At 35.4% G+C, this 123,739-nt stretch overlaps 2 protein-coding genes and 2 long non-coding RNA genes across 4 annotated transcripts; 1 reads left to right on the top strand and 3 right to left on the bottom strand.

The window, feature by feature from the left end:
- Window positions 1–8,718: 8,718 nt before the first annotated feature.
- Window positions 8,719–68,106, bottom strand: LOC136036422 (uncharacterized). Its single transcript, XR_010619723.1, has 2 exons — window positions 67,876–68,106; window positions 8,719–9,315 (listed from the first exon to the last, which is right to left on the bottom strand). It is a non-coding gene; the product is annotated as an uncharacterized LOC136036422 (long non-coding RNA).
- On the top strand, window positions 29,053–75,717 carry LOC136036417 (inositol polyphosphate 4-phosphatase type II-like). Its single transcript, XM_065718634.1, has 9 exons — window positions 29,053–30,370; window positions 42,044–42,233; window positions 46,831–47,544; window positions 51,061–51,409; window positions 54,686–54,831; window positions 60,742–60,982; window positions 67,614–67,733; window positions 69,175–69,310; window positions 75,295–75,717. Exons 1-9 carry the CDS (start codon window positions 30,159–30,161, stop codon window positions 75,425–75,427), a joined length of 2,241 nt encoding a protein of 746 aa, XP_065574706.1. The 5' UTR covers window positions 29,053–30,158; the 3' UTR covers window positions 75,428–75,717.
- A 13,398-nt stretch (window positions 75,718–89,115) lies between these two features.
- Window positions 89,116–101,493, bottom strand: LOC136036423 (uncharacterized). The gene is made up of 3 exons (XR_010619724.1): window positions 101,209–101,493; window positions 94,544–94,617; window positions 89,116–89,690 (listed from the first exon to the last, which is right to left on the bottom strand). It is a non-coding gene; the product is annotated as an uncharacterized LOC136036423 (long non-coding RNA).
- A 13,321-nt stretch (window positions 101,494–114,814) lies between these two features.
- Window positions 114,815–117,212, bottom strand: LOC136036632 (uncharacterized). The gene has a single exon (XM_065718932.1). The coding sequence runs from the start codon at window positions 117,182–117,184 to the stop codon at window positions 114,971–114,973; it is 2,214 nt and encodes a 737-aa protein (XP_065575004.1). The 5' UTR covers window positions 117,185–117,212; the 3' UTR covers window positions 114,815–114,970.
- Between the last annotated feature and the right edge of the window lie 6,527 nt (window positions 117,213–123,739).

The raw sequence follows: 123,739 nt of genomic DNA, 5'->3' as shown, positions 1-123,739 counted from the left end.
TTGACTTGGCTGTTTATTGTAATTTCCGTTCGTTTTGAGTTTCGTTTATTTATTGATAGTGATTTGTGGTAGTTCTACGCTTTGAAGAGTGTTTGACTTTGAATTTGCTTATTCTTGGCCCAGTGGCTCTTTTTTGTTTCTTTGAAAACATGTTTTTAATTAATTTCTGTTCCCTTTTTATTGACATAGTCTTTTTCATTGAAAAAATAATATTGTGTATCTTTTCAATTTTTTCTGTAAGAACCCATATTATGGGTTGCTATTTATATGTTGGACAACCTTTTCAATAATTTTTAATCTTGAAACAAACAATATTTTTAATTTAATTTTATAGCGTCTGAAGTTGACCTGTAAAATAAAACTTAATATAACTTCCAAAAGATTCTATTTATGCTCTTTGACAACCTGGATCCAATTCCACTCTTATAACCTACTAGCTGTTGGGGTGGCGCTTCGCGGCACCCCAACACCTGGTTGGTGGGGTGCTTCGCATGCCCCCCCAAGCCTCCCCCCGCGCGTGCAAGTCGTTATGCGCCATTGTAGTTGTGTCCCTGTGTCCCACCTGTGAATATAGATAGATATATATATATTTTTAACTGCGTAAAACTTGCGAATGTACAACATTCTTGCTGTCCCATCGTCTGTGCATATAAATAGATTGCCAGGTTTACCAACTCTTGAACATGCAACATATAATTGTAAAAAAAACTAAAAACTAAAACAGAAAAAAACTAAAAAAAGGAAAAAACTGAAAAATAAAAGAGAAAAAGAAAACTAAAAAATATGAATAAATATATATAAAAATAAGTTGTTTGTGGGTTATGTCTGTCTGTCTGTCTGTCGAGTGACGTCGTGTTTGTCCGCATATGACGTCTGAATTATTCACACTAATACAAAAGAAGAAAAAAACTAAAAAAGGTAAAAACTACAAAAAAACTAAAAAGAAAAAAAAAATAAAAAAGCTAAAAAACTAAAAAAAAACTAAAAAAAAGGTAAAAAACTAAAAACTAAAAAAAAACTGAAAAAACTAAAAAAAGGCAAAAACTAAAAAAAAACTAAAAACTAATAAAAAAACTAAAAAAGCTAAAAAACTAAAAAAACTAAAAAAAGGTAAAAAACAAAAAAAAACTAAAAACTAAAAAAAAGGAAAAAACTGAAAAATAAGAGAAAAAGAAAACTAAAAAAATATTAATAAATATAAAAAATATAATATAAATATAATATAAATTAGCAATCAACAAAGCACCGAGACACAAATGACGACCGGGACACAGGAGTATAATGACGACAGGACATAAGTAAAAAAAAAACTAAAAAAACTAAAAAAATGGTAAAACTACAAAAAAACTAAAAACTAATAAAAAAACTAAAAAATCTAAAAATCTAAATAAACTAAAAAAGAAAAAAAAGAAAAAAGGAAAAAAATAAAGGAGAAAAACAAACTAAAAAACGAATGTATATACAGACCGGGACACCGGGATACAAATGACGACCGGGACCCGGGACACAGGGAATATAAATGACGACCGGGACACAGGGACACAACTACAACGGGGACACCGGGGGAAACAGGGGGATGTAAATGACGACCGGGACACCGGGACAGGGAATGGTCGATTAGCAATCACCATCAACAAAGCTCAAGGGCAATCATTAGAATCATGAGGTATAGATCTGAATACGGATTGTTTTCCCATGGACCATTATATGTTGCATGTTCAAGAGTCGGTAAACCTGACAATCTATTTATATGCACAGACAATGGGACAGCAAAGAATGTTGTATATTCGCAAGTTTTACGTAGTTAAAAACATATATATATATATATATATATATATATATATATATATATATATATATATATATATATATATATATTTATATATATATATATACTAGCTGTTGGGTTGGCGCTTCGCGCCACCCCAACACCTAGTTGGTGGGGGCGCTTCGCGCCCCCCCCAAGCCCCCCCCGCGCGCGTAAGTCGTTACGCGCCATAATAGTTACGCGCCATTGTAGTTGTGTCCCTATGTCCCACCTGTGAATATAGATAGATATATATATATGGTTTTAACTACGTAAAACTTGCGAAAATACAACATTCTTTGCTGTCCATTGTCTTTGCATATAAATAGATTGTCAGGTTTACCGACTCTTGAACATGCAACATATAATGGTCCATGGGAAACAATCTGTATTCAGATCTATACCTCATGATTCTAATGATTGCCCTTGAGCTTTGTTGATGGTGATTGCTAATCGACCATTCCCTGTCCCGGTGTCCCGGTCGTCATTTACATCCCCCTGTTTCCCCCGGTGTCCCCGTTGTAGTTGTGTCCCTGTGTCCCGGTCGTCATTTATATTCCCTGTGTCCCGGGTCCCGGTCGTCATTTGTATCCCGGTGTCCCGGTCTGTATATACATTCGTTTTTTAGTTTTGTTTTTCTCCTTTATTTTTTTCCTTTTTTTTCTTTTTTAGCTTATTTAGATTTTTAGATTTTTTAGTTTTTTTTATTAGTTTTTAGTTTTTTTTTCTTTTTAGTTTTTTTGTCCCGGTCGTCATTTATATCCCCCTGTTTCCCCGGTGTCCCCGTTAGTTGTGTCCCTGTGTCCCGTCGTCATTTATATTCCCTGTGTCCCGGTCGTCATTTGTATCCCGGTGTACCGGTCTGTATATACATTCGTTTTTTTAGTTTTGTTTTTCTCCTTTATTTTTTTCCTTTTTTTTCTTTTTTAGTTTATTTAGATTTTTAGATTTTTTAGTTTTGTCCTGGTCGTCATTTATACTCCCTGTGTCCCGGTGCTTTGTTGATTGCTAATCGAACATTCCTTTTGTCCTGGTCGCTTTCTCTTTGAGTGTCGTCATTTATTTTTTTCTTTTTTAGTTCTTTTAGTTTTACCTTTTTAGTTTTTTTTTAGTTTTAGTTTTTTTAGTTTTTTACCTTTTTTTAGTTTTTTTAGTTTTTTTAGTTTTTTAGCTTTTTTATTTTTTTATTAGTTTTTAGTTTTTTTGTAGTTTTTGCCTTTTTTTTTAGTTTTTTTAGTTTTTTAGCTTTTTTATTAGTTTTTAGTTTTTTTTGTAGTTTTTGCCTTTTTTTAGTTTTTTTAGTTTTTTAGCTTTTTTATTTTTTTTATTAGTTTTTAGTTTTTTTTTGTAGTTTTTGCCTTTTTTTTTCTCTTTGAGTGTCGTCATTTATTAGTTTTTTCCTTTTTTTTTTAGTTTTTTATTGGTTTTTACCTTATTTTAGCTTATTTTTCAGTTTTTTCCTTTTTTTTAGTTTTTTTTTATTTTTATTTTTTTTAGTTTTTTACCTTTTTTTAGTTTTTTTAGTTTTTTTAGTTTTTTAGCTTTTTTACTTTTTTTATTAGTTTTTAGTTTTTTTTGTAGTTTTTGCCTTTTTAGTTTTTTATTGGTTTTTACCTTTATAGTTTTTTTAGTTTTTAGCTTTTTATTTTTTTATTAGTTTTTAGTTTTTTTTGTAGTTTTTGCCTTTTTTAGTTTTTTTCAGTTTTGACGTCACCTGATCCAGTTTTTTCAGGTGACGTCACCTGACACATCCACACATCCACAGACAGACAACTTATTTTTATATATATAGATATATATATATATATATATATATATATATATATATATCTATATATATATATATATATATATCTATAATTCACAGGTGGGACATAGGGACACAACTACAATGGCGCGTAACTACTATGGCGCGTAACGACTTACGCGCGCGGGGGGGGCTTGGTGGGGGCGCGAAGCGCCCCCACCAACTAGGTGTTGGGGTGGCGCGAAGCGCCACCCCAACAGCTAGTATTATATATATATATATATATATAATATATATATATATATATATATATATATATATATATCTATATATATAAAAATAAGTTGTCTGTGGATGGATGGATGGATGTGTCAGGTGACGTCACCTGAAAAAACTGGATCAGGTGACGTCAAAACTGAAAAAACTAAAAAAAGGCAAAAACTACAAAAAAAAACTAAAAACTAATAAAAAAAAATAAAAAAGCTAAAAAACTAAAAAAACTATAAAGGTAAAAACCAATAAAAAACTAAAAAAAAAACTGAAAAAACTAAAAAAAGGCAAAAACTACAAAAAAAACTAAAACTAATAAAAAAAGTAAAAAAGCTAAAAACTAAAAAAACTAAAAAAAGGTAAAAAACTAAAAAAAATAAAAAATAAAAAAAACTAAAAAAAAGGAAAAAACTGAAAAATAAGCTAAATAAAGGTAAAAACCAATAAAAAACTAAAAAAAAAAAGGAAAAAAACTAATAAATGACGACACTCAAAGAGAAAAAAAAGGCAAAAACTACAAAAAAAACTAAAAACTAATAAAAAAAATAAAAAAGCTAAAAAACTAAAAAAACTAAAAAAAGGCAAAAACTACAAAAAAAACTAAAAACTAATAAAAAAGCTAAAAAACTAAAAAAACTAAAAAAAAGGCAAAACTACAAAAAAACTAAAAACTAATAAAAAAAATAAAAAAGCTAAAAAACTAAAAAAAACTAAAAAAACTAAAAAAAGGTAAAAAACTAAAAAAACTAAAAACTAAAAAAAACTAAAAAAGGTAAAAACTAAAAGAACTAAAAAGAAAAAAATAAATGACGACACTCAAAGAGAAAGCGACCACGACAAAAGGAATGTTCGATTAGCAATCAACAAAGCACCGGGACACAGGGAGTATAAATGACGACCGGGGGAAACAGGGGATATAAATGACGACCGGGACAAAAAAACTAAAAAGAAAAAAAAACTAAAAACTAATAAAAAAACTAAAAAATCTAAAAATCTAAATAAGCTAAAAAGAAAAAAAAAGGAAAAAAATAAAGGAGAAAAACAAAACTAAAAAAACGAATGTATATACAGACCGGGACACCGGGATACAAATGACGACCGGGACCCGGGACACAGGGAATATAAATGACGACCGGGACACAGGGACACAACTCCGGTACACCGGGATACAAATGACGACCGGGACACAGGGAATATAAATGACGACCGGGACACAGGGACACAACTACAACGGGGACACCGGGGAAACAGGGGGATATAAATGACGACCGGACAAAAAAACTAAAAAGAAAAAAAAACTAAAAACTAATAAAAAAACTAAAAAATCTAAAAATCTAAATAAGCTAAAAAAGAAAAAAAAAGGAAAAAAATAAAGGAGAAAAACAAAACTAAAAAACGAATGTATATACAGACCGGGACACCGGGATACAAATGACGACCGGGACCCGGGACACAGGAATATAAATGACGACCGGGACACAGGGACACAACTACAACGGGGACACCGGGGGAAACAGGGGGATGTAAATGACGACCGGGACACCGGGACAGGGAATGGTCGATTAGCAATCACCATCAACAAAGCTCAAGGGCAATCATTAGAATCATGAGGTATAGATCTGAATACAGATTGTTTTCCCATGGACCATTATATGTTGCATGTTCAAGAGTCGGTAAACCTGACAATCTATTTATATGCAAAGACAATGGGACAGCAAAGAATGTTGTATATTCGCAAGTTTTACGTAGTTAAAACCATATATATATATCTATCTATATTCACAGGTGGGACATAGGGACACAACTACAATGGCGCGTAACTATTATGGCGCGTAACGACTTACGCGCGCGGGGGGGCTTGGGGGGGGGCGCGAAGCGCCCCCACCAACTAGGTGTTGGGGTGGCGCGAAGCGCCACCCCAACAGCTAGTATATATATATATATATAATGTCGTTACGCGCCATTGTAGTTTTGTCCCTGTGTCCCACCTGTGAATAGAGATAGATATAAATATATGTTTTTAACTACGTAAAACATGCGAATATACAACATTCTTTGCTGTCCCATTGTCAGTGCATATAAATAGATTGTCAGGTTTACTGACTCTTGAACATGCAACATATAATTATCCATGGGAAAAACAATCCGTATTCAGATCTATACCTCATTATTCTAATGATGTGTCCCTGTGTTCCGGTCGTCATTTATATTCCCTGTGTGCCGGTCGTCATTTGTGTCCCGGTGTCCCAGTTTGTGATTTCTCTTTGAGTGTCCCGGTTGTCATTTATATTCCCTGTGTCCCGGTGTCCCGGTCGTCATTTATGTCCGGGTGTCCCGGTCAGTAATTTCTATTCGAACTATCCCTGTGTCCCGGTCGTCATTTATATATCCCGTCTGTGTCCCCGGCGTCTCCGTTGTAGTTGTGTCCCTGTGTCCCGGTCGTCATTTATATTCCCTGTGTCCCGGTCGTGATTTGTCTCCGGGTGTCCCAGTCTGTAATTTCTCTTTGAGGTTCCCGGTTGTCATTTATATTCCCTCTGTCTCGGTCGTCATTTGTGTCCCGGTCTGTAATTTTTCTTTGAGTGTTTTTTCTTTTTATTTTTTTTTAGTTTTTTATCTTTTTTCTTTTTTCAGTTTTCTTTTTCTTCTTTATTTTTCAGCGTCACTATGAAGTACATATAGCCGAACCTTTGTTCTTTTAACTTAAATCTGGTAGGCATGGATGACCTTATCCAAGTCAAAATCCCAAACCCAATCATCATCGCTATCATTTTCAATTTTGATATGTTTTGACTCTCGCTGTCCAGGTGGATTTTCATCTAACTGCGCGGTTTTGCGTTCTTTAGCCCCAAGCCTGTTTTCTTGCTGTTCTTGTGATTCCTCGGCACGCTATGGTTTTTTGGCTTAGACTCTTTGAGCAGCTTCCTCGGCTGTTGCCATTGTAGGCTCTTCAGTCATTTTACAATTAAACATTTCTCCGTGAACGCATGTCTTAAATACCTTTAATGACGTCACCGTCATAGCAAAAATGACGACAACTAACTTCATGACGTCAGTCGACACAGAAACATGACGTCACCTGATCCACAGACAGACAACTTATTTTTATATATATACTAGCTGTTGGGGTGGCGCTTCGCGCCACCCCAACACCTAGTTGGTGGGGGCGCTTCGCGCCCCCCCCCCAAGCCCCCCCGCGCGCGTAAGTCGTTACGCGCCATAATAGTTACGCGCCATTTTAGTTGTGTCCCTATGTCCCACCTGTGAATATAGATAGATATATATATATATATATATATATATATATATATATATATATATATATATGGTTTTAACTACGTAAAACTTGCGAATATACAACATTCTTTGCTGTCCCATTGTCTTTGCATATAAATAGATTGTCAGGTTTACCGACTCTTGAACATGCAACATATAATGGTCCATGGGAAAACAATCTGTATTCAGATCTATACCTCATGATTCTAATGATTGCCCTTGAGCTTTGTTGATGGTGATTGCTAATCGACCATTCCCTGTCCCGGTGTCCCGGTCGTCATTTACATCCCCCTGTTTCCCCCGGTGTCCCCGTTGTAGTTGTGTCCCTGTGTCCCGGTCGTCATTTATATTCCCTGTGTCCCGGTCGTCATTTGTATCCCGGTGTCCCGGTCTGTATATACATTCGTTTTTTAGTTTTGTTTTTCTCCTTTATTTTTTTCCTTTTTTTTCTTTTTTAGCTTATTTAGATTTTTAGATTTTTTAGTTTTTTTATTAGTTTTTAGTTTTTTTTTTCTTTTTAGTTTTTTTGTCCCGGTCGTCATTTATATCCCCCTGTTTCCCCCGGTGTCCCCGTTGTAGTTGTGTCCCTGTGTCCCGGTCGTCATTTATATTCCCTGTGTCCCGGTCGTCATTTGTATCCCGGTGTACCGGTCTGTATATACATTCGTTTTTTAGTTTTGTTTTTCTCCTTTTTTTTTTCCTTTTTTTTCTTTTTTAGTTTATTTAGATTTTTAGATTTTTTAGTTTTTTTATTAGTTTTTAGTTTTTTTTTCTTTTTAGTTTTTTTGTAGTTTTTACCTTCTTTTTAGTTTTGTTAATTTTTTTTTTTACTTATGTCCTGGTCGTCATTTATACTGATGAAAATTTTTTTTAGTTTTTTCCTTTTTTTCTTTTTAGTTTTTTATTGGTTTTTACCTTTATGTTAGCTTATTTTTCAGTTTTTTCCTTTTTTTTTAGTTTTTTTTTATTTTTTATTTTTTTTAGTTTTTTACCTTTTTTTAGTTTTTTTAGTTTTTTTAGTTTTTTTAGTTTTTTAGCTTTTTTACTTTTTTTATTAGTTTTTAGTTTTTTTGTAGTTTTTGCCTTTTTTTAGTTTTTTCAGTTTTTTTTAGTTTTTTATTGGTTTTTACCTTTATTTTAGCTTATTTTTCAGTTTTTTCCTTTTTTTTAGTTTTTTTTAGTTTTTAGTTTTTTTAGTTTTTTACCTTTTTTTAGTTTTTTTAGTTTTTTTAGTTTTTTAGCTTTTTTATTTTTTTTATTAGTTTTTAGTTTTTTTGTAGTTTTTGCCTTTTTTTAGTTTTTTTAGTTTTTTAGCTTTTTTATTAGTTTTTAGTTTTTTTTGTAGTTTTTGCCTTTTTTTAGTTTTTTTAGTTTTTTAGCTTTTTTATTTTTTTTATTAGTTTTTAGTTTTTTTTGTAGTTTTTGCCTTTTTTTAGTTTTTTCAATTTTGACGTCACCTGATCCAGTTTTTTCAGGTGACGTCACCTGATCCACGATCCACAGATCCACAGACAACTTATTTTTATATATATAGATAGTTTTTTTTTTACTTATGTCCTGGTCGTCATTTATACTCCCTGTGTCCCGGTGCTTTGTTGATTGCTAATCGGAACATTCCTTTTGTCCTGGTCGCTTTCTCTTTGAGTTTCGTCATTTATTTTTTTCTTTTTTAGTTCTTTTAGTTTTTACCTTTTTTAGTTTTTTTTAGTTTTTTAGATGAAAATTTTTTTTAGTTTTTTCCTTTTTTTCTTTTTAGTTTTTTATTGGTTTTTACCTTTATTTTAGCTTATTTTTCAGTTTTTTCCTTTTTTTTAGTTTTTTTTATTTTTTATTTTTTTTTAGTTTTTTACCTTTTTTTAGTTTTTTTAGTTTTTTTAGTTTTTTAGCTTTTTTACTTTTTTTATTAGTTTTTAGTTTTTTTTTTGTAGTTTTTGCCTTTTTTTAGTTTTTTCAGTTTTTTTTTTAGTTTTTTATTGGTTTTTACCTTTATTTTAGCTTATTTTTCAGTTTTTTCCTTTTTTTTAGTTTTTAGTTTTTTTGTTTTTTACCTTTTTTTTAGTTTTTTTAGTTTTTTAGCTTTTTTATTTTTTTTACTAGTTTTTAGTTTTTTTTGTAGTTTTTGCCTTTTTTTAGTTTTTTTAGTTTTTTAGCTTTTTTATTAGTTTTTAGTTTTTTTTGTAGTTTTTGCCTTTTTTTAGTTTTTTTAGTTTTTTAGCTTTTTTATTTTTTTTATTAGTTTTTAGTTTTTTTTGTAGTTTTTGCCTTTTTTAGTTTTTTCAGTTTTGACGTCACCTGATCCAGTTTTTTCAGGTGACGTCACCTGATCCATCCACAGACAGACAGACAACTTATTTTTATATATATAGACTAGCTGTTGGGGTGGCGCTTCGCGCCACCCCAGCACCTAGTTGGTGGGGCGCTTCGCGCCCCCCCAAGCCCCCCCGCGCGCGGAAGTCGTTACGTGCCATATTAGTTACGCGCCATTGTAGTTGTGTCCCTGTGTCCCACCTGTGAATATAGATAGATTTATATATGTGTTTCAAACTACGTAAAAATTGCGAATATACAACATTTTTGGCATTCCCACTACTGGGAGCTTTCCGTTTCCAATTGCCAGCAATTGATCTGAAAATGTTTGACCAGAGTCATTGTTTTGCAATCGGACACGCATATTTGTAGTTAATTTTAATATTTTTACGTGTGCCCATAAATTAGAATTTTTCAGGCAAGCATTCATTTCGTCTGCAGGAGTTAAACTACGTAAAAATTGCGAATATACAACATTCTTGGCTTTCCCATTGTCTGTGCATATACAAAGCCGTATGCACTAATAATGACGTCATATGCAAACGCTCTTTTTACAAACAAACATGCATGCACACAACTCGTTTTTATATAGATAGGTAGATAGATAGATACAATACAAATTAACTGCGTAAAACTTGCGAATATACAACATTCTTCGCTGTCCAATTGTCGCTGCATATAAATAGATTGTCAGGTTTACCGACCCTCGAACATGCAACGTACAATTGTCCATGGGAAAAACAATCAGTATTAAGATCTATACCACATTTTTCTAATGATTGACCTTGAGCTTTGTTAATGGTGATTGCAAATGCTAATCGAATTGGGAATTGCAATCTTTTAAATTGAAAAGGCAGATCCGTTGGAATCATGGGAATGCGAGGAATAAGAACAGCCTCACCCTCAAAAGGCCCTGTCAAGATTGTGGCCTCTATTAGGTTTTCCATTGTTTTTTTTTTACGGCAAGTCGCGTGCCATTGCAAAGCTTTGGTGGGTTGATATTTCTAAAAAGTATTATTGGTACGCCTATTTTTAGTTGTAGCACGTGTGGTGGAAACCCTGAAAGATCTACGGAATTTAAAAATTCAGATGGATAATTAACCGCTTCATTTGGTTCCAAAACTGTGTCGACTGACTTGCAAAGGACTGCCTGGTCTCGAATCTTGGTCAAAACAATATTGTTGATTTCGTGGACGTCTGTATTTTTGGGTGCGAGAGTCGCTCTTTCACTTAGCCATTTATTATTTTTATAGTTTTTTAGAATATTCGGAAATACTTTTTCAATCAATTCATTTTTGGACGTCACTAAATTACAGAAATCAGCAGGTAGTTGTATACGTCCTGAAATTGAGTCTATCGTATCATAAATTTTGTTCCGACCTTAACTTGGAAATGTTATTTTGTACATACGACAATAGATCACTCGTACTGTAACTTTGTTCACGATCCAATTCTACACATGTCGAAACAGCAGCGATACGGTTAGGTGAAGGCATTCCCAAATCCTGAAGAGGTTTGTTTGCCATACGTACGCACAAATCTTCTATAATAACTGTGTAGTAATAAAAAAGTAAAGTGTAGTAATAAATTTCTGATGTAAAATCAAAAGTCATATCTGACGTCTCTAACTGTTTTCGATGGAGTATATCTTCGGACATTTTTGACTTATATTTTTCCCATAACTCTGTAGGAGCTGATAGAGAGCAAGTGCACGAATTTGAATTGGGGTTGACGTTTCGCACGCGTCATTGATGCAGTTATCCCAGTGTTGGTCATTCTCCAATAAATTCAGAGCTTGGCATGCACTACGGTAAGTGTCATGTATAGTACCGTTTACAGTTCTCAAATACTCAAAGGATGTCAGACCGGGTACATTCACCAAAAGCAGGCGTAGAAAGAAGCATTCATGTTGATTGGGGTGAACGGTGTAGAGTCTTCCTATCGTGGTATCTTTGAAGATGGTAGGTTGGCCGTAAACCCACTGGTTATCTACTTCGATGGTGGTACCGTTGCCATTGTAGGTTCTTCAGTCATTTTACAATTAGAAATTTCTCTTTCAACGGTCTTCTTACAATTAAAAATTTGTCTTTGAACGATATTCTTAAATACCTGTGTCCTGGTCGTCATTTATATTCCCTGTGTCCCGGTCGTCAGTTGTGTCCCGGTATCCCAGTCTGTAATTTCTCTTTGAGTGTCCCGGTCGTTTTTTATATTCCCTCTGTCCCGGTCGTCATTTGTTTCCCGGTCTGTAATTTCTCTTTGAGTGTTTTTTCTTTTTAGTATTTTTTAGTTTTTTACATTTTTTCTTTATTCAGTTGTCTTTTTCTTCTTTATTTTTCAGCTTCACTATGAAATACATATCGCCGAACCTTTGTTTTTTTAACTAAATTCTGGTAGTCATTGATGAGCTTATCCAAGTCAAAATCCCAAACCCAATCATCATCGCTATCATTTTCAGTTTTGATATGTTTTGACTCTCGCTGTCCAGGTGGATCTTCATCTAACTACGCGGTTTTGCGTTCTTTAGCCTTTAGCCTATATGTCTTTTAAGACATATATGTCTTAAATATCTTTAATGACGTCTCCGTCATAGCAAAAATGACGACAACTAACTTCATGACGTCAGTCGACACAGAAACATGACGTCACCTGATCCACAGACAGACAACTTATTTTTATAATTTTTATAGATATAGACTAGCTGTTGGGGTGGCGCTTCGCGCCACCCCAACACCTAGTTGGTGGGGGCGCTTCGCGCCCCCCCCTAAGCCCCCCCACGCGCGTAAGTCGTTACGCGCCATATTAGTTACGCGCCATTGTAGTTGTGTCCCTATGTCCCACCTGTGAATATAGATAGATATATATATATATATATATATATATATATATGTTTTTAACTACGTAAAACTTGCGAATATACAACATTCTTTGCTGTCCCATTGTCTGTGCATATAAATAGATTGTCAGGTTTACCGACTCTTGAACATGCAACATATAATGGTCCATGGGAAAACAATCCGTATTCAGATCTATACCTCATGATTCTAATGATTGCCCTTGAGCTTTGTTGATGGTGATTGCTAATCGACGATTCCCTGTGTCGCCGTCGTCATTTATATATCCCCGTGTGCCCCCCGGTGTCCCGGTCGTCATTTATATTCCATGTGTTCCGGTCGTCATTTATGTCCCGGTGTCCCAGTCTGTGAATTCTCTTTGAGGGTCCCGGGCGTCATTGATATTCCTTGTGTCCCGATGTCCCGGTCGTCATTCGTGTCCCGGTGTCCCAGTCTGTATATACATTCGTTTTTGAATTGGTCTTTTTTTTAGGTTTTAGTTTTCTGCCTTTTTTTTAGTTTTTTTTAGTTATACCTCATGATTCTAATGATTGCCCTTTGAGCTTTGTTGATGGTGATTGCTAATCGAACATTCTCTGTGTCCCCATCGTCATTTATATATCCCCCTGTGCCCCCCGGCGTCCCCGTTGTAGTTGTGTCCCGGTCGTCATTTATATTCCCTGTGTCCCGGTCGTCATTTGTATTCCGGTGTCCCAGTCTGTATATACATTCGCTTTTGAAATGGTAAATGTTGAAATAAATTTTTGTATTTTTCCCCTTTTTTTCTTTTTAGTTTTTTTTGGTTTTTACATTTTTTTAGTTTTTTTAGTTTTTACTCTTTTTTCTTTTTAGTTTTTTTTTATTTTTATTTTTTTAGTTTTGTTTTTCTCCTTTATTTTTCTTTTTGTTTCCTTTTTTTAGTTTTTTAACATGACGTCAGTCGACACAGAAACATGACGTCACCTGACACACAGACAGACAGACAACTTATTTTTATATATATAGATAGATAGATAGATAGATAGAAAAATAAGTTGTCTGTCTGTGTGTGTCTGTCGAGTGACGTCATGTTTGTGTGTCGACTGACGTCATGTTTTCGACTGACGAAATTACAGACCGGGACATCGGGACACAAATGACGACCGGGACACCGGCACATAGGGAATATAAATGACGACACTCAAAGAGAAAGCGACCGGGACACAAAGAATGTTCGATTAGCAATCATCCTCAACAAAGCACCGGGACACAAATGACGACCGGGACACAGGAAGTATAAATGACGACCAGGACATAAGTAAAAAAAAAACTAAAAAAGAGGTAAAAACTACAAAAAACTAAAAAAAAAACTAATAAAAAACAAAAAAAGCTAAAAAACTAAAAAAACTAAAAAAGAAAAAAAAATAAAAAAGGAAAAAAATGAAAAATAAAGGAGAAATAACAAAACTAAAAAAAAACGATTGTATATACAGATCGGGACACCGGGATACAAATGACGACCGGGACACAGGGAATATAAATGACGACCGGGACACAGGGAATGTTCGATTAGCAATCACCATCAACAAAGCTCAAGGGCAATCATTAGAATCATGAGGTATAACTAAAAAAAACTAAAAACTAAAAAAAAGACCAATTCAAAAACGAATGTATATACGGACCGGGACACAAATTACGACCGGGACACCGGGACACAAGGAATATAAATGACGCCCGGGACACTCAACGGGACACAAATGACGACCGAGACACAGGGAATATAAACGACGACCGGGACACAGGGACACAACTACAAAGGGGATGCCGGGGGGCACATGGGGATATATAAATGACGACGGCGACACAGGGAATGGTCGATTAGCAATCACCATCAACAAAGCTCAAGGGCAATTATTAGAATCATGAGGTATAGATCTGAATACGGATTGTTTTCCCATGGACCATTATATGTTACATGTTCAAGAGTCGGTAAACCTGACCATTTATTTATATGCACAGACAATGGGACAGCAAAGAATGTTGTATATTCGCAAGTTTTACGTAGTTAAAAACATATATATATATATATATATATATATATATATATATATATATATATATATATATATATATATATATATACTCACAGGTGGGACATAGGGACACAACTACAATGGCGCGTAACGATTTACGCGCGCGGGGGGGCTTGGGGGGGGCACGAAGCGCCCCCACCAACTAGGTGCTGGAGTGGCGCGAAGCGCCACCCCAACAGCTAGTTTATATATATATATAAGATGTCCTGGTGTCCCAGTCATCATTTGTGTCCCGATGTCCCGGTGTGTAATTTCGTCAATCAACAAACATGACGTCAGTCGACACACAAACACACACATACACAGACAACTTATTTTTATATATATATAGATTTGTATTATAAGAGCCGAAGTAGTAATAGTAGTATCAAGAAGTTTCAACTTATTACCCTCAGTCATTCTCGATATGTTGCTGAGTTGTCTTATTGGCAACCATTAACACAATGCTTATTGATTTACTTTAAAGTAACATTATTTTTCAAGCATAATGGGCGTATTGAATAATTGTTGGGGTTGACATGCCTAATAGCCCTAAAGACATAGATGCTGGACCGTTCTACTATGCTGAAAAAAATAGTTGTAAAAAAACTTCGTGTTGATGCGTTTAGAAAATCAAGGGACTTGAGAGAAGGGCTGCTTGCTCTCCAATCTCTTGTTACTCTTAAGAAGGACACCGGAACTTTTAATTTTGAATTGAGCTAGCTCCTTTAAAAGTTTCATCGATATTTCTATCTATTATAGAGTGGTGCTGCCTATGATGTTTTTTATACATCCTCTTGAAGACCTGTATGCATACAGTGTTCCTCTTGATTGAAAATCGTGAATGCTCCTTAAAACTACTAGTACTAACAACGTGCCGCAGCACCAAGCTGCCTTAGGCCAACACGGCTACGCACGCTCCATCTTCATCCCAATCCACTCAAATCCTCCCTCTTTTCACCCTCCCAGGAAGTTTCCATTTCCTTTAAAATTTTTCTTTATAACATCCTCCCACCCCAGACGAGGACAGCCTGCTTTCCGTTTAGCCCTAAACGGTTAGCCGAATAAGACAATCTTCGGCAATCTGTCATCTTTCAATCGCAAAGCTTGTCCTAGCCATCTCAACATTTCTTTCATTATAGTCCTAGAAAGTGGGATTGAACCACATTTTTCGTTCAGCATACTGTTTGAAATACGGCCGGTCATGCGGGTATCCAGAACAATCCGTTAGCAATTTCCATGGAAAATATCTAGTAAATCTTCATCCGCTTTTCTGAGGGCTCATTCTTTAGAGTCATATGTGTCTACTGTCTTCAGTGTACTTTCCATTATCCTAATCTTGTTCTCAGACTTATCTTCCTATTCTACAAAACTTTTTATAGCTGTAAAAAAACACCTTAAGGTGTTTACTTTTTTACTTTTAGCATCTTCACTGCTCCCACCGTCTTTGCTAGTAATACTACCAAGGTAAATAGATCTGTCCCCCTTATCAATTTTTTCGTTACCCATCGTCACCTTTTCATCTTCACTTATTCCTAGCCTTAGTGATTTAGTTTTCTTAACATTAATTTTCGAACCTATTTTACTCGCAAAACCTCTAAAAGTTCATTCATTTTGCTCAAACTTTCATCCAGGATGCTTAAATCATTAGCATAATACAAGTCCAGGAGAGTTTTTCCTCCCCATTTTATTCCGGGGTCTCCCATTGGCTTTCCTGTGCTCCTTAAGACAAAGTCCTTCACAATGATCCATATAAAGGGGGATCGAACACAACCCTGCTTAACTCTTGACTTAATACAAAACCAGCTGCTAACCTCCTTTCTTACCTTAACCGCTGCAGTATAATTCTTGTACATAGGACTAATCACTTTATTGTATTTGTCTGGTAAACCATATAAGAATTTTAGTCTAGCTGAAGCTTTTCTACGAACAGAATCGAACGCTTGTTCATAATCCATAAATTCTTTTATTCTTTTATTTGCTTCCCCTTTAGCAAAAATCATATCCATAATCTCCAGTAACTTATTTCTAACGAAACTCTTATTTAAGAAACTCATCTACCACACTATCAGCACCTGGAGCCTTATTATTTTTTAATCCTTTTAGCACTGTCGCTAATTCTTTCTCACATAACAATTATTCCTTCACATCCAAGGTATCAAAAACTTTTCATTTTCCTCTACATCTTTTTCGGCAGCCTTATCTCGGTTCTCATGTTATAGTCAGAGCGCCAGATTCTGTATCTCGCTTATTTCGATTAGTACCCATGCCGGAAGGTACAAAAATGTTAAGGGTGGATCCCATGGTAGTTGACCATGCTAAAAACGAATATCGTATGGCGCATGTTCGCCGTTGGGGCGTTTCTGAGATATAGGCCAAAAACACCAAATTTGGCCTATAATGGGGTCCAATGATTCTAATTCTTTTTTACAGATAAGATTGGTCAAATCCAGCGTACTCTTACATCAATAGAAAGATGAGACTTGGGGCTACACGTATATGATTTTTGTTTGTAAAAAAAAAAAAAATAGTACACGTTTTACTGCAGTTTTAAAAAAAGTCAGATTTTTGTCAACAAATTTCTAACAGAAAAGCTAAAAACTCGAAATTTTTTTCAAGATAAAGTTTTTTTTTATATGAAAACAGAAAGCCCGTTTAATTCCGAACACATTGAGCTAAAAAAAAAAGTATAAATTATTACATCTGGGGGGTCTGCAACTTTTTTAGCGAGTGTACCCGATAATATGAATTTTGTTTAGTAACCTGCTACCTAGCGGGAAGTTGATTGATAAGCTAAGCAGAAGAAATTGATAAGCAGAAGATCAAAAAGAAAAGTGAGTCAGGTAGGCCAAGATAAAACAAAACAGTTACTTCAAGTTGATTCAACATGTGATTCTGAGGCAAATACTGATTTGCTGATGCATGATAATGAAGAATATGACACAAATTTAGATGATCAAAAAACAATTTTTAAAGAAATAGAGTTTTTAAAAGCACTTTTGGTGTTGTAAAGTTGGCTGGAAAAGTGAGTGTAAATTTTTTTTTTTGTAGAAGTAAGAGACTTAATGAAAGTAATTTACAAAATTAAATATCACGAGAAACTAGGTGATACTGACTAATTTAGATTTGTAAGGACTGATAAAAAGGCATGTTACATCGGTCAATCAGATTTAGTATTGGAACTTCCAGTTCTAGTGAAAATGCTTGTCAATGGAACATCTTTGATTTGAAATTGATTTGTCAATATTTAATCTAACATCTTGCTTTTCCTTCATGAAGAACCAAACAACCATGCAACAGTCGAAAAATCTCTGCGAACGTTCACGGCGATAAGTAAAGCTGTCGGATGTGACGATACGGTGGTCAAGCAAGATCTCTTCATTTATCAGCTAGCACAGGGAGTGAAAAGTAAATACCCGGATGACTTCAAAAACGTAATCCTACGGGTGGGAGGCTTCCACCTCTTGCTCAACTAACTAAAGGCAGTTGGTAAGATAATGGACAGCTCCGGACTCAAAGAGATTATAGTGCAGGCAAAGCTGCTGCTACCTGGTACATGCGAAAAGGTATTTCAAGGGAACGGCTACTACCAAGATATCAATGCCTACTGCATACTGTACGAGGTCTTGCTAGCCCTCTACTGGGAGTCCTTGGAAGAGTATTACTCCGAAGCACAAGAAGACTTATCCCATCTAGACCAGCTGGATAGTGCCATCAGTGCTGCAACAAGTACTCCAAATTTTTACTTAAGTATCAAGTAATAAGTACTCATTGTTTTTTTACTTAAATATCAAGTAATAAGTACTTTCCAAATTCTTACTTAAGTATCAAATATCAAGTACTTGCCAAAATTGTACTTAAGTATTACTTCAAGTACTACTTCAAGTATTTATCCTAGGTGTATATATATATATATATATATATATATATATATATATATATATATATATATATATATATATATATATATATATATATATATATATATTTAAATTATATATATATTTTTCTGATATCAAGCCCATGCTACCGTATTTTAAAGCCATTCTGAAGGCTTCTTAGCCCCTTCCCTTGCCTATAAAATGTCCCCTGTCATTCCTCTCTTGGACATCTTAGTCAAGAACCAAAATTTCCGTTTTATCGCTTTTAACCGTTTCCCTTGTTCGGCTGGTACACACTCAATGAAGTCTAAGAAAATAATCTTAACCAATTTTCAACACAAGGGCTTGAAAGGAAAAGACTATCAAAACAATTAAGTGCAGTCAAAAAACTTTTCATTGGATCAGACATATCACATGACAGGAATAATACAGTGCACGTAGAGCTGTACTTCTGGCGATTAGTGTTCAATCAAATCTGGCACCTTTGAAAAAAATACAGGGTTATTCTGAAACATGTGGGAATGAAGGAAAAAATATTGAAAGTGTTGTTTTCCATTGTTTGGCTGGTACACACCCAATGAAGTCCAAAAAATAATCTGAACCAATTTTCAACACAACGGCTTGAAAGGAAACGACTATCAAAACAATTGAGTGCAGTCAAAAAAACCTTTCATTGGATCAGACATATAACATGACAGGATTAACACTGTGCACGTAGAGTTGAACTTCTGGTGATTAGTGTTCAGTCAAATCTGGCACGTTTAAAAAAAATACACGGTTATTCTGAAACATGTGGTAATGATAAAAACAATATTGAAAATATTTTTTTCCCTTGTTGTGGCTGGTAGACACCCAACGAAATCCAAAAATTAATCTCAACCAATTTTCAACACCACGGCTTGAAAGAAAAAGACTATCAAAATAATTAAGTGCAGTCAAAAAACTTCTGATTGGATCAGACAGATCACATGAAAGGATTAATACAGTGCACATAGAGTTGAAATTCTGGCGATTAGTGTTCAGTCAAATCTGAGACCTTTGAAAAAATACAGGGTTACTCTGAAACATGTCGGAATGGTGGAAAAAATATTGAAAATAGAAAAATAAACTTTGTATTGGCTTTAAAACAAATAAAAGGTAATAAAGTAGTTCATCCTCTGATTCAATAAGTAAAAACCTTAGCAACAAAAAAACCTCAAATTTAAAAGTAAGGAGCCAATTGAGTCAGTTGCAGACTTTTTTAATAAGAGGAATCAAAGCTCAATAAAAAAGGAGCAGCAAAAATCCACACTGTTGGCAGCTAGTTGAAGGTTGCTGGCTGTCAGCGTGCTGAAAGAAAAGAAGAGCATGAAAATGAAATCCTGATTTACACTTTGATGACATGTCTCGCCCTCGGCACTTTTACAAGGAAACTGCCTCCAGTTTTTAAGTGAAGTTTCAGACACGCCCTGAAAATGTACGGCATCTATATCCTTTGGCTGGTTTTCACTCAAGCAAGCCACATGCTGTGTAGTCAATTCAGATGGACGGTAAGACTCCCTACAAACATATATTATAAAGTCACGGGCCTGCAGCAAGCCCGCTGATTCAGACACTTTCCATACGGCTGGTCGAACTGCAGATTGAATGAATGAATGAACTTTATTATCCGTAAAAGTAAAAAAAAACACACAAAGTACGGGGTATTATAAATAAACAAAAACAATAGACGGCAAGAAAAAAAAATCAAACTGACAAAAGACAACATGGACTAATTAACCAGTATCAATATGGAAAAAAAGGCTGCAGAGGGTCGTAAACGTGAATAAAGTAGATAGTCTCTTTACATAAATCATCACTGGAAGACCGAATCCAAGAAGTCATATCTATTAAACCAAATCGAGCAATAATTTTTCTGTTTTGGTGCCATCTAGGAACCAAAACAGATTCCTAGCAAATTTCAATTTGCAATTTTTCTTACGAAATTGATGAGCCATGCCTGATAAAAACAAAAGCACAGGGGTGCAATAAGCGTTATAAATCATGCACAAACCATTGCGGTGGTAACGGCTTTTGTTAGGGGATATTTGTCCGTACACGACGCATAGGTTTTTTACGGCTTGGTTCACTAGAGATGAAAAGGTGGTGGAAAGCGTTGGACCGAAACACAGACCAAGCCAACTAACTAAAGAAGAACATGGCAGAATTGCAGTCCCAGCAACGAATGGAGCGACCGCATAAGGGCTATTAAAACAAATAAACTCGCATTTAGACGCATGAACTGACAGTCCCATCTTAGATAGTTCATTGGTTAATATAGTAAAATTGGAAAGCAATCCACAGCGAGTCCAGGCAATAAGAAGAACGTCGTCTGCATATGCAACAGAAGACAAACCAATATTACCGTAAGAAACAGAACTTTTAAGGGGACACAGGCACAATGCAAGCACACATTTAAATAAATTAGAAGACAATACGGCAGAAGTTGCAACCTATCTATTTCTAGCAGCAGTTTTCACGCCATGAAGTGGCAAAAACCATAAGACTAATTCGAAAATCTTCTTATAAAAAAGGAATAAAACAAGAGCTAAGAGCTCATATGGCACTTGTGACGAGGTCGGAAGAGCCAAGAGCTCATATGGCATGATCTCTAGCAAAATTATAAGAATCAATAGATTAATTTAAAAGAAAAAACAGAGGTTTAATGCCGGTCGGTATTTAAAATAAGAGCTCTGAGACACAAGGTCCTTTTAAATATAAAAATTCATTAAGATCCGATCACCCACTCGCAAGTATAATACCTGATTTTTCTGATTTTTCCTATCCATTCAGCCCCCTCCCCCAGATGGTTGAATCGGGGAAATCAACTTTATCAAGTTAATTTGTGCAAGTCCCTGACACGCCTACCAATTTTCATTGTCCTAGCACGTCCAGAAATAGAAAACTCGCCGAAGTACTGGACCCCCCTAACTACCTCAAAGAGAGTGTATCGAGTCCGGTTTCGTCAATCACGTATCTACGACATTTGCTTATTCTGCCCACCAGGTTTCATCCCGATCTCTCCGCTCTAAGTGTTTCCAAGGATTTCCGGTTTCCCCCTCCAACTCTCCCCCAATGTCACCAGAACTGGTCGGGGCTTAAAATAAGAGATTTGAGACACGAGTTCCTTCTTAATATCAAATTCAAAAATACCTCACGAACGGTCAACCGCTCTTAAATTAAAAATACCTCAATTTTTGTAATTTTTCCGAATTAAAACCCCTCCAACTCCCCCAAAGAGAGCGAATCCATTTTAGTTATGTCAATCACGTATCTAAGATTTGTGCTTATTCATCCCATCTAGTTTCATCCTGATCACTCCACTCTATGCGTTTTCCAAGATTTCCGGCCCCCCCCCCCCGAATCCCCCCAATGACACTGGATCCGGTCGGGATTTAAAACATGAGATCCGAGTTCCGAGATCCTTCTAAATATGAAATTTCATCCGATGAAATTCAAGATCTGATCACTCCTTCGTAAGTTAAAAATACCTCAATTTTTGTAATTTTTCCGAATTAACACCCCCTCCAACTCCCCCAAAGAGAGCAAATCCATTTTAGTTATGTCAATCACGTATCTAGGACGTGTGCTTATTCATCCCACCAAGTTTCATCCTGATCAATCCACTCTAAGCGTTTTCCAAGATTGCCGGTCCCCCCAAATCCCTCCAATGACACTGGATCTGGTCAGGATTTAAAACATGAGATCCGAGTTCCGAGATCTTTCTAAATATGAAATTTCATCCGATGAAATTCAAGATCTGATCACTCCTTCGTAAGTTAAAATACCTAGTTTTTTCTAATTTTTCAGAATTAACCCTCCCCCAACTCCCCAAAAGAGAGTGAATTTGTTCTGTTTATGTCAATCACGTATATAGGACTTGTGCTTATTTTTACCACTATGTTTCATCTCGATCCCTCCGCTCTAAGCATTTTCGAAGATTTTAGATTTCCCCCTCCAATGTCACCTGATCCAGTAGAAATTTAAAATAAGAGCTCTGAGACATGATATCCTTCTAAATATCAAATTTAATTAAGATCCGATCTAATTTTTGTCCTTCCACCCCCCCCCCCAGATGGTCGCATCGAAGAAACAACTATTTCAAATTTAATCTGGTCTGGTCCCTGATACACCAGCCAAATTTCATTGTCCTAGCTTATCTGGAAGGACCAAAACTAGCAAGACCGGGACTGACAGACCAACAGAATTTGTGATCACTGTATGTCACTTGGTAAATACCAAGTGCCATACAAATTAATTTTTCTCTGGGGATGAAATATTTGGTTGAAGATTGGCTTCAGTATGACTTATTTTGGAAAAGGGTTATTTCCAGGCTTTGGGCAAGCCATGGGTGGAAGTAGTTACAGGCCCTACTAAACTGAAGGAAAACTCGACTTTCTTGAAACTTGAAAATCCCTCCCCCTCGCCCTATTTTAGATAGGGCTTGTGATATCAGAGCTCGGTATGAGCTTTGATCCTAGTCATCATTGATCTAGCTTTCATTTGGATCCGTTGCTCAATTCGCAAGTTATACTAAAATAAACCAAAAGCTTGACTTTTTTCAGCACTTAAAAACCCACTCTCCCTCGTTCTATTTGAGCTAGGGTTTTCATCTCAAAATTTGATGCCTATCACAGTCTTAGGCACCTTTTGTTCAATCTTCACTGAGATCCATCAATCTCTCGCAAGTTATACTGAATTAAATGAAAAACTCAACTTTTTTTTAGTGCTTAAAGCCCCCTCCCCCTAATTAAGCTAGGGTCTTCATCTCCAAACATTATGTGCCTTATGGTTTTGGCATCTTTGGCTTGACTTTCATTGAGATCCATTACTTCATTCCCAAGTTAAATTGAGTCGAACAAAAAACTCAACTTTTTTAGCACTTAAAGTCCCTTCCCCCACACCCTAATTAAGCTTGGGTCTCCATCCCAGAAATCAATGCATATCATACTCTTAGGCATCTCTATTCAATTTTCATCGAAATTCATCTCTCCATTTGCGAGTTACAGTGAATTAAATGAAAAACTCGAATTTTTTTACACTTAAAGCCCCATCGCCCTAATTAAGCTCAATTTTAATCCAAATAGTTCAATCTTAATACAAATCTGACTGGCGGTTCTCCCGCTATACTCGATTGCACAGACGGGCGACAGATCTCAAAAACCTATCTTGATGGATATTTTCCACTATCAAAATAGGTGATGATGCCTGGAGGATGATATGCTATTGTTTTCTTTTTTTTGAATTCAATGAGTCAACACGGCTACCTAAGACGTTTCAAAATCTGTCCGTCCGTCTGTCTTTCTGTCCGTCCGTCTGTGTAATCACATATAAGGGGAGAACCGCTGGTTGCATTTGGATGAAAATTTTGATGGCTAGATTTGGTGCCAAGGATCATGAGACACATCAAGTTCAAAGATGAAGACCCTAGCTCAAATAAAACAGAGGGAGAGTTGCTAATAACAGTTTTTCGTTTAATTCAGAGTAATTTGCGACTAAAGTGATCTGAATGAAAATTGAACCAAAGAGGCCTAAGACCATGACAAACCAAGTTTTGAGATAAAGACCCTAGCTCAAATTTAACAAGGGGGAGTTACTTTTAATTCCTGAAAAATTTAAGTTTTTTGTTTAATTTAGTATAACTGGCAAATGGAATAACGGATCCAAATAAAAACTAGACCAAAGATGCCTAAGATCAGGGCTCATATCAAGCTCTGGTATCACAACCCCTTTATCAAATAGGGTGAGGGGGAGAGGGTTTCACGTCTTAAGAAAGTTTACTCTTCTTTTAATTTGGTAGGGCCTATAACTTATGAATGGAGTGACAAATCTGAAGTCAGATTCGTCTGAATACCTGAATTTGCTGGAACGAATTTGACAAAATACCACTGCATTGGATCCAGCTAGAATTCTCTAGGCTTGTTTATTGCAGACAACATTTAGATGGGCAAAGGTTCATAGCTTCAGTAGTTTTACCAATAACATGGTCCTGAAGATGATTAAATGGTAGAAATCTGGTTTAGTTGACGAGGTGACAAAACTTAAAACACTAATGTCAGAAATATAAGCCCAAATGGACTACAGTATGCAACATTTAGCACAAAACAAGGGATTTTAGCTCACTGTCGACCAGTGAACTGTGAAATAATTTCAATTTTCTTTTTTATATAACTTTTAAACAAAAATCAAACCAAGTGTTAATCATACTATAATTTTTTTTGTCAAAAACAAATACCATATTTCATATCCAGAAATAGGGCATGGAGCTATATCTGAGTTTACTCTAAATCTAAAGGGTAATGTTTTCTTGTACATTGCCAAAGCACACACACACAAAAGCAATATCTGAGTTTGCTCTAAATCTAAAAGTAATGCTTTCTTGTACATTGCCAAAGCACACACACACAAAATTTTCTTGTCAAAGGTAAAGTATTTGAAAAACAAGTACATTAAAAGTATCTTAAGTAATAAGTATTTCGTAATCTTACTTAAGTATCAAGTATTAAGTACACCGTAGAATTTTTACTTAAGTATAAGTGCAAGTAATGGAAAATTTTACTTAAGTAGTACTTCAAGTAAAAGTACTTCAAGTAAGTGACAGCACTGAGTGCCATAGAGTTATTCAGGATTTCATTGGCAAACGGTGCTAACGCGCGAATTGCACTTCAGAAGGCAAACGAAACCTTAATCACTTTTGCTTTCTTAATGAATGCCTTCAAAACCCTTCGAAATGCGTCACCCACGTTTGCTTTCTGGCGGTAGTTCTTGGAAATACTTGAAATAGCGATGCTACTCAATCATGCTGAACGAGACTGTGACTGGGAGTCTCATTTGACAGCAACTTCTCGGATGTTGCCATACATGGCGGTGGCTGATCATCCTAGTATACAAGATGTCTCATATAGTACCTATATGACATACGAAGTTTACCACAAACCTTTGCTGATGTACACAGAAGGCTCATGAAAGGATACTTCGCAGTGAAGAGAACGCACACCAGGTTTACGGCCACCTGTTCCGATCAGATACCGGAATGTACAGTGAACAAGGATGCAAAGACGACGGCCGGAATAATAGGAGAACAAATGGATGAGAGACAGACTAAAGCTTGCATTCTTACCTTACTGATTTCCGCTGCCATCAGCAATGGTTTCCTGCAAGTAGTCAACGAGACACTGAAATATCACGAAGACAATCAGTCGACGACAACGCAATTACAACTTTCACGAGGTAGAGTTCGAGACATTTTCACTACATGTGGCAATCCGTTCAGCAGAGTGGACCTCGACCTAGTGGATATTGTGACGTCAGAAGTTATGGACGATGAGAAGATTGTTTCTGATATTACTTGCGTAGCCACAAAAGGAAAAGAGGTGGTTGAGGACTTTCTGTGCAACAGGAAAGAAGATGTGAAAAAGGTTGTACTCCGAACTTTCCCTTCATAGAGAACTCAGAAAGTGAATGATGTCCCTAAAACCGATCTCCTGAGCTCTGAAGTAACAGCCTTGAAGAGAATCATACTGCTCAGTTGAGCTACGGCGAAGAAATGAAGAAAGCCGTTGCAAAGATCCACACAAAAGAGATTCTTCCTTTCCCTCCATCTATTTTTGAACATCTTCCGCAACAAACAACCAAGACATCCTCTGGCTGAAAAATGAGGGCGGGGAACAAAGCTTTGCTGTTGAACTGGCTAAGAAAAAAAGGAGGACTTTCAGCTTGGCCAGCCACTTTGAAATCCAAAGAAACAACATCAGCTAAAGTACACATCATTGACCTAATGTCCAAGATAAGGTCATATCGGCCTGCCAGGTCTGAAACAGTCAAATCCTTCGCGGAAAGATTGCTTCTATTTATTTATTTATTTATTAATACCAAATACGGTAAGCTTCCAAGCTAGTCGCAAAGCAAGCTTGTCGCATAATTCAGCAATGTCTATCATTGCTGAATTATCTTCCAGCGGGTATTTCTGAAGTCCAGATTGTCGCATATCGGTACAACGGGCTGTTTGGGAAGCTCACGGACACCGGAGAATTGATCTCCTTGAAATCAGCATGCAGACTCCAACGAGGGAAAGGGAAGAACCTCCAGATTTCCGCTCTTAGCACAATTGAAGAATGGGATGCTGTACTTGCGAGCTCAGCGTCTGAAAGCCGGTTCCTCGAAATTTTGTATGAAACCTGGGAGCAGATGAGTGATCAGCTTCCGAGCGCACTCAACCTTTTTCTCTCAGGTGGGTTCAAGGAGAGATTCAAAGTGTCTCTGGTCAAGCGTGGCTGCTGTCCAACTTTACCAGACCGCGGTGTCCCCAACTTTTGCCTCAAAATGGTGTCTGTGACGGAGCAGATCAAGGATGCAGAAGTTAAGCTTTCAGTCGACGCGTTTAGAGAATTTTACGACCTATCAAAATTCCTGGTCATTGTAAACAGTACGGTAAACAGGCCGGATTCAATTCACTGGCCAGTGTAAGGGCTTACATTCGGCGCCAGAAACAAGATGTGAAAAGACTTCCACCTGCTGACGACACCTTCGAGCCATGCATACGAAGAGCCATATTCGCTACATGGATAATCTTGTCGTCAGTACAGGCTCGGCCGAGCATTCCAGATCCACTTCTCCTTGGATGGAAGATGGCTGAAGGGGGAGTAGATGCGGTCGTCTCAAACTGTAAAGAAGCATCAAGCCTGGAATCTTACTGCAGATGCAAAAGTGGAAGATGCAGGAAAGACTGTCGCTGCTCAAAAATGAAAGGATGCTGCAGCTTATGCTCCTGCCGCGGAACGAGGAGGGCATGAAGGGAGTCTGACCTTGCCCCATCTGAATTCTTGGAAGAAGAAAATGAGGAATATTTGTGAAAATTTTATTTGATACCTTTTACTTTTGATTACAACAAGTCCCTAATCAGTTACTGTTACGCAATTTTACGGGCAGGCCGAGTAAGACAACTCCAATGCGTTGACCTAATCCATCTGTAAAGTAGAATTCTTTTATGTAGTAAATAGCTCAGTCGTATTACTGGCAAATCAGGTCCCAAAAAGGTAATTGCAGACGCCTTAGTACACCAGAAAACATATTCGTTCATTTTATAAAAAACAAAAAAAACACTTTTTTTAGTAAACATTTTAAAAAGTTAGGAAGTTTGAAGTACTCCTACCCTTTGAAGAAAAAAAAATATGTCCCTTTTCACGATACGGCTAGTGATCATTTCAGTGACACTACAAAAAAAATCGCAGACCTTTTAAAAATAAAAATAGTTTATATGTTTTTATCTCAAATTGTACGGAATTGAATGCGCTTTCTTTTCGAATATGAAAAAAATATTTGTTATCTTGAAGAAATTTCAAGTTTTTAGCCTTTCTGTAAGATATTTGTTGAATTTTACAGCACTTATTTTGAAACTGCAGTAAATAGAGAAAAAAATAGTGTTTTTTTTTTTTAATTTAAAAATCATAATCTTGTAGATCTAGATCTCTTCTTTCGATTGATATAACATTACGCCAGATTCCTCAACCCAATTAGTCGCAAAAAATCCTGAATCGTCACACTTAGTTATAGGCTAAATTTGGCGTTTTTGGCCTATATCTCAGAAACGCCCCAACGGCGAACATGCGCCCTACGATATTCGTTTTCAGCATGGTCGACTACCCTAGGATCCGTCCTCAGCATTTTTGTACCTTCCGGCATGGGTGGGTGCACGATACAGAATCTGGCGCTCTGACTATTATGCAGCCACATCTCGGCAGCTGTATCACATTCTCAAAATGTTCAGCCCATCCCGTTCCTGTCATAACTAGGACAAGCCCGGATTACCTACTCCCTCTCAATTTATTAACATGCCAGTGTAATATTTTGTACTGACGTCATTATAAGGATCCTACAATGGCTGAAGAAAGAACCGAGGAATCAAATCGTGCGAGAAATTTTAGTAAAAATCCTACAATGGCAGAAGACATAGCTGAGGAAGCTGCTCAAAGAGTTTACGCCAAAAGGCTTGCGGTTAAAAGAGAAAGTAAGAAAGGAAAGCTTGTTGAAGAATCACAAGGACAACGTGTAAACAGACTTGCGGCTCAAAGAAATAATGCCAAAAGAAAGCGTGCCCAGGAATCACAAGAACAACATGAAAACAGGCCTGAGGCTCAAAGAGATAATGCCATTAGCTGTAAATATGTGTGATTGTGGTGACTCTGATGATTGGTGAAATATTTTTCAGGACGTATACAACTGCCTGCTGAATTCTGTAAATTTAGTGACGTCCAAAAATGAATTGGTTGAAAAGGTATTTCCGAATATTCTAACCAATTATAAAAATCGTAAATGGCTAAATGAACGAGCGATTCTGGCAGCCAAGAATAAAGACGTCCATGAAATCAACAATATTATTTTGACCAAGATTCGAGACCAGGCAGTCATTTACAAGTCAGTCGACACAGTTCTGGAACCTAATGAATCGGTTAATTATCCATCTAAATTTTTAAATTCCCTGGATCTCCCAGGGTTTCCACTTCACGCGCTACAACTAAAAATAGGTGTACCAATAATACTGTTGCGAAATATTAGCCCACCAAAGCTTTGAAATGGCACGCGACTTGTCGTAAAAAAACGATGGAAACCATAATAGAGGCAACAATCTTGACAGGGCCTTCTGAGGGTGAGGCTGTTCTTATTCCTCGCATTCCCAGGATTCCAACGGATCTGCTTTTTCAATTTAAAAGATTGCAATTTCCAATTCGATAGCATTTGCAATCACCATCAACAAAGCTCAAGGGCAATCATTAAAAAATGCGGTATAGATATTAATACAGATTGTTTTTCCGATGGACAATTGTATGTTGCGTGTTCGAGGGTTGGGAAACCTGATAATCTACTTATGTGCACAGACAATGGGACAGCGTGGTATATTTGCAAGTTTTACGTAGTCAATTTATAGTGTATATGCATATCTATCTATCTTTATAAAAATAAGTTGTATGAATGCATGTTTGTTATATTCACAGGTGGGACACAGGGACACAACTAACATGGCGCGTAAGGACTAACGCGCGCGGGAGGGGCTTGGGAGGTTGCCAAGTGCCCCCACTAACTAGGTGTTGGTGTGCCCCCACACCAACAGCTAGTAATTAATAGTGTAATTTATAATATTTCGATCCTGAAAAGTTACAGGTAGCTTTATAATACCAACTGGATCATGTAAGATATTCTTCTAAGCTTTCATCTGTCACGATGTCTACGATTGAAAAGGATAAAGTTCAACTGGCTGCAAAATCAATTTAGTCCCTTCTTTCGATATTCTTTTGTTATTGTTGTTTTTTTTCAACGCTGAGAAATAGCCTTTGATCATGTGATTACTGTTCGCGTTCTTCTTTGAACATAACATTTTAAAAGCTTCGATAGGCTAACTTCAGCGTTTAACCGATAGCAAAGAAACAAAACCAAAGTTTTGCTCTCGCAACACTTTATTCGACAAAGCTGGACAAAGGTTGCCGCAACACTTCACGTTGTTCAGGCAACGTAGGTCTAGTTTCATTTACTTTTATTCCTTTGACTTTACACTATTATTAGGAATTTCTCTTCGTAAAAGTACGAACAAGACCAATCATGACATTAAGGAATGACAATTAAAATGGAATAGTTGTGGGTATCAAGTCATGACTAATTCTAGAAAAGGTCAAAACAGATAGTCCAATTGAGTGAGAAGGAAACCTGGCATTAATCCCCCTCCCGCTTATTAGGATTGTATAAAACTGTCTTTAGTTCATTTTTCTTCCTGTGAATCTTCATGGGCAGCACGTTGTCGCAAGTAATGATAGAACGTTCAATTTTTTACTTTTATTCTATTGGCTTTATACTATTAGGGATTTCATTTGCAAAAGTACGCCAAAGACGAATCATGGCACACTTTTTCTCTATGTGAATTTTCATGTGAACCCCTTAAACAAGTAATACCGATCCATTTTCATTTTGTTTACTTTTATGAAATTGACTTTTTTACTACTTTTAGGGATTTTCTTTCGCAAAAGTTTGCACAAGACTAATCATGAAACGCTTTTTCTCCCTGTGAATCTTCATGTGCAGCGCTTCTTTGCAAATAATGACAGTCTCCGAAGATCTTCTTCCCTTGACATTGTTACTGCTGGTGCCTTCACTGCAGCTAGTCTTGGATTCAAGGGTGGAGGTCTTTTAAAGTAAGTATCACTAAGGGTCTTGACGGAAAGGGGTTTCGATTAAAGACCATATAATACGAAAACAGTAAATAAAAAACAAAACCAAACGAACTGTAAAGAGAGAGAATGATTAAAACAAAAGCTGCTGTGCCGATGTCGATAGGATCATATAAATTTGTGAAGATAAGTAATGACGTCACTCACGTAAAGAGTCAAGAGATGCTAGATGGGCCTGTCAAACAAGTATATACACAAATAAATAGCCTGGCACACTGAGGGCTTGACATTCTTAGAAAAATGATATTTAAACGTAAAAGTCTCTAGTACTATTGAAGTAAGAAGGACCTGTGTTTGTCCATGGTATCACTAATACTATTGACACATAACAGACCTCGAGATCTTCAAAGTTTTACTAATGCTATGAATGTCTAAAAGTTCTAAGGACGTCCAAAGTATCATTAATCCTATGAATGTTTAAAAGACCTCAGGCTGTTCAAAGTATCACAAATGCTATGAATGTGTAAAAGACCTCAGGACGTTCTAAGTATCACTAATTCTATAAATGTGTAAAAAGACCTCAGGTAGTAAATATTATCAGTAGGCTAGTGGTATGAATGTGTAAAAGACCTCAGAACGTTCAAAGAATCACAGTTGCTATTAAAGTATAAAGGTTGCTTGAGTTATCCTTAAGGCTAATGACGTTCGAAGCTAGTGTCGCTGATTTTTTGACGTATAAACTACTACTACTACTACTAATAACTCACTGCAGCACCAAGCCGCCTGAGGCCAACACAGCTACGCACGCTCCTCCTCCAACCTAATCTATTTAAAGCCTCCCTCTTTACACCCTCCCAGGAAGTTCCCATTTCCTTTAAATCCTTATTTATGACATCCTCCCAACCCAGACAAGGACGACCTGCTTTCCGTGTAGCCCAGACGGTTGGCCAAAAAAGACAATCTTCGGTAATCTGTCATCCTTCATCCGTAGAACGTGGCCTAGCCATCTCAACCTTTCTTTCATTATAGCCCCAGAAAGCGGGATTGAACCACACTTTTCGTACAACCTACTGTTTGAAATACGGTCAGTCAGCCGGGTACCCAGAACAATCCGTAGGCAATTTCTCTGGAAAACATCTAGTAAATTTTCATCTGCTTTTCGGAGTGTCCATGCTTCAGAGCCATATTTGACCACTGTCATCACTGTAGCTTCCAATATTCTAATCTTGGTTTGTAGGCTTATCTTTCTATTCTTCCAAACTTTTTTTAACTGTGAAAAAACACCCTGAGCTTTAGCTATTCTACTTTTAACATCTTCACTGCTCCCACCATCTTTACTAATAATACTACCAAGGTAACTGAAGCTCCCAACCTGATCAATCTTTTCGTTACCTAAGGTCACCTGTTCATCTTCACTTATTCCTAACCTTAGTGACTTAGTCTTCTTAACATTAATTTTCAAGCCTATTTTAGCACCCTGAACGCGTAAAACCTCTAAAAATTCATTCATTTTGCTCACACTTTCATCTAATATGCTTAAATCATCAGCATAATCTAAGTCCAGGAGCGTTCTTCCTCCCCATTTGATTCCATGGTCTCCAATTGCCTTTCCTGTGCTCCTTAAGACGAAGTCCATCAAAATGATCCATATAAAGGGGGATAGAACACAACCCTGCTTAACTCCTGATTTAATACAAAACCAGTTGCTAACCTCATTTCCTACCTTAACCGCAGCAGTATTATTCTCGTACATAGCGCAAATCACTTTAATGTATTTTTCTGGTATACCATATAACGATAAGACCTTCGTTAACGCTGTTCTATCAACAGAATCGAAAGCTTGCTCATAATCGATAAAACTAAGGACCAAAGGTGTTTGACAACGAAGGGACTTCTCAATTATTAACCTAAGAGTGAAAACATGGTCGACACATCCTCTACATTTTCTAAAACCGCATTGTTCTTCCCTTAAAACTTTGTCTACAGCATGTCTCAGTCTAAAAAGTATCATATTACTCAGTAATTTGCTACCTACAGAGACCAGACTAATGCCTCGATAATTCCGACATTCACTCTTGTCACCTTTCTTATACAGTGGTTTAATTAAGGTTTTCCTAAAATCATTGGGTACTTCCCCTTTTTCAAAAATCATGTTCATAATCTTCAGTAGCTTATTCCTAACCTCAGAGCCACCATATTTAAGGAACTCATTAATCATACTATCAGCACCTGGGGCCTTATTATTTTTTAATCCTTCTAGTACTGTCGCTAATTCTTCCTCACTAAACAAATCTTCCTTCACATCCAAGGTATCACAAACTTTTTCATTTTCATCTATATCTTTTCCTGCAACTGTATCTCGGTTTAACACATTCTCAAAATGTTCCACCCATCTTTCTTTAACTTTTTCCTTATCACTAATTGTGACCCCATTTCTATCTTTAACTGGGACTAGTCCGGATCGGCTACTCCCTTTCAATTTATTAACATGCCAGTATAATATTTTACTATTATGCCGTCTAGCCGCATCTTCCAGATCCTCAGCAATTTTATGCATCGCCTCCATTTCACATCTCCTTAGTTCATATTTTAATGCTTTCTCCACTTTCTTTACATTCCTTTTGTTTTCATACGACCTATCGCTCAGATAATTCTTATACAAACCCCTTCTACTCTCTATTAAACCTAAAGCTTTTTCACTAATATTCCTAGTTGCTGTCTTAGCACTCTTCCCTAGGACACCATCAGCAACTTCACAAATTGTTTTTCTGAAATTATTCCATCCATCTTCCACATTGTCAAATTTTAAACCCTCAAGTTTAGTACTCAACTGTTCCTGGAATTTTTTTCTCAAATTTTCATCCTGAAGTCTACCAACATCATAACTTTCCGGGAGGGAGTTACTCTTCCGAAATTTCAGCTTTAAATTAACCTTAGACACTACTAGATGGTGATCTTTACTTTTAACATCAATAACGGCACTCCTATACACCCTAGTATCTTGTATTGATCCTGCTAGTCTTCTGTTTACAATAACATAATCAATAAGGTTTGCTGTCTTACCATCACGTGAATACCATGTCAACTTATGGGCCATTTTGTGACCAAACACCGTATTGGTTATAACTAGGTTGTTATACCTACAAAATTGCAAAAGCCTATAGCCATTACTGTTTTCTTTTCCTACACCAAAATTACCTAGGCTAGGATACCATCTATCCCTATTTCTACCAACCTGGGCATTAAAATCTCCTAGCAAAAACACCATATTTCTACCTGGTACCCTGTCTATTTGCTCCTGTAACTGTAAGTAAAATTCATCTGAGTCACTAGTATCTCCATCAGTTGGTTCAATGGGGGCATATACTACTATAACTGATACCCTAAACTTTTTAGTCATAAAATGAGCAATTAGTATTCTATTATTAATACCTTCCCAGCCTAAACAAGACTTAGCAGCTTCCTTATTCATCATGAGCCCTACTCCCTGTCTATGTACCCCATCCTTCCTTCCTGAGTAAACAAATTCTATGTCACCTAATTTCATGCTTCCTACCCCTGGGATATGAGTTTCTGAAACTCCTAATAAATCCAGTTCAAACCGTCTGAATTCGTCAGTCAAAATGTCGATGCGATAGTCATTTTTTAACGTCGTAACATTCCAAGTTCCAATTTTCATGTTCTTTAAATCTTTGAAATTATTTTGGCCTCAAGAAAAGCAGTGATCCCGGATACCAGTGCAGGATGGGGACCAACATATCTTCTCAAGTCTACACCGAAGCGCTTAAGCCGGCTTAGAACCGGACAGCAAGAAGTCCCTGGGACCTCCAGTAAGTTGGAGGCTTTGTGAAATCCTGGGCCCATCTTGGTCACAACATGGTTTTCAGCACTTGGCGATGCTCTTCTATCAACAAGAGTCGAAATCCTGCACAGACAGTCCCAAGCCTATTACCTCCGACTCATTATATATTCATGCCTACAAATATTATGCTACTACGGGGGGGCAGCCCATAGTAGATAAATTAGCTAGGAAGAGGTTTTTCAGCCCGAAAACGCCCATCAAAACAAACCAAGCCCAGAAAATTATCCAATAATCAGAATCCCGTACGAGTGCTGTGTTGTTTACTAGGCTATAATTTCCTCGAGGGGCGCCACTCCTCAAGTGGGAAAAATTGACCGCAAGTTTCCCAGTCTTGCAGGTTTTTCAAAGCAAATATCACCAATTCTATTGATGTGAAAAGGATCTGAGGCTACTACGGTCTTAGTGCTTATAAAAGCTCCGCCCATATAATCGTTCACACTCGTCCATCAACAATTCAGTGTATATTACCCTGGAACTCGTATTTTCGGTTCTTGCCTTGGGATAGGACAAATTTTGTTCTCCACGCCCAGTTGGCAGGACCGAATTTTCACTGATGGTAGAAGAATCCAAGAACCAATGATCTACTAGACTCTCACAATGTTCTTATTTTCACTCAAGTAACATTGTGTCCACTAGGTAATTATGTTCACTAGATACTCAGGTAACAATAAATTTATGTTCTCCTTCAGATCAAAGCTGAGATGTCAACTCCTGACAACATATTTTTATTTCCCCCACTTTCTGGCTGGATGAAAAAATCCCAAATTCGGTTCTACTGCAGCCCTCATACGTTGTCTAAATTTTTGATGCAGCTTAAGCCTACGCGTGAAGGAACGAAGTTGCAAATGTAGGATTTTACACTATTTCATTTCTGGAGTGTTACTTTGGTCACCGTAGCTTCCAAGTTTTGAGTGCTTTCTCGTTTATAAAAAAAAGTAAATGTTGAGCTGAACAGTCCAGAATACGATTTTCCAGAATTTGGATGAAACAAAAATAAACCAGCAAAAATAATGGCCGTATTTTACTGTTACGTATTACTATTTACGTAATAAGTATTTACTATTGATGTGTTTTTACTTATTATTACGAATGGTTGTTGTATGGCAAAAGAAGAACCGGATTCCTTTTCTCAATTTATTAGGTACTGAATAATTGCGTTGATGTTTCGAAGACAGAACACCCATCTTGAGCCGTTCTTGAACGGTAAAAGATGGGGCAACAGTTTCCAAAAACTATTTCTCCTAGTTCTAAAACTAGGCTGACTAACTAGGTTGAACTAAAACTGGTTCAACCAGAACTGATAGATAAAACAAAACGAAACAAGGCAATACATGTTTTTGATTACCAGAAGGGTATAGGGCTTACCAGAAGCCTCGTGTGGTAAAAGATTTTGAACCGTTCTTCAACAGTAAAAGATGGGGCAACCGTTTCCAAAAACTAATTCTCCTAGTTCCAAAACTATATTGACCAACTAGGTTGAACTAAAACTAGCTCAACCAGAACTGATTGATAAAACAAAACGAAACGAGGCAATTCATTCAAGTGAAATAAAAATTATGTTTTTAATGCTATTCTCGCCGTTTTTGCAGATAGCCTGAAACGTCTTTTAGAAACATGTTCACTGGTTTTTACTACTGATTTTGTTATATAATTTGTTAAATCAGTTTTAATTATAATTAATATAATTATTTATAATCAAGTATAATTATTTACCTTGAGTTTAATTTTTTATTTCCTCACCATCAACCTGTGTTATACCCTATCATTGCTAATGAGGGGGGATTCATATGGCACTTGGTATCTACCTAGTGACATATAGCGATCGCAAATTCTTTCGGTGTGTTTGTCGGTCTGTCTGTCTCGGTTTTGCTACTTTAGGCACTTCCAGGTATGCTAGGACGATGAAATTTGGCAGGCGTATCAGGAACCAGACCAAATTCAATTAGAAATTGTCGTTTCCCCGATTTGACCATCTGGTGAGGAGTGGGGGGACGGTTAAATCGAAAAAAAAACTAGAAAAATGAGGTATTTTTTACTTACGAACGGGTGATCGGATCTTAATGAAATTTAGTGTTTGGAAGGATATCGTGTCTCAGAGCTCTTATTTTCAATCCCGACGGCATCCGGTGATATTGCGGGGAGTTTGTGGGGGGGGGGAGGGAACCTAAAATCTTGGAAAACGCTTAGAGCGGAGGGATCGGGATGAAACTTGTTGGAAAAAATGATCACACTTCCTAGATACGTGATTGATATAACCGGAACGGATTCGCTCTCTTTGGGGGAGTTGGGGTGGGGGAGGGTTAATTCTGGAAAATTAGAAAAAACAAGGTATTTTTAACTTACGAAGGAGTGATCGGATCTTAATGAAATTGAATTTTTGGAAGGATATCGTGTCTTAGAGCTATTATTTCAGATCCCAACCGGATCCAGTGACATTAAGGGCAGTTAGGGGGGACCTGAAATCTTGAAAAACGCTTACAGTGGATTGATCGAGATGAAACTTTGTGGTAAAAATAAGCACAAGTCCTAGATACGTGATTGACATAACCGGAACAGATCCGCTCTCTTTGGGGGAGTTGGGGGGAGGGTTAATTCTAAACAATTAGAAAAAATGAGGTATTATTAACTTACGAAGGAGTGTTGTAATCTTAATGTGATTTCGTATTTAGAAGGACCTCGTAACTCAGATCGCTTATTTCAAATTCCGACCAGATCCAGTGTCATTTGGGGGGCGGGGAAAGGAAATCTTGGTAAACGCTTAAAGCGGAGAGATCAGGATGAAACTTGGTTGGAAGAATAAGCACAAGTCCAAAATATGTGACGGAAATAAACGGACCGGATCCGCTATCTTTGGTGGAGTCGGGGAGGGGGCGGGGTAATTCGGAAAAATTTGAAAAAAATGTGGCATTTGTAACTCACGAACGGGTGATCAGATCTTAATTAAATTTGATATTTAGAAGGATCTTGTACTTTAAAACTCTCATTTTAAATCCCGATCCGATCTGTTGACATTGGGGGGAGAATCGGGAAATCTTGGAAAACCCTTATAAATGTCGTAGATACGTGATTGACGTAACCGGACTGGATCCGCTATCTTTGGGGGAGTTAGGGGGTGGGCTTCAGTGCTTTGGTGAGTTTGGTGCTTCTGGACGGGCTAGGACGATGAAAATTGGTAGGCGGATCAGGGAGCTGCACAAATTGACTTGATAAAGTTGTTTTCCCCGATTCGAATATTTGGGGGGATGAAGGGAGAGGAAAAATTAGAAAAATTGAGGTATTTTTAACTTACGAGTGGGTGATCAGATCTTAATGGATTTTGATATTTAGAAGGACCTTGTGACTCAGAGTTCTTATTTCATATCTTGACCGGCATTAAGCCTCTGATTTTCCTTTTAAAGCAATCTGTTGATTCTTAGAGTTTTGTCAGAGCTCATACCATATGAGCTTTTGGCTCTTCCGATCTCGTCACAATTGCCATATGGGCTCTTAGCTCTTGTTCAAAAAGTATTGCACGGGGCTATTAAAAGCATGGCCTCTTCGAGCAGAATTAAATTTAAAAAAAAAAAAGTTTTTTAAATGCAAGTAAGGGGCAACATTAAAACTTGAAATGAACAGAAATTATTGTGTATATGAAAGAGGTTGTCCCATCCTCAACATCTCGCTCTTTACGCTAAAGTTCGACTCTTTTTTACACTCTTTCTTTCTTTGACTCTTTCTTTAGCGCAAAGAGCGAAGTGTTGAGGAGGGGACAAACCCTTTCATATATGGAATAATTTCTGTTCGTTTTAAGTTTTAATGTCGCTCCTTACTTGCAGTTAAAAAACTTGTTTTTTTTATATTTAATTTCTAAACGTTTTTTAATTAATGCATGTTTTTATTTTGGCTCACCGCACATGAATAATCAAAACCAAATTTGCATATTATTATTTTTTGGCTAAATGGCTTTCTCATAGTTTTGATCGGACGATTCTGATAAAAAAAGGAAGGGGGGAGGAGGCCTAGTTGCACTCCTATTTTTGGTTGCTTAAAAAGCAACTAGAAATTTTTTTTTTTACGAGCGTTTTTATTAGTGATAAATATACGTAACTTACGAATTTACTTACATAACGAAACTCTATATTTGTATATTTTTATTACGTATATGAGAGGGTTCTCCCCCTCGTCAATACTTCGCTCTTTACACTAAAGCTTCAATTTAGTCCCAATTCTTTAAGGATGACACCTGAATCATAAAGGCCGCAGAATAAATAGTCGAAAAAATATTTTAGCATAAAGAGTGAGGTATTGTGGAGGAGACAAACCCCCTAATATACGTAATAATTTCTGTTCGTTTGAGGTTCTAACCTCAAACGAACTCCTGCTGCTCCTTAACTGCTGCTCCTTACTTCCAACTGAAAAAACTTGTTTTTATTTATTTTCTCATTTGTTTTTTTTTTATATATATATATTTAATAAGGCAAGAAAAATTCCACATTTCAGTCAAATGACACTTGACTCGGGACTCTCATTTTCGTAAAAATAATTTCAACCTCTTTTGCCGTTTTGTTACTATGCCTTACAAAATTAGTTTCGCAAATATCGCTAATTTAAGTTACCAGGGAGAATCTTTCCATGGAGAAATTTTTTGTGGGAGAAGGGAATTTTACATGGAGGGGGAGCTGGATTTTCCGGCATTATTTAAAAAACGATTAGCAATTAAATCAAAAACAAGTTTTTTCAACTGAAAGTAAAAGTAACATTGAAACTTAAAACGGACAGAAAATATTACGTATATGAAATGGGTTGCCTCTCCTCAGTAGCTCGCTCTTACGCCAAAGTTTCTTTTTTAATATTTAAAGAGGCTATTTTTCTAATTAAAAAGCCTTTGTGATTCAGGAGTCATTTTTAAACAACTGAAACAAAAATCAAACTTTAGGTTCGTGAGGAAAGAGGGTTTAGCATAGAGGGGGAGCTGGATTTCCCGGCATTATTTAGAAAATGATCAGCAATTAAATAAAAAACAAGTCTTTTCAACTGAAAGTAAGAAGCAACATTAAAACTTAAAACGAACAGAAAATATTACGTATATGAGATGGGTTGCCTCTCCTCAGTAGCTCGTTCTTACGCTAAATTTTCTTTTTTAACTTTTAAAAGAGGCTATTTTTCCAGTTAAATAGCCTTTTTGATTCAGGGGTCATTCTTAAACGACTGAAACAAAACTCAAACTTAAGTTATTACATTTAATTGAAAACCTGCATTAATTCTAAATTCAAAACCTTTATTAATCCAAAAACGTTCTGATATTAAATAAAAAAAAATCACTAAAAGAAAGGAATGACATTAAAACTGAAGACGAACAGAAATTATTCCATATTTGAAAGGGGCTGTCCCCTCCTCAACGCCCCGCTCTTTACGCTAAAGTTGTTCATTCTTTTATAAAGTATTGTGAGAAAGAGTCAAACATTCAAACAGTTCGTTGAAACGAACTGTAAAACGAACGTGCAAGTAAGGAGTGACCCGGCTCAATAGTAACCGAAAACTCCATTGAAAAATCGGATTTTTACGCCGATTTGATCAGATCAACTTATGATCAGAAACAAACTGTAAGCAGGGAGCAACCCGGCTCAGTATTAACCGAAACTCTAAACAACGGAATTTTGATGCGTAAAAAAAAATCGAATTTTTATGCCGATTTGTCCAGATCAACTTATGATCAGAAACAAACTGTAAGCAAGGAGCAACCCGGCTCAATATTAACCGAAACTCTAAACAATGGAATTTTAACGCTTAAAAAAAATCGGATTTCTATGCCGATTTGTTCAGATCAACTTATGATAAGCTTATGACTTACATTTTCATAAAAAATAGTTTCAACTTCTTTGGACGTTCTGTTACTGTACTGTTCAATTAGTTCATCAAATATTGCGAATTTTAGTTATGTAGGAGAATCTTTCGTTGGAGAAATTTCCCGTTGGGAAAGTGAATTTCACACGAAGGGGAAACTGGATTTCCATGCATTATTTAAAAAACGATCATGAATCAAATAAAAAAAATAAGCTTCTCTCAGCTTAAAGTAAGGAGTAAGATCAAAACTTAATACGAACAGAAAATGTTACGTATTTGAGGTGGGTTGCCTCTCCTCAACAGCTCGCTCTTACGCTCAATTTTTTTTTTTGTTTTTTTTTTTACTTTTAAGAGAGGCTATTATTCGAATTAAATAGCCTTTGTGATTCAGGAGTCATTCTTAAATAACCGGAACAAAAATCAAACTTAGGTTACTATAAGGCTTTTATTAGTTTAAAAAAAAAGAAGTAAAACTAATATGGAAATTTCGTTTTAATTATTCATGTATGGTGAGCGAAACTCAAAACCTGCATTAATTCAAAACGTTCAGAAATTAAATGAAAAGACAATTTTTTTAACTGGAAGTAAGGAGCGACATTGAAAGTTAAAATGAAATGAAATTATTCTGTATATGAAAGGGGCTGTCCCTTCCTTAACACCCCGCTCTTTACGCTAAAGTTATTATTGTTTTAAAAAGTAGAGTTGTGACAAGAGTCAAACTTTAACGCAAAGAGCGTTGAAGAGGGGACCTGTAATGACTGAATACAGATTACTTATTATGGAAACTTTTTTTTAATTCTTTATTATTCTTGGAATATATGGTAGGAATATTATATTTTAGTTCCTATCCGAAGCCTCACTTGGTAGAAGATCTTAAACGGGTCTTGAACGATAAAATATGGGATAAGTGTTTCCAAAAAGCATGTCTCTGATAATATTTAATTCTTTTGTGATATAAGATTCAGAACAGATGTCTTGAGGTACGATCTGCGAGAGAAGTTACGACAGCTCTTCTAACTTTTGGGGGATGCTTAGACCTGAAAGGAAGATATCTCTTGTTTTGCGTTGATTTTCTGCGAATAATAAAAGATATTTTATTTACATTTTCATTTTCTAGAGTAAACTGTAAAAATTATTTCATATGTATTCAGGTGATCTGAAAAACCTCTAAGTTCATCTTCCCCATAATTCCAAATTGATGTTAAGTCATCCATGTAACGTTCCCTATAGATATGTTTTAAAATATGAATCCAAGTCTTATTTTCAAAGTGTTTCCATTGATATTTGCCAGAAAATCTTATAGAGGTGGACCTATGGACCAGATCCTTAACATAAATTCATTACGATTAGAATAGTACAAATTCCGAATGGAATCTAGAATTTATTCATCCAAAATAAAATATATGTGTCAGGGGAAATAAGTTTGTTCTAAAGGGGGTCCTCATCTTCAAAATCCAAGTGGGATCCAACGCCATATATTATTTGGGAGACGTCCTTCATTCACGCAATATCTGCCCTTATCTGAGCACGTATCAAAAACAATTTTGATTTAAATTGGAATGATCATATGAAAAATCTTCGGAACTGTACCAATAAGGCGCCTCGAGCACGCAATTGGTTATGCTAATCGACACCTGATTTTCATCTGTCATGAATTTTCATGACATTTTCATATGTCCTACATCGATTCCGATGTAGTTTGGGGTGTAGAATTTAAATATACCCTATAGATGCTGCAACATATTAGGTTTGTGCATGTAATTTCGATTTAATTGCGTTTTATAGTCATCTTGTGTACCCTCCAAATGTGACCGACTTCCATATTTGCCATGTGTTACTAAAGTGCATATCAGTGGCGCAGATTCAGGAAAATAAAAGAGGAGCAAGATTTTGCTTAAATGTAAATACGAGGAAAAGATTTTGAAGCTAGGATTCTACTGAAGCTAAGGAACTTCGTGAAACTTTTTTTAAGCTTATTTAAGTATCCTAAGTTTTTTTTTTTACTATTGCAGGATGTTAGAACAGCTTACAGCTGCAGAAGACCCAGTTTATGCTAGTCAGCTCAATATAGCTAAGGATACAATACTTGCACTTCGTCATTTTCGACGGGAAATAGTCAGTACTGTTATGAGGATACTTGTTGCGTCCAGAATCAAGGATGAAATCGTGCTCATTCAAGCGGCCAATGAATTGATCGTTAAGGTAAGAATTCTTTTTTTTTTTTTCTTTAGTTCTGCTTATTCCGTTTTGTTATTGTGTTTACTTTTTTTATTATTCTTATTCTCTTATTCACCATTTTGGTAGATTTTATTATATTTTTCTGATTAGTTTTTACTATTATTCTAATATTCTTTTCTTATTATTGTTGAAAGATAACTATTAATTTTCTTCATTACTTTTCTATTTTTCAAATTAATAATTTATAAAATTGCAAGTTTTATCATTATTTTTATTATTTACTACTATGTTAATTTTCTTTTAGGTTTTTAGCTATTATTAACAAAAGAGATATTAATCCGTTGAATTACTAATTCGTCACTTCTGCTGTATTAGTTTTTTGTATTAGTTTATTTTCTGTTAGTTTTCATAAGTATTATTTACTAACTGTTAGTTCAATTTTCTTTTTGTAGTAACTATTTTTGGTTTTTTCCTTTCTTCTTTAGTTTTATGCATTAGCTTTTGCTATGAAATTAGTTTTGTTTTAAATTAGTATCAATAAGATTATTCGTTTATGCACTTTTTCTGTTACTTTTATTTATTCTTTTTTTTTCTATTACTTTGTTTCCTATTTGTTTTGCCCCATGAGGCAAAATCTTTATAATGCTTGAAAGTTGGAACTGTCTTTCAGTAGGTAATAATATCACTGCAATCTAATATCTCTTATCTTTCTAGATTGTCATTGATTCTCTTTCCTATATTTCTTTCTTATTTTTTTTGATAATCGTTAAAATCCATCAGCCTGTTTTGACTAATACGTGTCCAAAATATGCAGTTAAATGTGTAGATGTACAATTTAAAGGGGATGAAAATGTAGAAATCAAGTATAATTTGATGGAGCTCAGAAGCACCTCAGGAAATCTGATGCACCTCAGGTTTCGACCGCCAAAAAGGTAAAAACTGCTATTAATTATGCTATTCTCTAGTTAAGCCTGTTTTGTGTTCCCTCTTGAAACATTTGAGTTTGCAAACAGTTAAAGCTTTAATTCTAATTTCAAAATTATTTAGTTTTATAAGTTTAATCCAAAGAAAATGTTTCCTGTTGAGGGTGTAACCTTTGCCAGCAGGTTTAAAACGAGTTGCCTTGCTTCTGGCGGTAACCAGATTATGAAAAGAAGAGAAATCTTAGATTGCAGCGATGGTATTACCTGTTGTGGAGAGATGAGAAAAAGAGATAGGAAAGATTAACTGATAAGACTATTGAATATTAGTAAGAAAAATTAGATGGCATGATTATTAAGGATTATCAAGAGAGACAAGAAAGAAAGATTAAATGTCGAGATTATCAAATATTAGAAAGATAAATTAGGTGGCATTCATGATGTTGCCTGTTGGAAAAAGATATGAAATATGAAAAGAGACCAACAGAATTGGGTCAAATATAGAAATCAAATAAAGTCGAGAATATTATGTGACTCGTATGCCGTCTTCAGTTCCTAATTAAAGTAAATAGAACCCTAAACAATTTATATGATATAGCAGGCATTTTATAGATTATAATTAATAATAATAATTTAATACAGAAAACAGGTGCAAGTATTTTACATTTCTCTGCGAAATAAGAAACTCGAAAACATGGCAAATTCATGAATCTACAAAAGTTTGTAATATGTATGTCTACTATATTTTTAGACGTTAAATGCCATGAAAAGTAAGCATCGGGCTGTCATTCGCTTCTGCTAAAACTTAATTTCTCGTTCACCCTCCCGATTCAAAAATTCAGGTCGACCTTGATTCTATTTTTGCCAGTGCGTCTCTCAAGTACCGTGGACTTGCATTCAGGACCTTGATTCGAGCAACAAGGTCACTAAGAATAAATGTGTTGAGAGAGAAGTTGAGAAAGTCCTATGGACGTTTCTCTAGAGTTAAAAGTCAATTTGACAAAAAAAAAAAACGCTTGATTGGCTTTATAACTCGTTTTTTGTTATTGATGGGAGCAGACTATTCCCCTTGCTGATGTCACGGTTGGAGATCAATTAGATATACTTAATGCTCTACTAAAAAACTAAATACACTGAAGAAATTTAATGCTCTAATGTAAAAGGGTAACATAATACACTTAACAACAAACTTAATGCTCTACAGAATTAAGAAGGACACTTAATACGCTTTAGAAAAAACTTAATATCCTACATACTTAAAGAAACTTAATAATCTACAAATTTATGAAAGATACTTGACTAAGACTTGAAAGAGACAGAAATTAATCTCACTGGGCCGCTGTAGGACAATTATTGTTTTTTTTAATGGGACAACAAATTTTATCCAACTTATGGACCAATTGATTTTTTTTTTTATTTAAGAAACCTTCTATCCTTCACGGTTGACCTTAAAGGAGTGCATTTGTACATTTTTTTTTTTAATTTTTTCTATTTTTTTTAACTTCTGAGTTTCTCCTTAAATAAGATGTATTTTTAACCTACTGCCACTACTACTGACGACATACTTTAGCTGCCACTTAGCTAAGCACACTAATCCTCCATTCCTATCTATTCAAAGTCTTCTGTTTAACCCCTCCTACGTAACAAGTTCTAATCTCTCTTGAATCGTTTTTCTTACCACCTCCTCACACCCCATTCGGGGACGGTATACTCTTCATTTGGCCCTAGATGTGATGCCAAAAAGGCGATCTTTGACAATATGTCATCCTTCATGTATAAATGCTGAACTTGCATTAGGTTATCACACTATCCTAAATTTATTTTGTTTTACGCAATGTTTATTCTCAATATATTTCTGAAACTTGAAGCTAAATGCTAACGCTGTGGTTTTCTTTAGTATTCTTTAGAAGGCATATAAAGGTGTTTTCTATTTCTGTTTGGTGGGGGGATGCAATGCCACCAAGCCACACAGCTGATTTTATCCATAGGCTTGTCACCTGAATAGATGTCAGGCAGTACAGTACACGTAGTGCAAGACGCAAGCATGTAAGTAGCCACCGGGTGTCTAACAAGAAAGGTGGCAATCAATAGTAATAATAGAAAAGCTGACCTAAATAACTGATTTTGTCTCACTCAAATGCCGTAGAAAATCTTGGTTGGTGGCGTCGAAGAGAAATTACAAGGACTCGTGGAAACACTTCTTGTCTGTAAAAAAGAGTATGGTTGGTATCACATTGTCCAAGTAGGCCTTTCTCACTAGTTTACTTAAGATCCACAAGATTGCAAACTTTTTTCTGATTGGTGGGTTACTTTTAGTATACGAATTATAGACAGCTTTCATTTTAGCCTAAGAAGCTTCCATATCTATTAAGAACTTCTTGAAATTTCATCTCAAAAGCTCCTCTACTGTCTAGTGTTTCGTAATTAAACTAAGTAGCTAACGAGGCCGAACTATTAAGACGGTACAAAAAAATTCGTATTATTAAGTTGGTCCGGCCAAAGTTCTTCAATATGAAATAATTCTAGAAATAGAGCTGAATCGCATTTTTTTTCAAGTTTATTAATTTCATTAGCTGCAAAAGTTGCTCGAGTCAGTTATTTATGCTAGACACGCTGCAGACTTCTGTATAACAACGGGAATTTGTGCTAGTATTGATTAAAAATTGGCTCCATTTCTTGGCATTTTTAAAACTTTTTGATTGTTTTTTTTTCTCCAAAAACTGAAATCAGGTGCTTATTATTATCATTGATTTTCCAAATTAGATTGATTTTGCCTTATTATCGCACTAAAAAAACATCACTAAGAAATGCCAAATGCTAGATAGTGCTGATGATTTTTTCTTTTTTCGACACTAGCGCAAGTTTCCACTCTTATAAGATGCCCACGCTCTTTAGTCTGTATTCTGTTATAAATTAATCCTTCTATGATTTTCTCTGAGCATAGACTAAATCTATGATTTTGTCATTATTACTGATTTAATTTGTTGTTGTTTTTTTCTCTCTCTGTGAGTTCATGATTAATTTTTTTCTTCTCTGACTAAGTGATTCGTTTGTCTTCCGTCTTCTGTACAGGCCTATGAGTCTTTTGGTGAATAGTAAAATGTAATATAGTATATGTACTTCGTGGTGAATATACCTTATCTTATCTCTTATTCTCAAAATTATTTTGTATTGAAGAGACTTAGGCTCTACAAACTTAATAGCATAGTCCTTTTTGTACCATCTTAATAGTTCCGTCTCATTCTACTTTTTTTTTCCCACGAAACACTAGGTGGCAGAGGAACTTCTCAAAAGGGAACTTCAAGAAGCTACTTAATAGATATGGAAGCTATGTAACCTAAGATTGAAAATTGTCCATAGTTGGAAGGCTTAAAGTAATCCACCAACCAGAAAGAAGATTGCACTCTTACGAATCTAAAGCAAACCAAGCAGGCGAAAGCCTCCTTGGCCAATTTGGCCAATTGTAATTGTTCACTGACTAGGAAATGCTACATACAGCTATATCCTATGCTAAGACCTTTATCTACTCACTAATATGTAAGAGTGAATAAGACCTGTATTTTTTTGTGATCAATCAAGCATTGATTTCTAATAGTCTGTTTAAAGTGTCCTTTTTTAACATGCCCTTAATCCTAAGTAGGATGGACTTCTTATTTTCTAAACTTTGTAACCTTTTTAGTATTTCTTCTTCTTCTTTCTAGTGTCAGAACATAATGAGTCTCATGGAGCCAAAAGCAGCTTCGGAAGCCTTATCTTTCTATGAAGAAAACCGACTGACTGTCAGCTCAAATAAAGAGAATGGTGACGTCACGGCTCCACTTCGCTCTATCGCAGAACGAATTATTCAAGAGCTTAGAACACCTCAGGTTGAGTTCACTCCTTTTCAAGCCGAAGAGAACCCTGATGAATTTTCTGAGACTGTGAACAAGGAAGTTTACCCAACTGATACTCACGCGATACGATGCGGTTCTCCCCCATCACACTATTACAGCTCTTCGGAAGAGCCTGAACCTATTGAGTTGACTTGTGTTAATATGGAGGCTGGATTATTGGCTTTAGCTGGAAAACTAAGCCAATTTTGTAATGTAGATGACACTGCAATAAGTGGTTTTCGACCTTTAGCTAATCTTGTGTCAAAACGACGGAGTACAACGCCAGTCGTTGCCCGTGAGTTGTTGTCGGCGCAGTCACCGTTAAGTCGCCCAAAAACTTTAGCCTTGGATAGTGAGGCAAAGCCCCAAAAAGATTGGGTCGCAGAATTGAAGCCATGCTTGAAAAAAATACATCACTCTGCAAACTGCCTACTGAAAACGGCCAGATTAGCTCACACGGTTTTAAGGCTCCGTGTTGATCCTCCTAAGATGGCACTCGACCATGCTGTCCAGCTCCGACGTGATGCCTGCTTCTCACAAGCGGTATGTTGCAATTTTGTTATACCATCCATGGCTGAACACATTTTATATGCTATGTTTTTCCTTATACTCTAGCTCAAAGAGTATGGGTAACTTACAGAAGTTGAAATTGGAGCTAGTGACGACAAATAATGACAACACTGTCTATCATTTGGCAACACTTGACATTTTTTAATGCTTTGTAATCTTTTTTTTGTCAGGAACAGGTGTCAGATACTTGTTACTAGAAAGAAGAGTATAGATGGCACCCAACCCCATTACACTCATTGGATGGAGAGCCATGAAATGGAGATCAGCACTGTCAGTAAGGATTGTTAAATCCAATGCCGTATTCTTTACCTTTACACTGAAAAAAGCCAAATGTTGCCAAATGCTTGATGGCGTTGTTAATTTTTTCGACACTAGTGCCGATTTTTACCCTTGTAAGTTATCAATGCTCTTTGAAAATCTGTTTAATTAGTTAAGCGGAAACAGAGACAAGTATATAAATATTTTGGTTTACGAAAAAAATTAGACGATGCGGTGATACAGCCATGGTAGTAGTAGAAATTGGAATAAAAGAAAAAAAAACATGGGTAAAAAATTGGCAAAAATAAACTGAAACACGTTGGACCAAACAGCTTAAATGTTATGACAGAGCAGGATCTCAGTCAACTTATTTTTAAAAGCTGTTCTTTGAGGGTCCAAGAGTCTAATCGAAAACTTTGCTTTCAAGTCACGTTATGGCCATCCCTGATGTATTGTAATGATAAATAGGAGACCTTTTATCTTTCTTTTATCTTTCTTGTAGCTTTCTTTTGACAGTTTAGTTGTCTTCGAGAATCAGCGAATCGTTGGCTGATGTTTGGATTCTTATAGGCAAAATTTTGTCTAATGTAACTAATTAGTATTGCTTATTTATCTTCACAAAAAGGAGGTACAACCTCAAAAGGAAACTCTTAGAAAATCGCGTTTTTCAGGTATGGAGAGACCGAAGGTGAGTCCATGGGCAAAGATGTTTTTATTTCGATATCCTTGGTAGCTTATGGAGGCTTAAGACGGGGCAGCCGAAAATTTGGACATTCCAATTAAATATTTCAAGACAAAGTTACAAGTACTTGGTCTCTTTTCCCTTTTGAAGAAGAATGAACTGTTTACAAAATCTGCCTATCTTGTAGATAATGTGCAGATGAAATGATATGCAGAGATTGCAGATGATATTCAGAACTTACAAAGGACTTGAAAGCTTTTTTTGTAAAAAAAATGTCTGAGAAGCTGCTACTTTTTTTCAACCAATTAATATCGTTGAATTAGTCACTAGAATGTTATATATTTTTGCAGGAGTGCCCTCCTATCTCATCGGTGAAAAAGGTTATATTATTTATGAAGTTCCAAGGTCAAATATCTTCAGATAATAGATTACTAGACAGGTTAAAACTAAATTGTTTTAAAAAACATTCCAATTAATTGTTGCAAAAGGATTTGAGCATTAATTGATGATCTGCTCATATATCATGTTACAAGATGAAGGGGGGGGGGATTTATAGAAGTAAGTTCATCTAACATGAATGCTAATCTTCTGTTATCTTTCAGTTCAAAGAATTTCGAATTCAGTTTGTACAATTACCAATCTGTTATCACGTTCCTAGGAATTTCCAGAAAAACAATCCATTGTATCGTTGGTGCATCAAGGTCACACCCTCAGAGGGGGGTGGGGGGGGTAGAGAATTTCATTTTTGAGGGTGGATCGAAAACAAGAAAAAATATGTTTTAGTCACAGAGTTTCGATGTTTTCTGGGAAGTTGGGAGATGGATTCTTTCAAAATTATCCATCCTCCTTCGTATACAAGTATTTATAAGATTAATGTTGAAGCAACTTCCTAGCATTGTCTGAACAGAATCTTGAACCTCATCAACTTAAGTCCCACCTTGAATTAATTACCATGATTATTTGAAATACGTTCCAATGCGAACTAAAATTCTGAACACGCAGTCCAAGACTTGCAAGTCTTACTAATCCGTTGACTAGCTTTATTTAATTCATTAGTCAATTCAATTCAATTTATGCAAAAAGAAAAGAAAACACATAACAACAATAATAATAAAGATCCTAGAAGCGAACTTGTTAAGGACCAAAACAACAAAAAATTGAAAATGAAGAAGAGAGAGAGAAAAAAAAGAAAAGAGAAAACAAGGGTAATTAAAGCAAATTGAATAAACATTTAGAGAAATATAATATCAAGATTTTAGTACATTGTTATATAGCGTCCGAAAACTTGTGGATAGCTCGACACTGGAGGGTATTAAATTCCATTGAATTATAGATTTATAAATTGGGATTTACAGATTTATAGATTTATAAATCCTCTTAATAGTTTTATTTGGAAGTAAAAATAATCTTTATAATCCTGATGTTCTTCCAGTTTCATAAATAAGGTAAGAACGCTGAGCTTTCTACGTACTAAGTTAGAGCTGAGCAATATATCTTGAGCACACAGAATAGCGTAAAAGGTCAGAAACCAAAAATCTAAACGGAAGAATTTTACCTTACTTTACATCACTGTCATCTTTAAGGTTACCGTAAAAGAATGTAGTGAGCGCAATAGCGTATAACTGTATCTCAGAAACCTCTCTGTTATGAAATATGAAGGCTGTGAAATTTGAAAATTATAAAATATGATTGATCAGAGTTGCCAGGTATCAGACTTTACCATCTCCCATTAGTCCTTTGTGCTGCTAAACCAAACAGCAACAAGCCTTTTGAGGCAATCAGTTGTGTTATTTAGAATATCTATCCACTTTAATAATACTATGTAAGCTTCGGAATATATATAAAAAAAAAAAAATTAATGGCTGAAAGTTAGCCAGGATAAATTTGAAAATGAGTTCGATTCTCGAACGAAAGTAGATAGTTGCGATAAATTTGCGAACGAAAGTACATAGTTGCGATAAATTCGCGAACGATAGTACATAGTTGCGATAATCCTCCCTTTTTGTAAATGGAGATAAACCTTGCCGATTCGTATTTTTTTTAGAGGGGGGGGGACTTTAAATTTAGCGAAATTTACACCTTTAGAATAACCGTAAGAAATCGAATCTTGTAATGTAGATTAATTTTAGAAAACAAAGTTTCTCTGAGGGAAGTAAAGAGCGAAGTTGAAACTTTAAACGAACAAAAATTACTACATCATAGCCTATCTATATATATATATATATATATATATATATATTTATATTTATATTGATAAAACTACTGAAAATGAACCGACTGGTGATATCTCTCTATGTTTGTAGGATTATAGAGGAGGGGTGTTAATGCTCCGGGGCAATAAAAAAAACTTTATGTAACGCAACAAAAACTTCTTTATATGTATTTCTGTTTCTTTTCATGAGTCGGACAATAGTATCGTGGGGGGGGGGTAAACTGGGTAAACCCCCCCCCCCCCTTCTGGATACAGCAATTCTGTTGATTATATATTTTTAGTTTGAAATTGCAATTCGACCAATGTTATTATTTATTTATTTATTTTATTTTTTTAGCTTACTACAGCTACTACTGCGCTTATGGTTCAACTCTGGTGCTCGCCACCGGACCCCAACTTCTTATCCCTTTTAGTGAAAATTGGACCTTTAATGTACTTTGAAAGCCTACTTACTTGTTTGAAAACAGAAAAGGCAATGTTAAGTGATGCTATAGTGGCCATTGAGGATCTGAAATCGGTACAATTTACCCTGGTTTTGGCCGGAACTCTTGGCAACACTGAGCAGTTTTTTGGCAATATTTCTTCTATATTCAAAAGGAAGAAAATAAGGACAGTACAAATAGATGAAAGATTTCGTTGTAATACAATAACAAGCAGTACTACGACGTCTCCAGACACAGAAAAAGGTAATATTGTGTTAATTGCTTAATTCTTTAAAAAAATAAACCAGTTTTGATCATTACCAGCGCAGATTATTAACTAATTAATAGTTACTAATTAACAACCCATTTAATAAATCCTTATATACGTTTGAAACTAGCTAATACCTATCTAACAAGGATTCTATTTAATAACTCATTTAATTAGGTAATTTCCTTTATTGTTTCATTGTTGTTTTTGGACTTTTTCTAAAAATCAATTAACCGTAAATAATAATAATTTATTTTTTCTCTCTGTACATAACGAAGGCGTACTAAGAGGAGTGGGAACAAAAAGGTCAACGAAGGTCAAATACTATGAGACTTACAATCTACGAGACTAGGCGCTTCATAGAAGCGCATATAAAGTCTTCAAGAAGACTTCATAGAAGGAAAATCGACAATTCTATTGCAGTGGTCATTGAATGTACGAGACAATTCATTCAATTTTTGACAAGTCTAAAAAAAAACACAAAACCGTCGAAAATCTTACAATTACGAGTTCAAATAGCGATACTGAGAAAACACTTGCAGAAACTAAAGAACAATTATCGAATTTTAGGTGGAAATATTTTTAGCGGAGAATTGTCGCACTTAGTTTAATAAGTTGTCAAATGAATTTAGAATAAAAAAAAAAATAACTAAAAATTTGGACTGTTCTAGCAATCCAAACATGACCTTTTTTATTCTTTGCACTATAAAGCTCGAGTTTAAATTCTTAGATTTTCGATTAGAAAACTGAGGTTCCAGGAAGAATACATATAGAAGAAATGAATTAGACCAATCAATAGAACATCTTACATGTCGAATTATCACAGCCGAAGATAGGTTTTGAAACGAGAGCGCTTCAAAATATTGTAAAATATAGTGGATATTTTCACGGAGACTTGTCAAATAGCCCCAACGGTTATTTGTCAATAACTGACCCCGCATTCAATAGTGCGTATAATAGTTAATTGTCGTTGTTTTTGGAGTTCAATAGGGAATTGTAATCGTAAAAGAACAATGATCGGATTTTCTTTTTGTCAGTAGTGGAGAAAAAACTCCAAAAGGGTGTCAAAAACAACACATGTTCGAAAAACGGGTTATTTTGCCGACTAAGGGTTCTTATACCTTGTGCCTTATACCTTATACTAAGGGTTCTTATATCAAATGGGCCTTATACCTTGGTGAGACGCCTGATACAACATTAAGCACTTGATAGAAGACAGATCAATAGAATACGAGACAATTCATCCATTTTTTAACAATTTCCAAAAACACCGTACTGTTGGCAAATTTATTTAGTACGAGTCCAAAATTAAGTGTTAATTAAAAATAAAACAATTATGAAAGGATACATAAAATAGAAAGTAAAACTGTAGAAATAGCTAAAATGAGTTAATTTTTTAATACCAGTAATAAATCCTGCAATTCTCAAGGGAGGTTTGCGCGTTCTATGGTTCAAAAAATTAATCGAGAAAAGCGAGTTTAATTTAAATAAAGCAGTGACAAAGAATAAAAAACAAACAACACATTAATCAATAAAAAATTCCTAATATTTCAATCCCACATCCGGGAGCCTTTATCAACGGAAAAAAAAAGAAAAAGGAAAAAACAAAATTTGGTTAAATCATCTAAAGAAAACGAGGGAAAAAACAAGGCAACAAGAAAGAGAAAAAAAGACAAAACAAATTAATAAAAATCATATCTTAATAACTTCCACAATAGTATAAAACTGTAACATAGAAATGACAATGAAAATGTCTAGTAGAACAGATGTTACTCCTCTTATAAAGGAATCTTTTATTAATTAATGTGTTGTTTGTTTTTTATTCTTTGTCACTGCTAAGTTTAAATTAAACCCGTTTTAAACGTTTAATTTTTAGTAAATGGAAAATCAATTTTGCCTAAGAAACTATTTACGTTCTGTGGATCCCAATTTGTCCCTCAACCGTTATCATCGGTGCCCTATTTAAATCAGCAGCTACTTTCCGTTCTTATTCCGTTCTACTTTCCGCTACTTTCCGTTCTACTTTCCATTCTACGTTTTCCGCTCCTTCAGAAAACGGACTAATCAAGTCCACTGTGTTTATTCAATTTTAGTGGCGAAGTACAGGCTGGACTAAAAACGCTGCATGTTTATTAGGATATTCTGTAAACCTAAGTGTTAATTGAAAGATGAAATATTTTGACCATTAAATGCTAAATTATTTTTTGGTTGTTTCTTTCCGTTTTAATAGGGCTCCTCAAAAGCCATGTCAATTGACTCCACTTTTTGCCTTACTTCAGCCTTCTTGCATTTTTTATCTTTTTATGTAATGTACAAGGTAGAGGGGCCATGGGGTTATCAAAAGTAACCATGCAGTAGTATGATATCAGTGATATTACGGAGGTGGGGGAATATGAGTATTAAGCAGATTAAAGCTCTGGTTGTTATTACTTTTTTCTTTAATTTTTTGCAAAAAAAGTGCATGGATTGCATGTTTTCTTTCTTCAAAGTGTATATCTACCTCTGGCCAGTTCACATTTTTAAAAGGTGCAATTTAAATACAAGAATGTACGGTTTAACAAATAATTTAGTCATCTTGAACATAAGATTCACACAATTTAAAATCACAATGGATTGATAATAATCAAAAACCTAAGGAGTTTCTAGAATCCTGACTTGACATGTTATTTCTAGAGTATTTCAAATAGATGGGTTATGCTCAGACAAATAAGTAGACCCAGGAAAAGCGTGAACGTTATTTAACCTAATGTTTGGTACCGGCTTTTTATTAATTATTATGGAAATTACCAAATTTACTTGTGGTACATAAACCGGAGCTGGTAAATGCTATCAAGTGACTTTCAGAAATTGATACTATTGGGGAGAAGCTTAGTGTGACTTGTACCTACGTCTTAGACGTAGCTTTGCTTCACAGGATTCCCTGGGCGAAGAAAGAAATATATTTGGAGATCTTAGACCGATACAGGTGCTCCGTTTCGGCCAATATTTGCTCTTTCAATTACCAAACTACCGAATTATTTATCTGCTCTCTTTTCTCGCTTTTTTTTTGTCATTTCTCGGTTTTCGAAGATTTTTTTGGAAACTTAATTTGTTTTTCATTCTTTTTTTTTGAAGACCATATTTAAAAAAATAGATTTAAAATCAAATTCTATTTTAATATTGTTATGTATATGTTAAATATGTCTTATATTAAATGCACAGATTGTACACTAGAACGTTGTCGTAACATCTAAAACTATTTATATCGATTGAAACTAATATTTTACTCTTAGCTAAACATTTGCCTGGACCAGCTCCTACTCCTGAAGCACCTTCTGGCTCTGAATTTCCTTTCCAAGGGTCTCAAGAACAACAAGAAAATGAAGATCTTCCAAAAGGAATGGCCCCAGTTATTCGTGGCACTCGCTCCGCTCTACAGGTAAGCAATTAAATAGCGACGAAGACCATACTGCCTTTCTATCAAAAACAACAAGGAGAAAAATAGGAAATAGGAAAACAGTGGAAAATAGGAAATATGAAAAATAGGAAATAGGAACAGAGAAAATAGGAAAACATAAAAAATAGGAAATAGGGGAATGCAACTTTAAATGAGTATTTCGACCCTCTATCCAAGGGCCGTCCTCAGCAAAATAAAGGGAAAAAGAATATAAAAGAACTCACATTACAATACAATCATTAACACAAAAATCTTTTCAATGCAGTACTAGCATCATTTCTTCAGGGAAAGTACAACCAGGAATTGAACTGAAACAGTTACTAAAAGTAAAGAGCGACGTTAAAATCTGAAATGAACTGAAAATTCAGTATATAAGTGGAGGGGAAGGATAGAAGGAGATACTTGTTGTGTATATATTATTTCTGTTATATTATTTTTTATTTTTTATGGGTTTTGATTATTATGAACTTGAGATGCCATTTACGTATTGTATGTGTGTATGCATTTATTGTTAACCCGTCACAAAAAAAAGAAAATTGCACAGACGGAGTACAGGAAATAAAAGAAAAAGAACGGAAAAGAAAAAAAGCGACACTACCAAAATAACTTGTATACCCACACATATAAAAAAGAAACCACATAAAAACGAATCTACATAAATAAAGATTGCCATTCATGTTCTATCGTAATCACCTGTTTTTAATAATTGGTAGTGGCTGATTGAACAGCGACGAATGGGTCAGTTATCCCACATTGCTGAATGATCCTACTATTGCTTGTTCAAATTGGGAGCTGGACTGGGAATTTGGCATAACGAAAATAGATAGAGCGAATTTCTATTTTATCCTTTTCTCGTAATAACTGCCAAAATGGTGCTGAATAAAGAACATGTGGCAGACATCAGAGGTAAATAGACGACCTAGTAGATGGCGATTTAAATTAAGTTTATCAGAAACGATGCCAGCGTAACTTGTGTGGATTTTCTTGTTAATGTGTTTTACTAGCAGTGAACGAGTAGATTTCGAGTTGTCACCTATGGGTAAACCTGTAATGAATTGTGAAGGCATAGCATCATGATTTCCCAGTCTTATTGATGGGGTAAGCTTCGAATTTTTTCGATTAAACAGCAACATTTCACTTTACTTAAATTAAAATCTAGACCGATATTGTCATATAATTTTTGTAATAGTGAAAAATTTTCCTCCAAACATGACGACATTCTGGCGATGTTTATGATGTCATCTGCAAAATCAATTAACGATACATCCATACCTTTATAAATACAAGATGGTTTAACTACTGCTTGGTCTGTGATTATACTATTATCAAACAAATTGAGAGAAGTGAGAGACCCTTGTTTGATCCTTTATTTTATTTATTTTTTTTTTAGTTTTTTAGCCTTTTTAGATTTTTTAGTAGTTTTTAACTTTTTTTTGTTTTTTTTTAGTTTTTTTCTTTTTTAGTTTTTTTTCTTCTTTTGTATTAATGCTAAAGCCAAGGTTCGAACCTGGAACCTCTCGGACCCAGAACCTGGAAAATAACGCTTTTCCAACTCAGCTACTTCGGCTTGAATACATTTACCTTTTTTAGTTTTTTTTTATTTTTATTTTTAGTTTTTTTTTAGTTTTCTTTTTCTCCTTTATTTATCAGTTTTTTTCCTTTTTTTAGTTATTTTTTCTTTTCACTTTTTTTAGTTTTTTTTATTAGTTTTTAGTTTTTTTTCTTTTTTTTAGTAGTTTTTACCTGTTTTTTAGTTTTTTTAGTTTTTTAGCTTTTTTAGTTTTTTTAGTATTTTCTTTTTAAGTTTTTTGTTTGTAGTTTTTATCTTTTTAGTTTTTTTCTTCTTTTGTATTAATGCTAAAGCCAAAGTTCGAACCTGGAACCTCTCGAACCTAGAACCTGGAACATAACGCTTTACCAACTGAGCTACTGTATTTGTATTTGTATCGGATTAACGATGCTTCTTGACTACTAAGGTCCCTGCGTCGGCCCTGTATAGCATTCCTGCAACACGGTTCGATCTCTGGGTCCCTTATTACCACGCTAAGGTCAAACCGTATTACCACGCTAATAATTCAGACGTCATATGCGGACAGTGACGTCACTCGACAGACACACAGACAACTTATTTTTATTTATATAGATAGATAGATTTGTTTTTTGTTTTTGTTTTTATCTTTTTTAGTTTTTTTTCTTCTTTTGTATTAATGCTGAAGCCAAGGTTCGAACCTGGAACCTCTCGGACCTAGAACCTGGAACATAACGCTTTACCAACTCAGCTACTGTATTTGTATCGGATTAACGACGCTTCTTGACTACTAAGGTCCCTGTGTTGGCCCTGTAGTGCATTCCTGCAGTATGGTTCGATCTCTGGGTCCCGTATTACCACGCTAATAATTCAGACGTCTTATGCGGACAGTGACAACACTCGACACACACACAGACAACTTATATATACTTTTTATATATAGACTAGCTGTTGGGGTGGCGTTTCGCGCCACCCCAACACCTAGTTGGTGGGGTGCTTCGGGCCCCCCAAGCCCCCCCATAGATTGTCAGGTTTACTGACTCTTGAACATGCAACATATAACTGTCCATGGGAAAAACAATCCGTATTCAGATCTATACCTCAATATTCTAATAATGTGTCCCTGTGTCCCGGTCGTCATTTATTTTCCCTGTGTCCCGGTCGTCATTTGTTTCCCGGTGTCCCAGTTTGTAATTTCTCTTTGAGTGTCCCGGTCGTCATTTATATTCCCTGTGTCCCGGTGTCCCGGTCGTCATTTGTGTCCCGGTCTGTAATTTCTATTCGAATAATCCCTGTGTCCCGGTCGTCATTTACATATCCCGCCTGAGCCCCCGGCGGCCCCGTTGTAGTTTTGTCCCTATGTCCCGGTCGTCATCAATATTCCCTGTGTCCCGGTCGTGATTTGTGTCCAGGTGTTCCAGTCTGTAATTTCTCTTTGAGGTTCCCGGTCGTCATTTATATTCCCTGTGTCCTTGTCGTCATTTGTGTCCCGGTGTCCCGGTATGTAATTTCATCAATTGACAAACATGACGTCAGTCGACAAACAACTTCATAACGCATACAGCTCAATCCTTATAATATCAGTCGACAAACATGACGTCAGTCGACCCAAAAACATGACGTCACGCAACACACACACACAGACAACTTATTTTTATATATATAGATATAAGATATATATATATATATATATATATATATATATATATATATATATATATATATATATATATAAGTTGTTTGTGTGCCTGTCTGTCGACTGACGTCGTGTTTGTCCGCATATGACGTCTGAATTATTTGATCATATACCAATTCAAAAACGAATGTATTCAAGCCGAAGTAGCTGAGTTGGTAAAGCTCTATGTTCCAGGTTCTAGGTTCGAGAGGTTCCAGGTTCGAACCTTGGCTTTAGCATTAATACAAAAGAAGAACAAAAACTAAAAAAGGTAAAAACTACAAAAAAAACTAAAATGAAAATGCTAAAAAAACTAAAAAAGCTAAAAAAGCTAAAAAAGCAAAAAAAGCTAAAAAACTAAAAAAAAGGAAAAAACTAAAAAAGAAAAAAAACTGAAAAATAAAGGAGAAAAAGAAACTTAAAAAAATAAAAAAAAATAAAGAAGGTAAAAACTACAAAGATAAAAACTACAAAAAAATAACTAAAAAAAAGAAAAAAAACTAAAAAGCTTAAAAAAGGTAAAAACCAAAAAAAATAAAAAGGAAAAAAACAAAAATGTATTTCATCATATACCAATTAAAAAACGAATATATATACAGACCGGGACACCGGGATACAAATGACGACCGAGACACAGGGAATATAAATGACGACCGGGACAATCAAAGAGATATTACAGACTGGGACACCGGGACACAAATGACGACCGGGACACAGGGAATATAATTTTTACAATGACGATCGGGATACCGGGACACAGGAAATATAAATGACAACCGGGACGCTCAAAGAGAAATTACAGACTGGGACACCGGGACACAAATCACGACCGGGACACAGGGAATATAAATGACGACCGGGACACAGGGACACAACTACAATGGCACGTAACTAATATGGCGCGTAACGACTTACGCGCGGGGGGGAGGGGTGAAGCGCCCCCACTAACTAGGTGTTGCGCGCCACCCCAACAGCTAGTTTTATATAGCTCTTTGTCAACATCTCAATCGCTATATGATCTCTATTTGCCTTAGACTTTTTCACTGCGGAAGTTTGAAGTAGGGAGGACAAGGAATAATGGTAGGTGGTCCGAATAGAGTCCTTCAGATCCAACTGAAACTATAATTTTACTACAATCATGGTAATATAAGACATGATCCAGGTTTGATACATTTTGGGCAATGGTTATGAACGAGTGTGACCTGTTTTTCCTTAATAAATTGCAATTGAAGTCACCAATTATCATCACTTGAAGAAGATCTGTTGTTCCCTGCTAATTTTCTTATATGCAAGAGCAAATTTTTGCTCTGATCTTTCATCACCATAGTTGGTTGGAAGGTATACATTGATAATTACAAGGCTGTTAATCTTAATTACTTGATAGAAAGCAATTTGAGTTAGCGATGAAGAATACATGTTCTGACTCACAATAACTGCAAGACCCCCAGAAGGGCAACCCTGGGAATTAGATTTAGATGCAGGTTAGATGAAGTAAAATAGATAGGAAGAGAAATTCGGAATGTTGACATAAACTATTTGATAGCATTAATTTTAAAATGGATGGTCAGGTTGTATGAGAATATACGAGATTTAGGAGCCTTTTTAAGCTAAATTATAGTGAGTGAAACGGAGTTATAGTATATTTTTGTATAGACTGTTGCCTAAAGACTGCCAAGATTGAATACCCTCCTCAGAAGTTGCTATTTCCCCTGAATCTTTCCTTATAACATCCTCCCACCACATTCAAGGATGACCTGCTTTTTGTTTGATCCTAGAGGGTTGATTCAATATTATTGTTTCTTATCGTTAGGAATAGATTGTTCTATTTGTATTTGAAATTCAACATGCTCTGAATTGATCTATTGATTGTTGAAAGAGTGTTTCGAATTAATGGCTAATTTGTACTTTCTTCTCTTTTTCTCCAATTTTAGAGTTTTTTTTAGTAATAGTTCAATAATTTTTTACCATTTTTATGAAGATTATCAAATTACTTGTGCTTAAGCATGTCCTGTATCTAAATAAAATTACGACTCTCTCTCTCTCTCTCTCTCTCTCTCTCTCTCTTTCTTTCTCTTTCTCTTTCTCTTTCTCCCCTTCTCTCGCTTTTTTTTCGTCTGTCTCTTTTAAAATATCGTTTCTAATAATTTTAGCATAATCTTTTAGGCTTACTGAAAATTAAAGGAAAGTTAGATAGGCAACATTTATTGTTGAGTAGCCCACTGCGGATTTTCAAATCCTCTTGCATATTTTCATTCAACCAGAATGGATGGATGATTGGTGGTTCCCCTTGGCGGTCTTGGTGCCTCTTGAGGAACATATGTTCCTATGGTTTTAGATCCAAGGTTATTGGTATTGTGTAGTAATGCGAAAAACATTAGAAACCGAAATATGAAAAAATTGAACGATGGTTAAAACAACAGAAATATAAAAAAAATAGTCTAGTGTGGCTATGAGGGGGCTTAGCACCTGCAAAAACGTGCTTACACAGGGTTGAGTCGACACCCTATGCGAAAGCAATGCCATACAAGTATTTATCCTTATTTTTTGGTGAAGTCATCAGTAAAACTAGGATTGTATGTATGAGGGGGAGGGGGTTCTAAGGTCTATTCAAGCTTCCTCCCTCCTTCCTAAGGAAAGGAACTATGTGGATCTATGAATACAATCAGACGTAAAAATGCACATATTCCAGGTTGTGTTACCTGTTCCTGAAGCAATTTTTTCTGCTTTGCCAGCTGATTGTATAAGCCAAAGTCCGCAACTATCCTTCAATATTACACCAGTATTGTTCAATGTTGGTTTCAATGAATTTGTGCCCATTGCTGAGAAGTTGGGAGAAGATGATTTGGAGAAGAAATTAAATAACGATTCTTTTGTGAGAATACATGATTACTGCAAAAGATTTTTGAAGCTCAATTTGGAAAGTAACAAGGGTTTGTATTTACCTACTCTTTTATAAATCTAAAATACATCGTAAAGAAACTTGGAAATCACAGCCATAATCTAAAAATAGAGAAGGGCTATGGGCTGGAAAAATGGGCTATGCGCTTGATGGCCACTGGTTATGGGCTATAAATCCATCATAAATTGTAAAAAAAAAAATTTTAAATCACAGCCCTAGTCCTAATAATAAAAAGGGTCTACGGGCGGGAATTCTAAGCCATGGGCTAGAGGGCTATGAGCTACAAATCCACCATAAATCATAAACAAATTTGTCATTCGCAATCATAATCCTAAAGAAAAAGAAAGGCTATTTCGAAAATATTATGAAAAATACTTTGCCTAAGGGACTTTTCGTTTTTTTATAAAGTTCGACTTGGAAACTAAATTAGGTTTATTTACCTACTCGTTCCTATATCCAACGTAAACCGTAAAGAAAAACAAGGGTTAGATCAAGAAAAGGACTTTAAAAACTTTGAAAAACAATTTTTTTTTTCTTCTTCTTTTGTTAGAGTAAACAATCAATCATTGCAAGACATTTTTTAAGCTTAACTTGGAAAGCAGAGATGATTTGTATCCGTCTATTTTTTATTTATGTGGTTTTTGTAGACATTATTACAGAAATTATTTTAAAACTCTATCTGCTTTATTGCTATATATAATGTTAGAAGTTGAAGACTTCTCACAAGTTGATGAAAATTTTTTGTTATATATATGTTTTAGTGTTTTCAAAACTACTTTTTTTTTATTCTACCTTCTTCAAGTTTTTTTTTATTATTGTCATCAGGACACAAGCAACGTACTCTGCGCCGTAACTGGAAGACATCCATAAGAATATTTCACGTGGTTTTCTAGGGTACTGACTTGCGTTATTCTTTCTCTTTCTGATCGTCTTCAATAGTCCTTTACTTCAATATAGTATATGTGTGTTCCTTTCGATGATTATGTTGAGTTTAAACTCAGCTACGTAAAGAAAGTTATAGAAATACTAAACTGTCTTTAGGTAAAGGCTAAACTCTCATAAATGCTGCTAGCTTCTTTTTTTTCAAAACGAGTACAATGCTCTTTTTCGTAATGATCCAATATTGTGTCTTGTAGAAGCTCTCTGGGCAATAATTTGGGTCTCCTAGTCTCTCTAATTGCGTTGGCTAAGGAAATTAACACTTCTTTCTAACTGCCTGACGAGTTGGTGTTCTCCCAATAAATGACAGCCCCTTTCGAAGACTATTTAGACTCCAACCCCATCTTAGTTGGAACGGTCTCGGGGATAGTATACTTTATTTGGATATAAACTAAGCTCCGTTTTGAGTGCTGAATGCAAATTCGTTGTGAGAACACTAGCCTCTTTCTTGTTTTCTTTTGAGGCCTCCCTGGGTACTAAGTCTCCTAGTACCCTAGACCTAGGAGACCTAGTACTCAGTTGGGTCTCCTAGTCTTTTTGATCGTCTTGAATAATACTGTCAATAATACTGTCTTAGTTCCACACTGCTTCCACATTTATTTACCGCTTGAATGTTCTCCGACAAATGACTCTTCCTCCATAATATTATTTTGACTCTATACCCACACAACTAAAGAAGGGCCTTTGGGGTGTTAATCTGTCTGGATATACAATAAGTACTCCGAACAAAATTGTAAACTCTTCAGACAATTATATAAATAAAAAATGTTTTTTTCAACTGAAAGTAAGGAGCGACATAAAAACTTAAAACGAACAGAAATTACTTCGTATATGAAAGGGGCTGCTTCCTCATAAACGCCCCGCTCTGTACGCTAAAGTTTGACTCTTTCTCTCAACTCTTCTTTTTGAAACAGTAACAAACTTTAAGCGTAAAGAGCGGGGTGTTGATGAGGAAGCAGCCCCTTTCATATACGAAGTAATTTCTGTTCGTTTTAATTTTTAATGTCGCTCCTTACTTTCAGTTAAAAAAAACTTTTTTATTCAATTTCTGAACGTTTTTGACTCAATGTATGTTTTGATTTTGGCTCTCCGCAGAGGAATAATTAAAATAAAATTTGTATATATATTTTTTTTTTTTTTGGCTAAATGGCTTTCTCATAATTGGATCGAATGATTTTGATAAAAAAAGAGCAGGGGAGGGACCCTAGTTGCCCTCCAATTTTTTGGTTAATTAAAAAGGCAACTAGAACTTTTAATTTTTTACAAATCTTTTTATTTGTAAAAGATACAATTTTGTCCCAATTCATTAAGAATGACCCCTGAATCACAAAAGCCGTAGAATAAATAGTTGACATTACTAAAAATACTTTAGCGTAAAGATCGAGGTATTAGGAGGAGGTGAGCCCCTCATATGGGCAATAATTTCTGTTCGTTTTAAGTTTTAATGCTGCTCCTTACTTCCAGCTGAAAAAACTTTTTCATATTTTTTTTCATTGTTTTTTTTTAAGTAATGCTAGTAAATCCTGCGCTCCCTTCATGGAAATTTTCTTCCCCCATGACAAATTCCTCGATGGAAAGCTCCCCCAGCATATCCCCCTCTTCTCAACCCCTCCCCCAACCAAAAACTCCTCCTGAAAACGCCTGTACACTTCCCAATAACCATTACTATATGTAAGCACGGGTCAAAGTTTGTAACTTGTAGCCCCTCCCACGGGGACTGTGGGGGAGTAAGTCGTCCCCAAAGACATAGTTATAACGTTTTTCGACTACGCTGAACAAAATCTTAGAATTTTGATCCGTTGACTTTGGGAAAATAATTAGCGTGGGAGGGGGCCTAGGTGCCCTCCAATTTTTTTCGTCACTGAAAGGGGGCACTAGAACTTTTCATTTCCGTTAGAATGAGCCCTCTTGCAACATTCTAGGACAACTGGGTCGATACGATCACCCCTGGGAAAAAAAACAAAACAAATAAACACGTATCCGTGATGTGCCTTCTAGCAAAAAATACAAAATTCCACATTTTTGTAGATAGGAGCTTGAAACTTCTACAGTAGGGTTCTCTGATACGTTGAATCGTTAAGATTCTATGACTTTTAGGGGGTGTTTCCCCCTATTTCCTAAATTAAGGTAAATTTTCTCAGGCTCGTAACTTGATGAAACTTATATATACGAAATCAGCAATAAAATGCGATTCTTTTGATGTAGCTATTGGTATTAAAATTCCATTTTTTAGAGTTTTGGTTACTATTGAGCCGGGTCGCTCCTTACTACAGTTCGTTATCACGAACTGTTTGATCAAGTGGCTAATATGTGGCCTTCGAATTGGTTAGACAAACTTGTTGATAATTTTGACTGTTTCATCTGGTGTTCCTTAGTGAAAGAAGATATACAAGACTCGTTTGCGCCACATCTGCTGAAATGTCTGTCGGAAATCGAGAAATAGATAATAAAGATCTTTGTTGAATTCGGCGTTTCGATCCCTGAGCTGTCGAAAGATTCATGTTAGGTTGATTGTTGATCTGCCAGGATTAAAGCTTGTCTTACTCTCCAATAGTAAAAGCAGTAATTGTTTGTATGTGTCAGAGTAAAATTTTTGTGAAGAGAACGTGACTGGTGGCTCATGAGCCACCAGTTTTGAACGACAGTTTCTGCATTCCTTTTTTTTCATTCTGTTTTTCGAATAGGAACAAGAGTAGCCTAGAACTATTGACTGGCTACATGACTGGTTTCCCGCAATGTAGAAGCAATGGTATGGTGCAGATCAAGTTTATCATTCGATCGGAGGCTGGAAAATTCAACAGGAACGGTGTCTGGACCTTGGGCTTTTCTTTGCTTATGTGACCTGATTGCTGATTCAGTTTCGTACTTGAATGGGGGGTGGTTGATTTCTTGGTCTTGTAGGGTGAACAGTTTCTGTATTTCTGGATCAACAGCTACGGGGAGGGTTAATTTTTCCTTGAAATGCTCTGTCCATCTATCAAATATCCTCTTTGAATTGCCAATCCTTTTTCCCTCCGTTTCCAGGATCACTGATATTTGTAGTTCTATTTGTGACTCAACTCTTGTATCGTTCCGAAAATTATTCAGCTATTCGTTTTCTTCAATGATAACCTGCATTCATTCTGTTTCTTCCTCAGGTGCTACACGAGAGTGCGCATGTCCTGTAGTGTCACAGTGGGGTTGATCTTTGCATAGTGGTAAGGAATTCGGAGTTGAATCTCAGCTATAGCAACTTACCGCTGGGCTCTGAATTCGATCACAGTGATGAAACTACACGAAAGTATCTCCATAATAATCCAAATAAGAAGAGAGTGGTTACGCATCGCCTTTCTGATCTTTGTACCACTCTTCTCCGGAAGAGCTTATAGGCATCTCAGCTGTTTCTGTCGGACTTGCTGCAGAAAATTTGCTTGCTCTCGCATAGTCTCATCTGTAATCAGTTATTTCTCATTAGTATTTTTTTTTTGTTTTTTTTTTTCATAAAACACGTCATTGACTGTCTTGATGACGTGACTTATTGAGATAATGAGTCTTTCTCGTGAGCAGTTGTCAAAGGGTGATTTGCCAGTAATTTTAGAAATTTGTTCGATCGAGATATAGGTCTGCCTTTTTTCACTATATCGCAATAGGTCTATCTGGAATCTTGGGGATTCTGTTGCTTTGGTAGTTTTTAATTTTTAATTTGAGTTTTGATCGTCACGATAGTGACGACCAAAACTCATATAGAGTCGAAATCTGCACCAGGTACTATTGTGCATATAATTAGTTGTGTTCTCGGTTTTACCTCATTCATTATGATTAGATCGTTTTCTTGACAAAATTCGAGCAATCTTTACCCTCAGCTATTGAGATCCCGATAACTATTAGGCCCCATTATATTGGACCTCTATTATCATCACCGACCTGGTGGTGAATTCCCACTCAGCACATCTTTCTTTGGCATTTGATAGATAAATCTCTGTAGTGCAAAATAGAATTCATCACGTTCTTCCTCATTTCTGTCTGAGCCAGGAGGGTAGACCTGGATATATTTGCCCCTCCCTCGAATTACAAGACATCTAGCTTTTTCAGAGACGGGACTAAAAGAGATTTTGTAGAAGCTGTTGATGCGGGAAATCCTACGCCTTGACTATGAACTCTGTCTTTTCAGCTGGATATAAAGAGGAGGCTCCACCGAGTTTCATTTAACTTGTTATGGGGAAGTGAGTCTCTGAAAGCCCAAAACAACCAATTTGTATCTCTGTAGCTATTAAAAAATGAGCTCCAGCCTTCCATTTTTTGCATGTGTGGGGATATTTAGTAAACAAACTATAGGATTTTCTTTGTTGGAATAATTGTTTGAATCTTTGTCCGTTTCGTCGGTCTAGGGTTTTCGATTAATTTGGACCCTGTATTGAGTACATCATGTCGTTTTTATCGTCATAGTTGTGCAAACTAGATTGTCCGTCGATCAGCCCAGGCGAGGTTGTAGAATTTTGAACAAAACTGAGGATTTTTTATGGTTTTCATTTGAGGTTTTTTTGGCTTATTGGGTGGTGGCGGCAGACCATTCCCCTTCACTCCCTTGAAGAGGTCGTTTTCGCAGCTGTCCTCTTTTAGGAAATCCTTCTTCAACGGTGTTGCGCTGCACAATGCTATTTTAACCATAATTGGAAGACTTGCTTGTAACTGGCGGGACATGTCTACACGCTGATAAGCCCTGTAAAATGTACATTCAAGTGAACTTCTTCCTTCTCTACCTGTGTTTGTGACCTCCAGGCAAGTGTGCCCCAGTTTCAGTTATTTATTTCCCAGGGACTGGATCTCTTTTGCCCCCTGCCCTCCTCTCTGTGGACGTATCCTGCATATCTCTAAGTCATTCCCCTCACCGCAGCCTGGGAATGCGCTGAGTGACCTAATTGAAGCTTTTTCTGCGGAGGCTTGAAATTAGTCCATTATTGGTGTGTTAGGCTTCGCCCTGAAGATACGTATTCTTTGTGACTCCATTTAACTAAAAACCAAATTTTTCAGTTTAACAAAGGTTTAATAGATACTTTTTATTCATGTTATTACAAAACTAGAAAACTTAGGACAACGAAAAAAAAAATTAAATCATAACCAGTAAAAAAAAAAAGATGCAAATATTTGCTCGAGACCTTCACTTAGCTGTTCTTAGTGCAGGGATATGAGTTGCCCCGTAACCGCTGCTTACGAAAAGACCTCGTCTATTTCAGTTTTTCTCTTTAAGTTTTTTTCGTTATCTTTTTCATTGACATTGACATGTGGACTTGCATATTTGAATTTTTCTTCTTCTTTTGTCTTTAAATGTTTTCATATTTTGTTATGTTTTGTCAGTTTCAGAAATTAGTTCTCTACTGTTTTGCTGCTTATAGTATCTTCCAGCTATTCTAGTTAACACGGTTATATTCTCCTATAAAGTGAACGTGGATACCCTAAATTCTAGGACTCTATTCTGGAATTTCATACCATTCTAAAATGTTATTTTTTTACTTTTTGTTGTTTTTTTTTGCCATTTTCTTTTTTTTTAACAATCTTATTTTAGAATCCTCTATAAGATAAATTCTAGGACACTGTTCTGGAATTACGTACTCTTTTAAAATTCAAGTTTTAATTTTATTTTTATGATGCTGTAATCTGGGAATTCTTGCATTCTCTATTGTTGTATGATTTTAAGTTCGTCACTTGATTTTGTGTGTGTGTTGTCTTATTCGTCTTTTTTATAGAAAAACAGCGTTGCACGATTGCAGGCATAATGAAAGAACTTCGAGAGGAATGTTTCATGAAGAAAAGTAGAAACGTGAAAATCTTGGAAATTATGGAGAATCTCTGCAGGCAGCTTCTAGGTAGGTGTTTGTTTTCTTCACATTTAATGTATATTTGGAGTTTATTATATAATTATGTTATATCTTTAATATCTATTTATGCATATTATATATATACATTACTATACATTCTATAATTTAAATGTTTCGCTATAACATCTACATTTTTTATTTTTTTTATTTTTTTTTTTTTTTTTTTTTTTTTTTTTTTTTTTTTTTTTTTTTTTTTTTTTTTTTTTTTTTTTTTTTTTTTTACTGACCACACCAGTATCAGATTGGTCGTTACAGAGCTGAAGAAAAAGAACGTTAAAAATAATATTGTATGTTGGCTATAGGGTTGGAAGGGTCTTATCCTTGAGAGCGGGAGGGGTCCTGGTTTGACCCCCCCTCCCCCAAAAAAATGTCCACCTTGTACAAAAGTAGCAGAAATGTATGGAAACAAATTTTTGTTGTTTTTGGAAAGGTTTCTGTTTTAAATCCTTCTCCAAAAACAACATAAAATAAAAAAAAAATAAAAAAAAAACAACATAAAAACAACATAAAAAAAAAAAAATAAACTCCTAGATACATTCTTTATGGTTGGTGACGAACATATGGAGCAAAACTAGTAGGTGCGGAATCTTTTCACGGAGAGTTTATGCATGTAGCATATTGATAGCTGTAATGTTAAAAAAATGTTTTTTTTACCTGGAAAAAATTATATTCTTTCCAAATTTCCAAGATTTGTTTTTTTTTTTTTTTTTCGTTTTCTTCTTTACTGCCTGACGTGGAAATCAGCTTTAGAAATGCCAAAGAAAACTAAAATGGCTGTTACATCTTTTCTTCTATCGATTTGCAGATGTGCAAGTTACAAATTGTAAGATTGTCTTATATAAAACACGAATTGTTGTAAAATTTCAGCAATGTAGTTTTTTAAGCATGATGATTTATTAGCAGTGTAAAAACACTTTTTTTATTAATTATATTATTTTAATCTTTAGCTAGTATTTAATTTTGTTTTCCGGCAGGGAAGGGGGGGGGGTAAGCCTTAGGTAAATCTTGTCCGTTGTTCTCCTATCAAGTAACAAGATACTATAACTTACAGCAAGACTGTAGACAATTTTCAAGAGGGGCTGTCAAGGGGGTTCTGTGATAAGTGTAGAAAACAAATATTTTTTCGCCAAAAACAGTATATCTTCAAATATCATATACTTTTCCTTGGTATTAGTTTTTCTTCATTTTCAACTATTCAAATTATAATTTGATAAACAGTACAACTACAATGGCAGCAACGCTTCAATATTGTAATCTGTTTCAGGTGACTCTTTTCAGAAGGGACGAGGGAGAAACTTTCAGATAAAGAATATTTTTTTGCAGGTTGAAGAAGTATTTTACTTCTGAAGTATTTGGTCAAGTAACTTCATATTTTTTAGCATTAAAACATTTTTCTAGAGTTTTATTTATTCTTCTTCTTCCTTTTTAGGTTTACAAATTACAAGTTGTAAAAGTGCCAAAGACAGAACTGGAATGGCTGTGACACTTCAGCAGTGCAATTTATTAACAAGAGAAATGGATCTGTCAGACCAGGAGTACCAAAAAGCTTTGGATACTATGCGGAGGTATTGATCATCTTACTTCCTTATTGTGTTGCGAGAGCAACACTGGTTTTGTCGTGTTTTTTTTTCTAGCACCCCGATTTCAGCTTATTACTAGAAAGTGGTAAGGTTCTAACCTCTGTGGTTCTTAAGAAAAGTGTGGACCTTGGGCCGGATTGACGAATATGACTGCATTTTGGAAAGCTTCGTAGAACTCTTGCCCGGGACCAAAAATCTATTGTTTCTACCCATTTCTGTTCATGATTTCAGCCGAGTTTATCATTCGTTTTTTGCACTTCGGATTGCGGTAGAGAAATGGTATCAGATTTGCCTCTTAACCTTTAAAAGTTCTCTCATTGCTAAATAAATTAGAGTTTATCATTTTCTCCTTTCTAAGTGATGACGTTAGAAACTTGGCCTACAGCAAAAATGTCAACTTTTGAACTAAGACAGATAGATGTGTTTGATGGCAGTCGATAGCTCTTGATCAGCTTATCAAATTATATGCCATCGATTTTTTGGTAGAAAAATTCCTTCACGAGATATATCAGTTTGAAAATTTAAAGGGGTTGATAACTTCAGTAGTAAGGTACACATTGAAACCAAAAATAGGCCGATACCAATTGTGAGACATATAAGGGAATTTTGAGTAACAATCGGCTGTTATCTCATAATCATGTTCGGCAATGAGGGGTTCGCAACTTTTGCTTGTTGGTGTACCTATTATTTGTTTCCGGTATATTTGATGGTAAGACCAATTTGGTTCCAGTGGTAAGACATGTAGGGGACTTTTAAGTAATAACCGGCTGTTAGACTACAATCATCTTCATCGATGAGGGATTTGCAAATTTTGTTTGTTGCAATGAGGGATTTGCAACTTTTGCGAGTTGGTCCTTACAGATTAACAACTTCAGCGTTTAATCGAAGCGAGGAAACAAAACCAAGTGCTGCTCTCACAACACTTTACTCGGCAAAGCCGAATAAAGGTTAACGCAACACCTCAGGTTGCCCGTGCAACGTAGATCTAGTCTTTTTATCCTTTAGGTTTTTATCTTTTTCTTTTATCTTTTTTTCTTTTATATATTTATATTTTTTTTGTCTTTTTTTCCATATAAGTACGAAATGAACCAGAATCTAAAATGAAATGCAAAGACAAGTTTAGAAAAATTATAAATCTGAAATAGAAATCTGAACAGAGAAAAAAATTTGACGATGAATATGTATTGTAATCAACATGAAATGCAGATTTTTCATGTCGATACTGCTATTAAATTCTGTTTTTTTTTATTCTTTAGGGTTCAGCTGGTATGAGTTACTCTTTACCTACAGCTCATCATGACGAAATGCTTCATCCAAACAATATATAATAAAGGATCCTGTATAAATGAACAAAATTGCCGATAATATTGCTATCCAAATGTTCAACTTTAACTAAAACTAGCCTATGACTAGCCTCTCTGGCTAAACATCTACCAATACTAATTAGATGATGCTTATGGACCAGTTGCAACTACCTCGTGATGTAGCTTTTTTTAATATGCAATTAGAAAATAAAAAATTCTTATGTAAGTGCAGGATTTTGACGTCTTTTTAAAATTTTAAAAAGTAAGATTTAAATACTCTAAACTAAAACAAAATGAAAAAAAATATAAATTTTACACAAAACACTTAAATAGTAATATTTTTCTTAGCTTTGAATTCTTTGCTGCAAACCGTACTCGCAGCTTCTTACATTTCTGAATTGCTTCTGGTAGAGAACCTCTTGGGCGGGGAAAATTCACCAAAAGTCCCTTAATTCTTTAAAATGAATATATATAAAAATTCACCTATAATTCATTTTTCTATCTCCATTCCTGACTCTGGTAATGTCGGGCCTGTATTCCCTAAAAGACATAAGTAGGACGCTAGATCTTACTTCCTGCCACATTTGGGTCCTCAAGATCCTACAGTTTCAAAGATTTTCAATTTCTCAAAATAATTCACATACTAAATTACGCATCTTTAAGTTTTTTATGACACTTGGTATTAACCAAGGGCCATATAGCGATCGCAAATTCTGTCGGTCTGTCTGTCTGTCCCGGTTTTGCTAGTTTAGGCACTTCCATATAAGCTAGGACGAGGAAATTTGGCAGGCGTATCAGGGACCAGACCAGACTAAATTAGAAATAGTCGTTTCCCCTATTTGACCATTTGGGGAGGGGGGAGTGGGAAGACGGTTAATTCGGAAAAATTAGAAAAAATGGGGTATTTTTAACTTACGAACGGGTGATCGGATCTTAATGGAATTTGATATTTGGAAAGATATTGTGTCTCAGAGCTGTTATTTTAAATCCCGACCGAATCCTATGACAATGGGAGGAGTTGGAGGAGGAAACCTAAAATCTTTGAAAATGCTTTGAGTAGAGGGATCAGGATGAAACTTGGTGGGGAAAATAAGCAGAATTCTAGATGCGTGATTGACATAGCAGGAACAGATCTGCTCACTTTGGGGGAGTTGGGGGTTTGTTAATTCTGAAAAATTAGAAAAAATGAGGTATTTTTAATTTACGAAGGAGTGATCGGATCTTCATGAAATTTCATATTTAGAATGATCTTGTAACTTACATCTCTTATTTCAAATCCCGCCCGGATCCGGTGTCATTTGGGGGGAGTTGGGGCGGGGAACCAGAAATCTTGGAGAAGGCTTAGAGTGGACAAATCAGGATGAAACTTGGTGGGAAGAATAAGCACAAGTCCAAGATATGTTTCTGACATAACTGGACCGGATTTGCTCTCTTTGGGGAAGCTGGGGGGGGGGGTAATTCGGAAAAATTAGAAAGATAAGGTATTTGTAATTTACGAATGGGTGATCAGATTTTATTGAAATTTGATATTTAGAAGGATCTTATGCTTCAGAGATCTTATTCTAAATCCCAACCAGATCCGGTGACCTTGGGGGGAGTTGGGGGGGGGGAACCGGAAGTCTTGGAAAACGTGAAAATTGAGGTATCTTTATCTTACTTATGGGTAATCGGATCTTAATGAAACTTGATATCTAGAAATTTTTTATGTCTCAGATGCTTCATTTTCAATTTGAATTGAATCCGGGGACATAGGGGGGTTGGAGAGGGGAAACTGAAATCTTGGAAGCCGGAAATTTTGTAAAACGCTTAGAGTGGATATATCGGGATCAAACTTGATGGGAAGAATAAGAATAAGTTCTAGATAAGTGATTGACATAATAGGAATGGATCCAGTCTCTTTAGGGGAGTTGGGGGGGGGTGGTAATTCGAATTTTTTTCTAATAAAGTGAGGTATTTTTAACTTAAGAACGGGTGACCACATCATAATGAAATTTATATATAGAAGGAACTCATGTCTCAGTGCTCTTATTTTAAATCCCAACCAGATCTGGTGACATTTGGGAGAGTTGGAGGGGGAAACCGGAAATCTTGGAAAACGCTTAGAGTGGAGAGATCGAGATGAAACTTGGTGGGTAGAATAAGCAAATGTCTAGATACGTGATTGACGTAACCGGATCGTATCCGCTCTCTTTTGGGGAGTTAGGGGGGCTCCAGTGCTTTGGCGAGTTTGGTGCTACTGGACGTGCTGGGACGATGGAAGTTGGTTGGCGTGTCAGGGACCTGCACGAATAGACTTGATAAAGTCGGTTTCCCCGATTTGACCATCTTCGGGGCTGAAGGGGGAGGAAAAATTAGAAAGAATTAGGTATTTTTAACTTACGAGTGGGTAATCGGATTTAATGAATTTTGATATTTAGAAGGACCTTGTGTCTCACAGCTATTATTTTAAATCCCGACCGCCATTTAGCCTCTGATTTTCCTTTTAAATCAATCTGTTGATTCTTAGAATTTTGCTAGAGCTTATGCCAGCTCTTGTTGTTGTCTTTTTTTAATATATCTATTTTTAGTTACGGTGGTTCGAAAATCATTGTATAATATCCCCACTCAAGCTGAGTATAGTAGATCTATCGGTCCATTCTGTTTTTTAGCATTTCGTTTTATCCTCAAAGTAAGTAGTAACTTTGTACTTTCAAAATATCTCCTTTTAGAAATACTTAGAAAATGAAGCTTTTCATATCAAAATTGCTTTGTCATATGTTGAAGGCATATACATAAACTTTAAAAGTGGTTTTCACCTTTGTCTGTGCTGCCCGGAAGTCAGTTTTCGGAAGTTAGGTAGCAAATTACCTGATTATAGCCAAAGTGGGCAGGAGACTAGTCAATCCGGCAACATCGTCAAGAAATAATTTTAAAATGGAGGAACTGAGAGTTTACATCCTTATTTATCACAGTCTACGAAATAGTATTAACTTAGTTGAAAGCGATCTCTTCCATGTTTTTTTCATATCTTCCTATTTCAACGGATAATTTTAGAAAAAAGTGAGGGTTTCGATGAATCATAATTTAAAATGTAGTACTTTTTAAGAACCAACGCTGATTGGAGCGCAAATAGTTCCCCCTTGTGGGAATTTTGTGCCTCTGGGCTCTCCTAAGGCCTGATATTGCTTGGGAGGGAAATTTTTAAATGAAAATTTATGTCACAAAGTTCTAAAGGTATACGAAAACAAGCTATGCGGAAAACATGGTCCTTGAATGATTGTTTCACTTACATATATTGTTCATTTTAAAAATAGCAAACTATGCAATAAATAGCAAATAAACGATAATAAAAAGGATAAGGTAAAAATTCTTCAGTGTCATTGATGGTATATGGGACGTCGAGAAATATAGACGTTTCACTTGCCGGTTTTTTTATGTAGGGACAGGGAGCAAGCATTTCAACCAGCCTTGCGGTAGCTCGGACTAAATCCCAGGCCAGGTACTGGCAAACCACTGCGCTACCGCAATATCATAAACAATGTCTTAAACAATTCTAAAATATCTCAAATGTCTTAATCACAAATAAATCTCATTAAGATGAACCGAAAGTGATATAAATTAGCATTTCAACATACATACGTATCCTTCCTCTCTCCTTTGGGGGCTGTAGTTACGAGTACCCGTTACTGAAAAACTACATTGAAAAATTTAAAAAACAGTTTTTTCCTGAAAGTTTAAGCAGCATTCTTTTCTTTCAATAACACTTAAAAGAAAGAAGCAAAAATTAAGTGTTTTATAAGTGTATTTTGTTTCAAATTGATCGCTTGAATTGAAAGCCTCGATGATTTGGTTTGTATTCTATATATTTCAGAGGAAGTATTTGAAGGAAAAAAATACTGAGGAAATTTAGGTGCATGTTAGGCTGGAATTTTGAGACCTCTTTTTTGCTCGGCAGTTTCATATAAGTTAAACTAAAACTATGAGTTCTGCTGATAACTCATCGCCGCAACAAGCATTGTATTCTAGTACTGCAGCGCTCATTCCAGCACTTAAGGGTAAAATATGTATGCATGCCCCTTCCCCAATCTGTTCAGAGGTTCGCCTTTACTCCCTCTCGTAAAGTTCCAATTTCTTTTAGATAATTTTTTGTGTCATTTCCCCACTCAAGTCGAGGAAATCCTTCTTTTCCTTTGACCTCAGATGGATTTCCAAAAAGCACAATTTTTTGGCGACCTATCATAAATATCTGAACAAAATTTGTTGCTTCCCTCCCCTCGCCCCCCTCCATTTACCACTAGCTTGTGAATTTTGATAAATGCTCGCCAAAAAGAAAATATAATTTTCTCTAATATCGTCTTTTGTTTTTATCTCAGTTTGTATAGGCTAAAATTTAGTCCTGCCTAGATCTCTAGTTACATAGATTGTCAATTCTTGCATCGTTTTGCTTCAGCGAGGTGTAATGTCACTTTTATCCTAAATGTGGCTACGAAGCATCAGTTCTAAGGAGGGAGTTCAAATTATTTGTTGATTTTTCGCCGTTACTTTCACGTTACTCACTTTACTTTCATATATTTTATTTCGAACTTTGCAGATGCCAAGAAATTGGTCTATTTTTTTTGTTTTCATCTCTTATGTAAATTGTTTTAATTTTTTTCTCTCTCTTTAATTACATTGTCTTTATTACAGTGAAGGAGTCAGAATTGAAAATTGTGCCAAAAATATAGACGTTCGAAAATTTGCTTTTTCATGGCTACAACTAGTGACATTTCCGCACAAATACCGACCTCCTCCTGGTTCTTACGGCCAAGTCCAGTCCTAAATTTCTGTTCCTGTAGAATATCTTTCATTTTGTCTGCTGTATATTTTCTAATTATTTGTTTCCAAGGTTTAAGCAGAAGTAGATAAGTCATTTCTTCCCCATCAACGAGCTTGTTTACCGTACTTAGGGTTGTAAGGGTAGCAGCTTTTAACCCGATGGAAGATTTCTTTTGAACTTTATATGTAGGATAAAAACGATTTTTGATTAAGTCCAATTCTAACTGTTTTGGGTTAGAATCTCTCTCTCTCTCTCTCTCTCTCTCTCTCTCTCTCTCTCTCTCTCTCTCTCTCTCTCTCCTCTCTCTCTCTCTCTCTCTCTCTCCTCTCTCTCTCTCTCTCTCTCTCTCTCTCTCTCTCTCTCTCTCTCTCTCTCTCTCTCTCTCTCTCTCTCTCTCTCTCTCTCTCTCTCTCTCTCTCCTCTCTCTCTCTTCTCTCTCTCTCCTCTCTCTCTCTCTCTCTCTCTCTCTCCTCTCCCCAAAAAGATTTGGAATCTCCACTTTGTCACTTAGATGTCATGTTATAAGCTCTACTTAATTTATACTTGAATACTTGGGGTAATTCATAGGCATTTATTATTTTTAATGACTATATGATTGAAAATCATTAATAAAAATGATACTACCAAAAAAAGTATTTTTATCTATCCTGTCGATTTTTCTTCCTTTTTCTGAAATGATTCCTTGATAGGCTTAATCTAGTTCAAGGTTTCCTTTTAATTTGATATGGTGACTTTCCTATACTACCTCTTTGTTGACACATATTTTTTTCTTTATTTTTACTTCAAAACTTTTAATTCGCTTTTAATTAATCAAAAACTTTTGTTTCTATTCATAATTTATGGACTGTCTTGATATCGCTATTTTTAGTCTTGTCGATTTTCATATCCTCTTTTTTAAACCCCTTGAAAGGAGGATTTTACCTTATTCCATTTTTCCTTTTACTTTGTTCTGGTAACTTTCCTGCTACTTCATTTCTAATCCTCTTTTTCATTTCTACTCCTACTTCATTTCCACTTAAAAGTTAGTCTAGTCCACATGTCACAATATTATTCAGTGGTCATTTTGTTTGTTGTATCAGATTTTTTTTTGTCATAATTCTAAAAAATGTGACAGAAACCATTAAAAGATGTAAAAGAAAATTAAAACTAAGTTCACTTTTTATAAAAAGCCTTTTCATTTTTTTTTTTTTTTATCGTGCAGGGATTCTACTTAATATTTAGTTAAAAACTTAGGCTGGACTGTCTAGGCATCATTTTTTTTGGGGTCACCAGCCCCGCCCTGTTGATTTATTTTTACTTAATTTTTTTTTTAGCAAATAATGGTCCTTTTTGCTGTATAGCAAGCAATTATAGAAAAATTCGTGTTCTTTTTGTTTAATATTTAGTGTAGATCCTGTGTTTCATGTTATATCTTTGCCTTTATTGTTCTTCAACCAGTGGTATGGGATGCTATGCTCTTTTTTCTATGTAAATATGAAGTACTTTTTTCATATACGTTTGTTAATTTGTTATTCAATTATATTTCATGACTATCTTCGCTAAGTGCCAAACTTATTTTATTCGTTAACTAGTATAATGTGTTTATTTAGAGTTGACCCCTTTATAATTGAATAGCTTGAGGACTGAGGGGTGCTTTTAGAAATAGACAGGGCTAACTAACTCTAAAATCACAAGCTTCACTATTTTTTGGCTCTCTCCCACTTAGTTGATTTGTAATGGAGGTGTACTTTAAACTATAATTTTGTATATTAAATTCACCCGGGGTGTAAAAAGAAAAATGTAGGAATATAGCTTATTTTTATTTCATTTTTGTGGGAAATCACTATTATTGACACGCTAGAATCTGGTGTGTGTTGTTGATATTGTCTTGGATCATAATATCAATATTGTTTATGTGGCGGGGGGGGGAGATAAATTTTCTTAGAACGAGAGGGGGTGGGTCAGGACATAAACAAAGTACATTTTTAAGGCCAGCACTCTCTCCGGAGTGGTATAATTTGGTCCAGTTTAGGGGTGGTGGGACACCCCTCTGTAGAAGTATGAATGAAAGTAATATACTTCAACAGGGATGTTGGCAGAGAAAAGGCAATTAAAATCTTTCATATAGGGTGCTCAGAAGCCAAATGCAATTCATTATTTGCTATTATTTTCGTCTAAAAATGACTGCATTACCCAAGCTGTTTATTGTCTGGAGTTTTGGAACGTAAATAGTAATAAATAAGTAATTGCTATTAATGATAATTGTCTTAGTAATGCCTAGAAATTTAGAAATCAAAGGATTACGGGAGATTAGAAGCCCTGAGCTGCCATCCCAACCCCCTTGTGTACATCTGCTGGGTACTTAATCGAACATTTAGTAGACAATTGAATAAAAAAGAAGACCTTCCAGAATTTTAAGGGTCGTCCCTCAATTAACATTTGTTTCAACAATCATGAAACTAGCCTTTTATGAGACCGCTTTATTCTTACTTGCTAAGGTGAATTCAGTTTTCTGAATAATTTATTTGGCTTCTCAAAATTTGAACTTGATAAGTTCGAAATTGAAAGCATTTATTTGCATTTTTGTGTTTGCCAACTTTTTAAGTATGAAAGATGTATTTAAAAAACCAAACTTTGTGAATGACCGTTGATCATTGACTAACCATAAGCCTTTTTTAACAGGGTTAATTTGAAACTAAAGATCCGTTTCGTTATTGTGTTCACTGAATTGCAGAGCGTAAAAGATGCATCCAAAAAATCATTCTTTTTTAAATTTAAAGGGAGTCATATACAATACTTGCCTAAGTAAATATTCTAAATGTCAGTAATATCAGATGTAAGAGATTACAATAATTTTTACTAAGGAATTTAACACTTTTTATTTTTTTACTAAGGAATCATCCCTGCCCCTCTCCTTTTTTTTTCTCTAGAAACGCATTGTCTGAGTAAACATATGTTAATGAAAACTGGCTCAATTCAATAAGCTTAAACATATGTTTCTTAAGGTTAAAAGAAATGCTTGAATTTATTTTGACACCTAACAGTGCAGTATAGGTTAGTTCAGTTTTTTCTGTCTTTTTCTCTATTAGTACATATACTTTTCTTTTCTAGTATGTACTCCTACTTATCTAGTATGCACTTCGTCACCTTACTTTATTGTGCGGAAGCATTTTATGTTGTCGTTCGGACTATATTCTAATATGCTCCACAAGCTGGCTGCTAAGAAATTTGACCAAATGCACAATGAAAAAAAATCTTGGATAAAATTCGTTCTCGGATTGAAAAATCGCTGCATATTACCGGTTCAAAAAAGGTGCCACATGCCTGCCTTTGTACTAAAGTTTATTGCGTGAGGATGCTGGGGGTGCTGGGGGGGAGGGTAGATGAAGGGCCGACTTTATTCTTCTAATAAATATTTTGAACCTTTGTCCTAAATCTGTATTTTTCTTAGAATGGATTCTTGTGGAAAAATCAGAAACATGTAATAATTGTGGCTGTGTTGGCAATCATGACTATAATACTCAAGTCGATGAAAAAACACAATATTATTCAGAAAATGATTGAAATTGTTCACATATTTTTTTTAATAAGTAATACTTTACAGAGCGTTACATGGGGTGATTTCCCCCCTAAAACTCGAGAAGAATTTAGGATTTGAAGAGAATTTCATATCAAACCGTTTTCCTCTACAAAAATTTCTTGATCGCTCTCCTTTGTGATTCAGAAAAACTTTCATTAGATGATGAATAGCTCATCATGTTGCATCCACATAATGACATATATATTCTTATTTGACGTTTTGTAGGCTCTTACGATAGTAATAAAAGAGAAAAATACTCATGGCGAAGAAATTACACTCAGTGAGAAGTACAGGAACACTGTAAGGGTCAATGAAATAAATATTTATTACTTTTGCAGCCACGTGGGGTACTATACGTTGGTGAATAATGAATCAAATAGGTTTAGTTAAAATTGACCTACTTCTTAGAAGGAAGAGGGTGAAATTTTACTTGAGATTTCCTGGGATAAAAGAATATTAATAAGAGACTATAGTAAGTTTTCTTCTTAAAAATTTGGGTAAAGATTCTAAGAATTTGTAACCCAAACTGATGCAAAGATAGGCATATCCCATCTTTTAAAATCGGTACGCATTTGGCATAGACAAAGTTACATAACACGGATGTCCAGCTGAGTAATATGTTGGTAGCTGATGAGTTTCGTGCGTGTACTTGTCTATCTTCAGTTTCTTCCAAAAATATTTTTATGAATGTTGCCTGTTAAAAGGAAACTTATTCGGATTGTTTGATCTTTTCAAAAAAGTAGAAATTCAAGAAGATCAAATATAACTTTAGAAATGACCCTAAGTTTTGTTAGGATTCGTTTTGAGTTCTAAACCTATGATCGTTTAATAATTATTGTTTAATAAACATGAATAGATGAGTTAAAAATTTTGTTTGATACACTCGGTTGAACTGATCGGTTTATTGATCATTCAATATTCAAGGAAAGAATTTTCAAATATATAACGAATATATTCAATGGACGCCTAATGCCTGACACTTTTTCTTTAACATTCAGGATAGGCTCGTTGGACATCGGTATGGCATACTTTTTGTCTGTGGCATATGCTATGAATATATTTGTCTAGTCAGGTGAGCTTTAACGCTTGTTTGTGATTTTCCTAGTTTTGGCTTGGCACAAGTATTTTGTACATTTTTGAATCATAATTAAAATTTTATTATTCTGTTTTGTTGTGAATTTTTTGTTGTTCACCCTTTTCATTTGTCAAAAACAGGGGATTTTTTCCCCCAAATTAAAGGAAAATGAGGCTCTTCTAAATATCACTTTCTTTTTTCTAAATCTATGGCGAGTCACTATCTACCAAGAGTTGTAAGTGAGGATAACACACTTAAACATATATTCAGAATCGCCTAAAACACAGTCCCATTATAGGCTAAAACATCATTAGCCTTTATTGCCAGTCACAAACCAGCAAAAATAAATCTGCCTGAATAATACTCCTCCTCTCCTTGGGGAGTGTCTTCCTCAAAGCTGACGTCTTCAGCTTTTTCAATCTTCCCCCCAACCTAATTACAGAGGTGTAGTTAACCATGGGACAGGGGGGTTACTGCCCCTTGGCGACCTTGGTTTACCCCCTCTCAGACCTCAGTTTGACCCCCAGCTGAAATTTAGTTGCTTCTAAAATCTTGTCAAACTAATTTGAGTTTTATTAACTCATATCTCAGTGGTAGGAAAAATAAAATTAGGCGATATAGAATTTAATCTCTCGGGCAGGAAGGATGGGATTCATAGACAGGGACTAGGATTCATAATGAATAAGGGAGTCAGTAAGTCTTGTTTAGGTTGGGAAAGTACTAATAATTGGATGCTAGCGGCTTACTTTATGACAAAAAAATGAAGGGTATTAGTGTTAGTGGTATATGTCTCTGTAGAAGCGATTAATGGAGATAGTGATGAATTATACTTACAACAACAGGGTTAAATAAACAGGGTCCCAGATAGAAATACGACATTATTTTAGGAGATTTAAGGGCCGAGGTTGATAGGAATAGGGATAGAAGGTATCCTGGCAAATGTAAATCTGGTGTAGGAAAAGAAGACATTAATGGTTACAGACTGCTGCAATTTTGTAGATGTAGCAAGTTATAACCAATACGATTTGGTCACAAAATGACCCATAAGTTAACATGGTATTCACACGATGGTAAGACAGCTAACCTGATTGACTATGTTATTGTAAACCGAAGTCTGGCAGGAGCAATACAAGATTCTAGGGTATAGAGGAGTTCATCTTTAACTTGTTTGGAGAAATGTTCTTCAGAAGTGAAGAGAGTGTTGCTCATCAATTTCAGCAAAATTATTGATAAAACGTTGGTAATATGTTGCCATCCCAATAAAAGAATGAATTTCTTTCTTGGACAAAGGTAGGGGAAAATATTGAACGGCCTGGACCTTGATTTCCAATGGAGAAATTTATTCAATTCCAGTGCACTTACCCAGGTAACGAAACTCGTTCTGAGCCAATTTAATATTTCTAGGTTGGATCCTCAATCCTGCATCTTGTATGCTCTCAAGCGTTCTTTTATCATGTACTAGGTGCTCCTCCCAAGAGTCACTAAAGATGACAATATCATTCATATAGGCACGAGCGAATGCCTCACAGGGCTCTAAAACCTTATCCATTCGACTCCGGAAGGTTACGTGAGCACCATGCAAGCCAAATGGCATGAACAGAAATTGATAGAGCCCGGAAGACGTCTGGAATATCATCTTTCCCCGGCCACCTTTCTCCAATTTCATCTGCCAGCACCCTCTAACCAAGTCTAGGATACCAAGTATTTTCTTGCTGCCAACTCTCTTGAAGAGCTCGTCTATACGACGTGAAGGATATGTATCAAAACGAGATATAGTGTTAAGGCCATGAAAACTAAGACAGAAACGTAGTGATGCGTCCGCTTTTCGACTATGATAACTGTAGAGTACAATGGACTAGAATATGGTTTGATAATGCTCAAGTCGAGCATACGGTTGATTTTCTGCTCAGTGGCTACCAGTCGGCTATGTGGGATGCGATATGGCCTCTGCTTCAGAGGTCATAACTCACCTAATTTAATCTGATGTTTTATGATTTTGGTTCTTCCCGGTGTAGCTGAAAAAATTTCTTGGAAATCCTGGAGTAAACGTTAAAGCTCCTCCTTTCTCTTTTGACCCAGGTGAGTTACTGATTTACACAGACCAGAACAAAATTCGCTGTCACAACCCTTCATGTGTTCAAATACGTTCAGATTTCTGTCAACGGCTGTCATTGAAGTTTCCAGCCGTCTCCTCTCGGATCGCCGCCAAAGGTTGATGTGAAGTACTCTGTATTTCTTCCTCGCTTCTGGCATCTCAATTTCGTAATTGATTCTGCAAATTTTCTGCAAGACTTTGAAGGGGCCTTGCCACCGCATTTCCATCTTTTTGTCACCTGCTAGCAGAAGCACTAAGACTTCGTATCCCACCTGAAGCTAACGAGGCTTTGTACGACGGTCTTATTTTGTTGGTTTATTTTGCTTATTTTGTTGGATCGCTTACTTTTGTCCAGTTTTTTTTTAAGCTTCCCTCATCACTTTTTCAATGCGATATCGTGCTTGCTACAGTTCAACAGTTAGTCGATTTTGTCTTAGAGCCGTTAGCTCTGCCTCCCACTCTTCTTTTAGGAGTTTGAAGGGGCTGAACCCCCAGGAAGACTGAACTGTTTCGCGATACGTGAACAAAATGTAGGGGATGTACCAGTTCCAGTCTTTTAAAAGAAATGTGACTGAAGATTAATTTAGTAGTATTAGATATTTCTTTAGTTTTTCTTTTGCGGCAGTATTCAAAGTGGTCTTTTAAAATTATTTGAGAAAAAAATACTAAGGTGCATCAGAAATGGCTTATATTTTATTAATGCTTGATTATTTCCGCTTCAAAAACAAAAAACAGTTTCAATTCAAAAGCATAAAGAAATGAAGACGGGGGTTTAAGTTTTGCAATGAAGATTAAAAACTTGAAGGGAGAATTTTTTATTCTTCACTGTGATTGCATAAAAAATATTTTTAAAAATGTAGTGTAACAACTGCCCATCCCCTCAAAGTGTTGCTGTTGATAGTGAAATAAATGAACCCCGCTTTGAAAAGAGGTATTCCTATAAAAAGTTACGTTTTCATGTTTATGGACTCTCCAAAATATTTTTGTCTTGTGCCAACCAGTGTTGCCAGATGTAGCATAATTATGTGGGACGCAGCATAATTAGGAACCAAAAGCATCCAAACATAATCCTCCTTAAGATAGCATAATCTAAGACGATGTAGAACAACTCAAAACGTCACATTAGTAAAACTAACACCAAAGATGGTTTATCGAGTCTTTTGACCAAACTAAAGTAAAATTTTCAGCACAGCGACAGAATACAAACCATCTGTTTTTTTGTTTTTTTGTTCTGATCCTGCGGTCTATGGTCTATGGCAAAGAAAAGCGCACGCAAGATATTTGAATTTAAATGCATGTGGTGATTGATTGGATTGAATTGGTGAAGATGATTGTTTGATGAAACTTTGAGATTTAGAGGGGTTTCATGTTGTTGTTGTTGGTGGTGAATGGTGAAAAAAGTTTACTGTGCATTTAGGCCTAGCCCTTTCAACCATAGGCAATGGTTCATGGTTCAAGAATTGGTTGATAGGTACTACACACCAGCTAGACACCAAACTATCGCCGAAACTCTAAAAAAATTTGTGAAAAGAATCTATGGTGAGAGCTACATTGCCTTCCATGAGGATACCTCTCTCAGGAAATTATGTTGTTACAAATACGTCTCTAAAGACAATCAGATCAAGCTCCACAATTCCGAGAACCTCTACGTAGCCACCCCACCCCTGGTCAAGAAGTCGAATCCGAAAGCGAAGATAAAGAAGATCATTGAATATGTACCATATTTTTTCCTTCTTTTTTTAATGTATATGAGGTAAAATTTTGATGATGATGTAAGACACTATGTTTTTGAAATGCCGCCAACTGCTTCGAGAAGAAAGAGGACTTGCGAAAAAAGACGAAAAACGTGAACCCAATTCTGAACCAAGATTCTTCCCCTGGACATAAAAAAGAGCCTTTTTACTTATTTTCTATGCTATTTTACCTTTTTCTTTGCTTCCTTTGTTTATACCCCGCTTTTGTTCCCTTAGCTGGCTAAATACAAATTATTAGGCTATTATTATTCTATTCAGAACCTTTCAAACAGTTCGTGGTAACGAACTGTAGTAAGGAACGACCCGGCTCAATAGTAACCAAACCTCTAAAAATGGAATTTGATACCAATAGCTAGATCAAAGGAATCATATTCTAATGCTGATTTTAATCAAGTTTAGTTATACCCATCAAAACTTACGAGCCTGAGAAAGTTTGCCTTATTTTAGAAAATAGGGAGAAACGCCCCGTAAAAGTCATAGAATCCTAACGAAAATCACACCGTCAGATTCAGCTTATCAGAGAACTCTATTGTAGGAGTTTCAAGATCCTATCTACAAAAATGTTGAATTTTGTATTTTTTGCCATTAGGCAGATCACGGATGCGTGTTTATTTGTTTGGGTTGTTTTTTTTTCCACGGGTGATCGTATCGACCCAGTGGTCCTAGAATGTTGCGAGAGGGCTCTGTCTAACGGAAGTGAAAAGTTCTAGTGCCCTTTTAAAGTGATCAAAAAAATTGAAGGGTACCTAGGCCCCCTCCCATGCTAATTATTTTCCCAAAGTCAATAGGTTAAATTTTTGAGATAGCCCTTTTATTCAACATAGTCGAAAAACCTTATAACTGTGTCTTTGGAGACGACTTACTCCCCCACGTCCCCGTGGGAGGGGTTACAAGTTACTAACTTTTATTTTTAGCACTGGATAAATCATCAGAGTTATTTGTTTAAGTGGGGTTTTTGACTTCCATCCTAAGTTATTTTGTTACAGGCTGGCTTCCCATAATGATAATTGTAAGCATGAAAGTGTAACAATTCTAGGCCATAAACCTAAGATTTATTGTGCTGCACATAAAGAGTGCATGTCCAAGTCCTGGAAGCCACATAATAGGATCTAGTCTAGCACAAAGCCTCTATATCAACAGGATATTCTGGTGGCATTTGATGTCTGATCGTAAAACAGCTTAGGCACTTTGAAGAAAAGTCTTTTTTGGTCCTGGACCTGCATGGGTGGGTCGTTTTCTTTTTTTTTAATGCAAAGAAGTTTTCAATGGTCTAAATAATATGGAGAAGGCGAAGGATAAGCTATACAGGCAACAAGAAGGGCTTTTGATGTGGAAGGATACTTCGACGTTATGACATAGAGTTCTAAGGGCTTTGAAAACTTACCTTTTGAAGTTGAGAAAAGGAAATTAAGATACATAAAATTTCGAATAGGAATAAATCCTTTTATTTGATAGTAGTAGTAACATTCACAAAATATACTAGATATCTCTATCACATGTACAGTGACCGTCATAAGCAGAAATTACCTACGTCATAGTAGTAACTAGGATGATTTCTATATACAGTTTCAGAAATCAACACACGTGATCCCAGATAGATAGAAATTTTAATCTTTCTATAGGACTTTAATTCCTCGGCTCTTGGTTTTCTTGGTTTTAATTCCTCGGATTTGGTTTTTGAAAGGAAAAGAACAATGTCAATGAACTTCTACAATTTTATATGTATAATAATGTAGTTATAAAAAATAAAATGAACCATAGTCTTCATGTGATGATAGGTTTTGCATTAGAAGTTTCCAAGTCATAGATTTTAAAAATAAGGTAAGTAGGGAAGAAGGCGCGGAAGTATTAACGTGAAATGGAGGCTATGGATAAAACTGCTGAGGATCTGAAAGTCGGACCCAAAATGGTACCTTGTTTTATCGACATGTTCAGGAATTGATGAAAAGTAGTCAATCAGGACTAGTCCCAGTTAGATATTGGAGCGGAGCCTTAAGAAGAATTTGTTAATAAGAGAGGGCCAAAACATTTTTGGAATATGCTAAACCGTGGTAAAGTTGTTGGAAATGTCAAAGTTTTGAAAATATAGAAGTGAAGGAAGATTTATTTAATGGGAAAAAATTTGGAAATGGTACTGAAAGAATTGAAAAATACTATGGTTTAATTTCGGCACTAGGCTATACGAAAAGTGTGGTTCAATCCTACTTTCTAGGGCTATAATGAGAGAAAGGTTGAGATGGCTAGGGCACGCTCTGCGTGCTTTTTGGCCAACCGTCTAGGTCTAAACAAAAAGCAGGTCGTCCTCTTTTGGGATGGGAGAATGTCATAAAGAAAGATTTTAAGAAAATGTGAACTTCCTGAGAGGTTTACAAGATTGTTGCGTTTTACTGCTTTCCATAAAAGTCGCCTATTCTTGGTATTTACGTAATTGAGGCGTTTTATAGAATAAAAAATAGATAGAAATACGTATAAATAGATAAATAGATTGATATACATAGATATGGATAGATAGATATAAATAGATCAATAGATATAAACAGATATACGTATTCACCAATTAGCTCAAGAATACATCTAAACAATAAAAGACAAATGCGTCACCACCCTCTGCAGCGTTACCAAGTGCAGGAAATACTAGAAAAATCAATGTATTTCCATTCCTATAGCTCGTTTTCTATTGTAAGCATACCGATCTCATACAGTTAAAGATAAGAATATGCAGGAGGAGGAATCTCCCCCTAATCTTGGTCCAAGGAACCCCATTAAAGCTTGCAAGTTGAACCTAAAGAATCACTTTCTCATGAACACTTATGAATGTTATTTCCTCATTGTTTAAATGTTTTTAACGGGGGTTCGCAAGGTAGTCTAATTAAATAGGTCGTTTCAGTCACGTAAAACAGTTCAGAAGAAGAAACCCCACACGAGTGAATTTTTTAAAGCATGGAGAACCAGCCCCAGGAAAACTTAAAACTTGCGCTTAAAAGTAACTTTGCATATACCACCCTTCACTTATAAAGGTTATTTCTTCCAAAATTTTAGACGTTTTTAACGGGGCTCCACAAGGTAGTCTAATTGGATACAATTTTTTGTCCCATTAAACAAATTAAAGAATAAATTCACAACAGGCGAATATCTTTTTTTTACAATATGAAGCACCAGCCCCACGAAAACTTAAAACTTGGGCTTAAAAAAAACACTTACTGTGTACCTTCCTCCACTTATGAAGATCATTTTTCCAAAAGCTTACAGGTTTTTAATGGGGCTTCACGTGGTAGTTTAATGAGGTCACAGCTTTTTCAGTCACGTTAAATTATTTAGAAGTAGAAATTAGACAAAAGAGAATTCTTTTTTGCAACGTAATATTTAAAATATCTTCTTTCTAGCTGTACATAAGTGAAAACAAAAAGTCCAACTTTTTTGGACATTTTATATATATATATATAACGGCCGACTACTACAATAAATCAACATCCCCGGGCCAGAGAGTACTCAGGGTCCCCGGTAAGATATTTGCCAGGCCCACATAGGTTTGCTTAAAATAACTTAGAAAATTAACAACATATTATAGAATTATTTCAACATAACTACCTAATAACATTATCTTATGCTATTTTATTTCATGCAATGCAATACCGTGTGGTAGCTTAGAATGGAATGATATTTTAAAAATGTATTTTTTACATTGTTTTAAATATCTCTATTAGAGGTAAATTAGCTTCTAAGCTTCTGTACCCTCCTGACAAAGGCCCATTCTAAACAAGTAGTAAAACAGTTATGAATGGTTCGCAGGAGAATGGTTCAACCCTATTTAATTTCAGAAATAAGTCTTCTCTTGTCAAGTGACCAAAACCCTTAGTAGTTTCGTTGGATAATTCATTATTCTTTTATTCTTAATTCCTTTTTCTATCAATTCTTTGTATTTTATTTAGTTTCTATCTATTTTATTGTATTCTTTTCTATTCTTATCCAATTTTTTTTCTATTTCACCCAGTCCTACGCTATTAGAATATTTACTACTAGGTTGTTTAGTGAACATTTATAACAACGACTATAAACACATTAGTTATGTTAATTATAAGGAATGGGCTGAACCAAAGAGCTTTTAATCAGACTGGAGTATCGACAACAGTAAATATGAAACGTTAATTTTTTGAATTGGTTCAGGGGTAACTAGAATGAACATGCATATTTTTAAAAATTAGGATATTTAGCAATTCAATTTTTAATGAAAAAGACCTCCGTATGGAGTTATGCGGCTTTAGTAGTAGCGGGTACAAAACAAGTAAATAATAATAATAAAAAAAAAATGGGTGAGTAGTCAGCAAAAAATAAACAATCTAAAGAAAAATCATAGAAAATCACGGTTGTCAGGTATACCTAAGATCTGTTCTAAAGGCAAAAACTGAGTTTGATTTAATGTCTTTGGCGCTTTTAGAGTATCTCAGAAAGAGATGCTTAATATCTCTATGTTTTTACCCATTGTTGTATTTACTTGTTGCTGCTATGTCGAATTTTCTTCCAGTAAATGGAACTCATAACTGATTGTTTTTTTGTGCAAGATTTTAAGTAAGTAAGAGAGAACAAAAAGTGTTAGAGTCACAATATTATTTTCAAGTCAACTCTCTTCTCTCTCGTTCCATCGGTTAAACTCTCGTTGCATAGGTTTTTATTTCATTCTTTCTATTTTAATCGGTTCGCTACTATTTGAATTGTTACAATTACGTTACTTAATGACAGCGAATATCCAATCACATTGGTCATACCAAAAAAGGTTGTCAAATAATTCCACCTTTTTACCGGTTGTTGTATTTACCAGTTGTTGCTAAAATCTATTCTGAGCCAGCAAAAAGAACGTAAAACCTGATTGGATTTTTCGAATGGAGTTTTAAGCACGTAAAAGAGAATAAAATGCTTGAGTCACAACACTTTTTACAAGTAAGTTCGCTTTTTTGCTGTGATCAAAGTCTCGATATGTATGTTGAAGAAAGATGATAAAATGAGTAAATTAACCAATATTATAGACAACTAAAAATCTGGTCAATATAACTGATCAGATGTTAATCAAAAAATCAAAATTGATCTGAAATTCAAAAAATCAAAACATAGATCGAGTTTTGATAAAAAAAACAGCAAAATAACCAAATTGATAAAACATTAAATTTTTATCAATATCTTGTCATCACATTCGCAATAAAAACTAATCTAACATAACCTTCATGAACGACAAAACCCAGCTATATCACTTCAAAAACTCCACTGTCGAGGGAAACCAGAACAAAATCGATTCATCAAATCTAGGCACTTTTGTCATCTTACACGGTTTTTTGTTTTTAAATCAAAAACTCTGGAATTTTATCGATTCTCTGACTGTACCCCCGCAATGAATCTGGGCTCAAAGGCATTTAAGAAATTAAAGCCCTAGGTTTCTTCAACCTTTAATCGTAACGTCGCTTCCTTTTGATAATCAAAGCAAAATGCACAAATAATTACATTTACAAACTTACTTGACCCGCTTAAAAGTGTACTTAGCGCACTTCGGTAATTCTAAATCATTTAGACGTTTGCCATCTTTCACTTGCCACATAGTTCCTGAGCCATTTCTGGCAACACTGCAAATTTTCTGTCCATCTTCAGTAATGTCTAAATCGATGATTAATTCTTTATGCGCTAATATTTCTCGAATTTGGACCATACCAAGGAATGAATAGATCTTGATGGAACCATTTTCACAACCAACAGCTAAAAAAGTAGCATCTGGAGATATTCTCACCCGAGTCACACAACTATATGCAATGAGTAGAAATATGGCAAGTAAATAAGTAAATAAATAAAAAAAAACACACAGAAGTAAATAGTATATTAATCGCTTTTCATTATGTGACTTTGTTTGACATTTTATGGAATAAACTTATTTTCATATTATCTTTTGTTACATGCAAAAACCAATACATATGTTTCGGCACACCCAATCCTAGCAGAAAAAAAAATCAAGATCCATTACTGCTTTCCATACAAAGAAGTGATCTTTTATTTTATCGGATCCCCTTAATTCTACCATACATAGTAAATATATTCTAGGCCCACACTGGCTATACATGACGTATGAATCAAGATCCATTTCTGCTTTCCATACAAAGCAATGATTTTTATTTTATCGGATTACTTTAATTCTCCCCTACAGAGTAATACATTCTAGGTCCACACTGGCTATACATGACGTATGAACAAAGAAGAGAAAATAATAAATGAATAATAAATCAAATAACTGGGGAAAACGAAGAGGAAGGAAATGAAGCAAAACAAGCAGACATTTCGACAAGGACATCCGCCAAGTTGTCTTCAGTGCTCAGAAAAAAAAAACTAACCTTTTGAAGTAATGCCCCTTTTTTTACGTATCCCATACAAGGGTATACGGATACGATGATTGTAATGATGGTTTTCATTTTGATCGGATACCATTTTGGAGGGGTATCAGGCTACTTTTCAGAATCTCCATAAATTAGTTTTCTCAATAAACTTTTATCATTAAGATAACAGTTTCTATTCCTGAATCAGCTTAGAATGGCGATTTTTCCTTACTTGAATTTGTTTTTTAAAATGTGTTTTTAAGTTTTCGAAAACTTAGAAATTATCTATTTAAAAATTTATGATTTATAGCCATTTAAGCAACCATGACAAAAGATTTAATTGTTATAAATTAATGCCATATATGATGACATTTTTACACACCCGAAATGTCGATTTGCTGTAGCCATTCAGGGAATGAGGATACTTCTTTTGGTGAAGGTTCCAAAGCACAAAAAAGTGTTATTTTTTTCAGCCAGACATATTCCCTCAGGCAGATCTTTAGGACCTATCTTGGGGAGGGAAATATCCCCATCCTTTTGCAAGTAGTTTTAGTAATAAACCACTTGTATTAAGAAGTTAAAGGCGTAACAATTCAGATTTATGAGGCTGAAAGCCTTAGTGCAGCCTTGTTTCATTCACTATTAAATTAAAGAAAAAACGGTTTGTTTTACCAGAGTTACAAAAATCGCTGCAAACGAGTGAAGAACAAAGTTCAGCCTATAGTAAAGGAAAATTTAAATACACTTTTTGAAAAAAAAAAAACTGTCAAGAGAAAAAAGGGTCGTTTGAACCTTACTCAGGAATTGTAACTATGATTTCGCTTAAAATTGATTGTAAAAGTTTCTTTTGAAAGCCAAAATTACAGGAATGGTGACGGTTCAAACGAAAACTGAATCATTGGAACTATCATTGTCAAACCCCCAATCAGGGAAGTTACAATCCCTCACCTTGAATATCAAGAAAAATCTTTTTTTTCGTGGGTTCACCGACGCATTCTTTTTTTCGTTTTTTGTTCAAATTAAAATAAAAAGCAGAGTCCAAAAAACATTTAATTAACTTAAATGCTAAATGTGGGCAACCCACCCTACTCTACTATAAAGTTCAACTTGCTATGTAATTATTGTAATGAAAACTTATTAAATACTGTGTCCACAGTCAGTTGGTTATTGCAAGTTTTTTACATATTTATTGCCTTTCATTACATTTGAATTGAAATTCTTTTGGATAAAATGAACTTCAAATAAAACTACGTTGCTTACTTTCATATGACATATGTTATTATCTTTCGCATGCATTTACTTCTACATACAAATGAGATAACATAAACTTTTGGTAACGATTAGAATAAAAAACACCTCAAACTTATTTTATTTGCTTTCACATACATTTGGAATTTTCTTTTACATGCATTTACTTTCGCATTCATCTTAATTAAAAGAGACTACCAGTAACAAGCTTATAAAAATATACTAATAACAATAATTAAACAGAAAACACGTATTTTAAGATTGTACTAATTCTAATTGACTTATGCTATTTGCTTTTACATGCATTGAATTTCACATACACTTACATTAAAATAAAATCTTAATAACGACATTATAATTCCAGTTAACTAAAATCTTAATAATTTGTTATAATTCCAGTTAGTGACTATTATTTTGAAAGTTTTTTTTTTTATTTGAGGAAGTGCTCAGCCTCGGGGCGTTTTTCCGGAATTGAATAAAGTGTGAATGAATAGGAAATCCAAGATTAGAGCTTTGGAAGCTATGGTAATGATATTGGCAATGCGTAGCCAAAGGCGGTTTTAGGAAAGGGACAGAGTCGGCACTTGCATCAGGCGCAATAAATTTAGGGGCGCAAAATTTCAAATTAATAATCTAATAAGCTATAATAATACTGATTAATCATCATTTTGTAACTTTAGATTTTTCTTTTAATAAAAGAAAAAAGAAGGAACAGTTAATAAATTAAAAGAATTAATAATACTAAAATTGACCAGATAATAATAATTAAAATAATCAACACTAATTAAAGAATTACCAATTAATTTACAAATAGAAAGTAATTTTGACAATAAACGTTTTTCGAGGTGCACTAGTCAGTATTTTGCCCCAGGCGCAAGAGGGGCCAGAACCGCTACTAAGTATAGCTCTTTCCTTCGAAAGGGAGAGAAAGATTAGTTAAATGTTTCCAGAGGAATTGTCTATTAATAGTTCCAGATATCTGTTTTACTGACCGTACGTCAAGTAACAAGATGTACGAAAAATATGGTCCTATCCTCCTATCTGACTTTCTAGGGAAATCAAAGAAAAATGGAGATGGTTATGACATGTCTTATGGACGAAGGATGACATATTCTCAAATATCATTCTTTTCGGCCATCCATCTGGAACCAAACAAAAAGCAGTTTTCTTTAAAAATTTTCCCCCAATTGAGGTGGGAAGAGGCCATAAAGAAGGATTTAAAGGAAAATAGGAACTTCGTGACAGGGGATAAAGGGCGAAGCTTAGAACAGATTGGGGTGGAGGAACAGACACAGCTGCGCTGCTCTCAGGGGGTATGGTGCTGCAGCAGTTGTTAGTACTAGTAGTAGCAGTAGTAGATAAATATTTTAATTGTTAGTTCATTTAACTAATAAATATTTTCTTAGACTACAATACAAATTACTAGTTTGGTTAGAATGGGGGAGGGGGCTAGCAGAGCTCTAGAACCAAAATCGGGGATATTCTTACAATTGTACACAGAATTTTCTATTTCTGCAAATTTACCTATGTTTTTCATTTCTTTTGAAAATTTTCTCTCCTATCTCCCAGGAAAAATTTATACGTACAGGCGTGGATATAAACATCCATGGAAAAAACCTCAACAAAATACAACTTTATCTTCACCATTTCAAATATTATATTTTATGATTTATTGTAACCCCCCCCCCCCAAAAAAAAAACAAATCCGCTAGCCTTCCTTCCTAAGGTTCTAACTAGTTTGTACCCATGATCAAAGAGACATATGTTATAATTTTTGAAACTAGTCATAGAATATTATGAGGTGCAGTCTTGTTGTAAGTGCATTTGAATGGATGGAGCCGGGGTATGATTACATTTTTATTTTAAACCTCAAACTGAGAAAACTGAATTCAAAGACAATAAATTAAGTTTTCATAAAAAAGACTTTCCACAAGCACACATAGGTCTATCCCTTGCGGGCAAGGGGTTAAAAGAACTTTCTCCTGAATAGGACTGATCCAGAATACATCAGAAGTCTATCATTAGGAGACCAATTCCTCCCGCCCCCCACACACACACAGAAAGAAGAGTCATTTGGATCGTAAAAGATCGTAAAAAGGGAAATCCTCCCCCTTGCTTACCTGTATGTTTATTTCCACCCTTCCATAAATATCCCAGATTATAGTTTGAAAATTAAACTGACTTTCTGAACACTAAATTTAATACTAATAACTAGATACTCTTAAGGTTAATCGAGACAAATTTATGCTTGACCAAGTCGATTCTGATTTGATCGTTTTTGTACAACTAGAAATTGATCCCAGGGTGTGAAGAGTTCCTTTTTTATGGAAAGCAGGAGGGGTGTGCTCAACTATACCCGAATAAAATTAATTCCCCGGTTTTATATGTTGGAACCTTAATAGGTAGGAGTAAACAACAGGAACAGTACAAAGAAATATTATAATTCTTTGAAATTAATATGACAAAATTATAGAAATAATAATCTACCAAGACTAAGAGCTCTATGTTATGTTATAGGTTATGTTATAGAAATAATAAAGATTATAAAAAAAATTATAAAGATAATAATCAACCAAGACGAAGAGCTCTAGGGTCTGTCATGGTTATGTTGGGGTATGTTATAGAAATAATAAAGATTATAGAAAAATTACAGAAATGATAAACTCCCAAGACAAAAAACTCTAGGGTATGTTATAGATCATGTTAGGGTATAATATAGAAATAATAAAGATTATAGAAAAAATATAGAAATAATAATCTACCAAGACTAAGAGCTCTAGGGTATGTAATAAATAGGTTATGTTAGATTATGTTGTAGAAATAATAAAGATGATAGAAAAATTATAGAAATAACAATCTACTAAGACTAAGAGCTCTAGGGTATGTTATCGGTTATATTATAGAAATAACGAAAATTATAGAAAAACTATAGAAATAATAATTTACCGAGACTAAGAGCTCGAGGGTTAAGAAAGTCATTAGCCTAGGGTAATAGAAAGTCTAGGGTTAAAAAAGTCATTTAACAAAGCTTCAAAACTCACCACACCACTTCAGAACTAATTGTAACAGCGGAGTATTGGAGAAATGTCTTCAATTCCATTGGCCAATGAGTCTGCTACTCATAGAAAGAAAAAAAAACGCTTTATGGAAATTCTTTCGGAAACCAACCTCACAAAGTCCAATCTACACGAGAGTTCCCTCAAAATTTGCATTATAAACGTTTTTAAGTACTAGAAAAACAAGATTCCATTGGACAGCAGATAATTTTTTGTAATTGGACAGCAAATAAATTCTCAAAAGTCAATATAACTAAGTCTTTTCTAAAAGGTACTAAAAAGTCTGTTTATTCTAACGAATACTTACAAAACATTCTGCACATCAAAACCCATAAGAAACAAAGTGCACATGCATTCATATCAAATAGTTAGTGATAAAGAACTGTAAGTAAGGAGTGACTCGGCTCAGTAGGTACCAAAACTCTAGAATTTGTAGTTTTGATAATAGTACATCAAAAGAATCAGCTTATTATGCTGATTCCAAATGCATAAGCTTCATCAAGTTTGATATTACTCATTAAAAGTTACAACCCTGCGGAAAATTTGCCGCAGTTTTGAAAAAGGGGGCGCAAAATACCTTTTCAACTCAAGGAATCTTAATTAAAATCAAACCATCACATTCAATATATCAGAAAATCATACTGTACAAGTCTCAAGTTCCTATATACAAAAATGTGGAATTTTGCATTTTTTGCCATAAGAAAGATCAAGGATGCATGTTCATTTGTTTTTCCCAGGGGTGACCGTATCGAGATAATAGACATATAAGATCGGAAGAGGGGGTATTCCAGTGGAAATTAAAACCCCTAGTGCCCCTTTTTAAGTGACCAAAAAGATTGGAGGACAACTAACCCCCTCTCACACCCCTTTTCCCCAAAATTATCTGATTAAAATTTTGAGATAGTCATTTTGTTTAGCACAATTGAAAGATCCACTAACTTCGTCTTTAGGGGTAACATGACCCCCACAGTCTATGGGGAGAGGTCTGTAAGTAATAAATTTGCCCCTCGTTCACAAATTTTCTGCAGAGAGAAGAACTCCAGGGGAAGAACTTTACATGGAAAATTTGCACTGAAGGGATTTGATAGGATTCCTATACGAAATTCTTTTTAATTGCCTTACTTTCTCTTTTTCAACTCAATATTGTATTTGGAGATGTTCCGCGGGGAATTGTCCGGGGGCTAGTTTCAGCATGTTTGGATTTCCGGAAAAAATGTCCCTTGAAGGGGAGATTTCCGGAGTGATCAAGAAAAAGATTAGAAATTAAAGTCTTTTTCAATTGAAAGTATATTAAGACAAATTTTTCAGGCTGAACCGCCTGAAAGAAAATTTTACTGGGGGGGGGGATTTTTCAATTTCCGATCGAATGAGCATCCTCCAAAGTTTCTATGACCAACAGGAGGGGTTGGGGATGAGAAAGGGTCCCTCTTATACAGAAAAAAATTCTGCTGATTTTGGGGTTACTGTTAATCTTTACTTTCAAAATAGCAGCGTAGAAAAGAAATATTCCCAGAAATCAAGAGGAATTAAATATCAATTCCTACATTTCCTTCCCGCCCCTTACTTATAACTGATTCTGTATTTACTTGAAAAATCAATGATGCTTATGATGTTTTGGCAATAAATGCACCCTTTGAGTTACCTGCCTCCTCCCTAACTACAGTGAAAACGGGTGTAGGGGGGGGACTGGCGGCCCCCTCCCCCACGATCACTTTGAATCTTAGAAATAGACTAGAACTCTCAATTTCCGATCGAATGAGCATCCTCCCAAGTTTCTACGACAATGAGGAGGAGTTGGAGGAGAAGAAGGAGGCCCCTCCTATACAGAACTAAAGACAAAACAAGTTTTTTTTCAACTGAAAGTAAGGAGCAACATTAAAATTTAAAACGAACAGAAATTATTACGTATATGAGGGCGTTCGCCCCATCGTCAATACCTCACTGCTTACGCTAAAGTTCGAATTTCGTTCCAATTTTTGAAGAATGACTCCTGAATCACAAAGGCCGTTTAATTAGAACAAATAGTTCTTTTGAAAGTACTAAACATACTTTAGCGTAAAGAGCGAGGTATTGACGAGGGGGCGAACCCCCTCATATACGTAGTAATTTCTGTTCGTTTCAATTCATAATGCTGCTCCTTACTTTCAGTTGAAAAAACTTATTTTTTTAAATTTAATTTCTGATCGTTTTTTAAATAATGCCGGGAAATCCGGCGCCCTCCTCATGGATATTTCTCTTCCCCCATGGAAAGATCCTCCCACCTAACCTCCCCGTCCCTTCCTTAGAAGTAATTCCATATTTACTTGAAATCTCAATGATAGTTATGATGTTTTGGTAATATAATGCACCCTTTGAGTCCTCTTCCCCCTCCCTAACTACCGTGAAAACGGCGTGAGAGAGGACTAGCTACCCTCCGATAAATTTTGAATCTTAAAAAGGGCCCTGGAACTTTCAATTTCCACTTGAACGAGCTCCCTCCAAAGTATATGCGACCACCCCTTCCATTTGAAGTGACTCTGGGGAAAAAACAAATAAATCAATAGCAATACGTTGAACCCTTATGGCTCTTTACTATAGGCAAGGCTATGGCATTGCCTCTGACTAAACAAGTGAGTAGAACTTCCGAGTTCTCTTCTAACCAACATTTGAAATTATCCAGGGGAGTGTGGGGGAATCTACCCGGGAAATGTAACTATTATGTCGATTATTTTTAAGGGAAAACTTGCTTTATTATAGTATACCGTGGAAAAAAAAAACCTACGCGGGTCATATCCAGAGGCATACTCTTACAACTACTACTACCAACAGCTCCCTGTAGCACCAAGGCCCCTGAGGCCTACACAGCAACGCACACCCATCCTCAATCCCAATCTTTTTGAAGCCTCCTATCCTATAATCGGTACGTATTTTCCCTTTTTTTTTAAATCATATTCAGAATCCTTAGTAATGAATTCAGCACCTGGGACTTTATTGCACTCAACCCTTTCTAGCTGAGGTAAGTTCACACTCAAGGATATTTGGGTCGATGATTCATGGCCATAAATTTAGTTTTCTCATCGCTTACTTTAAGTCCAATTTGACTTGACGATTCGATAATATCATCTAGGATCTTTTGAGCATGTTCAGGGTCAGAGAGGAGTCCAACATCGTCACCATAATCTAAGTCGGTCAAGGACAGATTTTTCCCAATTTGGGCACACTTGTGTTGCATTAGGGCATTTTCTAGCACCCAGTCAATCTCTTCTTCCGATATTTAAAAACATCGTCGGATTCACTCTTCACTCTGCTCTCCTCTTCTTTTTTATCGTCAGTGTCAGGCTTCAAAACAGCTTCCTCAGGTTTAGAACTTTTTTTTCTTCTGAAACAATAGTCTGACCAAGCCTCTCGATCGAGTCTTTCATTCATTATCTTCAACCTTTTCATTTGTTTATTTTACTTTTGTTTTCTAAAGTAGTTCTTCTCTCTGAATCTCTATATCTACTTTTATCTCAGCATGGCTTACATTCATTTGCTTGCTGAAAGGTTTCCTTTTAGACTGAATTTCAAGTTTGTTCTTCTTTCCACCCTTTTTTTTCTTGTTTAGTTCCAAAAGGCTGCAGTAACTGGATTTGAAGCACCCTTTCGTCCTCAACTTGATATCCATATTTTTCTTTCATTTTCTTCATTTTCCCATGCTGCCTTCTCTTTGAAGATCCCTCCTTGTTTAAATTATCCTCTTCTAGCCCTTTCTGTGACGTCGCTTTTATTTCCACGGCAGATTTTTTTCGCTCACCCAGAAGTTGGCCACTAATGATAACTTGATCATCGTTATTACCCACCCCTTTTATTTGATGTTCAATCTCATTTATGTTGTCAGATTCATTTAGTCTGACAACAGTGCCTGGAAAGACACTTTTCTCTTTTTCTTCATCTTCACTATCAGAAAAGGCAACCTTTTCATCTGACTCAACCTGAAAGTTTTTACTGTCAGCTTGTCCTTCCTTTTGAAGTTTCCAATCTAGGCGATGCCTTTGGATACAAGTGGCTTCCAATTGAAACATGACACCAAACCCGATGACGAACGGTCAAGGTGGGACAAAATTCTTTTTGCCTCGGATCATAAAACTGCCTGTTGTATGATATTCATCAACCAGAGTCGTTTTACTTACTTGACACCAATACACCCGTCAAGAGCTGGCTATGAACTCAGCCTCCCAAGCAACACTATAACAAACAGACATCAAAGCAGCTTCCTGAATGGTTCTAGGAGGCAGTGGCAGACCACTGGGATTTTTCACAGCGATGCTGCTGTCTCCGTGAATATCAGCGTGAAAATAAATATAAACTCGCTTCAAATGTCTTTCCACCACTAGTTCATTCTGTAGTTGATCCCTTCCACCAGCAATAAGACATCCATCAGAGGTAATGCACCAGAAAAACTATTCAAACCAGAAGATATACCTAGCCTTTTGAATAGTGGAAGTAGTGACAACTTCCCAAAGCGTTTGCTATGTCTTTTCCTCAGCGCTCTTAAAAGCCTTTGTTGAAGCTTCAAACTGTCTTTTCCTCTTTCTTAGAAGCAGTTGGTTTCATATCGTAATACTTTATTGCATTTGCTGTGGTAGAAATTCCAATATTATTGTCAACCTCCAAAAGTTTTCCATCATCATCCTCGTCTGCATAAGTAATACTAAGCAGCATTGTTATTTGGTTAGTTTATTGTTTTAATACTTTTAATAGTTTGGCAACTGTTTCACCTTGAGCAGCTGACAATTTGACAACATCATCAATGTCTTCCCAAGACTTTTGCAAAGCAAGTTAAGAACGCATTTTCATGGCCCTTTCGACAGAATCAGCATTCATCTCTATAAGTCTGGCTTTGACTTCATTATCTTAAGCCTGGACTTGAAGACTACGAACTCGCTTTTCTTGAACTTCCTTGATATTACCCAGTTTCTTTAGGGCAGTTTTTTCCTGTTGAACAACTTTCAACTCTAATTTTTGAGATTCGAATTTCGAGAAGACTTCATCAACAGCATCATGATAACTGTCCCGGTCTAATCGTGGTGAATTCTTTACTTGACACCATAAATGCGGTTCAAAAGATTCGAATGGTTAACAATGATTATGGTTAACACTGCTACAAACGCTCCGCCTCCATCCTAATCTATTTAAGGCCTCTCTCTTTACACACTCCCAGGAAGTAAATGTTTCCCTTAAATCTTTCCTTATGGCATCCTCCCATGCCAACCGCTGAGACCTACTTAACATTTAGCCCAAGACAGTTGGCAAAAAAGGACAATACATAATTTTAAATAGGTCAAAATAAATACCCAATTCTAAAACCTGCACGTGTGGTGTCTCAACACTGAACAGTAAAATTATCCGCCCCTCTTGTTACACACCTGTCGACTGAATGACTGGCACGAACAAAAATAGCAAAAATGCAATACATGAATCATAGTAATATCAATAGTAAAAAATAACAGCTTGATCATCGCAAAATCTGACCAACGTTTAGCATTAATGATTTCTTCAACTGTAGCACCAATCGCATTTTCTAGATCACGTTACTGTGGAAACCAAAGCACAGCTCCCGTAACACTTTTTTCTTAGCTAAGCCTATCTTTACGGTGCCCAAACATTACAAAACACAGCATTACAGAACAATTAGAAGAAGACGAAGAAGCCGCACTATTTTAAAATTTGGATAAATATTACTAGACCAGAGGACATAGCCATAAGAAGTATACAGAACAACATCAGTACGATACAATGTGGAAAGAACGGATGTATTTCCTGTGACATGTGCATTTCTACACAAGTCTGTAGACGTAGCATGTGGCGATAGGTCGATATATCATCAGATTTATCTGTTTCACATCTATCCATGGACCGAGCAAAATTTTGATATTACTTAGACTTGGTCTTAGAGAAAAAGTTGCTAAGATATAGACTTGCTTTATAAAAAGATAGTAAGACTTTCCTATTTTCCCATGTTTTCAACGTATTTTTCAATTTAAGACAAAAATAAAGAGAATTTCAAACATTCAATTCACTAGATGGATTAATCGAAATCTCAGCTATCGAATGATAGGAAAATTGTTGCCTTTCGTTGAAACAGTCAAATCGCAAGATTCCAGAAAATAACATACCGAAAACTTGCCAAGAAAAAAAAAACTTTAATGAAGATATTATTATCTAGAAAAACATTTAAATTTTCGAAGTTCCATAGTCTATTACCATAACATCTTTACATTAGGAAATTGCCACCCTTGGCAAAATTTCCAAGCAAAGACATTAATATTAATTTGTTGAAAAGCTCGTTAAATTATAATGAAAAGGCCCCATATTAATAAAAAGACCCCATTGTAACAGCAATCCCAATTATAATAAAAACAAAGCCCTATTATAATAAAAACAAAGCCCTATTAAAATAAAAAAAAACTATTATAATGAAAGCTCCACATATAATAAAAATAACCTATTACAATAAAACGACATATTATAATAAAAGACCCGATTACAATAAAAAGGCCCTATTATAATAAAAAGGCCCAAATATAAAAAAAAGCCCAATTATAATAAAAAGACCCTATTATAATAAAACGGCCCTATTATAATATAGTACCTACATCAAACTTTTTGCATTTTTGACTTTTTATTCGTACCTTGTTTCTTCCTTCTAGAAATTTTACATATCATACATTCTTTGCTTAGTCCAACAGCAATGAATTTTTCGTTGTCTTGTTCATGTATGGCCATAGTATCTACTGGCTCCATTGTCGAAAAAGTACCATCAAGAACTGAGTAGCCAGAATTACCATCGTGCTCGATTCCCAAAAATACCTAGAAATATACCGTAATTATTAAGAAATACCTAGAAATTAAAATACACTCTCAGACACACTCTATCCAAAAATGCCAAGAAATTGGAATGTACTGTCAAACAGTAATATCAAGCAATACCTAGAAATTAAAAATATCAGTCAAAATTTGACAATCCCGAAATACATAAAAATTGTAATCACAATGCATTAGGTGGAAAATTTGTCACTGCATATAATTGTCCCTTATCAAATAGATCACAAGTAGTTAAATACATGAATCATTTTTCCAATCCTCTCCCTGTCCACAATTATCCTAGGCCATCCTTTTTTCTGAGTCATGATTAACAGCCTGGCTCATAAATTTCACGACGTATAGAAAAATAGCGATGACCTTATGGTCGTTGAAACTTGCTATAGGAATTTAATGAGTGACCTTATGACCATCATCAATGACATTGCACATGATACCTCGTTTTTGGGCATGAAAGTAAGTCCCCCTGAATTCATGATAATATCAATTTGTTTCCTTAAATCCCCGCGCCATTTTCTTTATTCTATCTCTCCTGAAATTTGTGTGTACTCTTTTGAATTACTTGGCGTCTCGATTTCTTCTAATTTAAAGTGGGGTAGCCTATTCATGTTAAAAATTTCAACCATAAAGCTCCTGCCAATATCTCTCTGCTCAAGCTTCTAGGTAAATTTGGAATCCCCCTTTCCACTCTTTAAGGATTTATATTTCCTTGGCTCTCCCTCTTCTCAAATATACTGGTCCAGTTAGGCATCATTCCGTTTCCAGGGAAGAGTCAGATAAAATTGAATCTACACAAAAAGAGCCATGCAAATAATTTTCAATGAAGGTAAAGTTCTATGTTCTTTTCTTCTAAAAAGAAACAGGTTAGAAACGTTTGAGTACAGGAAAGGTATGTTGTGACTCCAGTTGTTTAAAAAATACAACAAAAAACCCTCGCAGAGAGCACATTTTCCGATGAGACTTCTCATCCAGATTCTTATCTCCTTGACCCGTTTTCAAGACTGGTTCTTCCTTGTCTCTCGTTCAAGGCTGCACCTCCAGATATTGGAAAACCTTTGTACCTTCGTTATGGAAAAAATAACCAAAATATCCCGCTAGCTTCCCTCTTTATTTTCTTATGCTGGTGCTCCCCTAGTTCTGTATTTGTTCCACTGATGGAAATAGCAGTGAGACAGATGAATTTTACTTACAGCTAAAGGAACAAATAAACAGGGTCCCAGGCAAACATATAGTGTTTTTTTTAGGAGATTTTAAAGCCCAGGTTGGAATAAATAGGGATAGATGGTATCCAAGCCTAGGCAAATTTGCTATAGGCAAAGAAAACAGAAGCGGTTACAGACTGCTGTAATTGTATACAATCTAGCAATAACCAACACAGCATTTGGTCGGAAAATGACTCATAAGTTCACATGGTATTCACATGGTGGTAAGACAGCTAAACTTACTGACTACGTATACTGTAAACCAAAAACTGCCTGTATTGATTAAATATACTAGGGTATATAAGTGTTCCGTCATTGATGTTAAAGATCGCTATCTAGTAGTGTCTAGAGTTAATTTAAAGCTGAAATTGCGGAAGGGTAACTATCTTCAAGAAATCTAGGACGTTGGTAGACTCCAGGATGAACTTCTGACAGAGATTTATTCAGACAGAGATGAATATAAAACTAGAAAGTCTACATTGGATAATGTAGATGATGGAAGGAGTAATTTAAGGAAATAGTTCTTTGAAATAGCCGATTATGCCTAGGGATTAAAGTTAGAAACACGGGTTGGAAAACTAGGTGAAATACTTCAAGTGTAGTTGAGCAGAGGGGCTCATACGCTGCAAAAATGATTCATGCAATATTCAGAGATTACTAGCAGTGTCCTCTATTTTTTAACGTATATGTTCAAATTCAATCGTCAATCCTTAATAAATGTAATGTGTCACTGAGATAAATAATCAATACTGAACAGAATATGTTGGGAGAGCGTTAGACTAAAGATCTAAAGATCCCTGCCGCCGTTCAAAAAGTGGGGTAGGTTTAAAAAGTGGGGTAGCAAAGTAGCAATGCTACTTGACAGTTTTCAAACTTGTTGGTATTTTTTGTCTGAAAATACCATTTTTACTTATAAGAATAATTTTTGCTCAAAGAAAAGCTGTCAAAACACAAGTTGTACTCTGCCTTGCAAAAAATAGGGTGGCATAGTTGCAATGCTACTAGGCCGTTTTCATGGCCTAGTTAAATTTTTTGGCAGATTTTGTCTGAAAATACCAGTGCTTCCGCTATCCCGGAATAGTAAGGGTTTTCCCAAAAATCTGTATTCTCAAACAAAAATCAGTTCCCCAACAATTCCCTTTCGTTCAGTGCTGCCTTCGTTCTTTGGTTATATCTGTCTGTATTAAGAAACAATTAGCTTAGACTCAGTGAATTGACGGGTGACAGAATACATTGGAATCATACAGTTTAGGCTAAATCTTTTAACATTAGAGAGGGGGGGTAAGGTTAGTTTGGGTTAAGTTACTCCCACCCCCTTATGTGCAAACATATTGCCCAAATTTTCTTCTGAAGTATTATATTTTCATCATGTTTTGGTATTTTTCATTAGGATTAACCTAACTTCACTTCTTGAGTTTTGGCAGTATAATACAATCACCTTAAAGCACCGATTAAAAGAGTTGATGTTCTTCCCAGGAATCTTTGCCATTGAAAAATGTATTGAATTTCGCTTCATTTGGCATGCAAAATTAAATACTTTTTTTTCCTTGACAATTTTATTTTGAATTTAACCTTTTGTCTTCAAATGCATTCCCTTCCTCCTTCTCTCCCCACCATTGCTACTCTGGTTCCCTCCCTCTATAAAACTTTTGGCGGGCACCCATGCTTGATTGAGTGGTTCAACTGTAGTTCAGAATCTTTATACGGTCTAGGAAAGTTGCTGAGCAAGTGAATGGAATTTTACATAATAGAAATTCTGCTCAAATTAGAGCATTGAAATTTTTTTAAATACCTAGGTCTACCTCCACAACTTCTAATGCTTGAGTAATTATTAAACCTGTATGAAGGCTAATCCTGAGATAAAAACAATAGAATAAAACAAAAATTGAGGTAGAATTGGATTTGCTGCCATTCAAAACTCTTCCTAAATATAATCTTCTGACCGTAAAAATTGCAGCCCCTCTCATCTGCCCTTTTTAATGAAAAAAAAATCAAGTTGTAAATCATATTCAGATTCAGGGAATAGTTAGTTGAAACAGAATCGATTCTATAACATGGTCCATATAAAAATTGTATATTATAGCTGAAAGTAGAAATTCAGTTACTGTTACCAGATTGTTTTCCTGTGAAGTTTTATCTTATTTTCAGACTTATCTCTTACAAACGGTTGGTCTTTATTTCTTACTCTGCTACCTGATATCTGTGTTTGAAAACTGATCAAACAGATTTTGGTAATGAAATGTAACTCAACTTGACCCAACAGGAAACAAAACTCTAAAAAGGAACAACTACAAAACAAAAACACCTGTTTTTGTTTTTGATATGCTTTTTTTTACCAGGTGATGTATATTTTCTGAAATATCTCTTCTAACGAGGTGTATGTATTTCCAGTTCCAAAAATTGTAGGGAGGTATATGGACTAACAACAAGTCCTTTCACCTCTTTGACTTCTTCTCCAGAAAAACTAGCTACTGGAAGCGCTATTTTCCTCCAGTCTGCAAACAATGGATATATACGATTATGAACAATAATACACTATTATTGATTGTGGGAAGTGCGATTACCTGAGCTACCTGTCCCCAGCAGTTTAAGGCACTAGGCCGGCCGGTACCAATACGGCTCTTCCTACTCATTCCCGCTCTCTTCTGCACAATCAAAAACTATGGATAAATCGTGTCCCTTTAAAAATAGACTTCTTCAAGCTTAAATCTTTATTAAAAAATATTTCTCTTCTTTAAGGTATCAATTGCTGCCTTAAATATCTTACGATCAATATCCCATGGCAGGTTAGAATCCAGGATAGCTGTATAAGTATTTGGAATCTTAGCCAAGGAGCAGAAACGCTTAAGAGCAACAGTCTCCTCACTCTGAGCCTGACAATCAAATAAAATATACTGGATTGTTTCCTCTGCTGAAAAGCAGATTCGACATAAAGGGGAATGATGTAGCTTCCAATTAAATAACAAGCTATTTAGAAGTAGGGCACCTGATTCCAGCCGGTAATATAGCACTGTATTTAATCTTGTATGAAATGGAGATAACATTAATTTACTGTGATTAACTTTGGATCTTTGCCTGATAATATCTCGTGAATTGAGGTCAGAGGGAGGACTAGGAGATAACATGGATGCCTTTGCTGCTAGAGAATAGCCATATCATTATATGTTATACCTTTATGACTAGGAATATGTTTATTTTGTTTGATCTTAAAAATTAAGAAGCTGTCTTCTAATATTATATAAATCTTTGTCATTAGCAATTCTATTAATATTTTGGATCAGTAGTAATGCTGATTTAGAGTCGGAGAGACAGAGTATATTTTCAGATTCCATGTTATAACTTATAAGTGCATCCAAGACCAGGCGGATGGCACATAATTCAGCAGACAAGATAGAAGATCCCAATGGGAGAGGAGAATAAATGTTCAAATTCAGGGATGGGATACATGCTCCTGCTCAAGCTCTTTTCCTCTGGACAGATCCATCTGTATTTATTTTTTTTCTATAGTTGGGGTAAGCCTTTGAGATGTGTTCAGCAGAAATAGTCTGGATCTCGTAATTAGGAATCAAATCTTTACTAATAGAGATAAGTTCTACTTGACAGCTTGGAGGACTCATTTCCCATGGGGGGGATTCAATAAAGGGATATGCATAAAGCGAATGTTGATTCCAGTTTGGGACCTCCAATTGAAACTGATTCCATGATGAATGGGCATTGGGACAGGCTGACTTCTCAGCAAAAGTATGTGCATATACAGCATGCTTGGCTCCATAAGCCTGGATTTGCGAGAAATATTTTATCCTTAAACTAGATGCTCTTTCACTTAGGGACACTAATCCCGACAGTATTCTTAACTTTCACAGAGGAGTATGCTTATGCACACCCAAAGCTATTCGAATAGCAGAGTTTTGTAAAGATTCAAGGATTTTGAATGAGGATGGAGGACGAGCTGAAAAAATTTGAATCGCATATTCTATATTTGAACGAATATATAATTTGTAAAAATCCAAAATAATTTTTGGGTGACATCCCCACTTACTTCCAGCAAGTCTTTTTAGAATACAAAGTCTCTGAATAATCAGAGATTTCAAAGAAGTAATATCTTCATGCCACTGCATTTTAGCATCCATTAATAAACCAAGTAACTTCACTGAATTGCAATATGGGATCTCCCTTGAGAAAATTGTCAGTGGATTAGGAGGATCTAGAGTACCATTAGTAAATATAATGGCTTTAGTTTTACTGATTGAGATTGGGAAGCCAAATGCTAAAGAGAATCTCTGAACTAAACTTATATCCTGTTGAATAAGGCTTTGAAGAAGGCTAATATCCCTTCCCGACTTCTAAATGATCAAATCATCTGCATAAAAGCCAGAACGCATGCGATACTTGAAATTCAGAAACATTAAAGTTGAATAGAAGAGGACTCAATATTGCACCTTGAGGAAGTCCTCTCTTAATGGGGCATTGCTCACCTCTAGACTGATTTACTTGAACGTAAAAATATCTATCAGTTAGAAAAGACTTTATAAAACTTATAAAAGGATACGGGAAGTCAAGATTTATTAGGATTTCCAATAATTTATTGTGGACTACATTTCTATAGGCATTCGTATTTCTTCTCACGCTGCTGCTTTTTAAAATGTTCAAACTAAAATCTCATTAAGTTTCAATGTCGTTATGTGTAAATTTACTTTTAAGTCGTTGTTACCCTTCGTTCTTGTGGACAAGTTTTTACTTACTCCACTTCTTGTTTAGGCTCTGAAGGACTTTAGTAGAATTTTTTTTAACAAACTAGAGACAATTTTTTCTGAAGTCTTTAACTCAAGACAGATAAATTAGCTGAAGTGCAAAATTTAGGCTCTGAAGGACTTTAGTAGAATTTTTTCAACAAACTAGAGACAATTTTTTCTGAAGTATTTAACTCAAGACAGATGAAATAGCTGAAGTGCAGAGTTTAGGCTCAGAAGGACTTTAATATAATTTTTTTTTAATAAACTAGAGACGATTTTTTCTGAAGTCTTTAACTCAAGACAGATCAAGTATCTGAAGTGCAAAGTTTAGACTCAGAAGGACTTTAGTAGGATTTTTTTTTGCAAAACTAGAGACAATTCTTTCTGAAGTCCTTAACTCAAGACAGATCAAGTATCTGAAGTTCAAAGTTTAGGCTCAGAAGGGCTTTAGTAGGATTTTTTTTTTACCAAACTAAAGATAATTTTTTCTGAAGTCTTTAGCTCAAGACAATTTTTTCTGAAGTCTTTAACTCAAGACAGATCAAATAGCTGAAGTGCAAAGTTTAGGCTCAGAAGGACTTTAGTAGGGTTTTTGAACCAAACTAAAGATAATTTTTTCTGAAGTCTTTAACTCAAGACAGATCAAATAGCTGAAGTGCAAAGTTTAGGCTCTGAAGGACTTTAGTAGAATTTTTTAACAAACTAGAGACAATTTTTTCTGAAGTCTTTAACTCAAGACAGATCAAGTATCTGAAGTGCAAAGCTTAGGCTCAGAAGGACTTTAGTAGGATTTTTTGCTAAACTAGAGACAATTCTTTCTGAAGTCTTTAACTCAAAACAGATCAAGTATCTGAAGTGCAAAGCTTAGGCTCAGAAGGACTTTAGTAGGATTTTTTTTTACAAACTAGAGATAATTTTTTCTGAAGTCTTTAACTCAAGACAGATCAAATAGCTGAAGTGCAAAGTTTAGTCTCTGAAGGACTTTAGTAGAAGTTTTTTTTAACAAACTAGAGACAATTTTTTCTGAAGTTTTTAACTCAAGAGAGATTAAATAGCTGAAGTGCAAAGTTTCGGCTCTGAAAGGCTTTAGTAGAATTTTTTTTAACAAACTAGAGACAATTTTTTCTGAAGTCTTTAACTCAAGACAGATCAAATAGCTGAAGTGCAAAGTTTAGGCTCTGAAGGACTTTAGTAGAATTTTTTTTAACAAACTAGAGACAATTTTTTCTGAAGTCTTTAACTCAAGACAGATCAAATAGCTGAAGTGCAAAGTTTAGGCTCTGAAGGACTTCAGTAGAATTTTTTTAACAAACTAGAGACAATTTTTTCTGAAGTCTTTAACTCAAGACAGATCAAATAGCTGAAGTGCAAAGTTTAAGCTCAGATGGACTTTAGTAGGATTTTTTTAACAAACTAGAGACAATTTTTTCTTAAGTCTTTAACTCAAGGCAGATCAAATAGCTGAAGTGCAAAGTTTAGGCTCTAAAGGACTTTAGTAGAATTTTTTTAACAAACTAGAGACAATTTTTTCTGAAGTCTTTAACTCAAGACAAATCAAATAGCTGAAATTTTAAGTTTAGGCTCAGAAGGACTTTAGTAGGATTTTTTTAACAAACTAGAGACAATTTTTTCTAAAGTCTTTAACTCAAGACAGATCAAATAGCTGAAGTGCAAAATTTAGGCTCCGAAGGACTTTAGTAGGATTTTTTTGCTAAACTAGAGACATTTTTTTCTGAAGTCTTTAACTCAAGACAGATCAAGTATCTGAAGTGCAAAGCTTAGGCTCAGAAGGACTTTAGTAGGATTTTTTTTTTAACAAACTAGAGATAATTTTTTCTGAAGTCTTTAACTCAAGACAGATCAAATAGCTAAAGTGCAAAGTTTAGGCTCTGAAGGACTTTAGTAGGATTTTTTTTAACAAACTAGAGACAATTTTTTCTTAAGTCTTTAACTCAAGGCAGATCAAATAGCTGAAGTGCAAAGTTTAGGCTCTAAAGGACTTTAGTAGAATTTTTTTAACAAACTAGAGACAATTTTTTCTGAAGTCTTTAACTCAAGACAGATCAAATAGCTGAAGTGCCAAGTTTAGGCTCAGAAGGACTTTAGTAGGATTTTTTTAACAAACTAGAGACAATTTTTTCTAAAGTCTTTAACTCAAGACAGATCAAATAGCTGAAGTGCAAAGTATAGGCTCTGAAGGACTTTAGTAGAATTTTTTTTAACAAACTAGAGTATTTTTTCTGAAGTCTTTAACTCAAGACAGATCAAGTATCTGAAGTGCAAAATTTAGGCTCCGAAGGACTTTAGTAGGATTTTTTCGCTAAACTAGAGACATTTTTTTCTGAAGTCTTTAACTCAAGACAGATCAAGTATCTGAAGTGCAAAGCTTAGGCTCAGAAGGACTTTAGTAGGATTTTTTTTTAACAAACTAGAGATAATTTTTTCTGAAGTCTTTAACTCAAGGCAGATCAAATAGCTAAAGTGCAAAGTTTAGGCTCTGAAGGACTTTAGTAGAAGTTTTTTTTTAACAAACTAGAGACAATTTTTTCTGAAGTCTTTAACTCAAGACAGATCAAATAGCTGAAGTACAAAGTTTAGGCTCAGAAGGACTTTAGTAGAATTTTTTTTAACAAACTAGAGACAATTTTTTCTTAAGTCTTTAACTCAAGGCAGATCAAATAGCTGAAGTGCAAAGTTTAGGCTCTGAAGGACTTTACTAGAATTTTTTTTAACAAACTAGAGTATTTTTTCTGAAGTCTTTAACTCAAGACAGATCAAGTATCTGAAGTGCAAAATTTAGGCTCCGAAGGACTTTAGTAGGATTTTTTTGCTAAACTAGAGACATTTTTTTCTGAAGTCTTTAACTCAAGACAGATCAAGTATCTGAAGTGCAAAGCTTAGGCTCAGAAGGAGTTTAGTAGGATTTTTTTTTAACAAACTAGAGATAATTTTTTCTGAAGTCTTTAACTCAAGACAGATCAAATAGCTAAAGTGCAAAGTTTAGGCTCTGAAGGACTTTAGTAGGATTTTTTTTAACAAACTAGAGACAATTTTTTCTTAAGTCTTTAACTCAAGGCAGATCAAATAGCTGAAGTGTAAAGTTTAGGCTCTAAAGGACTTTAGTAGAATTTTTTTAACAAACTAGAGACAATTTTTTCTGAAGTCTTTAACTCAAGACAGATCAAATAGCTGAAGTGCCAAGTTTAGGCTCAGAAGGACTTTAGTAGGATTTTTTTTAACAAACTAGAGACAATTTTTTCTAAAGTCTTTAACTCAAGACAGATCAAATAGCTGAAGTGCAAAGTATAGGCTCTGAAGGACTTTACTAGAATTTTTTTTAACAAACTAGAGTATTTTTTCTGAAGTCTTTAACTCAAGACAGATCAAGTATCTGAAGTGCAAAATTTAGGCTCCGAAGGACTTTAGTAGGATTTTTTTGCTAAACTAGAGACATTTTTTTCTGAAGTCTTTAACTCAAGACAGATCAAGTATCTGAAGTGCAAAGCTTAGGCTCAGAAGGACTTTAGTAGGATTTTTTTTTAACAAACTAGAGATAATTTTTTCTGAAGTCTTTAACTCAAGACAGATCAAATAGCTAAAGTGCAAAGTTTAGGCTCTGAAGGACTTTAGTAGAAGTTTTTTTTTAACAAACTAGAGACAATTTTTTCTGAAGTCTTTAACTCAAGACAGATCAAATAGCTGAAGTGCAAAGTTTAGGCTCAGAAGGACTTTAGTAGAATTTTTTTTAACAAACTAGAGACAATTTTTCTGAAGTCTTTAACTCAAGACAGATCAAATAGCTGAAGTGCCAAGTTTAGGCTCTGAAGGACTTTAGTTGAATTTTTTTTAACAAACTAGAGACAATTTTTCAGAAGTCTTTAACTCAAGACAGATCAAATAGCTAAAGTGCAAAGTTTAGGCTCAGAAGGACTTTAGTAGGATTTTTTTAACAAACTAGAGACAATTTTTTGTGAAGTCTTAAACTCAAAACAGATCAAATAGCTGAAGTGCAAAGTTTAGGCTCTGAAGGACTTTAGTGGAATTTTTTTAACAAACTAGAGACAATTTTTCTGAAGTCTTTAACTCAAGACAGATCAAATAGCTGAAGTGCAAAGTTTAGGCTCTGAAGGGCTTTAGTAGAATTTTTTTTAACAAACTAGAGACAATTTTTTCTGAAGTCTTTAACTCAAGACAGATTAAATAGCTGAAGTGCAAAGTTTAGGCTCTGAAGGACTTTAGTAGAATTTTTTTTGACAAACTAGAGACAATTTTTTCTGAAGTCTTTGACTCAAGACAGATCAAATAGCTGAAGTGCAAAGTTTAGACTCAGAAGGACTTTAGTAGGATTTTTTTTTAACAAACTAGATACAATTTTTTCTGAAGTCTTTAACTCAAGACAGATCAAATAGCTGAATTGCCAAGTTTAGGCTCAGAAGGACTTTAGTAGGATTTTTTTTTAACAAACTAGAGATAATTTTTTTCTGAAGTCTTTAACTAAAGACAGATCAAATAGCTGAAGTGCCAAGTTTAGGCTCTGAAGGACTTTAGTAGAACTTTTTTTTAACAAACTAGAGACAATTTTTTCTAAAGTCTTTAACTCAAGACATATCAAATAGCTGAAGTGCAAAGTTTAGGCTAAGATGGACTTTAGTAGGATTTTTTTTAACAAACTAGAGACAATTTTTTTCTGAAGTCTTTAACTCAAGATATATCAAATAGCTGAAGTGCAAAGTTTAGGCTCTGAAGGACTTTAGTAGAATTTTTTTTAACAAACTAGAGACAATTTTTTCTGAAGCCTTTAACTCAAGACAGATCAAATAGCTGAAGTGCCAAGTTAAGGCTCAGAAGGACTTTAGTAGGATTTTTTTTAACAAACTAGAGACAATTTTTTTCTGAAGTCTTTAACTCAAGACAGATCAAATAGCTGAAGTGCAAAGTTTAGGCTCAGAAGGACTTTAGTAGAATTTTTTTTAACAAGCTAGAGACAATTTTTTCTGCAGTCTTTAACTCAAGACAGATCAAATAGCTGAAGTGCAAAGTTTAGGCTCAGAAGGACTTTAGTAGAATTTTTTTTAACAAACTAGAGACAATTTTTTCTGAAGTCTTTAACTCAAGACAGATCAAGCATTTGAAGTGCAAAGTTTAGGCTCAGAAGGACTCTAGTAGGATTTTTTTTCTAAACTAGAGACAATTTTTTCTGAAGTCTTTAACTCAAGACAGATCAAGTATCTGAAGTGCAAAGTTTAGGCTCAGAAGGACTTTAGTAGGATTTTTCTTAACAAACTAGAGATAATTTTTTCTGAAGTCTTTAACTCAAGACAGATCAAATAGCTGAAGTGCAAAGTTTAGGCTCTGAAGGACTTTAGTAGAAGTTTTTTTTTAACAAACTAGAGACAATTTTTTCTGAAGTCTTCAACTCAAGACAGATGAAATAGCTGAAGTGCAAAGTTTAGGCTCAGAAGGACTTTAGTAGAAGTTTTTTTTAACAAACTAGAGACTATTTTTTCTGAAGTCTTTAACTCAAGACAGATCAAATAGCTGAAGTGCAAAGTTTAGGCTCTGAAAGACTTTAGTAGAATTTTTTTTTAACAAACTAGAGACATTTTTTTCTGAAGTCTTTAACTCAAGACAGATCAAATAGCTGAAGTGCAAAGTTTAGGCTCTGAAGGACTTTAATAGAATTTTTTAACAAACTAGAGACAATTTTTTCTGAAGTCTTAAGCACACAGAGATAAAAACACTCACAGAACCACAATCACACAACGTCAGACAGAAAGGAGAGACAGACAAAAATACACAGAGGTAAAAACACACACACACATGGCGTTTGACTATATGTTTGTGCATAGGTGTCTGGCTGTGTATGCGTGCCTGTATGTGGGTGTATTTCCCCTCTATGTGTTTCGTCTCTTTTTCCGTGACTCTGTGTCTGAATATGTGTGTCTATCTGTCTGAATTACTGGTTGTGACGGAGTGTATTTTTCTCTTTGTGTGTCTTTGTCCCTCTATCCGAGCCTGTCTGTCCAACTGGGTGTGTGCCTGTTTGTCTGACTTTTTGTGTGTTTTTCCCTTGTTATGTTCTTCTCCCTCTCCGTGACAGTATGTCTGACTCTGCGTATTGTGTGTTTCTGAATGTTCTGAATGTGTTTCTGAATTCTCTTTCTCCGATCTTGTTTGTCTGACTGTGTGTGTGCCTATGAGTCTGACTTTGTACGGTTGTGGTTCTGTGAGTTTTTTCACCTCTATACTGGATTGTGTGTCTGACAGTATGGTTTTGTGTTTATGTGTGTTCGTCTCTCTCTCCATGCATGTGCGTCTGACTATTTGTCCCTGTGTTTGTATGTTTGTGTGCGTTTTGTAGTCTGTGTGTTTTTCTCTCTCTCTCTCCATGTCTTTGCATCTAACTATTTATTGGTGCTCCTGTGTGCATAACTTTTTGTGGTTGTATGCGCATGTGTGTCTTTCTGTCTCTGTGTTTTCCTCTCTCTCTCTCTTCATGTCAGTTTTTGTGCGTGAGTATGATTTTCCCTCTTTGTGTTATTGTCTCTCTATCCATGCCTGTGTGTCTGACTATGCTTGTGTGTCTGACTTTGTTAGGTTGCATGTTGAAAATATGTTGAACAAAATCTCTATAATAAACAGGGAGACATTTTAAGAAAACAGAAAAGATAAGGGTAAAGAAACTGACGGGATGATCTATGAGAAGAAGCATTGCACACCGGGTACCAAATAGTTTTCAGTAATTTTATTGGGCAAAATCCGACCCAAGACATGTTGGGTTGGGTCGGAATAAACCCCAAAATCCAACCCCTAAAATAAAGTAAAACTCACTGCAAAAATAAAATGTACTCTAAAGAGTGTATTAAGTAACAGTGCCAAGTAGTTCGTTCTTTGCTAGTTCCTGCTAAGAAGAAGCTTAAGACTTTTTTGATGAATAATATATATTTTAATAAAACCTAGCGTAAGTTAGGCTTAATCAGCTTTTGTTAACTCGGGTTAGGTAACTTTGGTTATGTTATGTGAAGTTAGGGTGAAATACCAACTTAACTTAGAGCCATTGTTCGTGAGTTTGTGGGGGTTACATGGGTCATGGAGGCATATTACTAGACCTTTCACGTTTCTAAACAAAATGAAAACACTAAAATTGGATTCAATATCAAGGGGGCTGAATACAGGGGTAGCAGAAAAGAACATATGAGGGAGACTAGAGGTCTTTCATCAGCTTTTAGATTTAAAAGGGTACATTCAAATGACGTAGAACCCCCTTAGTTTCTAGGACCACTCCTTTTCATACAAACTGGCCAAGGAAAAATTTCTTTGCCTTTTTAGGGGGAGCCAATATAAAGTTTATATTTCCCCTCCTACATGGGGGCTAGAGGTCTTCCTGCCATCTAATCACTCTTGACACTAAAACAAGATTTATAAAAACTTTTTATTTCAAATCGTATGAGCTCGCAAAAAGTTTCTATGACTACCCCTTCCACACGAATTGGTCAGAGGAAAAAAAAGAAATCATTGATAAATAAAAGCTACATGGCTCTTTACTTAATTATCGCTAGATTGCTGCTTTATGGCTTTAGAGCATATTTGTTTACTTAGAAAATAGACCTGCTCCAGACCTGCTTGGAGTTGGTATTTTAAAGGTGAGTTTCGCCCGTACTGGAAAACTGCAATCCTTTCCTGCTGCCAAAATGGTTCCAAACATGAGGTATTGCCCCAAATGCGATCAATATATACAAACCTTGCAATGCACAGAGAACAATAAAAAAATACCATAAAAACGGCCAATGAAAAATACCCGCAATTAGTCCAAAAATCCAACTTAGACCCATTAAAATAGCAAGACGACTGAATAATACGAACGATTTTCTCAGGTTTTCATTTTCCCTCAGGTTTTCTGAAACAAAACTTTGAGTCCTAACTGCACTGGGGCGAATAATGAACAAGGACCAGGTAAAGAAAACCAAGTTTACTACCATAATGGCTGCAAGAGGTACAGCAAAAAATACAACGAGCGCACGTCTGTGCCCAAACCAGCAAATATTCTTTCCGTAATGAGGATGGTAAGAAAGTGCTATATAGAAATTGGGATCCCCCCACTCAATCGCAGCTGAAATAGTGACAATGATGAGCGGAGTAAGCCAAGACCATAATGAATAAAATAGAAACTTCCAAACCGAATGTCTTGACAAACGCAATTGTTTTGTTGCACTTATTATAGAACTAAATACATCGTACGCTATAGCTGATGTCCAAAAAAATGCCGCTAAGAATGAATAATGTGTCAAAACTGCAACAACAACGCAACACCCAGTATTAGACGGAACGAACTGAACACATAAAAAGAAGCCAAACGCCACAAATAATGAAATACATAGACATTGGAGATTTTTTCCAGGTACTTTTCTGGTAAGATTAGGCACTGCAAATTCAACTATGATGTGAATGAGTAAACAAATCTCTGAAATAATTATACAGATAAGGGTCACCCAGCCAAAGACAGGCTCAAATTTCAACAAAACTGCGGCCCATTCCCTGCAAATAACAACTGAGTCGTTTTCAAACTGAAATTCATTCAAATTATAGCTTCTACCATACATAGGAACATATAGAGAATCGTTTGCTTTCAAATCATAATCACCTTTGTTTAACAAAAGCTTCTGGCAGGTCTGGAGTTTTATTGGTAATGTAGTTTCGTTAAATGACGATGTAGATGTTGCTGAAACGCTCAAGGTAGTCATAGTAATTTTGGGAATACACATATTATCCTTAAGAACGAATAAATTTTTGCCAGGGCAGTAAATTTGACGACATTCTTTGAAAAACGGGTCATAAATCTTTCCAAGTCCGCACCGCAAACCGACGTGGCTGTTTCCATCAGCAGATTTTAGATCAAATAAGATTGGGAACGAAACATACGGTGTGAACCGCCATGGTAGAGAAAATATATCGCAGGAAAATTTGGAATAGCTCTTCAAACCGTTACACAAAGCACAATGAATGTTTCGATAAACTTGATCGTTTATCTCCACGTATCCCGCGTAAGCGCCACAGAAATTGTCCATAACTGGGTCTCTAATGACGCAGTTAGAGATAGACGGTTGGCAAGGACGTATGAATCCTGGAGGTCGTATATATGAGTGTATATTACAACTATACCGTACTATGCTATTCTTTTTATGGATCAGAAAAAACCAACCAACTCCGTCCTTCCAATCTAACTCATCCATTGCTTGTCTAACTGATGGTCTGGTACCAACCAACCAACCAACTCCGTCCTTCCAATCTAACTCATCCATTGCTTGTCTAACTGATGGTCTGGTAGTTGTGATATAGGGAGGTGGTGAACATGCAAGTAAAGGCTTCCAAATTTGCAGATGTTCATCTTCATTGTCACTGTTACAAATAGCACAATAATAATTTCTATATGTTAATTGCAACTTTTCATTTGTAACAGGACTAATCAAAGCGAAATCTCGGACATTTTCTACATTTGTAACATTTTCGCAATTCAAACGAATCGTATCGTCATGATACGATTTCGGGCATTTTGCAACCATGTAATAAGATTCATTTTGTCGAAGGGTCTTATTTTCTTGCTGTACTGTCATTTGAAGGGTCACACATGTGAATCTATCCAGAGCTGCTCTGGAATGTGAGGCATTTAACTGTATTGCGTCAGCACAACAGTCCCCATAAAGAGAACAATCATCATCACACATACAGTTTTTAGATTTCCAGTCTGGTGTTGTTGCATTGAAGGTCATTCGTTTTACAGAGGCTTGCACTTTTTCGTAATCTTCCTGTCGACAAGTATCCTTATCTGAACATGATTTATTTAAAGATGTCATCTTTTTTTCTTTGTCAGCTAATACTTCGTCGTTACTTAGACAATTAACTGTCAAAACAAGTAAAGTCCCAAAAACAAAAAATGAAAACATTGTACAAAAATCACAAATCTTAAAATACAAATAAAGAATATAGTTTGTTGAGGCATATTCAAAAAGAACAGAGCATAACAAAAAGAGTGTAAAACAAAAAAAATATACAGACCAGAACAAGAAAGTAATCTTCGTGACCGGAAATATTTTTGCAAAACATAAAAAAAGTGTTTTCCAACGTAGAGATATTTTTCTGTGAGTTTCGCAAAAACAAATAAAAATGTCAAATTTCTTTATTTATCTCAATGCCAACACTTCCAATGTTGTGATTTGTTCTAAACCGTCTAGTTTTCAAGTTTTAAGCAAAGATTATATTTATCAAGCAAAATAATGTACATAAATTGACAATATAATATATTTCCGAAACTGGTGTAGGACGTTCGTTGGGATGGAAGAAAAGTGTGAGTAGCTGTATTGGCACCTGGTACCTTGGTGCTACAGGGAGTTGTTAGTACTAGTAGTAGTTTCGAAATCAAAGGATATATGTAATGTTTTTACAATTTTACTGGAGATTTAAACTAGGACTTAAAAAATTTAACAGGAACAGCGTTCTTTTCGAGGATAAAATGTGGCTTTCTTTCAATAAGCAATAAAATGCTGCAAGTATGGTCCAAACTCTCACTTCAGAAACTTTGGCTACCCTAGTTAGTGACACCATGAGTTACTAAACACATGGACACTTAAGGCAGGTTTTAATTGTAAATTCAGAAAATTTGATTCACATTACCAAACTAGATATAAGAACAAAATTAAAATAGAAATTGTTCCTAATTGAAATGTAGCGTGTCGTTTCTTTACAATTTTTGTGGACACAGTAGTAGTTTCCATCACCTACCATCCTCAGCAAACATGGTAGGATGCAAATAACTTTAGCAAGTGGGTTGAGAAGAAAACGCTTAATAAGCTGAAGCCAAATGCTTGCAAACTTTAAAGACCAATGTCTGATCAGAACTATTATAATAGACTGCAGTAGAAATAGATTTAGGATAGAACACCCCCCCCCCAAGTTAGAGACATTGAAACACATTCAATTACGCCTTCTCTACCCAATTTCCTTTTAAGTCAACATTCTTATGTCAAAAAGACCAGATGATAAAATTCCACCAATGGCTACTTTGAAATAATGGGATAGGAGGCAGGCCATACACTAATAAATTAGCACCGAAGGAAGGTACCGTCAAAATTGACTCGTCATGGCATTATGATTTTCACCATATTATTATTTCTACCTCGATACACCCAATAGACTCAAAATTGACTAAAGCTTTCATATGTTTGGTGATGAAGATGCAATGAGCAAACCAAAGGGGCAATCTAGACAAGACAAGGAGCTGAACTGCATAAAGGAGGAATGCCCTCCGATCAGTCATGTGGGCTTTTTCCTGTAAGAAAAATCGGCAAAACAGGCTGTTTGATTATTCTTCCATTTATGCATTAAAATCAATTGACTTCGTTTGTATGAACGGGAGAAACACGTAAAACAGTCAGGTTAGAAATTGATCCTCTTTTTGAAAGAAGCACGATACATTTGCTGGATTCACATCCCATTAAATGCTGCAAACAAATCAAATCCTATCGGTTTTTCAGTCCACTTCTTCTGTCACTCTCAGATTAAAATTTTTCTTTTCTCCCAAATAAGTTATGTCGCTCTTTGTTACATACAAAGAAAGTCGGAGATGAAACTTTGATGTCAAAATTGTTTTTGTCACATATTGGACAAATAAGATAGTTTTTGGCGACAACTGCTTTTTAATCACAGTGAAAACCGCCAAAAGAATCTGTCAGTTTCGATTGACACTGTTTTAACATAGTATTGTTTCTGGTGCTACTAAAGTATTTAAAGAGGCAACTAAGATTCCCGTATACATTACACAAGTAAAAACCCATTGGCTTTTACTTAGTTGAAATAGTGGACAACGAGCCGCCGGGAATCAGGCATCGAGGTCACTCAAATATCACATAATACCCCAGAGAGGCAACTTTTCAAAAGATATTTGTGTTAGTGTTATCTTGTCAAAAGATAACACTTTTGACAATCTTGTTGTGGTATCAATGTACATGACTATTCAGTCTATGTACATGTACATATTCAGTCTATGTACATGACTATTCAGTTTTGTCGAAAACTGCATTTCATTTTAATATTTCAATTACTTTAAGGTAGAAATCGTTCTTTAATATAGATAAATTACAAACTTTAACTGTTAAGCTGACGTGACCAGTTACCCTTTTATATTGGTATTGACGTCACTGTAGCTGATACAGTTTTGTGATAACGTCATTTATGATTGTAATCTGCGAATATGACTTTATTCATCATCTTGTATATAAATACGCTTTCTTACTTAAATAAAATTTCTTACTTATTCAATTTTGTTAATTAAACTGACAATTTACTTTATTATGAGCCCTCAAACTGCTCTGTATAATTTTTTAGTAACCTGCTGTATGTGGAGAAAACAAAATGGAAAAAACAACTCAAAAGTAGTAACCATTCAAAAAGTATTTTTTTTTTTGTTCAAGCCAAGGGACTGTAAGTCTCCTATATGAAGTTTTCAGCCCTTGAAACTCCAATGATTTACTTTTTGTTTCGATCCAACCTCATTTTGAGGAGTTTTATGCTATTTTTTTTAATTCCAATAAATTTGCTTTCAAAATAGCATTTTGCAATTAAAACTAATTGAGATGATAGTTACCGTTCACCCGCTACAAATGAAAATTTTTCCTTAATAGCCAGTTTTTATTGGAATGGCTACAATGAGCCATCCTGAATTGGATGACTCCTGAACGAATCATTCATTCGTTTTTTTCAGGATTCAGCTACCGCTGCAACCTTGACCTGCAAAGTACCGTTCTTGATATTGAAGGTCCAAATTCAAAACACTGGCTAGCAATGATGTCACAGAAAGAGCAAGGGGTAAAAAATCACTAATTTTAAGAAACTCTTCAGAGTAACAAATCACTAATTTTAATAAACACTTTTATTTTTTTTGCTACTGATTCAAAAAAAGAGAGAAAAAGACAAATCCAGACATTGCTGGATGGAAAAAAAACTAATAAACATTTTATTAGTGCCCATACTACAGGAAATGTCACGATTGATCAAATTTATAGATCAAAAAACAAACACTAGAAACAATCCTTTGTCAAAACAGTGTCAATCGAAACTGACAGATTCTTTTGGCGGTTTTCACTGTGAATAAAAAGCAATTGTCTGCAAAAAATGATCTTATCTGTTCAATATGTGACAAAAAAAGATTAAAATGCGATTGTAATGAAATCGCCAAAAGTGGTCAACTGCTAATAGTCAAATAGCATTAATTCCACAATATAATTGTCTTAAGCTACACACCCTAAAACATATCTCACAATTAAGCTTTAAACTTTAAAAATCCCCACATTCGCAGTATGACAGTCCTCAGTCTAAGTTCGAATTTATTTTATTTATTTATTTATTTTTTGTCTCAAGAGTAGGTTGTTTCAGCACATACATTCTCAAAATACTTTCGAATGTGTAGACATTAATACGTTCTTCTTCTTTCAAGTAACGATCAAAATGGGATTGTAAGGAAATCGCAAAATATGGTCAATTGCTAATCAATAAATAACATTAATAATCTATATATATGAAAATAAGTTGTTTGTGTGTTGACTGACGTCATGCATGTTTGTCGGCTGCCGTCATTATAAGGATTGAGCATTATGCCGTCATGAAATTGTTTGTTGACTCACGTCATGTTTGTCGACTGACAAAATTACAGACCGGGACATCGGGACACAAATGACGACAGGGACACCGGGACATCTATATATATAAATAGGGAATATAAATGACGACCGGGACACTCAAAGAGAAAGTGACTGGGACGAGGGGAATGTTTGATTAGCAATCACAATCAACAAAGCACCAGGACACAAATGACGACCGGGACACATGGAATATATATGACGACCGGGACACTCAAAGAGAAATTACAGACTGGGACACAAATGACGACCGGGACACAAATGACGACCGGGACACAGGGAATATAAATGACGACCGCGACACTCAAAGAGAAATTACAGACTGGGACACCGGGACACAAATGACGACCGGGACACTATCTATATATGTATATATATATATATATTTATATATATATATATATATATATATATATATATATATATATATATATATATATATATATATATATCCGCTGATATATATATATATATATATATATATATATATATATATATATATATATATATATATATATATATATATATATATATATATATATATATATATATATATATATATATATATATATATATATATATATATATATAAATTGTATGTCTGTTGACTGACGTCATGTTTGTGTGTCGAATGATGTCATATTTGTCGACTGACGTCATTATGAGGATTGAGCATTATTCCGTCATGAAGTTGTTTGTCAACTGACGTCATGTTTGTCGACTGAGGAGATTAAAGACCGGGACATCAGGAAACAAATGATGACCGGGACACCGGGACATAGGGAATATAAATGATGACCGGGACACTCAAAGAGAAAGTGACCGGGACACAAGGAATGTTTGATTAGCAATCACCATCAACAAAGCACCGGGACACAAATGACGACCGGGACACAGGGAATATAAATGACGACCAGGACGCTCAAAGAGAAACTACAGACCGGGACACCGGAACACAAATGACGACTGGGACAAAAATGACGACCGGGACACCGGGACACAGGGAATATAAATGACGACCGCGACACTCAAAGAGAAATTACAGAATGGGACACCGGGACACAAATGACGACCGGGACACAGGGAAACAACAACGGGGACACCGGGGGGCACAGGGGGATATATAAATGACGAAGGGGACACAGGGAATGTTCGATTAGCAATCACCATCAACAAAGCTCAAGGGCAATCATTAGAATAATGAGGTATAGATCTGAATACAGATTGTTTTACCCATGGAAAATTTTATGTTGCATATTCAAGAGTCGGTAAACCTGACAATCTATTTATATGCACAGACAATAGGACAGCCAAGAATGTTGTATATTCGCAAGTTTTACCTAGTTAAAAATATATATATACATATCTATCTATATTTACAGCTGGGACACAGGGACACAATCTATCTATATAAAAATAAGTTGTCTGTGTGTGTATGTGTGTCTATCGAGTGACGTTATATATGTGTGTCGACTGACGTCATGTTTGTCGACTGACGTCATTTTAAGGATTGAGTTGTATGCTCGTCATTATGAGGATTGAGCATTATTCCGTCATGAAGTTGTTTGTCGACTGACGTCATGTTTGTCGAATGAGGAGATTAAAGACCGGGACATCGGGAAACAAATGATGACCGGGACACCGGGACACAGGGAATATAAATGACGAATGGGACACTCCAAGAGAAATTACAAATTGGGACACCGGGACACAAATGAAGACCGGGACACAGGGAATATAAATGACGACCGGGACACAGGGACACATCATTAGAATAATGAGGTATAGATCTGAATACGGATTGATTTTCCCATGGAAAATTATATGTTGCATGTTCAAGAGTCAGTAAACCTGACAATCTATTTATATGCATAGACAATGGGACAGCGAAGAATGTTGTATATTCGCATGTTTTACGTAGTTAAAAACACATACATCTCTATTCACAGGTGGGACACAGGGACACAACTACAATGGCGCGTAACTAATATGGCGCGTATCTATATATAAAAATAAGTTGTCTGTGTGTGTGTGGGTCTGTCGGGTGACGTCATGTTTGTGTGTTGACAGACGTCATGAAGTTAGTTGTCGTCATTTTTGTTATGACGGTGACGTCATTAAAGGTATTTAAGACATGCGTTCACGGACAAATCTATTAATGTTTAACTGTAAAATGACTGATGAAATTACAATGGCAACAGCCGAGGAAGATGCTCAAAGAGTCTATGCCAAACAATTTGCAGCTGATAGAGAAAGTAAGAAAAGAAAGCGTGCCGAGGAATCAAAAGAACAGCAGGAAAACAGGCTTGAGGCTGATAGAGAAAGAAAGAACAGAAAGCGTGCCGAGGAACTACCAGAGCAACGCGAAACCAGACTTGCTGCTAAAGGAGAAAGTGAAAAAAGAAGGCGTGCCGAGGAACTACCAGAGCAACATGAAACCAGACTTGCTGCTAAAAGAGAAAGTGAAAAAAGAAGGCATGCCGAGGAATCACAAGAACAGCAAGAAATCGGGCTTGCTGCTTATAAAGAAAGTAAGAAAAGAAAGCGTGCCGAGGAATCAGAGCAACCTGAAAGTTATCGCCTGGCATTCAGGTACAGCCCAGTCGATGATTATAGCTTGAGTAGATGTGTTCAAATCGGGACTATGTCTAAAATTTGTCCCTATTGCAAGGTCTTAATTTCAATGGTGAAACGATGGGATAGTGTTGCGCCTCAGGA

The sequence above is a fragment of the Artemia franciscana genome, chromosome 15, assembly GCF_032884065.1.
Source record: "Artemia franciscana chromosome 15, ASM3288406v1, whole genome shotgun sequence".
Lineage (NCBI taxonomy): Eukaryota > Metazoa > Arthropoda > Branchiopoda > Anostraca > Artemiidae > Artemia > Artemia franciscana.
Note: the sequence above shows the minus strand (reverse complement) of the source record. Positions and strands in the feature narration are given on the sequence as shown.

Coding starts and splice junctions, on each gene's coding strand:
- LOC136036417 (XM_065718634.1), top strand. CDS start 30,159: ATGAAATTGACTTTTTTACTACTTTTAGGGATTTTCTTTCGCAAAAGT. Junction 51,410..54,685: donor GTCTCCAGACACAGAAAAAG/GTAATATTGTGT, acceptor TTTTACTCTTAG/CTAAACATTTGCCTGGACCA. Junction 60,983..67,613: donor CAATTTGGAAAGTAACAAGG/GTTTGTATTTAC, acceptor TCTTTTTTATAG/AAAAACAGCGTTGCACGATT.
- LOC136036632 (XM_065718932.1), bottom strand. CDS start 117,184: ATGACATCTTTAAATAAATCATGTTCAGATAAGGATACTTGTCGACAG.